Source organism: Hippichthys cyanospilos, chromosome 2 (genome assembly GCF_059441005.1).
Source record: "Hippichthys cyanospilos isolate Australia breed blue-spotted pipefish chromosome 2, RoL_Hcya_1.0, whole genome shotgun sequence".
Classification (NCBI taxonomy): domain Eukaryota; kingdom Metazoa; phylum Chordata; class Actinopteri; order Syngnathiformes; family Syngnathidae; genus Hippichthys; species Hippichthys cyanospilos.
In genome coordinates, this window is record NC_142370.1 from 11380616 (window position 1) to 11516035 (window position 135420).

At 39.6% G+C, this 135420-nt stretch overlaps 6 protein-coding genes and 1 long non-coding RNA gene across 10 annotated transcripts; 5 read left to right on the forward strand and 2 right to left on the reverse strand.

The window, feature by feature from the left end:
* Nucleotides 1-2486: 2486 nt before the first annotated feature.
* Nucleotides 2487-22535, reverse strand: LOC148427282 (DNA (cytosine-5)-methyltransferase 3B-like). 3 transcript variants are annotated; one of them, XM_088441907.1, is made up of 22 exons: nucleotides 22417-22535; nucleotides 16948-17050; nucleotides 14236-14380; nucleotides 13757-13839; nucleotides 13545-13664; nucleotides 13158-13298; nucleotides 12499-12657; nucleotides 12315-12422; nucleotides 11353-11494; nucleotides 11154-11276; nucleotides 10465-10509; nucleotides 10303-10382; nucleotides 9965-10077; nucleotides 9021-9204; nucleotides 8294-8378; nucleotides 8074-8219; nucleotides 7894-7984; nucleotides 6930-7078; nucleotides 6200-6285; nucleotides 5590-5659; nucleotides 5396-5514; nucleotides 2487-5173 (listed from the first exon to the last, which is right to left on the reverse strand). In XM_088441907.1, exons 2-22 carry the CDS (start codon nucleotides 17005-17007, stop codon nucleotides 5032-5034), a joined length of 2391 nt encoding a protein of 796 aa, XP_088298033.1. In that variant the 5' UTR covers nucleotides 17008-17050; nucleotides 22417-22535; the 3' UTR covers nucleotides 2487-5031. The 3 variants fall into 3 exon arrangements, with proteins under 3 accessions (XP_088298033.1, XP_088298026.1, XP_088298018.1); XM_088441900.1 differs by having other exon boundaries at nucleotides 6930-7075; nucleotides 22364-22535; XM_088441892.1 differs by having other exon boundaries at nucleotides 22364-22535.
* Nucleotides 22536-23563: 1028 nt separating this feature from the next.
* On the forward strand, nucleotides 23564-30392 carry commd7 (COMM domain containing 7). The gene is made up of 9 exons (XM_088408966.1): nucleotides 23564-23700; nucleotides 23846-23899; nucleotides 24685-24787; nucleotides 25172-25228; nucleotides 26018-26055; nucleotides 26173-26263; nucleotides 29576-29625; nucleotides 30069-30117; nucleotides 30196-30392. Exons 1-9 carry the CDS (start codon nucleotides 23620-23622, stop codon nucleotides 30270-30272), a joined length of 600 nt encoding a protein of 199 aa, XP_088265092.1. The 5' UTR covers nucleotides 23564-23619; the 3' UTR covers nucleotides 30273-30392.
* A 7405-nt stretch (nucleotides 30393-37797) lies between these two features.
* LOC148427284 (nucleolar protein 4-like) lies at nucleotides 37798-78095 on the forward strand. Its single transcript, XM_088408965.1, has 8 exons — nucleotides 37798-37935; nucleotides 50897-51026; nucleotides 68430-68857; nucleotides 69614-69805; nucleotides 69880-70068; nucleotides 70266-70379; nucleotides 70823-71054; nucleotides 72539-78095. The coding sequence occupies exons 2-8, from the start codon at nucleotides 50933-50935 to the stop codon at nucleotides 72754-72756; spliced, it is 1467 nt and encodes a 488-aa protein (XP_088265091.1). The 5' UTR covers nucleotides 37798-37935; nucleotides 50897-50932; the 3' UTR covers nucleotides 72757-78095.
* Nucleotides 78096-78485: 390 nt separating this feature from the next.
* srms (src-related kinase lacking C-terminal regulatory tyrosine and N-terminal myristylation sites) lies at nucleotides 78486-89316 on the forward strand. The gene is made up of 8 exons (XM_088408964.1): nucleotides 78486-79171; nucleotides 80655-80776; nucleotides 81711-81877; nucleotides 83011-83158; nucleotides 83745-83903; nucleotides 84324-84505; nucleotides 86096-86252; nucleotides 87183-89316. Exons 1-8 carry the CDS (start codon nucleotides 78798-78800, stop codon nucleotides 87380-87382), a joined length of 1509 nt encoding a protein of 502 aa, XP_088265090.1. The 5' UTR covers nucleotides 78486-78797; the 3' UTR covers nucleotides 87383-89316.
* Nucleotides 89317-90851: 1535 nt separating this feature from the next.
* Nucleotides 90852-95583, forward strand: ptk6b (PTK6 protein tyrosine kinase 6b). Of its 2 annotated transcripts, XM_088408962.1 has the most exons (8): nucleotides 90856-91289; nucleotides 92035-92153; nucleotides 92244-92413; nucleotides 92653-92812; nucleotides 92876-93037; nucleotides 93195-93376; nucleotides 93641-93794; nucleotides 93868-95583. In XM_088408962.1, exons 1-8 carry the CDS (start codon nucleotides 90943-90945, stop codon nucleotides 94125-94127), a joined length of 1554 nt encoding a protein of 517 aa, XP_088265088.1. In that variant the 5' UTR covers nucleotides 90856-90942; the 3' UTR covers nucleotides 94128-95583. The 2 variants fall into 2 exon arrangements, with proteins under 2 accessions (XP_088265089.1, XP_088265088.1); XM_088408963.1 differs by lacking the exon at nucleotides 93641-93794 and having other exon boundaries at nucleotides 90852-91289; nucleotides 93868-93978.
* A 1597-nt stretch (nucleotides 95584-97180) lies between these two features.
* Nucleotides 97181-104658, reverse strand: urp2 (urotensin II-related peptide). Its single transcript, XM_088408237.1, has 5 exons — nucleotides 104254-104658; nucleotides 101457-101765; nucleotides 99621-99655; nucleotides 99285-99423; nucleotides 97181-97620 (listed from the first exon to the last, which is right to left on the reverse strand). Exons 1-5 carry the CDS (start codon nucleotides 104339-104341, stop codon nucleotides 97589-97591), a joined length of 603 nt encoding a protein of 200 aa, XP_088264363.1. The 5' UTR covers nucleotides 104342-104658; the 3' UTR covers nucleotides 97181-97588.
* Nucleotides 100495-120604, forward strand: LOC148427288 (uncharacterized). Its single transcript, XR_015864825.1, has 3 exons — nucleotides 100495-100551; nucleotides 116705-116815; nucleotides 120068-120604. It is a non-coding gene; the product is annotated as an uncharacterized LOC148427288 (long non-coding RNA).
* The last annotated feature ends 14816 nt before the right edge of the window (nucleotides 120605-135420 follow it).

Sequence of the window (135420 nt, forward strand, 5' to 3'; positions counted from 1 at the left end):
AAGTCAGATTACACCAGTTTGCATTCAATGTGAAAGTATGGTTCCGAACGCAAGTCAGCTGATACAATTGTATTGATTGTATATTGTCCACGCCAAAAGACAAAATGACTAAGAGCACTCTAGTATGAAAATATAAATCCAAACAATTCAGAGAAAAGGTATGAATAGTTAAGTCTGGCGGAAATAGCCAACACACGAGAGGCTAAACAAACGTGGTACTCTCACTTTTGATAATTGGATGCACACACGTGTGCTAAATCACTTTACCATTCTTACTCAGCGAGCATAATTTCCACAATATCAAGTAACTACACCAAATTGCCAGCGGAAAAATATCGTTCGTCACTCCCGTCCACGTGAAGGATTAATTTCGGAATAAAGTTTTTCAAGTTAAACACCACAAAACCAATTAAGACGACGCTACTATTGTGCTTTTTGTACTGAAACGATGTTTTGTTGTGCAATTGCCAAAACGCGTTTTGCGGCACGAACGGGTTTGCACACAAAATGAGAACATGCACGATTGCATACTTACCATGGCCGCTTCTCTCCGCGTGGACTGGACATTTAAACCAAACACAAAGCTGAGGGGCCTCGGGGGGCCACCACCCCTCAAACAATGCCCCCCGCCCCTTCAGTGTTTGCATTTTGCAGTAACCAGTCTTTGCGCGAATTCTACGAAAACTCCCCAACTGTGTCGTTGGAAAAATGTTATAAATAAACAAACAATTTAAACTTTAGAGTGGGTCTACGATGTTGTTAAAAGACGGTGCCGGTCACACCCAAGCGATAAAATTGCGACGCAATAAGCGGCTCGCTACGGAGTAGCTAACTGCGTGTTGATATGCTAGCTGTAAGAAAAAGTTAGCGAGGCATTTAGAATGAACTGGATCTCTGCATATTTTGGGCACTAAACACATGATAAATATGTAAGTGACAAAAATAGAAGATACACCGTTTTCCTTACGTAATACCTCACAAATAATAGTATTTCTTTACACAATTTATTGCACATCAAATGAATGCTTTGTGCTAGATTAGTTTCAAGTCCTGCAAGTTTCAATCAAATTTCTTTAGCTACAAATCAAGCATGGCCAGTGCGCTAGATTCGGTAGTTATAAATCACACAATTCTCCACAGTAATAACATAAAATTGCAATAAAGAAGCGCTTGCAAACTCCTATATTCCTGCATAAAGTGTTCATGACACGCGATCTGAACTTGGTCGTTACAAAATAAAACTAAAATTACACATCTAATACATGTTTCTTTATTTTAATAGGACACAGGAAGATAAAACGTAAGTAAAGTTGGGTTTGGCTAACAACTTGTAGCTCAGACCTGCACAATGGCCAGAAAAACTGTTGGGACCATACACCTTTGCAAAACTGAGTAAATTCAGCATCATTCTTGGGCTTACTGTGAATTGCATACTTTAAGTTAGTGTGAGGTTATAACCTTTCAACTCTACACTCATCACTTTCATTTGTTGAAGTCACCATAATTCTTGATTGTCCTTTGTTCCGATGCATCACCCAGCCTCTCTAAGAGTGTCACTGTGTAAGATTTTGTGTTTTTCATTAAAAATGAATAAATTAAATTATAAATTTGAAAAACTTGCAAATAAATTCATTCTTAGCAACCAACAGTATGTTTTTTTTAATCATAATCATAGGTCTACTTATCATTGAATTATATTACATTGGGGGTGGCATGTCTGTTATTGCTATGGACAGCAGGAGGAGGAGTGTTTATTGCTGCAATTACTTAAAGCTCCCAGACACATGCAAAAACTTACACATACTCCCTTTAAGCGTAGGTTTTGTAGACAGATGCTCCAAAGCTCTTTTTTCCCACCTCATTCAGCATGGGCACTGCTCTTGCACTCATTTTTACATGACATTCACTCAGTGAATTTTTGCTCACCATCATTACAGGTCAAAACTTCTCTAATGGGGGTACGTGAAGACACTTCAGGAGTCATGTGAGATTTTAACAGGGTTTATGCAGATTTGCGCAAATCGACTCGCTCAATGCCATGACATTACACTTTTCTTCTCAAATTTAGAGAAAATTAATTGGAGTGTGAAAGAACTTATTCCTAAATTGCTTTATAGTAACTCCTTTGTAAAAGGTCATATGCTTTTATACTGTTGTTTCATAAGTATGTGCAATGTCATTATAGATGCAATTTTCTGACAGATGAGCAAGAAATAAAGCAGATGATGCCATCGAGCTTCTGAAGTTGCTAAATAAAATATGCCTCGCGGTACCACCACAAATAGTTTAATAAATTAGAAATGGATGGCTCAGCACTATTCGGTAAACATGATTGTGATCTTTAGGTTATTTAAGCACCTGAAGAGTTGAGCAACTTTGGATTCTAGCCCACCTGTGATCCTAACAAGGCTTAGTTGTGCAGAAAACATATGTATATATGTTTTATGTTGGCTAACCTTTTCACATCATTGAGAATGAGACAGGACTCTGTTTAAATCAGCTAAAGCTGCTTTTTATTGAGTACAAACTACAGTATATGGAACATTTCAAACGAATAAAAACAGTGCCTTTCCACAAATGAATAATAATAAAAAAAGAATAACAAAAAGCTACCTTGTTTTATGCTTCCAATAAAGTCCTAAAATAGTAAATGCTAAAACCTTCTAAATTGTGATTTTGTTACATGGAAGGATTCAAAATGGCACAGAACGTGATAATGCTATAGATTAATATCTGCTATGGTGGGTGTCAGTATTTCAAAATACACACTCCAAATATAAAGTTGAACCATACAATAGGAACACTTTCATCAATAAAACATGTAAACAGTTCTCTTTTGGTCCCTTGAAAGCAAAAAAAAAAAAACAACAACAAAAAAATCACACACTGAAAATAACATTTATGTCTTTTCATTCTGAAAACAGTGTTCCACAAGTTCCAGTGATTAAACACAATAGAAACACAAGAGATTTCTTTGAGGTAATATATGTTTGGTTTTGGTGACAGTTGCAAACAAACACACAAATACAAAAACAAACAAACAAACCAAAAAAAAAAACAGTTATGATACTTGGAAGTATGAAAGTAACACACACTGAAAATAACAACTATAGGTTCAAGGTTTAAGCCCAGACGACATTAAAGTCATCAATGCTTGTTGGAACAAAGTACTGTGTTTTTGTCAACAACGCATACATGAATTTGTTTCAAGAAACTTCCTAAAAAGTCTGGATCCCTCAGAAATTAGGGCAATAATACCACATTGAAATTCACCCAATATTTTTTTTGGTGGCTTATTTCTGGTCTTGTTATCAAGTGTGGACCTTTTCAAGCGCTAACATGCTAACTGTTAAAACACGAGAATCCTACCAAACAGTAAAACACGTCCCTCTATTAACTCTTTCTGGAAAATGTCAAGATTGTCTTCTATAAATGAATTCACTTCAAGGATCTTCCCAAACAGTCAGGATTCCTCAGAAATTAGGGCAATAATACCAGACCGAATTCACCCAATATATTTGTTGTTGGCTCATTTATAGTATTGTTATCAAATGTGGATCTTTAAGCGCGAACATGCTAACTGTTAAACACGAGAATCATACCAAACAATAAAAAACAACCATCTATCAACTTTTTTTTTTTTTAGAAAATGTCACAATGTACTCTCCAAGCAGAGACCTGAAACTAAATCAAGAACGAAAATTGCGATGGTAAAAACGACGAGCCTTAAGTCCGCTATCTTGCATCGCTATCAGTGCTTCCTACAGTTTTTCTACACAGAAACCTCCTTCCATATCCTCAGTACGAACTATTAAACTTGAAAAAAGGCATACTGGCCAAAGAAAAAGGACGGTGACATCAACATAGTCCCTCTAGCCTGAAAATGACTGAAAGACTATTAAGCTTATGGAAAGTGGTTTCATTTTCCATCCATTCGTTATCCAAGTATTTGCTGGTGATGAATGTCTATTGCGGGGGTAGTATTTTTGATGACTAGGCACGGTCTATTCGGTGGATGTGGGTGCAGGTATCATATTGCTGGTAACAGGTTCCATTTATCTCTGGACAGCCTCGTTTTGGAAGTATGTATGTGCTAACGGGGGCACTATCTATTTCTTGTGTAGTGTCCACTGGAACCAATGTGCTGTCCCAGAATGTGCGCGGTGGTGTCTAAATGGTGGGAATTACTAGCATCTGTTTCCTATCAACTTGTAGTTTACAGTATTTGCTAATGATAGGTGTTCCCTTGTTGTCGGAGAGGGTGGCGTCTAATGCCTGGAGACTGCGACATCTATAGTATTTGTTAGTGTGAAGAGGTGAATGTTTTAGTGAAAAGTCTTGTCTATTTCCTGGTCACAGATGTTATCTGTTAGCCTTGATTTGATAATGACAGGGTATGGTGGTGCCTATTTGCTTGTGATGTGGTCAAGCACTATTCCAATGAGGGATCAACGGCGGCGCGTGTGACAAAAGTAGCGACTCATTTTGATCTTGTCAGTTTTTGCTCAAGGTCGTATTTGTTCTTAAAGGTGGAATCCCATTGAGTAGTGAAGCTGGCTCGTGTTTTCATCTTGTGAGCTCCTCCAGAGTTCGTTCAAGGACGGCGGGAGTCGCCACAAGGTCGCCAGATGTTGCACTTGGAAATTTTGAATAGGTTCAAAATTTGGTTGCCAACAAAAGCAACCTTCTGGCGACATCTGCCATCCTTGAACTAACCCTGGGGGATATCAAAAGAGACGATACCTTTGCAGACACTTGCCAGCATTCACCCCTCAGTGGGATACCAGTTTAAGATGTTCTTAAGACAATCTGAAGGAGTCTTAATAGTCCTACAACAGTTTTGATTAGTTGGTGCATCGCTCAAAAAACAATACGATTGTTTCAGAACAATTACAAGTGTTTTAGAATGTCTTAAGAGCAACGGCGACATTGAACAAACTCAGATGAATCCCTGATGTGAACGTGCATTCACTACCTTCAACACCCGTGAATGTTCGCTTCTCAGTGGGATAGGGGCTTCAAGGGTGGCGTTTAATCGCAGGCAAAGAAGTCTTTCAAAGGTGCAAAAAGATGCCTGATGACAGGGACGCTCCAGGACCGGCCCAGGAGTTTCTGCCGAGCACCTCGACCCATATTGGACACGTCTGTGTAGTGGACTGGGAAGCCGAAGATCCTGAAAGAGTTTTTGTCAAGGTAAGAAACTTAAATCATGCTTCCATGAGGGTTCAAAGACTGTGGAGATTAGGATGCTTGGATGCAACTCAATCAAATCAACCATCTAATCGTGTGTGGGAGTTTCTGTATGGCTATATTTGTGAGAAATGCTTTGAGTTTTTTACCAAATAGTGGACATTTAGGCCGATCCTCACTTATTGAAACCTCTTTTTTTCTTTACCTCTCCAGCTCAGTACACCATAAGATGTCCTCCTTTCCATTCATCAAAACTGGGAAGTGTTGATCCTTCCCCTGTTTGATAGAGTTGGAACGTGTGGTGATGGTGCGCACCTTCCCAAACTGATAAAGAAAATCGTATTTTGTTTGTTTAGAACAAAAAAGTTCATAAGGCCCAAACCTGCTTGATTCACTCACCTTTGCAACTCGACCATGTTCCAGACAGTCCTGGAGCTCCAGCTTGTCCATCCCAGAAGCACACAAAGGTCTGGAATAAGAAAACACTCAATGGTCATTGTAATTATCACTTTCTGAACATTAATGCAAGATACATACAGACGCTCCGCTACATACGTAAGAACATTCAACTTACAAGAGTTGCCCATAGGTCAGATTTTGTATTTAACACATTTTCTGTGACATGATAAACCAACTTTCCGCGCAGTGCGTCTTTCCCCTGCTAATAGTGTCGCGGAGAGGTGCCCAATAAAGCTCAGCTCGGTTGCAGTGATATCGCTAAACCAAGAGTAAAATGAACCAGGCGGTATAGACATATTTACTAGGCAGTAACTGATGAAGAGGGGTCAGAAGAGCGATGAAATACACAGTACACGGGGAGAATGCATTGCCTACTATCCTCTCCATTTCAGTTAGGCATGAAATGTTCTTAGAGACCAGCAGAAAATGTTCTGAGAGGCCAGTCATTGCTTTAAAAGAAACTGTACCATAGCAAAAAGTGTATGATGTTAGCTAAATTCAGCGCGTGTTTTGTGCCCATAGGTATTGGGCTTGTAGTTTTGTTACGCACCTGTTCATGCCCGGCAGGTTCCCCCAAAAGTAACGAGCTCGGTGGGCTGCAGAGACCTCAATGGCATCAATCATCACGGGATTACACTGCAAAAAAATGCACACATATTTTGAACGAGTATCTCTAGATGGGCAAGATAAAACAAAAACAAAACACAATGAAATGTACTGTATGACTTTGTTGAACAACACAAAATGTTGGCAATGGTGACTGGTTGTGTCTTTTTCAGGTGCGCGGTGGTTTGTAATGCTGAAAAGTGGTGTTCGTTTGCTGGTAATGGTTGGATGTTAGCATTGGTGATGGGTTGTCTCTATTTTCTGGAGAATGGTCAAGACAAGTAAAGTCCAATTTCTTTATACAGCCCTTAATTACAACTGGTGCAGTCTATTTTCCGGTATAAAATTATGTCCATAAGCTGGTGTCTAATGGTATCTGTTGCCTGATTACTGTTGGTGTCTGTTTTCTGTCATGGTTGGTGTCTATTGTATGGGTGTGTTTATTTTTTTTCTCTGTGATGGGTCATCAATATGTTTTTAAAAACAATGTATATTTCCTGATGTTGGTGATGTACATTTCCTTGTGACAGGAGGGGAAGTATTTTCATTGTATGTATTACTAGTAAAGTATTACATTGTAAATGGTGAGTGTAAAAATTTTAAATTATGTGGAGATCATGACAAAACGTAATTGGTGGGCAAAAGTACATGTTAGGAGAAAATCCAGGTCTCACCTCCAGATAGCGTGAGATGTCCCTCTTGTCATTGACACCCATGGCGACCACATTCTCGAACATCCAGAAGAATGGGCGGTTCTCTCCTTCTTTGGGTTTGGCCTCGCTTAGCAGACGGTAAAATTCAAAGAACAATCTCCCTGTGCCTTCTGGAGCGACAAAAACCTCATGAGAATCCTGTTCACTTCACTGCCACGTCTAGGACAATATTGACAACATTTTAATTTAATTTCTGTGTAAAGTGGACATGCTTAAATTGCAGGTTGACGCATGCACATTTTTAGGTGGGACTCAAATTTGAAAATGTTTTCACATACACCCTGCTTTTTCCTGGCGGACGTCATTGCTATTTGGTGCATTGAATGATTATTTACAAGGATGTTCGCGATATCGTACTGAGAGTGGTCAATGAACTCACCTCAAGCCAACTGACAAACACCAGTGAGCACAGTACTCCCTATCTTTTGCTAAGACACGCAGCTATCAATCGTTGTATAAAAGCACCCTTTCCCTATTTGCATAATCTTGTCATTAAATCTTCAAATCAAGTGACGCCTCATGGTTCCACATTGGAAACCCGCCACCAAAAAAGATCAGCTTGTAATTTGTTCGACCACAATAGACACAAATGCAGGAAGTAGTTGTAGTTTTGTTTAGTCGCAAACATTAATGTGAACTAAGAATTCACTACTTAATCCCTTTATGATTGGCTTGTTCTATGAATCACTTTGACATACACAATTGGCTCATAACATCGGCACATCACCTACTGCCGGGATTTGGAGAAAAGGTTCAAAACTTGGACTGTTTCTGTTAAACTGGCATGTCTGATCCTTCTTTTTTTGGACAGAAGTTACTTACAGCCTTTCACTGTTTGCAGCATGTCTCTGCCCCAACCCCCACACAAAGCAGGGGTTCAATGTACCTCAAAGGCACCATAATCAATTCATACTTCTTGACTTACCAAAGAGGCCTTTTCTGGCTGGGTTGACAATAGACAGGTCGTTACATGGACTTCCTCCTATCACTAAATCAAATGGCCCCCACTCCTGAATCTGAGGAGGAGTAGCAGCATCAAATCAGAAGGCTGAACATGTTTGAAGAAATCCAACATGGGCTTCCAGCATGGCATTTTGTCGCTCACATTCTTTCTGGTGATGTTCCGGACATCGTGGACGTATTGGATCTTTCCTTCATGTCGGACCACGCCGACGGAGATGGAATCCTCGCACACCTCGGATGCCACGTACTGGTCCACCTTAAAGCCCAAATCTCTCAAAACCAGGTAGCCTGCAAGCACAAACACCCAATGAGAGTGAAAGCGATTCTTTTTTTTGTTCGGAGCTGTCCTGTCCCTCACTTACCAGTGGCGATGCCGTCGAACAATGAAAGAACTCGGATTGGTCGCCTCTGCTCTGCTGGGATTGCTGGGTAAATTTTTGGGCTCTCCTGGAGAGATAATTTTGTTTTTAAACAATATTTTTGATTGACATTTTACACTACTGATTCAAACTCAAATGTTGTCACCCTAAAAGACACACAGAAAAAAACTAAATAAAACATAAAAAACAGGCAGAAAGAAAGTTATTAAAATGAATGAGAAAAAAAGAGATAAATGTCCACCACCATGGACACCAATGAAAAGAACAGGTCTAAGGATGATATGCCTGAGTGTTGTGATATTGTCTGTGTACGCATGTCGCTCCATTAGTGTTGTGATAATCTGTTATTATGAATGATAATAATACACCTAATAATAATGATAATACTGATAATATACGTAATAATCCATCAATCAAATTTCATTCACAGCTTGTCCTCATGAGAGTTGCAAGCGAGCTGGAGCCTATCCCAAATGTCTTTGGGCACTAGGCAAGGTATGCCCTGGACTGATTGCCAGCCAATCACAGTATATAATAATACCCGTTAATAATATTAATGATACTATTTAATTTCCGGGAAAGGGTGGGGCATCATTTTTATGGTGGAGTAATTTGACCTCTGGCCCATTTTTTTGTGAAACTCGTATCTATAGTTGTTGTTGTTCTTGGGTGGTGTCAAATTGCCGTTACAAGCCATAATTCAACATACAAATTCTTGTCCGTTGTCATTGCCAAAGAACTCCTGCAGTTTAACGCTCCAGTCATGGCGCCGCTTGAGAACGCCGTATGTCAGCATCGGCTGGCACATATAACAACGCCAGGGGTCCAGGAAGCGTGCGTCATTCGACGCCCCGCGGTGAACTAGGATGTCAAGACAGTCCACACAGAAACACCTGAGGAGCGGGAAGTAAGTTCACAAAATTGTTTCTCTGCTCCAAGCATGCATGAGTGTGTACTAATATTGTTGTGTCTTCATGTGTAGTAGCGTCTATATGGGTATGTACTGTTGTTTGTGTAAGTGTGTATACATACAGTTGATTACAAAAAAAGTCTGTACATCCCAGATAAAAAGCTAAAAAAAAATAAATAAAAACATTTTCCACCATTAATGTGATTCTAGAACTGTTTCATGTGGGAACTAAAAATAAACCAAAGAAACATTGTCTTTCCAAACGCGTGCACATGCTATTTTGATTGGTATGTAGCTGCATTCAAACTAGAAACTCATAACTCATGAAATGGGAGTCAGCACATACCTGATACAAATTCAAGTCCTTCTAATAACAATTTTGGTGGTGCTGTAAATATAGTTAATTTAGGATATTTTTATTTTGGAAACAATTTAGGGAAAAGCATTGAAAAAAGACACTAGGGAGCTGACATTTCTGGCTAAAATACTGTAAAAAGGATGTGCAACGGAAATGCTCAATATACTGCACAATGGTTAAATATTTCAAAATGTTGTTTTTCATTTAATTTTGCCACATACGGTGCTACCATAGTCATAGACATACAGTAAATTAAATCCTACAAGATGTGTTAAGCATAATTGACATTGAGGCTTTTAATCTTGATAATCAGAAATGCAATTTTGTTGTTGTGCTGCTATATATGTGTTATGAATGTGTGTGTGCGCATCTATGCACGAGTAACCTGCAGCAGTTGGCATTGCCGCACAGAAGAACCTCTCGGCCGCCGCAGCAGACGGTGCAGTAAGACTGGTAACCATCGTCGTCATACATGTAGGACGTCTCCAAGTACACATCCTACACAAAAATAGACTGCTGTTAGTTTTGCTTTGTAGCTATTTAGCTTCTGGAATTGGGCAGCCATTTCTAAACAAAAAGCAATGAGTTGGATCTTGTACAACTTTTTTTTTGAATATGTTCGAGTCCATGCTCTTTGCTAAGAAGAAATGTGTGGGTGTAAACACTTCCCTTGCTAGCCTCTTTGCTATAGTGCAATTCGAATATTTATAGTTGTATTGTTACCTTGCACGTTTGGCACAGGCCTCCTTCAAAGAGTGGGTGGAAGGTGGCTGCTCTCATCTTTCCACACGAGAGACAGAACTCTGACACACACACACAACCGCTCAATGAACAGCCATCTACACAATATATAGAAAGTGTGTGTGAAGTGAGAGAATTATTTACCTTCTATACTTCTTTTATTCTTCAGAACTTCATTGACCATTTGTTCTAGAAGAATTATAAACATGACAATGATACTGTTTAGTGTGCGGCTGCACTTTAAATTTTGCGATGGTTGACATGACCTTAAAGGGGAGGTCAACTCCAGTGTTTTCTTCACAATTTGTTCTATGCAGCTCCACTAGTCTAAACACAACCTTGTGATTTATACGGCATTTGTTGAATATGAATTTACGTAGCAGCAAAAAACACATTTGTATTGTTCAGGGACAAACACACACCGCTCTTGGCTCAGCTTTGTGTGCGCCACATGACCAGACTGGGAAAGCAACTGAGCTGTGATTGGTCGACTGGTTGTTACATGAGGCCTGAGCAACTGTGATGTAAGTCAACAGCAGTTGACAAAATGAGCGCCCCCTAAGAGGGATGAAAGGATTTTGCTTCTGAATTAATTTTCCACAATTTAATATTAATGAGCATACTTGACTTGTGGGGCTGTTTTGAAACATATTGCACAGAAAATGTTTCGTTTGATATTCCCTTTAAAAGAAAACCTCCCGACATTAGTCTTATTTATTATTTCAATGGATATTTTCCACTTCACTCATTGAAAAAAAATGATGATTACATTATTCAAAATGTTTATCCTTCTTGATCAAGATCTTATATAAAGACGGAAAATTGAACCTTACCTCTGCTGTACGACTCTTCGGGCACAACCTTGTTCTTGCACATGCTCAGTCTGGGCTGCTTGGCAGTTGGCGGATACTCAGGAAGCGACACATCCAGGACCTGCATGTCCAGCGTGGTAATGACTGCACACACACGCGCGCACATGGTCAAGGCACCAGTATTAGGTGGCTGAGGTTGTGGCCAACAGGATTTGCTCACCAGTGCCGCTTGTGGGTTTGAGTCCCTCTTGGCCTTTAGGCAGGAAGCCTCCATTCGCCCAGTCCATCAGGGGCTTAATTTGCTCGTCCGGGTTGTCCGACTCACATGGGGGAAACTTCTTCTCAGCCCGGATGCTGGCCATCTGACACAGCAAAAAATTGTGCATTTATTAAGTGTGACCTGCTTAATTAAAAAACGGGACTTTACACTTTCAGAGAAGATCAAACACTTAATAAATTCTCAAAAATGTAACTAGTAATTAGGGCAGAAGAAGTAACCTGGCAAGAAGAAGTTCTAGTTACAGTATGCCATGAATGTGACAGTAAACAATCAACATTTCTTTTCGGTTGGTTTATTGTATGATTCGCTTTGACGACTGTGTGATTGACATACCCATGACTCAAACAATTGGCTAGTTGACGAGACTAAAAAAAAAAAGGTCATTAGGACACGACCTATGTCAAATCGGAACAAAACAGCGGGGTTAGCCAAAATTGGCTCAAAATCGGGACTGTCTCAGTAAAAACAGAATTTCTGGTCACACTTTATGCAATCCTCTAAATTATTTGTCGTGAGAAAATCTACCAGTGTTACCACTACTATCCATGCTAACGTAGATAATTAGCATGCAGCTCTGTAAGAGACTTCTAAAGATTTTTTTTTTAAAAACACGCTCCTTCAAAGACATTTAAACACGATGCCCTAGAAGTATGTGTGTATGTTATATTTCAATCTAATTCTTTTCTACCTATTTTCCTAATTGTCACGGTAACATGGGGCCTGTGATGGCAAGGCATCACAGGGCACATACAGACCACTATTTATGCTGAATATATCAACAATGGACAAGTTTGCCTCTCTTCAATTACCATCCGTGTTTTGTCAGTGTGAGAAAGAACTGGACTACCAGCAGCAACACATATTAGAAGATTCCCGTATAGAGGTGCGAGGCTGAAGTTTACCTCCAGAGCTTGGAAGATGGCCCTGCGGTAGGATACCAGTTTAGTGTAAGACGTCTGATTGAAGAATTTGGCAAAGGCAGTGATTGAATCCAGCTTGTCGGCGGAAACCTGCAAGGTCACATACAGTAGACGGTCAGTAGTTTCACGTCAGGCCCGATGCGGGCTTGCATCTTGTGCTGCTCACCTCTGAGAATTTCCCATCCCCGAACCATTGGAGCCACCTCATGCCGTGACTGGCCTGCCGTTTCCCCGTAGCGCGCCAGGTCACAACCATGCCAGGCCACCAGGAGAAGCCCTTGATCTTCCCCCACACCAGCTCACCGACATTGAAGCCCTTGTTGTCCTGCAGACAACCACGGTTGACAAAGCTACTCACAGGTTGTAAGTAAATTGAAGTTCATGTATTGTCAGTTTTTAGATATTGATAGAAAGCCTATTGTTTAGATAATAGAAGTTTTAATGCGTTGATGATATTTCTTCTGAATTTGAAATCTTTTGTTGGATTTGAATGCACCACAATAATCATATTTAACCCTGTATCATACAGTAGAGGTTCTCAAACCTTTTGGGAGTCAGGCCCCCTTTTAGAAAGCAAATTTTCCAAGGATCCCATTGCAAATGTTTGTGGAAACAAAATGAAAAAAAAACCCCACTTAATCCTAACATAAGTGCTCTTTTTATTTACCAACAGGTTCAATTTGAGAAAATAAAACTGTGACACCAAATAAATTTTTTACCACTGCACACTGTAAAATCTGTCACATTTGTGGGTGAATCATTTACAAGGACAAGGTAGTGCAAAAGGACGACACTCGCAAACCGTCAATCGCTAACCATCCTTACATTGTATTCACTGTGGGCATTGCAACTGGATGTGGTGGTGCTGCTGCTTTGAGCTGAGTCCTTGGAGTCGTTCTCCAGCAACTCCTGATGTGGCATCTCAGGCACCTCTTTGGATGAGACTGCCCCAAAAGCTCTGCCGCACTAAAACAAATAAAGAAGGGCAGAAAAAAAGTTATTAGGCATGAATGAGAAAAAAAGACAGACAAAAAAAAATGTGCACCACAGTGGACACAAATGTATAGGACTGGTCTAAGGATGATATGCCTGACAGGAGTGAGTAAGATCTCTGCAGGTTTCTCTCACCCATACACTGCTATGCCAACTATTCATCACAGGACTAATTTGGACAAATGGGTCTCAGGATGATATCTTAGTTTGCGCTTTCACCATGTTGGCAACGAGCTCATGTTTGCGAGTCTGTCTGCGAGGTTTGGTGAGCGGCATTGGACCGGCCTGGAAGATGGTTCGGGCGCGCGGTCTGTCTCTCAAAGCCAGATGAGTCTTGCTCTGAACACAAATATATACAAAGCATGTGTTGGTTAATGCCACTTCAGCATTGGTTGATGCAGATCTGTGCCATGTGCTTGCACTCGCCGTACTTTAATATACGGGTCCCAGGTGCCATCCCCACCGTGAGACCTCTTCCTGGTCCTAGCTCCTCTTTCCAAACACACGGTATCGTCTGATGAGACAAAGAAATGGAAATATCTGATTTTGGTGCAGAGTCAAATATTCACCTGCTTGGTTGCATTAGAAAAAAATTGACCTTGAAGTTAGAAATCAGCATTATAATTGTATTAAAATATAAACAGTAATTTGAACACAGTTACATTAAATTCAATGTGAATGATAAAAAAATTAAAACAAAGTAGACAACTTCAAAAACAGTATTAAATTAAAATAAAATAAAATAATTGAATACATGTTGACAATATGAAATTAACCATAAATTCAATATATACATTAAAAAATAATGTATAATACATTATTTATCACACAGTTAATTAAACAATATGTTAAAAAATACTGTAGATTAATAAATTCAAATTAATATATTAAAATATATTTTTATTACCACCTCGAGGTGACGAGGCACCCCCATTTTGTTTGGGGCTGAAGGGTGAGGGTGGCTCGGCCCCTGCAAGCGGGCTGCTCTCATTGGGCAGCTCCACAGCGCTGTCCGTTTCCAACATGCTTTTGGGCGGTGATGGACTCACCTCCGCCTAAGGCGGAGCAAAACACACAAATTGATAAATAGTTCACACGCACATATATATGTGTTATAAATATATAAATATATAGACAGACAGACAGACAGACAGATAGATAGATAGATATAGATAGACAGATAGACAGACAGATAGATAGATAGATAGATAGATAGATAGATAGATAGATAGATAGATAGATAGATAGATAGATAGATAGATAGATAGATAGATAGATAGATAGATAGATAGATAGATAGATAGATAGATAGATAGATAGATAGATAGATAGATAGATAGATAGATAGATAGATAGATAGATGAATTTGAACTCTTGACTCTGAACTGTGAGGTGGATGCGCTAAGCGCTCTGCCACCGAGCCGCCGCCGTCTTTCATTATATACGTTCTCAAGTATACTATCAAGGGGGAAAAGAGACGAGGTTAAAACATGTTTAAGCTTGAGGAGTGGCACGCTAAGTAAAAGCAGCAATTCAGGAATGTGATCCAAGGAAGCAGAGCAGAACATTTAGTTTGGCTGCCCACATTGTTTGATGACACACTTGTTTGATGTACAGGTATGTATAGGTGCAGACTGTGACACATTCCCGAGGAGCACTCAGGGAATGTTTGAGCAGACACTTCCAAATTTGACTGGGACACCTGGACGCTGATACCTCCACAGTTAACATATTAGCATTATAACAGATGAGATTGGGAATTGTCCATGATCACAGGTGTAAGATGAAAATCTAAACAGTATATTGAGCGTGCAAGTAACAGTAGCATGCTATATGTTAGCATGCCAAGTGTTAGCACATTATTTCCCAGTTAAAATTGTGCATAACCGAACGTCAACACACGAAACTTATTTCCTGCTCTTTAACTGACTCCAGCAAAAAAAAAAAAGCCACATTTGACAGAGGCTGTCACCAATCATCTGTGGACTTGCTGATGGTAACAGTGACAAATGCGACACTTCAAGTGAGTCTGAACTTGTTGAGTACTTCCCGTTGTTTTCCAAGGTGTTGCAAGTAGCTCACGTGACTAAATATTTGTAGCTGAGGAGCAGTTGTCGAGGAATCACTGAATGTGGTGGAAAAAATGCCTAATGCGCACTGTTAACACGCTAATGGAAGGAACCTAGAAGATGTGTAGACCATACAATATTCACTGAATGTTAAGGATGTTAAAAATTTCAGGATGAGCCCAAAATGTATGACCGTATAACCTTTACAGGTGAACTTAACTTGACCCCGTTGTAAACCTTTGACTTTCAAATTGTTGAATGTTTCATGACTTGTTGTTTTTTTAAAAGGCGTGAGACATCAAACTTGACAGCATGTTCTTGATCAATGAGTCATCACATTGATATGGATTTTACTTTTCTTTTTGTGAGGGGGGGATTAAAAGCAGAAAACAAATACAAGCAGATGGTGAAAGGAAGGAAGCAGACCCCTGCCAACACCCCCATCCGGACAAGTGATTTATAAGTGAAAAAGAGGAACTAGCGCCAACGGCTACCACAACATTTCCTTCTATGAAGCTTTTCAGTGGAAGGATCTTTCAACTTTGCACCTCATGAGTTCAGTTCCAAAGGCAGTGTGTTATCAACCGTAAACGGAAGCAAAACACTCCACAAATGCAAATGTAGATATCAATTTAAATAAAAGTCTCTGTCCAACTTCTTTTTTCGAAAGCGGTCTCCACATGACCTCTTTTCATCTGTGAAGCCCTTTGAGACTTCGGTGATTTAGGGATATACAAATAACATTTGATTACTTGATTGATTGAATTGAAAATATAAAAAAAAAAAAGAAAAGCTCAATCGCAATGCAATTTTGCAAACTTTGTGCGAATCAAAATCAAAATACAGGACTGTATTCTAGGAAAATATTATCCATATTCAGTACACTATATACATCTTTTTTTAATTGCTTATCCTCAATATTAAAATACTCTTTAATACGCTTTAATCTTCTAGGTCACACCTCCCGGTAGACATATGGGATGCTGAAGCTGCCATTTCCTCTTTAGTTGTGTATACATGCATTTGCATAATTTTCCTTTCAGATATTAGCGTTACACTGCTATATTACAATTTTAAAAAAAATGGCTACGGTCCACTTTAACACACTTCCTAGATTTCAGTGAAAATTGTAATCAATCACCTAAAGCACTTCCAGTCTTTGACGATAACATAGTTTAGCTTAGCAATTACCATTGGCATCTCCTCCAAATGTTATCCTCCTGAATCCTCTCTGATGCTCTCTTAAAATTATTTAATTTGTTTATTATTACAGGAGGATACCTTATTGTTTACTGAAATGGGGAGTGAGCCTTCTCATAATGCTTTTGCACTGTTGTCTAATTTGTCTCAGCAAGACAGCAAAGTGAATTGCATCCTATCCAAACACATAAAGTAATAGCTCATTGGAAAGGCCAGTAGCACTTAGTAGGGTAGCGCCAACATACCAAAAAATAAAGACAAAAAACAAATGTCCAATAGACTGGATCTTAGGACGTTATGCAGGTAACCACACTAAATGCAATAGGGATGGAATTGCCAGATACAAGACTCACCATTGTGGCCATGTTGTTGTTGGTCTCCATGGCGGCAGAAGAGTATTGATCAGAAGGCATCGCTGTCACTGTGGCCGATAATGGTGACGACCCCTTCTCAAACCTGTCAGTCAAGCAATCAAACACGTGGTGCTATGTTGTCAATCGCATTTTCTCAGTTTTTCAAAGACAGTATTTTTGCAGTAGCTAAACCCATGAAGATGTTGAAATAAACATTTACAATGTGACCCAATTAGTCACATATATTATGGATAAAACAATCCAATGATAATCATACAACATTTCAAAAATACCACTGTAGCTACAGTATGTCTGTAATTTTTTTTGCCTTTTTTTAACCATATTTATTTCATGATTTCATCTCAAACCTATTATGCATTTAACTTGTCACTTGTCATTTTCTGACACAGCAACGCAAGGAGTCATTATTGGTTCATCTATGGAAGTGAATATTGTTACGATTGACAGGAAAAAAATATATCATTGGTAAAATAAATTCATAAATAGTACTAATTACATCATATTTTGCAATTCAATGAATACATTGACATTTTAATGATGTTTACTGATTAAATTAACTGTGAAGGACCATTCTGGATTCGTGATTGGGTTTGCCTTTTTATTGGGAAAAGTAAATTGGTAAAGGTGTCCCCATTGACAAAATCAAGCGCTGACACGCAGAAACAAACCTTGACAAAGCAAATAAAACACACACACACAAACACCAACGTGTGTTCGCGCCACATTCTTCTTTGCATTGTGTGAGGATTAATTACGTTCAGCCTGCATGCACATGAGCAGCAATATGTCAACACTTGAATATGTGTGTGTGTGTGTGTGTGTGTGTGTGTGTGTAAGTGCACATGCCAGTGTACCTCAGAAAGCCCTTAGCTTTTTCAAAAAACCCCATCAAACATACAAGAAGAAAAAAATCTACTCGAGATGAAACAGAAAATTTCGCATCATGATTATATGAAAAGTGAAAAGATCAAAATAATGATTTTTGTTGGCACAGTGAATCAGGGCTTAACAATTTTATTAGGGCTAAACAAATTTATTACTTTTTTTAATTCATATTGTGATTCGATTTGCTTTATTAATAAAGTTTCAATATAGTAATATTTGCATATATGACAAAAATGACAATATAACCGTAGGTGCACATAAGTGGTACGCAGGTACACATGTGCGACAAATATCACTGATGCATAATGTCGCATGCTTCACTCTGCGCATTTGCGTACCTGCCTAATTTTATCAATGACAACTGAGCCTGAGCTGAACAAATGGCTTTTTTTTTTATTTTCTGAAAAGCGGCTCCAAAATGTGCCATGACTTGAAACACACTTAAATGTAGTGCAAGATTTACCGCTCATATTCTCAGCTAATTTTCCATTTTTATTTTACAAATATGAAAAGAGAACGTGAACGTAGTGCAAGTTATTATTAACAAACAAGCTGCTCATGAAAGTAGTAGTTCACCCTCACATGTGTATATAATCTTACACATGGTTTGTAGCGTGTGCGCAACATAAAAACAAATCAAAACATGGGTTTACAGAATGTTACCAATTTATTCTTCTTCTAATTCCAAAGCATTATCATCATAAAAGTGATCTTTACCTTACAACCAAATAGAACAGGTTGCAAAAATACACAAAAATCTCCTTCGTGTCAGGAAAACTTTGAATTAATTTCTTGCATGTCTGTTGTTCATGCGTGTGTTAAATTGCTAATGTAGCTGTCGACTGACAGTATTTTATACCTAGATACATCTGATTTGTCTAACACATTTTCTGATGATGACTGTGAGCCCTATATGGGCCTATATCATGGAATTTCAAATTCAACTTAATGAGTGCTGGCTCTATAGACAGTAGGCATGTATCATGAAAATTCTAATTCAACTTTTGGGGACATTTTAACGATGTTACAATGTTAATTTTACACACTAAACTACCCCAGGGTGTTCTTTTTCTTCTATGATGCATTTTGAAGTATCCCCTGCTTATACTGCACTCTCCATCCAAGCAGATACACATGACTTCTGAGAGACATGGTGACAGTAATAGTCCCTCTTACTGTCTCTACCCTGCCCCATGGCGCCAGTGCAAGAGTAAATACACGCCCACCTTTTTTGAGAATATGTTCAGGTTTTTCACTTTCGGTTTCATTCAAGGGAGAAGAGAGATTTTGCAACGAGTCAGCCAAGTAAACAGCAACGCTTGATTTAGCAGCTAAAGAGTTTTACAGTAGAAAATGTCCAAGTGGTGAAATGTATGTTTGGAAGCCAAGCGAAGGGCTTTTATGACGTTCTTTTGCTTTGTTGCTAACTCCAGTTCATTTCATTGTCAGTAAAATGTCTGCGATCACAACACCGTTACTAGTTTGTTGTTGTTTTGTCATGATAGGAGGCTTTAGAATGACGTCATGAAAGCGTCACAGCAGGCAAATGGTAAGGGGCAGTGTTTCAGTCAATAAACCTTTTACATCCTGGTTAGAAATCTAGTCACCCAAAAAACTGTTTATAAGAAATCAAATTTGCACTGCACTGCATTCCATATAAGATTCCATAAGATTCCATATTGACGCTGGCGGAATAGTCTCCCTCAACCAAGAGCCTCGTGAGGATAAGTGGTCAAGATGATGGATGGATGCATATTGCGTGGCCCACCGGCATTGAGCGATGTCATGAAGGGGGCAAAGCAGCTAAATGGTAAAATGCGCGGTCTATGCAAACAGAATATTTGAATTCCTGGTTATAAATATTAGTACCATATACTGTAACTACTGGTAATCAATAAGTAATTACATTGCCAATGTGCCAAATTCAATATATGTGCACATATTACACAGTGGAAAAAATAAAATATCATGTCATAATCCCTTTAAAATAACTTGAAATAATCCCTTTTACATATTTTTAGCCAATTTTACGCAATATGTTTATGGTACACCAAAGCACTTATTCTTTTTTCAACACTGCCTTTCACATGAGCATGTAGCATTGCTTAGCGACTCCTCATTTGCATTTGATAAAATAATTACTGGTTAGTAGGGTACTTTACTTGTCACCACAGATTGATCATGTAGCTTGCTACTGCTGTGTATAGACATATACTGTATATATACGGTAAGTCTGTGCTTCTGTGGCGCAAGCTAGTTTAGCGCCGAGAAAGAAAGCATTTCTGGGATTATGGGCGACATAAACGTGGATGTGATACCATTTTATTCAACTGTTCAGAGCTGGTTATTGTGACCTGTCAAATTACCATGCCACTGATTGGTTAATTCAGAAAAATGAAGCTTTGAAAATCTCAAAATTTCCTAGATTCCACTTCTGATTCACCGTTTTTGCCCTCAATGCAATGCCCTGAAAATACTACTTCAGAGCCATCTTGTGCAATCTGTAGTATAGTATTGTGACATTGTATTTGGTTACAGAAAGTATGTTTCCGGAAAATGCTTAATTTTAATGAAATACTGTTGAAAACATTTATTGAAGATGCGAAAAGTTTCACTCAAAAGAAAAAGGTCAACTTTGAGGGCTTTGTATTTTAGTTACATATGAATGAACTTGTATGAATGAACACTATAACAGCTGCCCGCCCCATGATGAAAAATAGAATGTTTACATAAAAGGAAAGCAATTTTTTCATATAATTGACCTGTTTTGCCATTCACTGCTTGTTGCAAACAGTCTTGTTAAGAGTAAAATAGTTTGCAAATATCATTTCTTTAGTCACTGTCAATCTTTACATCAAATATAATTACTCTATGCAAATTGAGCCAGCTATAGCAGCTAACATGATCTTGATGTATAGTACCTTCTCGAACTAGTGTGCAATCAACTGAAAGAGTTGGTACTACCAATGCTAACGGTGTGAATGTTAGTGTAGAGACTTGCAAAGTCTTGTCATCCGTGTTTATGAGTAAGTTTTAGTGTCGTACTCGTGGAGCATTTTTTCCAAGTCAACATGAAAGGAGGGCTGTACAATACTCGTAGTTTTTAATTTTAATGTTTTACTGACGCAGTAGGTGTAACAATGTAGCAGAGGGGCCAAAGAAGGGCGGAGGACAGGACAGAACCAGAGGGGCCCATTAAGGGGTGGGGGGTATCAAGGGAAGAGGGGGGTCTACATCAAAGTCTGCTGGTTGGAGATTATGGAGGGAATTTTTAACTTCCTAAATGTGTGTGTGCATGTGCAGAGTTCAAATTGTGTGTGTAGGTGTGCGATGAGCGTGTGTGTGTTGGGGGGGGGGGGGGGGGGGGCTCTGCTTCTCGCTGGGGGCCACATTCCTTGTCAGTCATGTACTTTAGGATCACTTTATGCTTGGTCAACTCTACAAAATAGCAGACCAGTCTTTATACACACATTTTAGGCGACCCCACCAAGCAAAAAAATGTACTTCCTCCATCTATGCCACATGGGGTGAAGCCTAGCCCACTTGCATGGTCTCAACTCTCATTCTGCTAATGTTGTCAAAAAAAGTCGAGGTTTCATTTGTATTTGGGCATTGGTCTCCTACATCTGCCACATGCAGGATAAGCTACACAAATCTATTTATCCGATGCCACCTAAAAAATTGTTTGCTCCCCCCAAACCAATAAAAAGATCAGCATTTATACATGCAGTAGCATAGTCAGGGTAGGTGTTCATCATCATATCCACTGGTCACTTGAGATAAGAGTTTATTTTGTTCCGTCACCACACTCGTAACTCAAAACACCCAAATGATCTTATCCTATTGAAAGTAATGTAAATGCAATTAATCCATTTCATAGATCTAAGGTGTTGCCTGGTCCGTGGTGATCAAAAGGTTGGAGACCACTGTCTTGGGTGAAAGGTTTTCAACATATTGCTGACTGCTTTGGCAATATAGGAACGTGCACAATGTCTTAAAATATATGACTGTCTTCATCCATCCTCCTTTCTTGTAATGAAGACAACAACGTGAACATGATTTACAGAATCGAGATTTAATGTTAACACCCAGCCCAAGAAGATGCAAATTTATTATCGTAGTATAAGATACTCCAAATGGACCCGGGCCCCTTCTACTTATTATGTTTCAAATGTGGCCCCTTGCTCAATACTTGAGCACAAGTTTGGCTGCGCGTGTTCTACTGAGCAAAATAAAGCAACACAAGGCAGCTGCATTGTAATGCTTCCTCGGGTCGAACCGTCATATCCACTAAACTTTTCAGGTCCACGCTTATTTAGCTGACTTGTTATTTAAAAAAAAAGCAGCGAGCGTGACAAGCACGTGTCGAATGGCAGAAAAGTTTCGACTCATACACGTGTGTCTAGTGTATTCATGCGTGCATGCAACACGCCACATTGTCGTAACGCGTCAATTACAACACAGCAGTCAGGTTGACATTACTATGTGAAAATAGAAAGAAAAAGCTTACATAAGCATGCAGGAAGAAAATACTTGCGCTATTTCGCCGTGCAAGTGTTCCACCTGTGGATGTTGTGTACGAGTTGATCACGCAGTGGGAACGTGCTACTGCAGATCCAGACGGTCTCACTGCTTGGCTTTGAATAAACCCCCACTGCCTACTTCTGTACTTCTGCGCCACCTCCTCCTCTGCGGGCGGGGCGTACCCTCATCTTTTGCTGGTAAATCCAGCCCGCAGGTGAACTAGCCTCAGGTTACACCAGGTGTGGCGCACTATTTGAGCTCAAGTGTGGAAGAAGTGGATGGGGGTTCAAAAATGTTAGGATCTAGTAAATACTTGTTTTCCATAAATGGTTGTTTTTTTTTTTTTTTTAAACCATACTACATCTGAGACGCACTTTTATTCATACAACACACAAAACAGTTGTTATTCCAAACACCACCCAAATAAATTTAGTGTTATTGTTCGTGATTGTCTTAAACATGGGTCTCGAACCAGGCTCTAGGAAAACCCCGTGTTCAAATGAATAGCTCACTGCCTTGTTCTCTCAAAATTGCTTACATGAAGCGAGACATTGTGATTTCCTGGTAATGCTGTAGAAGTGATCCTTTGAAAACAAACACTTGAAGAGATTTATAGGAGTGTCCATGTTGTTATTTCCCCCCGTGTAGAATCTCCTTTTGTTCGGAATCGACGTTTTCATGGGGGATCATTCGTTGCCTATAATAACTATATAAACGTTAACTTGAACAAATCTGTGATTTGAGAAGTTTGTATCAGACTGATCGACCTTTTCCTTACAGTCACCAAGAAGTGGTTTGAAAAAGTTGTTAACCACTGTGCCGTTACGATACAATATGTGTGTATTTTGATAAATTCAGTTATTGGAAGATAAATAGCGAAAAGGGTATTCACGATATCCTGCTTCATTAATCTTATTACTTTTTGTCGACTGTAAACTCAACGCAATATTCTAAACAGGTCGTCTTTTGCTGTTTGAATGTAATGTAATGTAATGTAATGTATAAAGTATTGGCAAATAACTCCCGAATTCCAAATTCAAGAGTGTCCATCGTCTTTTATTTTGTCCCCCGGAACTTTAAAATAATGTTTCGCGCCGTTCATACGTACTTTGACACATCCAACATGGCTGCAAAGTTGACGTAAGATAGCGCACGTGCGTGATGACCCGGAAGTTGAGCTCGTCAGTTTTTCAGTCTTTTCCGGGTTTAAATCGAAGTTAAAAAAAAAGGTGTCCTGAAAAGATGCAGCTTCACTTCACCAAAGATGCTTTACCGCATTCTGTCAGCGGCGACTTCCACAACCTCAACAAATTTAACGAGCAGGTAAATGCGCGCAATGTCTTATCGGAGGTCTGGCTCACTTTGATAAAGGTATAAAGAAGCGAGCGAGGGACGTTAAATCACAAGACTTCCGTCCATTACTTGTCAACGTTGATCGACTCATCACAAAACCTTTGTTGATTTACAGCAATTTGTTCGTCTGGTGGAAATTCTCTTCCAGTTTTTGTTAGAACCAAAAGAGGTAAACGTCCACGCACGCACACGCACACACGCCACAAGATGTGTGTTTGATATTTGTAGAAATGTAGACAATTGATACCAACACAAATGTCGTGCTATGCAGAATGATTTTCAAACATTGTATACTCACGTACCACCTAGAAAAACACGTAACACCGACTAACACCAATTGTGAGGAATATCAAAATTTGGGATGGCTTGATACCACTCTTTTGTGTCAGATACTGATACCAATACTGCAATATCAAGGATCAGCCATTACTTTTTATCACTGTAAAAATTGAGATTCCATAAATCTAATTGTCTTGATTCAGACTTCTAAAAATAGCAAGTTTACAGTACACCTCCTGATCACCCAATAGATAAATACATTTGATTGCAACGGTAAAATATAGTTTGTGTTTAAGTATCGGATTGTAATAACACTCCGATACAATCCAGGTGATTGGCTCAGACCTTCCCTAATTAAATTGCTGTCAAGTAAGAGGCTCAGGTGCTTATAAAATCGAGTTAGAGTATTCATTCTTAAAAATACATTAACAATGTTGCTCTTGGATATAAAAATACAAAAGTACGCACTTATTTTAATATAATTTTTTGTGTACAAAAGTTACATAAAAATGCCCCTAAATAAAGGATACATATATTTTTGATAATGCAAATTTTGAAGGGAAAAAAAAGTGCTTTAGTAGACTTGAAAGCCATTGGAATAGAAGTGAGAGCCATTAAAAAAGTTGAACTATTACCATAATTGTATGAGATAATTGTATTTCTGTGCATGTGTAGACAGAAAGGCTGATGCATCAGCTGAGTGACTTTGCAAGTGAACAAGGGATGAGCCTGGGCCCGCTCAAGAACCTCATGAAGAGCGTCATCCTCGTGCAGCAGGGTGAACTTGACCTGCACAAAAGAACAAACACACACACACACACACACAGCATAACACATCAGAAAATATATGCTGATTTTCATAACATTCTGGCTTTAATCTAAAAAATATACACATCATTTCTATCATTTGTTATTTTCTATCCTTTCTTGTTAGAATTTTAGCATTACGAAATGAATCTCAAATTCACACGTTTTTTTCTATCTTGAAAATACTTGACTCATTCTCACCTTTTGTTGCTCCTAACCTTTGACTTTACTATTGGAAATATCCTACTTTATTCTCATAGTGTTGTTTTTTTTTTTGTCTCTTTTTTACAGTATGGCCCCAATATCATTCCAACTTAACTTGAATGTCACACAAGCTTGCGTTTTTCCTCTTCAGGTGCTATGAAGAGAAACTTGACAGCCGATCAGCTTAAAGAAGATCTGCAGACTTTAGGTATATGTGATTAAATTCTGTAACCCTATTCATTGTGCCGCTCTAGGTGGGAGTATAATATAATTAACAGCACTGTACATACTGAGCGTGTGTCCCACTACAGCCTTTGATTGGCTGAAATTTGCCATTTTGCAGCTCATACCTCGCTGTCGCTGGTGCTTGATTCAGTCGCCTTTTATGAGTCATAATTTAATGGAAAGAAAATAAAAAAAAACAGTGCAACAAATGGTCACATGCGTAAGTATACCCAAAATTGTACCGTTAAATCCCTACTTCAAAAAAAGGAAAAAAATGCCATTTAAATAGACTTTCAACAAATATCAAATTAAGTTTACGTTTTACAAGATTTGTACAGGTTACAACCTATTCTGATTATGAAAATAATAGCTTCAAGTGCCTGAAATCAAAACAACAACAAAAAAAAATCAATCCTTAGTCCAACTAGAATCATTTTTGACCAAGTGTACTTCCTGCAGACTTTGACAACGAGAATGCCATTGTACCACCCTATTCCCTAGATGTGCAATTACACTAATAATGCACCCCATATTTTGAGAAGGATTGTGATCCATAGTGTCCGTCACACAGGCTGGGCTGCAAGATGGTGCCTGTCTAGCCAATTGGGCTCACTTTTACATTTTTTTTATATACGTCGTTGGTCATGTTGACCCAAACAAATAAATCTAACTTCTTCTATTACTACTGTTAAGTGAGTCAGTAAGATCCTTTTAATATATCTCAATCTTCACAAAGAATGGTATTATTTAATATTTTTATTTTCTGCTGCAGAACTTCACGAGGACAAGGCATCACACTTTTCACAACAGGTCTCACTTTTTCTCCCCTTCTTGTGGACATACTGAATTGTCACAAATACCTTCCCCCACTTTGAAGCCAGACCTCCCTTGGGTTTCAGCCCCACTAATGCCTGTCTGACCTTGCAGTGGGCACAACATCGAGCAACGCTGTGCAGAATGGCCGTGCAGCAGACGCTGACTGTCAACCGGCTGGTGGACATGGAATGGAAATTTGGTGGTGAGATGAATCATAAAATTATAGTAATGTCTCTCATAATGATATAAACATTGTAATTGTGTATACTGTAGTTATTGTTCTGATCATTGTTTCCAATTGTATGCAATATTAATACAGTGTTTCAGAAAAGTGTTACAATCAGTCAGTGGGGAGAAAAAAACAAATCAGTGACTCACTTTTGACTTTACCTCTTCAAATAAATATGAATTACTGTAAATTACTGTATCAATAAACTAATAATTAGAGCAATATTTGGATCAAGTAAACATGATCCATATCATGTTAACAACCACCTTTTACTCTTGCGACAGTCAGTACGTTTACATGATCAATCACAGCTCAGTTTACCAACATGACCAAATAAAAAAAACAACAACAACAAAAACAAAACAAAACAGATGAGCTGTGATTGGTCGATTGGCCCGAGCAGCTGTGATGTAATTTTCAGTTGAGGACAAGTGGCAAGAGAGCGTACACACCTTCTCTCCCCACCAATTTAAAGCAAATAAATAAAATAAAAACGGGATATGCTGCCGACTTCATATTCCACACATGCAATGTTAATAACAATCAATCAATCAATCAATCAAATTTTATTTATATAGCCCTAAATCACCGAAGTCTCAAAGGGCTTCACAGAATGAAAAGAGGTCATACAGAGACATCTTTTCAATGTAAGGTACACAACAGCATCCCCTGTCAAAGCTCCCAGAAGGGGAAGGAAAAACTCAAAAACCCCAATTTGGGGAAAATCAGAAACCTCCAGAAGGGACCACAGGTGGGAGGAGCCCCCTTCCAGGCCCACAGGTTGAAGTGGATGCTGCATGTACCGAACACAGAAACAATATAAATTACAGAAAACATATTGTGCTATATAGTGCAGTGATGTCTTGACAGCAGGCAAAGCCATTGGGCAGGAACCATCCCGCATTCCAGCCAGGTGGACCGCAGACGGCTAGACTCCTAACCCGTGATGGTCGACCAGCGCAGGACCCAATGGAGGCGGTCAAGTCAACCCTCACCATCTAGCTAGCCCCCTCTCCCGGCCGGAAGAGGGGGGCAGGAAAAAAGAAGAAGGCTGCAGACAGGCTAATTTAACTAAATGCTTTTGAGTATAGATGTGTTTTTAGTCGGGATTTAAAGATTTCTACCGAGGTGGCTGCGCGAACTTCCATAGGTAGGGCATTCCATAGTACTGGCGCGCGAATGGAAAATGCCCTTGATCCCGCAGACTTCTTTTTAGCCCGTGGGGTCGATAGCAAACCGGCATTTTGCGATCGAAGTTGTCGGGACGGAACATAAGGTGATACTAAGTCGACGAGATAGGAAGGAGCTAAACCGTGTAAAATTTTATAAGTAATTAACAACACCTTAAAATCACATCTCACGTGTATTGGAAGCCAATGCAGGTCAGCTAGAATCGGAGTAATATGATCAAACTTTCTCGTCCTTGTCAATAGTCTCGCCGCTGCATTCTGTACACACTGCAGGCTTTTAATGTGAGACATGGGAAGGCCAGAAAACAAAATGTTGCAATAGTCTAGGCGCGACGTAACAAATGCATGAATTAATGTTTCTGCATCGCTAAGAGAAAGAATAGGGCGAATTTTAGCTATATTGCGGAGGTGAAAAAACCCCGTTCTTGTCATGTTATTAATATGTGTTCGAAAGGAGAGAGTTGAGTCAAATATCACGCCGAGATTTTTTGCAGAACTACTTTGGGAAATAATACAGTTTTCTAGGTTCAGCGTGGTATTCTTAAGCAGGTGCTGATGATGAGCAGGGCCAATAAATAACATCTCAGTTTTATTAGGGTTGAGAAGCAGAAAATTGGAAGACATCCATTGTTTAATCTCGGCAAGGCAAGCCTCCAGTTTACTGCACTTGCACGGATCCGTTATTTCTAAGGGCATATAGAGTTGGGTATCATCAGCATAGCAATGAAAACTAATAGCATGTTTACGTATAATATCACCGAGAGGAATCATGTAGATGTTGAACAGTAAGGGGCCAAGTACTGACCCCTGCGGGACACCACATGAGACGGAGAAAGACTCAGAGATCGCGTCGCCATAAGAGACACTATGCGTCCTTCCCAGGATGTAAGATCTGAACCAAGAAAGTGCTGATCCCGAGATACCAACACATGATCTAAGACGTTCTATAAGAATATGATGATCAATAGTGTCAAATGCGGCACTAAGATCAAGCAGTAATAATATTGATGAGATGTTGGAATCCGAGGCTAAGAGAAGATCATTCGTCACTTTTACTAGGGCTGTCTCAGTTGAGTGGTTGGCCCTAAAACCTGACTGAAGGAGTTCAAATCTATTGTTGTCTATCATAAAATCACTAAGCTGTTGTGTTACAACTTTCTCGAGAATTTTGGCGATAAACGGAAGGTGTGACACTGGCCTATAGTTAGCGAGATCTTCAGGATCTAGGTGTGGTTTCTTAAGTAATGGTTGAATGACGGCCGTCTTAAAAGCTTCAGGTACAATGCCAGAGGAGAGTGACAGGTTGATAATATTCAAGACAGACGACCCCAAGATCGGGAACAACTCTTTGACGAGTTTGCCTGGAAGCGGGTCGAGCATGCAGGACGTCGGCTTTGCTGCATTAACCAGTTGTGTAAGACACTCCAGGGATACTAAATCAAACTGGGACAGGGTAGCCAGACTTTCATGAACCTGATTGTCCGAACTAGCATCAACAATCACAGTTGAGGTGGTGAGCGGCGCTGCCTTTTTTATTTCTTCCCTTATTAGCTGAATCCGCTGAGTAAAGGATTGCATGAAATCGTGTGCTGAATGGAGGGAATTTTGATTAACCTGCTGCTGCTGTGTTAGCTGCGCTACCGTCTCAAATAAATACTTTGGGTTGTTTTTATTAAGACTAATCATTTTGGAAAAGTGATTAGTTTTTGCTAGCCTAAGAGCCTCTTTATATTTCAGCAAGCTATCGCACCAGGCCTGACGGAAAACCTCAAGTTTAGTTGTTCGCCATTTACGCTCAAGTTGTCTACTTAACAGTTTACACGTACGCGTTTCCTCCGTAAACCACGGAGTGCGCCGCTTCGGACGAGTTTTAAGTTTCAGCGGCGCAATAGAGTTTAGGGAATTTAGAAGAACCGAATTAAAATCATTCGCGAGCTTATCGACTGAGCCAGTGAAAGACGGAATAACAATATATATATATATATATATATATATATATATATATAACAATATTATGTTTAGAACTGTGATGCTGTAAAACATTACTGTATACCAATATTTTTTATGTATTTATTTGATATTTGCTACTTCACAGTGACTGTCGGCACCAGTGAGCTCCACAAGACGAGCAACATCTTTCTGCAGGTAACAACAAGAACACACCACACAGTTAACGTACAATGGAATATGATGTGTATTATTTGTTTGTTTGTTTGTTTGTTTGTTTGTTTGTTTTTTGACACACAGTCATTTGGCGATGCCAAACAAATAGCAACTCAGGCCTCGTGCAAGGGCGGCGCGAGTACCTGGTGGCCATGCTTTGCAATTGCAAATATATATATTAACTGCATATTTATATAATAAAATACATTTTGTTTTACTTTTTTTTTCTTAAAACCCTGCTAGTGCATCATGCCATCCCCTGGTCACACCAGGGGATTGGCATGATGCACTATATAGATATCTGGGTACCCCTTGGCCTCATGTTTGTTTTTTGTTTTTGCAATGCCAGCATTTTGAGCTCCAAATAATATAGTTTGAATTTGTGTATGCATGTCAAATCATTTCTTTGTGTTCCATGGTTGCAGCTCAAACTTGTTGTCCAGAAGGGGAATTCCACAGAGAACATCTACATGGGTGAGCAATTGGGGGTGATTACAAAGTGCATTGTGGGTAGTTTGTTGACGTTCAATCACTTTTCTCGGGATGTTTCAGAGTTGACCCTCCCCCAGTTTTACAACTTTCTGCATGAGATGGAGAGAGCCAAAGCAAGCATGGACTCTCTAAGCTGAGTGGTGGTGTTTGCACCTTTTGTTTTTCATATGTCCAATTCTGTGTGTATATGTGTTTTACATGTTTTGGCACATCATAATCTAATAATAAAGACGTGCCACAAAAAAAGTAAACATCCATCCGTTAGCAAGACCCTTTATCCTCACTCGGGTCTTCTTTAACTCATCCGAGGTGACTTTAAGACAGAGGGAGGGCACACCCTAAACTGGTTGCCTGTCCATCAGACAACCAACATAACAGTGTAAAAATGATGGCGGGGGGCACTTATAATGTCTATGCAGTATTTTATTTTTTGAATTACATAAACTCATTGAATGGCGGCTCAGTAAAAATGGATCTTTGACATCAGTAACAGTCAGTGGCTGTGAAAGAGTTAAATACTCTTCTGCATAACTTTGTTAGCTGCAAGTTTTATTCTTCTGAATTTGCCAGCTACGTATTATAATGAATTCAATCGCTGCCAGCCTAGTGAAAATGGATCTGTGACATCTATACGTAACCGTCAATAGCAGTGAATGAATGACTAAATCTTTGATGCGGACCAAGACCTGGACCTGGACCTGGACAGGGGCCGGACCTTTCGGCAGTGGTGCCTGCGGACGTACACGGAGTCCGGCAAGAAGACTGTGACGCGGCGCAAACACAACTTCGTCGTGCACGCTCCGTTGTACGACGACCACATGCATAAGTATAACAACACCAAGTTCAAGTTGTGGATCAAGTTCAAAGGCTTCCAGGTGAGGGTACCGGCGGGATCAGAATCTCAGACGCCGACGCCGGCTGGACCGGAAGCGCAGACTTACGTCAACATCCTGTTCGTGCCAGTCAAGACAACGGTTTGTGGCTCTGCATCCGCTTTTCCCTCACTGCGTGAATTGTTCATGTGTAAGTTTTGCTGACGTCCGGCCAAAACCTCATGAATAACATTTTGATGAATTCCATAATTTTTTCCTAAATTTAGACTAATCTTCAGTTCACACCTGCGGGAGTTAGTTTTACAAGCATGCTAAACTGATGAAAATATCTACCTATGGGGTCCACTGACTCTTTCAGTACTGAATGCGTGGCTTGATAAAATTGATCTATCTATCTATCTATCTATCTATCTATCTATCTATCTATCTATCTATCTATCTATCTATCTATCTATCTATCTATCTATCTATCTATCTATCTATCTATCTATCTATCTATCTATCTATATCTATCTATCTATCTATCTATCTATCTATCTATCTATCTATCTATCTATCTATCTATCTATCTATCTATCTATCTATCTATCTATCTATCTATCTATCTATCTATCTATCTATCTATCTATCTATCTATCTATCTATCTATCTATCTATCTATCTATCTATCTATCTATAATAATAATAACATAATTTAAAAACTAAGACTAGTAGGGACAAGCAGAGTGGTTCTCATTCTTTTTAAGTGACGTAACCATGAGAAATATTTTTAACCATGTCCCCCATAACCAGTGCCAAGTATTTTTGGGTGGAAAAAGAATCCAGTAGATCGCTGTACTATATGTGTCTTGCTCATTACTACATGTGTAGTAGCATCTCTAGGTGTGTTTTGTTCAGCAACTCCAGAAGATCGATCGTCTAACATCATTTGTTTGAGGGTTAGCACTTTTACCCAGTGCATGTTGCAGTTTTTGTTTATGTTAACATTGTTTGTTCAATGACTATGTTCAGGATATGTTAAATGGTGCTTTTCAAAGTCTGATAAATGTTACGTTTGAGCAACGTTTATTTTCGTGTAAAAAAAAAAAAGAGAAAAAATACAATCGTTTTGTTCTTATTTTATCGGGTACAAAATCCAATGTGCTCTAGAAAATGGATTGATGGGCGTTTCAGTGTGAAGATGTGAATTGTTGACACCGTGAGAAGGCGAAGAAACTGACACTGCCTTCTGCTGGTCCTATGGAGGCGTCACAAAATGTGTGTGTTTTTTCATTCTTTATTCTCATGCAACTGTTCAGTTCATTATGTTTTTTTTATGCCAAATATTCTCTGATACACTATCTCTGGTCACTGACCAGATCTTTGTTGACAAAGTAAATACAGTGCGCAAAATTTTGAAATGAGAATTAATTTAGAAACAGTCTACATTCACACCATCTACATTTATCTGATTGATTCACAAAGATATTTACCGTGGGTCAATTTACAACTGCGGTTATTATGGTGACCTGCAAAATTGTGAACAAAAATATCTAGGCCCATCATTTTTAAATATCTTGGCATTTGCACGTGATACTTATCACAGGAGTGTGTTTTCTCATTTACATATCTTAGTCAAGAATATTGAGGATATCGATACTAAACCCACGCTGTGGGTTATTTGAAACGTAAAGTTCTCACTTTGGTCAATAGGTGGCAGTAGAAGACATTTCAGCTTTGGTTGCCTGACTTCAACTGGATGAGCCGAGTCTCACAACTAGTCGGACTGGCTTTCAAATCAAATGATAGAAACCATCACCCTGTTATTACTTAAGAGGAGAGAAAAATGAAAAAGAATTTAGAGAGAAGAGTAAGCAGTCTCCCAATGTTACTTTGTTTTGTCGATTCTTTGAGAATTTTAATATTTGCAAATGTGTATTGAAATAAATTCTTGCTTATTGATGTTTAGCGCTGGTAAATCACTGTTGACAATTATTGTGAGAAATAAACGTAACAACCTGTCCTAACATACATAAATACAGTACGTGGTGCTCCAGTCTTTGGCACATTTCATATCTACTGAATTATTTATGGTAGTAAGATAAAACTTGTACAATTTTAAAGATGAATTCATTTGGGTTTTATAAACTACTGATTATTAAAAAAAAAAATCACATCTCGTAATGGCATTGCATGTTTTTCAATTTGGAAAAAGTGAATCGTGGACACTTGTTCAACATGCATTTCGCATATTCAGTGTGTTTGCTGTATCTTGTAAGGTTTCACATGATATCGTCTTTTTAATACATGCCAAACAATCGCTGTAGGAAGCTGGAGGTCCCTACTGGCTTTACAGGGAGCTCCACTCAAAGGCAGTTCCAACTCACACAATCCTATTATCTGAATTTAAAGGGTGTCCTATTATTTCCCGTGGCCCAAACACCCATCCGTAATGAATTTACCATTGCATCTCAATATGAACTTCCTTTCTGGTGCCTCTTTTTGGAATTTCTTTTATTGATACAGTGATTTACAGTGTAAATTAAGCTTGAATTAATTTAGCTTTAAAATGGTACCAGTTTCATCGCACTACGGTTCATGGTTCAGGAGGTATGAGGGCATGAAATGTATCCAAGATCACCCTGTACACCCTGTAAAATTATTTCAAGGGAATTTTAGCATACATAATTTGCCATTTTGGAAGTGTGCATATAACGGAGAGCTCTTTGCAATATGTTGTTGGAAAAAAATAGCACTTTCAAAAATGTTGGTGAAAGCCACTGTAAATGGACTGTAGACTAGATCAGCAGTTCTCAAATGGGGGTATGTTCTTTTTCAAATTAAACACAAATTAATTAAAACATGAATCAATTTATTGCTTTTTTCAATTTGTGATGCAAAACTTTGGCAGACAAGTCAGAAATGAAACGAGTAATTTTATACCTAGCTTGCCGAGTTACTGAATAAAATATGACTTGAGATCCCTCTAAAACTGTTGCTCCAAGTTTAATAAATAAGACACGAATGGCACAGCACACTGTTTAAAGTCTTTATTTGTTTGACCAAATATTGCCTTGCACTGGTTACAGGGTTCTTAGTTGAAAAGATTTCATACTTGATACATCATTGGAAAAAAAGAGAACCACTGAACCAGAGCATGTGACATTCCCATCGAAATAGAAGGAGTCCAACAACTAAATCCACATTTCACATGCAATGAACCCGAGAGATCTTTTTTTTTTTTTAAATATGTCATATTTTCCTATGTCTTCCTCACCTCTTTCTTTATGCTTGGTCTGAATGTAGCACAATGCAATTTGCCCTCCCATCCAACACAGCCGCCCCCAAATGGTGCACAGCCAGCCCCTCATTAAGCTCACCACCTCATTAACAGCTTCACACAAAGAACACTGGCCAGGAAGCATGCCCGTATTTAGAAGGGGAGGGGTGGGGTGAAGTCACACAGACAGTACCACCCATGATTTTGTCGCAACGCTCAAACAAACAAACATGACACAACTGTGCGTGTGTGCAAGTGCAAACGTATGTGAGAATGCGTGTGTGTGTGTGTGTTTCTGTGGATTCCAGCAGGGGAATCGGGCAATTATCAAGACTCACACACACACACAAACATACACACCCACACACAATTTCCATGGTGATTTGACTTCTGCTAAAGTTCAGCGGTAAATTATTAAATGCGATTAATCAGCGTGGAACAGGACCAATTTAATAACCATGTGTGCGCGCTTGTATGCGTGTGTATGGGCTTGTATTTTTGTGTGTTATCAAGGGAAAATGCACACGATATGTATGTGTGCGTGTGTGTGCACACGTGTACATGATATACTGTATGTATATGCACTAGTGCTGTGTTTCTCAGTCTTTTTTCAGTGTTGTACTCCATGAAAGATTGTTTTTCTGCCTCAATTTAGCGCAAAGCATTTTTGGATGAAAAAAAACTACTGAAATCCATAGGTGGGCAACTTGCTGGTCCGATATTGTCAGTGCCCCTCCCCCTTTCCGTCATCGTCGGTCGAAATTAAAATTGTCAGTCCTTCGGTGTAATTTTGCTCAACCTTCTGCTACAACTAGAGGGCAAAATTTGACTTTTTTCTGGTCCGACATTGGTCAGGCGCTCGTCTGCTTCTGTCTGCACTCATACTAATTCTTTTTTTATGCTTTTGTACTCACAAAGTTGACACGTTTCCTGTGGTTCTACAGTTACACTGCAATTGAAACACAACATTGTAATGTAAGTGTAACACGAAAACAAACCAGCTAAGGGGATTAACCCTCGGCTATAATACGCAGTCATGTTTATTACCCCACATATGAGGAAAATGCTGAGGACGAGAGTGCAATAACCAACATGTCTACTGGATGGCATCATCATGCTTTACATGGTACTCAAATGATGGATGATGTCAATTTTCATTTATAACTGCCTTTCCTACTACTGTAATAGATGGTTTGGTTGACATTTGTCTTAATTTCATCTGTCACATACACTACAAGTAATACAAAGTATTGCCGAGGTTGCTGGTGCTGTAAAGTGACTATTGTGACATTCATTGTTTTCTGATAATACTTTGCTCACTTTTGAGAAGGCAAAGACAAATGACCGCATGTCAACTAGCCTATTTACTGTGTATGTCATTGTTAGCATTTGTGCTAAAAACAAGCATACCATAGATTTACAGACAAAGTAAAGCAAGTATATTACCTTAGGGTGCCAAACTAATTTCTATCTGAGGGCCATTGTGACTGTGAGGTCAAAGAAGTCCGACACATTTTGAAATCCGAGGCCACTAAACCTGCTCAGAAGGGGCAGGCCACATAAAATGATGCGGCGGGCCAGAGCTGGCTCTCGGGCCTTGAGTTTGACACCTGTGCCTTAGAGCATGCAACGAAGTTGATTTTTGGCTGATTCAACTGTATGTGCATGACCACGTGTGTAATTAGGCCTCACATATGTAGTGTAGTTTGCATTTTGAGTTAACAATGTTGTAGCATTCTTCACCGGCAATAGGAGCACATGGTATAAAAGTTAGCTGATCATTTTGATCATTAGATAAGTGATATGTTTCAAAATTTTTGACAACCTTGGAAACTAAATTCATATACATATTCATGCACTGAAACCCAATTTCCAACTGTATGCAAGTGTGTGTGTGCGTGCGTGTAGTCAGTATGTTCTGATAATGGGCATTTTATCTGACTGCTTCCAATTAAAACCTTCCGCTGACAGTCAAGTTAATTAGCGAGAGACACACACGTGGCTGTATGAACACCATTTTGTTTCCCACAAGTGTGACTTCTGATTTTAAAGTGATTAATTTTTCCAACCTATTTTAGGCTGTTCATTTTGCAATATGGTGATTGTGCAGCCTCATACCGACAGCGGCTCCTAATATTTTGGCAGCCTCATTTAGAGTTTTAGTCTTTTTAGCTTTTTAACCTTTTAAAGTCAGAATACAGTTACCAATTTTTGAATTTGTGCCGCCATGCTTTCTGTGCGTTTGTGTGTGCGTTTGTGTGTGTGTGTGTGTGTGTTGCTTCACTATTGCTTTTTTGCTTTGAAAGAACAGTAGCACTAAGCTTTGTAGCACTAACAAGCACATAATGGAAAACTGTACAGACAGGATGATGATTAGCATTGATAATTGCTGTGTTACAACCCTTTATGCAACAATATTTAACACAAACAATGGTGCAACACATGGACAATTAATCCTCTGCAAAAATGGCATATTATTCAAGATTCAAGAGATTTATTGTCATATGCATAGTCATACTTCACAATAATATTCTTATTCTGTTCACTTCCCTGAGCAGACTACATTCCATAATCGAGCAAATAATAAAGTAGGCAAAATAAATATATTCATTAATTAAAAAAGTAGAGCAATTAGGGCAGTAAGTATTGCAAACTTATGTCGCTGACTGTATTGTACTGTGGGCGGCAAGGTGGTACCATTTATCACTTTACTCATTACAGTGGAAATACTTAAAGTGTGCTGTGATTTTAATTATGTCATTTATGTCACTGGTAAGGATAAAGGTACAATTATTTTTCTGTAAATTTATCATATTTTTTGGATCATTTTAATGAAATTTGATTATTGTTTGAGAATTCCCTGATCTACAAAATGCCCACTAGGTCTAAAGACGATCGGATTGCAGATTTGTCAATTCAGCGTCAAAGCAATACAGTCAAAGAAGACAGTCACTCATGAGCAGCCCTGAACGCCTTTACTGAGCCGACAGAGGGCAGTCCGGTAAAGGGTGGAACACGCACAATCACTACATTGGCTAAAACGGTACATAAAAATATTGATCGTTATTGACATTATGACGTATAAGGTACCAAGTCACACGTCGTGTGTTATTAATTGACGTACAGATGTATATCGAGTCTCAACGGGACTTCTGTGGGGGAAAAATGTATTTTTCCACCTAATTTACTTCACTGGCTCACAGTGCAACTTTAATCATGTGTAAAAAAACATGCTGGCAGAAAGCTTCAAACCAAACCACATGAGGTAAGAAAAGAAATAAATGAATAAAAACTGGCTTCATGTTTTTGTTGATAGGGAAAAAGAAAAAAAAAACAGATAAATAGGAAATCGGATTGACTCGGAATCGTTATTGTTGTTGTTTTTTTTTTAAGATTTTACTTAAAGGTTGTATGGACAAGCTCTAATACGAATACGGTAGCGCTCTCACTCTCTCTCGCCCAGCATGACGTCAAAATGACCACGCCCCCACCCAGATAGCCCCACCGAGTCTTGGGGGTCGTGCGGCATCCTCCCTCCTCGCACAGGCAGCACGTTAATGATAAGATCAAAGCCATAATACCAATGATGCATGTTCACAATTATTATTATGATTATTAATAACAGCGGAGGAATCGAAGAGGACACGTGAGGAACAAGAAAACTAACGCTAGCTCTTCTTTCTTCGCGTTCGGTGTCTTGGAGTGAAGGTAAGCGCTGATCTTCATCTTCCTCGCCGTCGTCATCGTCAGCTGTCATGTTGCGTTCACTTGTTCGGTTGGATCACGCGGCGGCTTTTTTTAATTTTATTTTTTTTATGTTGCACGTTTGTGTGCGCGCGTCGCGCACATCCCAGCTGACGGTCACCACTGCGGCTCCTTGTGCGCCATCACTGCTGTACATTGTTCTGTGTGCGTGCGTGCCTGTGTGCGTGGGCGCCTGGTGCACACTGACCACCGTCCACGTGCACGTGGTGCGGGACAATTGGCAATTGACTCAGCCTGAGCCTGTCCCATCTGTTTTACAGCCACCTATAGGGTCCACTGGCTCTTTCAGTACTGTATGCATGGCTCGATAAATTATCTATCTATCTATCTATCTATCTATCTATCTATCTATCTATCTATCTATCTATCTATCTATCTATCTATCTATCTATACAGAATATATAATATATATATATATATATATATATATATATATATATATATATATATATATATATATAGAGAGAGAGAGAGAGAGAGAGAGAGAGAGAGAGAGGGATTATTATCTTACCAAGCTATACCCACAAGACTCCCACCAATTTCTTTCAATAGGTTAAGTTTGCAAAACTGAGCCCCTGACAACAGTTTGACAAATGAAGTTGCAATCTGGCAAACTTTCTATTACAGTTTGTATAAAGAAACCTCAGGAACATACGCCCCATTTGGATAGGAATGGCATTTTGGTTTGAAATAGAGCTTAGCAATAAATCAAATACATTTGAATAATTTGTTATTTTTTAAAATCCCCAATTTGAAAACGAGCTAAATTGTGAAACTGAGATTTTGTAAGAGTCGCAGAATGATGGACGGTTGTTTATACAATACATGTTTACAAATAGGGATGGGCGAGTACTTAGTATCAGGCTGATGATACCTTATTTCTAGGTTCTCTCGATGGCCAATACTGGTATCCCCCACACTCTTGAAGCAGTCTCATGATCACAAACTAGAAATGAGAACTTAACAGACTAGAAAATTGCCATGAATGTCATGAAAATTTATGGGAAATGCCATAATAGATAGATTTCTTCTTTTAATTATTCATTATTATTTACAATAGTTAGTAAATACAGTACTTAAGCAATTTATGCACAAACTATGTTAAATTTACGTTAAAACTGATTTAAAATTAGTACATGCTATAGTTGTCTTAACATTTTGCACAGAATTTGCATTTGATCATACCAAACTTTTTTTTTTTTTTGTTGGGTATCTCCATAGGTATCAAACGCCAGTCCTCAAGGGCTGCAATCCTGCATGTTTTCGATGCTGCTGTCTTAAACACACCTGATTCAAATGATTAGCTCATCAGCAAGCTCTGCAGGAGCTTAAAATTGATCCTAATCATTTGAATCAGGTGTGTTAAAGAGCGCAGCATTGAAAACATGCTGGATTGCGGCCCTCGAGAACTGGAGTTACGTAAAGGCTGTATGGACCTTACGCCGTAAGGTACTTGGATTAAAATAAACTAAAATCACAAGTGTCCAGAATGAGTGACAACAATTTAGATTTGATTTTTCATTTCATCCCTAGTTCGAAACAGCCATTTGAAGAAGATTCTACAATTAGTATGTTGTCCGACATCTGAGCCCCAGGGAAAAGTTAGTAATTCTTTACAGATGAGTGACGCTAGCTAACGTTATTTTGTTGTTTAACGTGGCGTTTGATGACTATTTTCAAGTAATTGGCCATGAAAAAAAGGTGTGAAGACATGCTGTTTTATTGCTGCTTGAAGGTTCAATTATTATTGTGATTCACTTTGTTGTTTTGCGTCAGTGACAGTGAGGAGAAATTGCAAAGCCGCTTTTGTTTTTGTGTTGTGAGTGAGCAGGTCGGTGGGCCATGTTGAGATAAAGGGCATAAAGTTCAAGGTTCAAGGCCCCTTCAGCATTATTTTGTAGCTTTAAATTGACCTTTTAATAGGATTTTTCATTGAGATGCAAGTTAAATTTTATCCATGACCATGATCCAAATCACACTCTGTCAAATCGTCTTTCTCCATTGAAATCAATGGAAATGCCCATAATCTGTTCAAGCCTTTTATAGAAATAACAATGACCTTTTTTTTAAATAACTATTAAATTGATTTAATGGTGCTTTGTATGGCAGTATCCGTCTATATGTGTCGCTTCACCATTTTGTGTCCCAAGTGGTCCTCAGGGGCTACCTTGTGCACACGAGCATATTAACTCTTTCAGTGCCAAGCAGTATTGGAAAAGGAAACCCCTAGAGGGCCAGTGTTTTTAGCATTTCGACTCACGTTTCAAGGCCAACAGAATATTGTGTGCTATGTCTACGTAAATATGGGCGGTATCATATGAAAGGTTGATTTCCATGATTACTTTGAAGTGCATGTAGAAAATAGCTTTGTTATAAGTGTGGAAACACTGCCATCCAATGGTCACAGTTATCACTGCATTGCTAAATCGGCTTATATTAGGTAAGCATTAGTCAAGGGTGTCAGCTCTTCTCCATAAAAAACGCATTTGACCAGAATTTTGTTATTTATTACTGTTATTATTATTCTAAAAGATGAAAATTCTCATCCATGGCACTCAGTGAGTTAAACTTTCTCAGCACTTTCTTCACTCAGATTGATGTCTTTATATGTTAGCTGCTAACGCACTAACTGTTGTTATGCTAACAGTTAGCATAACATTCTCTTTGGAAATACAGAAGTAAGCAACCACTGGAGAAACCCTGTCTCATTTTGCTTCAGTGGTTTCTTCACTCAGGTTGCAAGCATGCTATATGCTAATATGTTAGCATTTGTGCCATTCTTTTTAACAACAACAAGACCTCACCACAGGGCACAAAGTTAATCCTTATCCATCTTTCTTGTGCTTTTATTTACAGATGTGATCTTACTGTATGTTAGCATAAAACGTCTACCGGAATTGTTTCAATTTATATTGAGTTATACTATCTAGCAATACAGAGTGCTACTCATTTACATTTGTTAAAGATCATTTATGCAATGACTATGCGGCTCTTTGTTGTAATGAAAGCATATTGGTGTATTAATGCAGGGTCTGTTTTTTTCTGAAGTGAACTTGCAGTTCTAAGGAGTCAAGGTGTGGCAAACGTGTGGCAAGCCTCTGAGGATCTCATGCATAGTCTCTCCTTCTTCGCGCAACACCACAACTCTTGAAAATCAAACATTAACTCTTTTGTGAGCAGCATGCAAAGTCAATCGATTACTGCATATCTATAAATCAAGTCAGGATTGTTGTAAAGAAATATGTCATATGTGGGAGGAGTTAAGGACTGGTTCATATGGCCTGAAAACAATATCTCCTGATCCCCTCCCACTAAAACAAAAATGTCTTATTTTAATTAAGGTTACTTTCCTCCCTTCGCTTATGGAAGAAGGAAATTTAAAAACTATTTTTTTGTGGGATTTGCTGTGTTTTCCTGGAAGGGTTTCCAGCCAACCTTAAATTACATCATTATCCACAAAAATAATAAACTTAAGTATTGTTCTTCTTTGAATAATATACCATAGGTACAGCATATGAAAATAAATGCTTTATTGTGGACATAAAGGACTCTTTTGTTAAAACGTTTATGTAAAAGTACCGCAATTGCCCAAAGATAAGACACACCCGTGTCTAAGATACAGCCTTAATTTTGAGGTCAAATTCAGGTATTTTCTATGTTAGCGTGTTTAAGACACACCAACACTTTGATAACAATGTAAAAATTATAGCTGCGGCAGTGTAACAATGAATGCGCTCATAGTTAAACAGCGTCCATGTTCCACCAAGTTTATGATTTGTGTGTATATGTCAAAAGACCACAATTAATAACCGAGTCAAAAACACAATTAATAAAAGAGTCAAATGGAATACCTTCCCATGTTCTCTAACCGGAGCACTCAGCTCCATACTTTGCCACTCTTGAATTGAATCAGCTGCAGACATCATAACTTTTGAGAGATCCTTTCAATTTTAGAAAGTTCCTGCATGTGAGAAGTATGGACTCAGACATTGGTTCAGTCTGCTTGCTTCTTTGATTGAAAACGATGCTGTAACAACCTCAGCTAACACAAGCTGCTGATAGCTGCAACAGGCAGCTTATGTGGCTGACAGATCAATTATCTTCCCATGATGTTAAGTTAAAAAAAAAAAAAATCCAATCTTTAAGTTACCATTCTTAGGACACACCCATATTTTTGGCCTTCATTTTCGAGGGAAAAAAGTGTGTCATATTAGGGGAATCATAGTATTTAGGTACAACCATGTTACATTAATGTCTTTAAATGCTACAAGCTGGATGCTGTGTTCAACATTGACTGCTTTATGAGGGATGTTCACTTTGTCTTGAATTGTACGGCACTTAGGCCGTCCAACCACAAAACCCTGTAAATGACTTGGACCACCACTTTGGGTTTCTCAAAGAATCCCTGTGGTTACTCAACATTACCTTGTTCACATTGTGCCAGAACACTTTTTCTGTGCAACTAGTTCGATAAATTCCCTATGTATTTTGTTTTATCCTATAATGGCATATTCATGTTTATTTGGCAAGCCATCGGACAGAAAATGTTTGAAAGGGACCAAACGAACAGAAAAGACAGAACAGCTCAGGAACAGCACAGAGAAGGAACATTATAAAAACAGCACATGAAACCGGATTTGGTTTTCATCCACAGTGAGCTGTAGATGTTCTGCGATGGCGATGTAAAGAGACAGGACAAAACAGTTGTAATTTGAAAATTGCCGCAACAAACACATTTTACGGGGAAAAATGACAGGAAGGATTATCGTCACAAATACGACAGGAAGCAAATATTTAAAGGAGAAAATATGACAAGACAAGGATGGAACAGGACAAGATATGGTGTTTATAAATCCCCAGCAAAGAAGGACGTGTGATTATAGTGTTTAATTTTGTTGTTTGTTTATTTTGTTTTTATGGTGACAGAGCTACTTTATTGTGCAAGTATAATGTTACATTTTATTGTGAAAAGCAAACAAAACATTGTTAATTATTTCCTGTTTAGCGTCTTGAAAGGAACCGGAAGTATGTATATTGAAAATATTCTGTGAAATCAAAATCAATAGTATGTTAATTCTAAGTATGTATCAGAGAGAGGTTAGAACCATGTTCACTTACGATTAGCAATCAAGATTATTAGCGGCTAGCACTGATTTAGCGATTTGTGTGTCAAAGTTAGCATTCCAAGTCTTTTTATGTTGTTTTATTGTTACAGTTTTACACCTTTGAGTAAAATACTGTGATTGAATGTGCAGTTATCAATACATGTTAACATTGAGGGACTTACCTATCAATTTAACCACTGCAGGGACATACCAAGGGAAGAATAATTTTCTTTTGGCTAGTTTAATTAAACAGGACTGAAATTGTGGCTTGTAGTTTTGTTGTGTTACACCAATATTTTAAAGAAAACTTAAGAAATCTTGCAACGGCTATGTGAATCTGGCGTGGTGGGCCAGTGAGCTTTGTCAGGTGTAATCCAGTCCTATGCTGGAAAGGCAAGGCTTAATAATGCTCAGGCAGATTTGTGACTGACTGGATTAAGGCGGGCTCAGCGTTTTGGCCAATCGGCTAATCTCTGACATGCAAGACGTGGCGACAAACCCGGCGTCTGTGCCTGGATGACGCAGAAAGTTTTATGGAAGCTTTCCTGTTGATTCAGCGCCTTATTGCTTGACGCTCCTTGATGGTCGAGGTAATGATTAGTAGGAGCCAGCAAGCACAGAGGACACCTTTTGAGGACAGAATGCCATCAAACGTTGGACCGATAGGAGCAAAATATTAGCCGAGCGTCATCATCGTCTGCAACGGCATATCACTCCAGTTGTCAGCGTGCTGCTCTATATCATTGTTTCTTAACTTTGTTTGATGATGCTCTCCCTGTGAAATATGTTTTGATCCGAGTACCAACTAACCAGTGCAAAGCATTTTGGGATGAAAAAAAAAAACGTTTAACATGGTGTTATGCCATATTTGTCTGTTTTCTTAAATTTTGGATTTACAGTGGTTCATCTACTTACGAAAGTCTCTTGTTACAAAAGATACAAAATGAAAAAATCTTGTCTCGCTGATCTCACAACAGTTGTCACTTGGATAACGACATCTTGCGATTATACCCCAAGTAAGATGATCAGCAAATCATTTCAGAATATCTCGATTTCAAACAAATTGGACCGGTCCGAATTTGACTACCGTTGGAAGAGTAACAAACATGTTTGAACAAATAACGAACAAATCCATTAAATGGGAGAAGCTATTTGGCGTGTTGGATAATGACTTTGAGGGCTTTTCGACAAATTACTTTTGAGCTGTGTCAAAAAAATAAAGCATTGAAACTTCAAATCATTTTATTGTTGCGGCATTCGTTTTCAGCATTTGCGTCATTGCCTTGCACTCTTGTCTCATTTCCGCCCCATCTCCTCCCCCATAACCGCAACAGTATGTTTTTCGATATACGATGAAGAAATGCGTCTAAAGGGCCCGTAATTTCATCATCTTAATAACACACAGCATGTGTTTTAATTGGACAGCCATGATATGTGTAGATTTATACCTGAGGTTATGTAAAATTCGCCCAATTGAAGTGAAAAAATGAGGGGGTCGACTTGTACATAGGGAAATACGGTGTTTGTTTCTCTAAATGTGATGTTGTTTATGCTAGCTTGTCATTTATGCCAGCTAATACTGATGAGACTCGTGTGAGGCATGGTTTGTTTGTGTTCGAAACTGTTGCTACCAAGTACAGTTTATATAACATGGGTGTCTTGTAGCATCAATATGCTAATGTGGTTTCGTAGATTTTCCACATTCGTGGCTCAGTTTTTATCCCCCGCATGTAGCATAGTCTAGCACAAATACTGATGTTGTACTATATCATAACCTTTTAATGATTGCTCACACACTCATTTTGTCAACCAACTGATGAGCAATTATTTGTTATACTTTTCTCAGCGATCAATAGTCTTCAGTGCATCTCCCTTGACCGCAACCCCCGATAACACCAGCAGCCTGTGCGCCCTTTGTGTCTTGCAGCCTGTCAGAAGCCTGAAGCAAAACACGTCTGAAAAAAGCGCAACAACAATTATGAATAGGAGTTCGGCAGCACCGGGATGTCATCTTTTTAAACAAACATGATCACCTTGAAATAACTTATTACTTGTAAAATTTGGCGTATTTGCTCATTGGTTCTTTGAAGACTACAAACGAACGTTTGTGCTCGAGGGCCACAATTCAGTTTTGAGGATTTTCAGAGGGAGTTTGAAAAAAGACGTTAAAATAGTCATTGAAAATAGTTTGTACAATTGTAATTTTTTAACACCACAGTTATAATTAGTATGCTTTAATTTTATTGAGCAATTCCTTTCTAATCAACCAATTATTAAAGAAAATGTACACCAATGTTAATTGCATATTCAAGTCTTTTTCATGTAACTGTTTTTATTGCATTGTTTACCGGACTGTCAAAATTACAATAATTGATATGTTGTGTTTAATCTCTAACTTTGTGCTACCTGTATGTTATCAGATCTGTTTTGATGCATTGCGTTTCTTGTGCTTGGGTTGGTGGGGGTTTGGAAGGCAAGTTCAGAAGGAGATGTAAAAATGGAGAAGCATGTGAGAGTTGTCCGTCAAATGAATGGAGAATCTAACTTTAAAAGAATGTCCCAACGGCGCCTTTGATAAAAACAAGCACTCTTTGTAAGATGGAGTATTTTTCAGGTTTTTTTTTTTTTTTTTTTTTTTTTTAACCGCAGAAGTGGTTTAGCCTACCACATAAAAGCAAAGCACCCAGCTACAACTGTAGCCACAGCTAATGACACAACATAACACAAAAATATTACTGGGACTGTATATCCCATAGACCACAATACTTGTACACAAAACATGCTAGAGAAGTGAAAATTATCCCCAAACACCGACAATACATAGTAATCAGTGTAATCTATAGTAAAACACATATATAGCATGAGAAATTGTACTACACAACCTACCTTGTTGACAAAAAACTCAGAACTGGGTTGTTGTGTAGGCAAAAGTTGCTAAATGCCACTAGAATCTGAAGATAGGTGTATAATGAACGGCCGGGATGACATTTTATGTTATTGCTACCATTCCTATACCCACTGAGATTTTTCGAAAAGCTGTGGGAACGGGTTAAACAGGTTTTTCATGCTGTGATGTTATTGTCTTTTGATGGTTGATGTTAAAGTGCCATAGAGTCAAGCTAATGTTTGGACTTATTGTCCTCTTTAAATATGTTCAATTGGTTTTCATAAACATATGCATGTCCCATAAACACAAAGCGTCCCACTTGCTTTCATTTTACTGCCTGTGGTTCTCAGTTCAAAAAGTTCAGTTTTGGCATATTGGAAATCATCATTACCATTGTGGATTTAATTACCTGAACAATAGGAATATGGAATGGGAATTTTCTTGAATGTGTTATTAGGAATAAATGAGGATTTTTTTGTGGGTATTGTAATGGTGAAAATATATTATGTTTCATCAGTGTGAATTTTTAGCAAGTTGGGAATTTTTCCCGGTGTAAATTTAATGAGCTCTTACAATTTCAAATCGGAGCCATGTATCTGTACGACGCAGAATGTGAGAATGATAAATAATCTTTAAGGGAAACTCGAATAAATGAGGAGTTTTTTGAGGGGTGAAAAATGTTGATTTATAAGAAACACTAGCCCCCGTGGTGAGAAATTTTTCCGATGAATTATGTGGAAGACCTCCATACGATGAAGTAAAAACATGCCCAGCTGTCCAACTACACATCCGCTGGATCAGGCATTTTCACATTTACAATGTGCTTTATCTGTGTTCATGAATCTCTCAATGACATTCAGTAAAGTGCTTGTCTCCAGGATTTGCAGTTGGAATGCCAGTCGATCACGCCTCTGGTGTTTGCGCGCTCATCCCAGATTATGCGCGGTGGGTGTGTCACAAGTCTGGACGGGAAAATCTGCATCGATAAAAAGTGTGTTTAAAAAAAAAAAAAAGCCCAAATGGGAGAATATAGCACATAGAGAATAGCACTGAATCATCTTGGTTGTAATGGCTGGTTGCCAAGGTAACATGGCGACACCATGACAAAGGGGGTTGTGTGTGTGTGTGTGTGTGTGTGTGTGTGTGTGTGTGTGTGTGTGTGTGTGTGTGTACATGTGTGTGCTGCTCTGAGGCCAGGATGCTGGGAGTTGTCAGGATGAGAGGATGCAGGCATGGGGGAAGGGGAAGGGAGGTAAAAGGGGGGGTGGAGTGGTGATGGTAAAAAGGAGTGGGGGTGGGTTGGGAGTGCTGATGTTGATGCCAGTTTGGGGGTCCAGTAGCTCTGTGCCATGGCAACAAAGACGTCCATCCCCCCATATGATCATAAACATTCATTTCGTTCAACAAATGCAAAAGCATCTTTATATTCAAGGATGTTCAGCATCACTTTTTTTTTCCAGACCAATTATTGATGTTATTGATATTGCAGCTAAGAGTGCTGTCCGAAAGCAATATTGATGTGATATGACATCAGCAAGAATGAGGTACGGTTTTATTGATACTGTATTTTCATGTTTTCGCATCGAGTTAATACTATTGAAAAATAAAAACAGCTAAAGTAGGTATGAGCAAATATGAACTGTTTTTTTTTTTCAACATTTAAATTGGTTTGTAAATAAATTCAACTTTTCAGCTTGTATAAGACTGCTAAACTCTTGAGATTTTGGATGTGGACCAATATGATTCAATACTTTCTTTAGGCTGATGTCTGATATTCGATATCAATATGGATCAGGACAACCCTAGTTAAGGAAAGTGGCTCAAATATCAGTTTGGAGCTGTATCGTATCATTACTTGGAATACATTGTTAGTACAACGGGATCTATTAGAACTATACATTATTAATGCTATAGCATCAACACAAATAAATTAAAAACAAATTTCAAAGTCTGATATCGTTTCACTCTTATGCTACTGTATTAACGTAATATGAACCAAATAATACTATTAAAGATTGTATCCTTATCAAACTGTTACTGGATCAAATATCAATGTTGGGATACTATGTATCAAACTGTGCTGCTGTGATGTATGTTGTGTTTTGTATACCGCAATATCAATAAAGCAAATAGTATCGACGTCGATATTTGCTTTAGCTCTATATTATAGAGATATTTGCTTTAGCTTTATATATAAAATATAGTGATATATTTTAGAGCTTTTGCTAAAGTACTACAGCAACTTTAAAAATGTCCAATCCTATTGTGTCGATATCATTTCTTTTCCAACGTCACTTTCATGTCCAAACAACATTTCAGTCGCAAGTCGACTCATATTGACGTTGCTATTCGATCCTGCTGTGTCCACACTCTCGCAAAATTGATAAGTGTATGTCACAATATCTGTATTTAATCCAGTTTATTAATACTGTAAAATAAACTAAGGATGTGCAAGTACTGATATCAAGTACAGTATCAGTATCAGTCATACTGGGGATACTTTCAAGATATCGATCCGAGCGGCAGCCTGTACTGGTATCGACCGTTCTCTCGGAACAATTTTATGATCGCAAACTAGAAATTACAACTATAAGAATGCAAAATCACTATTATTTTCATGATTTTTTAAGGATAATGCAACATTAAAATAGGTCGGCGTTTCTTTAAAATGATATGTCTTTTTTTTTGGGGGGGGGGGGGGGGGGGGGATTTTGCGAATTTGAGTGCTTGTATGGACTGCTATCCCTCAGGAAAGCTCAGGAAAGTACTACGATATTCCCCTCCATGATCATTATCCGGTCCAGATCTCTGTGCTGCGGTTTAAACGATTAGGATACATCACACTATAAATACTCAGTTGAGTTGAGTTACTTTGTGACGCTGAAGTGTGAGGAATAGCGATAGATGACGATGTTTTGGATGTTTTGCCCCGTCTTGGTGGGGATGTTGAGCTGAGGAGATGAAGGCGCAGAGACAAAGATCCTTCCGTTTGTTCACGAGCTAACTTGATTAGCTTAGCGATGTCCATCCGGCTGCCGTTCTGCTACGGAGACATATGCACGCACACTGCTATTGAACACTCTTCATCACACTCAGTGTTTGTGTGCGCATACGTGCGTGTGAGCGTGTGCACGAATTGGCCAACCACCAATGTGGAGAGCAAAATGGATGCGAACTGATTGAAAAGCATTACACTGAATCCCTTTCAAGGCCTGATCAAAACACAGGACGAAAGTGCTCTTTTGAAATTCTGTGATATATTCAGCCTGTAATCTCACCCAAAATAATGAAAGTAATGCTGCTAAATGTGTTAATAGGAGATGTGCACTGGTGCTTTAGGTACTAATCGAATTTATTGTTATTGCTAGACCAGGCTCATAACTTAAAACCACATACGTATATTGAAGGAGTGTCTAATGTTGATATTGGATATCGATTCAATATAGGTAAAAAAAAAACATGAGATTGCATCAATCTACTCTTTGATTGGCTGGCAACCAGTTGAGGGTGTAACCCCCCTAACTGGCCGAAGTCAGCTGGGATAAGCACCAGCAAGCCTGTGACCCTTGTGAGGATAGGCTGCTAAAGAAAATGGATGGGTGGATGGACCTCAGTCTTCATCTAAAATCTTCTGTAGCAGTCATATATAAGGAGTCTAAAGCATATAGGCATCTAGGATATAGCATGCAGATTGTTCCAAAATTTTGGAGAGTACATTTTGTCATACCTACTTACTGTTTTTGACTATTTTTTTTTTAATAGTATCATGTGAACAAGTTTCTTCTCACACTCATACTTGAAAAAAAAAAGGAAGCACCTGTCATACCAGCTGATATCTTATCGATCGATATATCGATAATCTAAGATGCGACATTTGTATCATATTGGAAGTGGAATTGTCTGAATAACAATAGATTGTATTGAAAATCATTTCCCATTGAAATGATTTGAGATGCCATGAATCTGTTTTTAGCTCCCATTCTAGCTTTTTCCCAAAAATCAAAGATGTCATGTGCATTGCATTGAAGGAAACTAGCGTCATAACTAGAGGGATATGTCCGCCCCCAGTTATTTATATATGACACAATGATTAATATTGCATTTGTGAAATATAAATTATACAGCAAAATCTTATCAGGGGGCGACCATTTTACTTCTTGTTGATGACTAAAAATGACATCACAGATTCTCAGGGAACGAGCAATCATGGCTCACCTGTTTTCTGAGTCTGGTCATGTGACATTTGTCAGCTGAGTTGTGATTGGTTATTACCTGAGCCCTGAGCAACTGTGATGTCATTTTCAGTTGACAGCAAGGGACAAAATGGCTGCTCCTTATTTTGTATAGCAACAGGTGTATTTTTCTTGCTTCATGTTTTATAAACGCAATGTCATCCAGAAAATCGTGTTTAGATGAGTTGGGCTGCATAGAACATAGAAATTGGAGGTTGACTTCCCCTTTAAGTCGAATTAAAAAGAATGACATGTTTTTATGTCTCACTGCATTAATTTAAGTCCATTGTTTAAAAGGTTATAGTCACAAAAAATACTGTCGTTAGCATTAAGCTAGCAGAATGAAAAGCCGAGCTCTGTGATTGTTTTCAATGCGTTCACGTCTTTTTTTTATGTTTGGCCTGACCGTAAATTTAAACTTAAATTGGAAATGAACATCATGAAGCGTTGAAGAATTTAATTTAAAGAATTGTTCAGTAGTTGCCCAATTCTTGCTTTAAAGAGCAACGAATCAGTAAAAGACAGCTCATACTTTGATTTATCCATGAATATCTCAAGGCGCCACACTTTATGTCGAAGCGAATACATCAAATTGATCAATTCTACAAAGACGAATGACACGAAACGTGTGGCTTTACGACTCGTTGTGATCACTTCCTGTTTTGTGTGCGCCGACCCAGGATGACGCGTCAGTGAGCGGCGAGGACGAGGCCGACATGAGCGAGCCCTCGTGGCTGGCAGCCGACGCGGGAGCGACGTCTCAGACCATGCGCCACAGTCCCAACATCGCCGGCAACAGGGAGGATGACGGTAGGAGTCAACACTAAAAACTTTTTATGATGCATGGGTGCAGTTAATTCAGGCCCAGTCAGGCCTCTAAACGGGCAGCTGCAAATGTCAAACTAGAGTTCCTGATACTAGTATTGATATTGATAATATCGATAACTACAGCTGGGTTTATCATGAATTGTGCCGTCTGTGGCATAGGGTTTCCTTCTAGTGGGACACGAAAAAAAAATGTCACTGTTCTGTATTTTTTTTTTAAATCCAGTACACGAAAGTACATTTCAGTTACATTTAGGAATGGGCTGGTACTGATCCTAAGTATCGTTATGAAGTCATACAGTACGTGGGCTTATTTCAACGTTTGGTTATTGGCGATGGCAAGTGATACTAGTATCGGTTGCTTTCTTGGAGCCGTTTTATAATCATGAAAGTAGGAATTGGGGGAGGGGAATTTTGTGTGTCCAAAGTACGAGAGGTATCGGTACTTGGTGTCTGTATCGATAACTACTCAAGAGTTGAGTACTCGTAAGGGTCTGAAAAAGGAAATGTGTCGAACACCCCTACCTTGGCAACCCCACCACAAAACTTCCGTTTTCTTCATCAAAGGGAGCGGCCATTTTGACAGTTTTGAGTGAAAATGACTTCATAGTAACTGTGAGCTGCTCACCCGCTTTTTGAGTTGGGGTATGCGACATTTGCTGGCTGAGCTGGCCCTGAGATACTGTGATGTCATTTTCTGTTGACAGCGAGTGGCAAAAATGGCTGCTCTCCATGATGGATTGCTGCCAATTTCATATTCCACAAACACAGTATTAATTAGAATGCCTTGTACAGGCTAACCGGGCCTCATAGAGCATGCTTTATTATTATTTTTTTTTATTTTCAATTTTGACATGATTTCCCCTTTAAAGGATAAAATATCAGTCTTGTATTAGAGGCCTACTTCCTGGAATGTATTTTTACATTGGTTACTGTGTTGGCACTTGGAGACCTATACAGTTTTTTGAAGTGGGGAAAATCCATTGCAATTCAATGCGAGGTACGACGAATGCCAAATCAAGTTTATTTCAAATTACAAATGATCTATCGTTCATATCTATCAGTCAAAGATCTAGAAAAATGACCGATGGTACTATTTGGCAATTTTATGGCTGATGAACCGTCAAATACATTGCGGCTAGTGTTCAAACAGTTCTCGTGTAGTTTTTACGTTCCAAACAACGTCAAAACTAACTTTGTACTACATCTTAAGTGTTGTGTGAGGAGCTTAGCTCTGTTTTTGAATATTTAATGAGCTCATTTGTCACTATTTAACAACGATACATGCATTCAATATTTATGACTGTTCACATTGTTGGTCGCGTACATCATTAGCACCAATTAGTGACATTCCGACTCACGTCTTCCACACCGTTAGTTTGCTTTGATCTGATCGGCTAATTTCTGTTAACGCGGCTCCGCTCTTGCACTTAGTTCGGCAAGCGTCAACGCACTGATGTGGTGCGTGGGGTGTGCGTTTTCTAAGGCTTCGTCTACACAATCTTGTGTTAAGTAGCAAGTGAAACCAAGACATTTTTCTGGGTTTTGTCACACGCAATTTGAACTTGCAACATGGACTTGATCCACTTGATGAAGATTTCATCTCCTATAAACATATAGTCAAGCGAGAGAGAGTCAAGAGTGGTTTTGAGTGTTGTTAGTCACAAGAGCTGCAAGGATGAGTGGCGGATTGAAAAGATGATTGACAGCTCGCTGCCCACCTGCCTGTTAAGCAAAAAGAAGAGTGCTTGAAAAAAAAAAAAAGATTCTGACCTGTCGTCTTCTATTAGTCCACCTGAGCAGCTCCGTGTCAGTCATGTGATGTTGCTGAATGACATCATCTGTTTTGTCTCTCCCTGTGAAAGTTAACTGTTAAACTGACTCAAAAGTAAGATGTTATTCTTCTTTTTATTGATAATAAAGAATATACATTGTTGTTTTTTTTTTGGTCTATCTACATGTGTTGCTCCACCTATCGCGTTCAAATAACCACAGTCAGTAAGGTGTTTTTATCAAGGGACGATAAATATTACCTATGTGTTGTGGCACCTTCCAAATAGCCATTGTTTTTCAACCCGCAGCTGTCGATTCCAAGCATTACCATATCAATGGGACTTTGCATTGTTTGTTAGCAGTAAGCTAAGCGGGTGTTCCTAGGGCTGCGGTTATTTCAAATAAACAAAACTGACAAATAAAAAAATGTACACAAACAAAACGTAAGACAGTAAGATGTTAGTTTTTTTTAATAGAGCATACTTAATACATGCCTGTGAGTGCTAATATCTGTCTACATGTGTTGCTCCACCGTATGTGTTCATAGTCGTTGTTTCTCAAGCTGCTACTGTCGATCCTCAGCATTAGCATGTCAATGGCCCTTTGCATTGTTTGTTAAACAATGGTGTTGTCATTTTTAGTTTTGTTTCATTTGACATTAAATTATTGCCTGCCAAAGGGCATCTTGTTGTTGTATTCAGTTCTCTCTGAATCGGCTAAAAAAAAAAAAAAAAAAACATTCCAGGTTACTTGTATCTCAAGGCTACCACTGTTTAGAGTGTTTTCACCATGTACACAAAATTGAGGCATCATATTAAAAAAGAAGATGGGCGATGGACACAACCAAAAAACGCCTTCCATTTGACAAGCTGATGAAGATCCATGATGTGAAACTTTGCTATGGAACATCGAAAGGACAAGTTCCATGTCATTTCGTTCTTTCCCAGGCTCTCGTCGCCATGTGGATCCAAACCGAGTTGATGTACTTTTGGTATCTAGCTCTCCCAACGGGCAGATGTTTCATGTGGAGTAATCCGGATCATGACTTCCATTACCAGGCCGGCAATTCAAAAGGGGAATTGGAGCAACGGCCATCATTGGACCACAGGATAGTGGATCTGCCTAATCCTCAGATCACACAGAACAGCAGCATCTTTGCTAGCATACTACGTGCAGGGCTGCCTTGAAATACAAGTTTTTGTTCCATGATCGCGGTTGTAACTCAAAACACTCATTGTAAATCATGTTTTCCAATTGGAAGTTCGGGGAAATCCCATTCATCCGTTCTGGTGTGTGCAATTTAGCCACAGGGGGCAGGATTATACACACAACAACGAAGAGTTTCACAGCCGCTGAAATCCAGTAACGTTAGTAAGTTCTTGCAGAGTATGAATATGTTCTGTCGTATTGTCTGTCCACATGTGTGGATGTACCGTTTGTTTTCGCTATTCCACTGCTTGAAGCGTTATAACAGGGCGACACACTGTAATATTGTTTGTCTATGTGCATTGGATTAAGTGTTATAACACCAGAAAGTATTGTCACATTGTCTGTCCACATAAACACTGTTCTTCAGCCAGTCCAGAATTTGAAGCGATTTGCTCACATTAAAATGAGCAGATTTAAATCAGTGATTATTTTAAATCCAGATATTTCTTTGAATACAAGAGTTTTTTTCTCCTCATTTTACACTCCCATATTAGGGGGGTTGACTTCTATTTGCACAACTCAAAATAGACCTTTTTTTCACTTCTACAAGGCTTAAAATGATTATTTATAGAAAATGAAGTTAAAAAGAGGGGGTCGACTCTGAAAAACACGGTGATTGTTTTGTCTTTCATGTTAAGTTATAACCATGTTAAGCATAACCTTTATATGTAAGAATTATTTTACAATTACATTTTTCTATTTTACAAGTACGTTTAACTTAGATTTAACTAGTTATTGGACCAGTGAATGGCCTGGTTCATTTGTCAGTTTTAAAGATCCAGCGTATGCCCTCCAGCACAAAAAATTGCCTACCTGTGGTCGACACCTTTACTCCTGTTTCAAACAGTTCAACTAAAATAATGTACCACATCTGTCATTTAAGATCCCCCAGCACCAAATATGTCATTTACAAAACCTCAAGGCAGAAGTACTACGTTACCTACAATCTTCTGTGCTTAGAACGCAGAATTCCTGGGGACATCCTACTTTGTTTCTTATAATACAGCTGTGCGTGTGTGTGTTTGTGTGTTTTGTGCGTGCGTGTTCATGTACGCTGCGGTGCAGGAAAGTAGGACAGTGTCGTCCAATGACCTCCTCCCTCTGCCACCTCCAAAGCAGTGGGATTGAGGAGAGGGTGAGGATGACGAGGGTCAGGATGAAGGTTGAAGCTTGTACAGTCCATTAATAAAGGAAAAGGGGGGGGGGGGGGTGTCTTTGGGGGTGTGCGGGGCATAAACCTTGGATGAAATCCTTTGAAGCTGAGACTGTTTCACACATTTTTTTTTTTTTTTTAATACTAGGAATCATCAATGGATCAATCTTGAATTGATCCAGTCATTGAGGGATTGTTAGGACTGGTTTGGGAAGAAACACAATGTGAATGTGAGCTAATTTAAGGTACATCTTGTATGGAATTGATTCCATGCTGTCAAATCAGAATACAGTACCTATTTATGACTATTAAATCACTCTTGACTTGTTCGTTCTGGTGCAACGTTTTAAAGGGCCCACATCATGGAAATGGAACTTTTTGGAGCGTTTAACCTCGCTTCGATGTTATTTCATCACACTCAACATCGTTATGTTTATTCATTGATGTTTTTTTTCCGAATACCTTACTCATTCTCTACTCCCAGCACCAGCTTCTTTCGAGCAGATAATAATGGACTCCTGTTCTCGAGTCTGTCTATGTCACGTCACAGTGAGGAAGGCCCTCGCACAGCGTCTACACCATCCCCGCACCGCCCGTGCAGAGAACAAACACGGCCAAAACATCGGAGCAGCTCTACCTATTTTTACTTCCAAATTGCTCTGTTTCTCTGCTTGCATTTTGATTTTCGTGACGTTGCAAAATCACAGTTGCGCACATAAATTTACATGGATGCCTTTTTCTCTTAGTTCTTGTTTTATGGACTGTCAGCTTGAGAACGTCATGAAGGGGCAGCTACATGGTGAGAAACGTGGTTTCAGTCAACGAGCAGTTTCCTTCCTGATTAGAAATACCTCATATTTCATAAGAAATTAGATTGCCAAAGGTATGATGTAATCATTTATATGCATATATTTAACTGGAGAGTTTAAAATATGTACTAAGCTAAATTAAACTACGATACAATCATTCAGTAGTATGCAAAGGGAGGGCGTATCAACCTTCCAAGCGTCCTCTTTCAAAATTTGGACCGTTCTGATCCTCGTCTATGAGAAAGAGACAGAGGGAGACACATGCACACACATTGCAGATGAGATTGTGCAAAGGTCTGAAAGCCATAAAACATGTATTCAAGTTTGAACCATCTTATCATACACGCAGATATGTTCACAGCTTCTTTTAACACAATTGGCATCAGGCGTAAAGTGTTTTTAACAGCTTCAAACATTTCACACCCATTTTGTCTGATTTTCTTGTTCCCACTCGAGTTTAACATGCTTTTCAAACCAGAACATGTTTGAACCGATGATAAAAATCTGGCTGAAAAATGGTTCAGTTTTTGTTTCTCTGCATTTGGGGCTGAAGGATATATTGTTTTGGGACCAAAATAGCCATATCAGAAGATGCGGTTTGGGCTCATCAAAGCTGCGGGAGGGAAAATAATTATATAATCTAAAATAAAAATATGTTCTCACATGCAGTGTTACCTATACTAGCGAAACAAGACTACAAGTAGTACAATAGTTCTTGCCTTACTTTATACATTTTTTAAATCTTTAAAAGACTGCCCACTCACAATACCTCTGAACTCTTTAAGCGCCAATGTAGCAAAATTGCACAATTTGCTAATTTGACCATAAAGAAGCTACATTTTCAAATAGTGCTATAAAATATATAGAAAAACCTCTGGCACCAAAAAGTTAAGCTTCATTTAAAAAAAAATAAAATAAATAAACGCAAATGATGATCCCAATATCCGTCAGAAAAATCACAATTTGTTCCTCGAATCACTCAGCCCTATCCTGTTTCACATCCGGTTCAAAAAATGTGGACACCAGTTTACACCTGCAATGAACATGTCCACATCTTCACATTGTTCTCACCTGCTTTGAACCTCTTCATAGCTCAAAAAATGTTCACACCAGATTCAAACGTGTTCCCATTTGGTGTCAACACATTTAGGTTTGTTACAGCATGTTTCCACAATGTACAGACAGTATGTATCAACATTTTGACTTGAGACATCATCCTGTGCATTAGTGTGGTATTTTATGTATGTATTTATTTACTGGAAGCCACAAAGGCTAAGAAAGCACGAAGCAGTTATTTCTGTTGGACTGCACCACGCGCTGGGTTATCGATCATTTACTCTATCCACCTGCTGTGGACATTTTATTTTGAAGACCTGATTGGCACATTGATCCACAGCTCTGCAGTTATTTGTCCCGTAGGAACTCTACAGTGTGTAATGTGCTATTCTATACCAGGATGTACTCTGATTCTATACCAGGATGTACTCTGTAACCTCTTCACCGTCGTCAAGGAAACCTCTCCTCCATCTCTAGTGAGACTCATGCACACACACAGACACACTCACACATTCTGTAAGTGGTAATGTACTCACTGCTGTTTTTTTTTTTTTCTCCTCGAGGTCATCCTTTTCTCATCAAATTACCCAGAAAAGCTGGAGAAACATGTTTAATAAAAGAATGTTCCTCACTTTTATCATCATGACTAAACAGCGGCGTCAATAGACAGACTATTTTGAATGGTGTCGATTTAGTAATGCGGAATTCAAATGCGATTCTGTGCTTTGCTAACAAAATCAAGACATCAACTTGAGTAGTGGAAGTGCTAAGCGCAAGTTGATAAGGTTTTTCACAGACATCTTCTTTTTTTAAATTGTTAAAATGACAGCGGTTGTACGTCAACACATGGCAAAATAGCATTCTGAGTTCAGATTGCTGAATTGTGTTGTACTGAATCATTTGCAAAACATTTTATGCCTCCATTAAGTTTTTACACATGGGGAAAATGAGACAGTAATAAAAGAAAAAGATGTTACACGACATATATTCTAAAGTCATTGGATGAAATATTCATATATATTACTCACAGGATAGTACTGGAAAAGATTGAGAACCACTGAGCACAGATGCTACCATCTCAATGCTAACATAGGACTTTATACATACAGTATAGCAATATGACAACTTGAGCAGTAAAAGAATTCTGGCAGATTGAAAAAGCTCTGTTTTCTTAGCCTACTCGGGTATGACAAATGCTTACATGCTAGCAGTTGGTACATGCATTTGATTAGAATATTCTGTGCCTGTTGCTAAAGAGAAAGAGCGATACCCCTCTATCAAGTTTAATCAAAACAACACTTTCTATAATGGATCTCATTGGCGCTTGAACATTATAGTAGGGTGTGTGTGTGTGTGTGTGTGTGTTTATGGCTTGCATTACAGAATATACGAATAAAAGTTTTCATTACTAGTTGTTTTTTCAGTGTAGTGTACGTATGTAATAGGCTGTGCACTGTGAGGCTTCACAGGAAGTTGTCTGTGATTGATTGGTCAGGCCTGAGGGCTGTCAGACAAGCTGTGTTGTGTTCAAGGTCCAAAGATGTGTGGGTGGGGTGTAGAATTGTGTGCGTGTGTGTGTGGGAGGGTGTATTATGGTTAGGCGAGGTCAAGGAGGAGAGCGCTCAACAGTCTGAGTCTTTGTCTTCCTCACTTAGTGTGTGTGTCTGTGTATGTGCTGTGCGCAGGCAGCATTTTTTTCTTTTGCCGCTCAAGGCCACAGCCACGTGCTGCACAAAACATGCAGAACACACACACGCTCACACGCACACATACACACACATGGGTTTTCTACTATTGCAGTGAGGATGTCCCGTTGACATTGTGTTTCCTAGCCCCCTAACCTTAATCATCATGACATAACGCATTTCCAAGCACATAACCTTTAACCTCACAACGGATTGCCTCACCTTTACCCGAACATCGACAAAATGCAATTCAAATCTATTCTGCAAAAGCAACTCTTGACACTTAAAAAGAAGTCTGAACTAGCAGGGTCCACCAAAATGGTCCCCGCAAGTGTGAGAGATCCCCACAAAGACAGTAAAACACAAATGTGGGTCCATCGTGCAGCAAAACCAAATAACATACACACATTGCACAAAGGCAAAATGTGGGAGTGAATGATGTGAGACAAAATTGAGGCATATGGTACTTCACTCAAGGCTGAATTCACAAAGCAAAAACTGCGGCCGTTGATAGCACCTTTAATTGCATTTCATTTGTATCTGCACTTTGCTCCAATTTAATGACCTTTTCGCAAACAATAATGCGAGAATGACATACCAGCGCAGACACGCCCATAAAGTTTGATAGCTCGAATGCATTTTGTACCCATTTCCCCCTGATTAGTACTACGCAGGGCCAGGTAAAATGCTTCCGTTAAGCCAAAAACTCCGTGGCAGAACCACAGCAGCAAGAAAGAGCCTTTTTCACTCACTTCACTTGTTTTAAAACATGGGTCTCAAACTCCAGTCTTCGAGGGCCGCAAACCTGCATGTTTTTTATGCCGCTCTCCTAAGTACACCTGATTCAAATGATTAGGATAATTTACAAGCTCTTGCAGCGCTTGCTGATGAGCTAATAATTTGAATCAGGTGCCCTAATGACAGAAGCGTCAAAAACATGCAGGATTGCGGCCCTTGAGGAGTGGAGTTTGAGAACTATGCAATTTAAAATGTTTACTCAAAATAATGTCATTTTTGCTCTGCCATTGTTGTTTTTATTTAATGTGTTAATTTAAATCCACTTTAATTGTTTTATTCAACATAGTGTAAGCTATTGTAAGGTGTTCATAGCCATAAAAATCTCTTTTAAATAAAATGCATTATGTTATTATTATTATTATTATTAACAATAATGATTTCATTATTATTATTATCAGTAGTAGTAGTAGTAGTAGTAGTAGTAATATCCGTTATTATCATCCTTTATTATGGCTAGATAACGCTTGATCATTGTTTTCTGAAATGAATGACGGTTGTTTTTTCTACATTCAGAATGTCCCCTCATGTAATGCGAGGTTCTTCTTAGGAGCGCTATTCTTTTACGCTAGCTTTGAGCTTATGTTATTTGCTCCTCTAAGAGTACCTTTCGCTGTTTGGCTTCTCTTTGTTGCTGACATGTTATTGCCATGTTGCTTGAATGTGATCTTTGTTCAGCAAGCATGACTTTTTATCTGCATTTTGCAAGTACGTTATCACCATGTTGCTTGGATATTACTAGCATGTGTCCTGACTCGTTAACCCCTTTTTGTTTGTATGCTGTAGCCATTATGCAGGCTATGCTATCACCATGTTGGTGGTATGTTATTTTTCAATGTTGTGTTGCTTTCATGGCGTTACAATGTTGCTTACAAGTTTGTTATCATCAGCATGTTACTGGTATGTTATCACCATGTTGCTTACATGTTATCACCACGTTTTCACATTATCATCATGTTACTTGTTATCTCTATGTTGCTAACATGTTCGCACCATTTTTGCTGGTATGTTATAGACATGTTGCTAGTTTGTCATCCTTGTTAACATGTTATCGCAAGGTTATTGACTTTATTATCATACTGCCAAAATATTATGGTCATGTTGCTTGTATCTTCTTCTTGCCATGTTGTCAATGTTGCTGACATGTTATTACCGTGGGTTTTGTCATTATGCTGCATAGATATTGCTGGTTTATTATTTCCATGTTGTCAGCATGTTATTGCTATGTTACCTGCATCTTGTCCCTGTGTTTTTTACATATGTTCAATTTCCATTTTTTTTTTTTTTTAACATGTTTTTTTAAATGTTAGAGCCATGCTCCTGTTGCCTTCTTGCCTTGTTGCTGCCATTTTGTTGTTGTGTGGCTGGCTATCACAGTCTTGTGTTTTGCTGACAGGCTGCTGCGAAACTGTTACCGTGTTGCCGAATTGTATTTGACACGTTGACATGTTGCTGCCATCTTTGTTGCGTGGTGTCTCTTTATTGTGGGTTGTGGGATGCTTGACAGATTGCTACCAAACGATATGTTTGTTGCTGCAACATTGCCAAAATGTAGCTTGCCACTGTGATGTCTTTATGTGGCTGTATTTATTCTCACTTTTGACACCCGGTCTTAGCGTCTATGACTAATCTCACATGTGTAGCATGGCGAGATTTTAATTCTCAGCGGCCTGAGTGCGTTGAAGTCATTGTAGCTGAGATGGAGATCAAACTTTGTAGCAAATGACATAATGTGTTGTTTAGTTTTTTTGTGTGTGACAAAAAGTTATTGTTTTGTTACTCAGTGTGGGCTCTGATTATTTCATCTACTAGTGAAGCTGAAGGGGTATCACCCGTAACTTTTTTTTTGTTTGAGCCATGTACATAGCAGATGGCAACTTCTCTGAATATTTACATATACAAACACACTCTTGTGTGTAAAGTAGGTCAGGAGGGCAGTGGCAACCAGCACTGTTGCAAGCAGCTTAGGATACCCATTATTAGTAGACACGCGCAACGGACGCACACACACACACACACACACACTGTACGAATTTCTTCTTAGACATCACATGCACACAGAGCCGTAAAAACTCACACATCTTGATTTTCATCCAGGTGCCGGCCTACTACTGGCATGTTTGGGAATTTGGCTGGCTGCAATGCGCCATGCTGGCCGTTCCGGTGAACCAAGAGTGTTTTCTTTTATACGCCCCCGCAGCACCTGAAAAATTGGACGCTGACAGTAGACCAAATTTTAGACCAGCTGGTACAGGTGGTCCAACGTGGGTTTGATGCTTTTGATCGAGTGGCAGGCAGACAGATCATGAGCTCTGTAAATACACTTGGCGAATTTCATCTTATTTCATTCATAAATCCTGCACGACTATATGCTTCATTCAAACCTTCCTAATCATTGTTGTCATGTATTGATGTATGTTGTCGTGTTGCACTGTCATGTTCTTATGTTATGGTGGCCCGTTATTATCATTAGATATGTTCAATATCACTTTTTTAGACAAGGTACTACTGGTACACAATTATTTAGTAGTCACCGATACCAAAACTGAATACCAATATCATAACACTGGTACTTTTTGATTCATAAGTTTTCATGCAAAAAACTATGACAGGTAATTTTCAAGACAAACGTTTATATCCCAATATGGCAATTATCCTTAAAACTGGAACTCATTAATGTCAATTCTATATTCTATATCGTAAATGGCCACAAATTGGTGGGATACTGATACTTGGTACTGGTACTCACCAAATTCTCATTACAATGTTGTCCTGGTGCCCTGATTTCACAGCATCTTAGCACTCATAGCCGGGTCCCTTATTTTATTTTTCTTTATTTCAAGTGCACTCATCTTTGAGGTTGAATTTATTAAACCCAAATCTTTGGGAGTCAGATTTCCTCATGCCACTGACTTTTGTTTTTTTTTACTTGATGAATCGTATCACTTGATCAAGTCTCTTGTAGCATTTTATACTAAATAAAAAATGAAAGCATTCCTGGTGGTGTACTATTGGTTCGATATCAGTATCGGACTGTGTTCTCTGCTTGGCTGTACGTATGTTTCAAAAGAAGGTTTTTTTAACTATACCTTTATGAGTATTCAGGTCTTGAGTTGTCATCAATACTGCTACCAAGTATCAATGTAAAAGAAAGACCTACCTATTCCAATAAAACATTATCCTTAAAATGATTCACCATAGTGATTACCGATATATTGAAGTAAGGCAATAAATTGGCATCCCCAGATGACTTTGGGTGAGCGGTGGGGTACAATGCACTCTGGACTCATCACCAGTCAATATCAGCAAACTCGGATCAGTGAAAAGATTGAACGAAATATTCATGTTTTGGAGCGTGGAAGGAGTATGAAATTTTACATTAAAAACATGACTTGTGTCTAATGTGTATCTGTGGTAGAAAGTGAGTGTCTTTGTTCGATATGTGGCATCCCACACCTTTGCCTAACTCACCATGAGTGTGGGTGGGGACGGTTGCCATGGCGATGCCAGGTAGGCAAGTTGAACCGGGGAAGGACGGCGGCGCCTCTCGGGGTGTGGCGCCGCGGAGCCGCAGGGCGCCTGCCAGCAGCTCGTGCCGCATCTTAGCGGGATAATCCATTGTAATCCTGGGTGGGGCTAGGGGGCTGAAGGTGGTTTGAGGAAGGCGGGGGCCGTGCCATGCCTTTCCTGTCCTGGCCTCCTGGGATGTGGTGAGGAAGAAGCCGAGAGGAGGGGGAGCATTGAAGGAATTAGCATCTGTTAACACTCTCGCCCACTCCGAGGGGGGAGGAAGGGAGAAGCCGCAAATGAAGCATGATGGACGGATGACCCAATCGAGCATCCCCCCCCCCCCCCCCCCCCACCCAAGCGGAGGTTCCTCCAGTCATCCCCTTTCTCCCCATCTCACCATCCACAATTTTGATCTTCCTTTTCTCTATACCTCCAGCTTTCCCTGCATCCATCCTTCTCCCTCGCTGCTTTATTATTCACACATTACTGGAATCTTATCATCCATTGCTCGGTTGCACCACTCCTCTCTCTCCTATTCCTGCATTTAGGCTTCCATTTTTCCTCATAGCGTTCCATACCTCTCTCCCCACCCTCATGCCTTTAGTTCGACTTTTACAATTTCACAGAATTCATTTAGGGAGGATTGAGGATTCTTCTTTTTAGTGGTAATGCAGGGAGGGGTCTGATAGGTTGAAGGCATAGCACATATTTAGCCATCTTCAGCAGTAAAAAGTTAACTCTTGTAATGCCAGACATTTTTTTCAAATGAAAATTTGAGGCATTCTGATTGACCGTATTAAGGGTTTTATTTTTTCTTTCCCATCTTAAAGGGACAATGTGTAAAATTTAGACCTTTTTTCAGTAAAAAGGAATGAAATGAAATGATTATAAATAAATAAAAATATTTGCAAATAAATGTGTTCTTAACGACCAACAATATGTTTTAAATATAATCTTAGCTCTAGTTATTATTGAATTCTATTACTTGGGGGGTGGCTCTCCTCCGGAGACGGCCATGTCTTTTACAGCTACGGACAATGTTTAATACAACACCTCCTGCTGACCGTAATGAAAAACGGTCTACATCTTACACATTGTCCCTTAATGATCAAGGCAGAGCTGCCTCAACCTTCCCATAAAAAAAAAAAATGTCAGTTGACTTCAGTGGCTTTCTGCTTCACGGTACTCAGTGTTGGTATTTTGTCACATGCAAAGATGACACCACACTTGCTCAGGATTCAAGTAATGACCAATCACAACTCAGTTTGCGAATGTCACATGACCACACCTGTTTTCTGAATTTGGTCATAAGATGAGCTATGATTAGGTATTACCCGAGCAACTGTGATGTCAGTTTCTGTGGATAGCAAGTAACTTTCCCTTTAACTGTACAAGAAAGGTGATTCATTCATCAAATCTATCATTAACAATACACTCATACTCGTTATGCTGAAAATGACAAAAGTGTGTGACCTGTCAGCTCAAGTCTGACCATCTTCTTGATGGGAAGGCGCTCGTTCCCGGACGGAGGTTAGAGTGGCTTTTGTGTGGCGGCGTGTGCACCAGCGTGGTCAGAGGGCGAGGTCATATGATGCACTTGGCGCTCAATCGCACACAGCGGTCTATTCACATACATGGTCACACTGTGTCACCGAAAGCCCGGCACTCCACTTGTAAATCACATTGGTGTGTGTGGGTTTGTGTGTGCACGCGCCTGTTTCAAACAAAGTGGGATTTCAAACAAAGTGGGATTTTAAACATGTGATTCATGTGATATGTTATGATGACGTCTATAGGGTAGTGTGAACACTCGCATGGTTTGCTATTCACCTATTTGCCATTATTTCCCCGTGATGCCTACATTCCACTGTTAGCTGAAAAACTCACCAGTGTGTAGTCATCATGGATGTTCTGTAATTCCACAAAAATGGCGCCCAAGTTCTCACCAAACAGAAAAGTTGTACAGTAATTGGTGTAAAGGCACGGTTTATATGGGTCGCATCCTTGCCGGCAATTTTAGCGCGTTATCACATTAGCAGGATTCACAAAACATTGTATTCAATGATTAGATCCACACTGAATCAATCCAATGAAAGACCACTCTCCTTTACAGCTTTACAGTTTTGTGTGTGTGTGTTTGTGTGTGTGTGTATATATATATATGGATAAGTTATTGGTAGAAAAGGATTTCGAAAATGTCAAACTCATCGTGGACAGTCATTAGGGAATTCCCACTGTCACAGTCCTATGTATGTCCTAAAAATATATATATTGAAATTTAAATAAGTAAATAGTTCTCTGCCTTCCAAAATGTATCAGTGTTAATCTTTGTCTTAATTTCAAACAAAAAATGGTGGTGAAGTGTTCCCAGGGTCAACAGACTCTCTGATAGATTTAACAAAAAAATCAAAGAAATAGTTCCCTGCAGGTAACACCGTTTTAAATTGATCCATTAACAATCATTCACTTTTTTATTTGATTTTCTTTTCAAGAAAAGAATCCTAATTTGTCTAAGTGCCAAATAATTGTTGTGACCATGATATGTCTATCCCCGGTGCTTACTCAAAATACAACCCTTTCATCCAGCAGACACACTGTTGTAATTTCATACATAAAATGGAACATTGATGCCAGCTGCTACTGATTGTTCATTAAGAAAATTGAGAAGATTGAGACTGAAGAGTGAAATCTTCAATGGTGGCATCAAATGCTCCTGTTAAAAAAAAATAATGGCAGTGAATGAGTTAAAAGCCCTCTAAATGAACTTTGTGATACTGAAGACTGTAATTACTATCTAAAAGACAAAAACAAAAGGTCCACAACTATTAATGACTTAAAACAGTACTGGTAGGCTGCTGCATAGCAATAAGCATCAAGCTAGATCCTTTAATGCAAAATAAAAACAGGCCAATCATAACAAAAAATAATCATGAAACAAAAACGTTTCCTGTCTCAGAATTATTGTTGTCCTGAAACTTTTATTGACAAAGTAAGAAATTAAATCAAGCAGGAATTGTTTGAATACTGCTTGACAAAGTTGAAAATGTTCTAGCGAGGTCTGTGCAGGCACGAGTGCCACCCTATGGCCTTAAAGTGTCATTTCATTGTGTATGAGCAGAAATCCTCCCTTCCAGCTGTAGTGTTCCTTTGTCCTCCTTTCTAACTGGAAAGCACGTGACAACACAAAGTTGATTTGTGTGTGTGTGTGTGTGTGTGTGTGTGTGTGTGTGTTGGGGGGGGGTCTCATTTGACACCATTTGGCGTGGAAATTGGTTTTATTGTGTCCCCGTAAACATGTTGAAAGAATTGACTGTTTTACATAATAAATTCTAACACGTTCTATTATATTTTATTTGCGTGTCTGTGGCTCTTTACACGTGTATGTTAATGTATACGTCTACTATAATATATATATATATATATATATATATATATATATATATATATATAATGTACCGTATTAGTATATGTACTGTATATATATATATATAATGTACCGTATTAGTATATGTACTGTATATATTTGCATGAGTATGTATTACATACAGGATATACGGCTTCCACTTTACATATTCCTCCGCCCCTCCCCCCATCATCATAATCATCGTCATCCGGCAACTTCCTCCCCCCTCAGCCATGAACCCCCCCCCCCCCCCCCCTCCATAAAGCTAGCCCTCCCACCCCCACATGACCTCTTTCTCTCGCTAGCTCCTTGCCCTCCAGCACCCCCAACAGTCCCTACATCCTTCGTCTCCATCTTTTCTTTTCGCTTTCCTCCATCCCTTCCTTATGTGTCCTTGCGTAATAGGGACAAGACAAAATGATGCACCTCCCGTTTGGTCTGCTGCAGTATCGATACGCTCCAGTCAAATATCACATTACTTTACTTGTAAGAGCCATAGTGATGTTCTCAGAACTTATTATACATGCAGAACTGGTAACAGGGCGGGAGGGAGCACTACAGTACTAAAAGTACTCATAGTAGTACTGATAAGAGTACTACTAACACTTCTACTAATTCTAGCAGTAGAACAGAATTGAATGCCTTTGTTGTCATTGTATTTATATGATATGTATGCATGTAAAATATATCATTACTAGGAAGAGTACACAATAAAGTACGAATAATCACATACTTTTTAGTTAGTAAGAATAACAATTTTACCACTTGGAGCACTACGAGTACATTTATAAGTAAACAAGAGTTGTCTGCTGCTATTTTCTGAAACTGTAAAGGTCATCTATACATCCTACAGCATTCTACTTTTCACCTGTTTGTCATCCATCTCTTGCTAGCGTCTATTTTCCATCCATCCATCATGAAATGTTTATGTCCATTAAAGTGCATGATGAAGATGATGATGATGATGATGATGACTGAATAAAGGAAGATGGTACAGAATAAGTGGTGGCATGTGGCTGGATTTTGATGCTGTTGTGAAATTGAAATGCATATCATGTCTAGGATTAATATTCATGTCTATAATAACAGTTGTGCGCTGAAAAGGACAATTACAAGAAATCAAAATGCATAGTTCTATCTTATATAAACTGAACAAAACTAGAAAAATGAAAACCCCTCATTTGGGCCTGTGGAAAAGTCGGTGCACAGATTTTCAATGATACTTAAGTGTGGAGACGGCAAAGCCCAAAGTGGATATTTATGTACAGTTTGTTGAGTATCATGATCGTATTGTAGAATTCTTTTTCAGCTCTGGCTTTTTTTACATATGCTATGATGTTTTCTTCCAGAATGTGCTGGTATTTATTGGAATCCTTTCTTTCCTCCACCCGGGCAAAGTTTCCTGTCCCACTGGCTGCAACACAATCCCAAATCATTACAGATGCACTCCATATTTAACAGTTGGCAAGGTGTTCTCTTCATGATACACTGCCCCCTTTATTTTCTTCAAATACACCTTGGCTTTTAAAGGGGCGCCTAGACATTCACACACAACTGTATCTACTGTATATATACAATATGAATGGATCGATCCAAGGGTGTGGACAGAGTTTTTTCAATATGATTGCCAGGGTGACACAACACCTCAATGAGGCATGCGTGCATTCGTATTTCTTTGTCATATCATCTGCAGCAAAACTGATTCTTTGAAAGTTTGCATTCAGCTCAATTGTAAATTCATTAAATATGTAGTTTGCATGCGTATGTGTGAAAATGTCCGAAAATTAGAAAAATAGGGGAAAATGACATGAAGGGGGTATAAGCCACCCCTTGGCACCTTGTAACTGCCCTCTTGTAGTCAACTTGTACTATACTATGTGACCTTATGCCGCCACCTGCTGGACACTCTTTAAACTTGTCTCCTTGCAAATACAGTATATACCGTGTACAGTATTTATATACATAGTGGTTTTAACTGTCCCTCTCCCATTCCAGATGATTCATCGTCCGAAAGTGGCAGTGGCCTTCCCACACTCACCCCTCCGTCCTCTTCCTCCGGCGCCGTCGCGAGGGAAGCTGAGGTTGTCAACGGCAACTGCTGCCCCGCCCCGCTCGACTTCAGCACTCCCACGTCCTGGTCCTCCTCTTCCGACGACCCGCAGCCCGTAAACCTGAGCGGGCCGCCCCCACAGAAGCCACCCCTGGTCGCCTCCCACCTGCCCGTCACTGTGTCGGCGGCGGCGGCTGCCCTGCTTGGCGCCCTGCATCCCAATGTCCCCGAGGAGCTGCGCAGGAAATACCCGCTGGCCACCAAACCAACACTGGCTCCTCATCCCACCCTGGCTGTGCCGCACACGCAAATCCCGCATACACACACCTTGCACGGCGGCGACTCACGACTGGAACGCGACTATGGTGGCAAGGTGAGCCAGCAGTAGATGGGTTTCCCAAGTTTTATTGAGCCGTGGCCCGTATTGTATATGAGACGGCCACAAAGCAACATACAAACATCTCACAAAAGGCATGGCTAAAGTAGTGCATCTGAGTAAACCTGCTTTGTTAAAAAGCAATCAGTAGGAAAGGCCACTGTGTCAGTTATGACACATTATTGATTATGACCATTGTTAATGATGACACATGTGGAGTCATGTATATTTATTAAACTGCCTTTGAAAAATAATACGATGGCTCTCACCGCCCTATATGGGGCTGGTGAGTGCTGCTATCCACCTACGTGGCTAGCATCTAGTGCTACTAGCCTCTAAAGATGGAGCCGCTGCTACTCACTGGCAACGGGCATCGGATAATACAATGGCAGGATAATTACAACTTTTTTCGCATCCTAAATGAGTTGAATTAGCAATTCAGCTTGATTTCACGACAATGTGGTGCTGTTGACATAAATGACGTCAATCACGCCGCGACACACTGCTACAGTACTTCAAAATAAAAGCATGCCAAGGAATTGATGTCCTTATTTCGGGGGAAGATAAGCTTTCGTTTGAAGTTAGCCTTCTCATTGTTTCGGGGGTGTGTTGCTGTCTTGTGTAGCATGAACACCTGTTGCTCTGGTTAGCTTGACTTCTTGTACGGTAAATAATCGGGCATTTGAACATTTGACCCGAACTCCATCGGCACACCTGGATGATGTATTTGAATGTGCGCATGTATGTGCCTAGTCTCCTGTGTACAGTTCTGGTGGCAGCTACGACAGCATCAAGATGGACGCGAGCGCCGAGGACCTGAGCGCCGGCCGTCTTGGAGGTCCCGTCGCCGCCGACGATGACGACGACGAACACGACGAGCACGACGACAGCGACAAGATAAATGACACGGAGGGTGTGGACCCAGAGCGGCTGAAGGCCTTCAATGTGAGTCGGCGTGGAAACGGGCCCCTCGAGTGATGCGGACGCAGTCAATAACCGCGCCGACTTTGTTCCTCCAGATGTTTGTGCGCCTGTTTGTGGACGAGAACTTAGACCGGATGGTTCCAATCTCCAAGCAGCCCAAAGAAAAGATCCAGGCCATCATTGAATCCTGCAGCAGACAGTTCCCTGAATTTCAAGAGCGAGCCCGCAAGCGCATCCGTACCTACCTCAAATCCTGCCGTCGCATGAAGAAGAATGGCATGGAGGTGCTGCATCTTGACTAGGGCTGATTCTGATATTTGGCGGAGTAGAAATCCGTAATAGGGGTTTACGTTTTTATTTGTTTGGCTTAACGGCAATGAAAAAATGGCAACTTTTGTGCAAGGTTTTAAATGTTTATCTCGGCTCACTGAATGAAAATCATGCTTCCGCTGGTATCCTCATGGCATCATTTACACCGCAGACTCGGCCCACTCCGCCTCACCTCACCTCCGCCATGGCGGAGAACATCCTGGCCGCCGCCTGCGAGAGCGAATCGCGCAACGCTGCCAAGAGGATGCGCCTGGATGCCTATCACGTGAGTACCCGTCAACCTTTTCACGTCCCAGGGTAATTCCAGGGTGGCGCAAAAACCTTGTGCATTTCTTACTTTATTCTTTATTCTGTAGTTTAAGATTACATCATTAATTGTGACAATATGCCAATGGTGGGCCGTGAATTTAGTAAAACACAAAATACAACATACAGGTGCTGATTTTTAAGTGTATTAACGTGTGCATATAGGTACATATGATTTGCTTGCTTGCCTTGCTCTGAACAACCAATCAGAGGATGAAAAAAATGATGTCATCGAGGGACGGCTGTGTGGCACCAAATTTGAATTAATTTTGGTTATAACAAAAGATAGAATAATTTTTTGACCGAATCAGCCTATACTACAAGACAATCGTGAAATACCGCAAATCTTATTTCCTGATTCCAGCAAAAGAAGTCAACGTTACCTTTGTGTTTGGGTTCTAGGATGAGCAGATCTCGCTGGACAAGTCCTTCAGTGGCAGCGGCGCCCCAAGGGAGCCAGCATCGCTGGTTTCCTCCGCCTACTCGCTGGCCGCATCCGCCTTCTCCAACCAGGAGCCGCAGGTCTACATCAATGGCGCCGGTCTCAGTTATGGTTATCGTGGGTACCTGGGCCTGGGTGGCGCTGTGCAGCATCCGGTTTCCATGACGACCAGTGCCGCCACTCAGAGCAATGGTGAGAATTGCGTGATGGCACGTGTGTGTTCAGCATTCAGGGCTGCGTGAATTTTTTTTTAAATCAATAACATTTCATTTGTAGGACAGGATGTTTTTTTTCAATGTAAACAAATATTTAAATAATTTATGGATGCCTGAAAAAATACTGATTGGAGTCATTTTCAGATCAAAATTGTGATCTCAAACGGCAAAATTTTGTGATTGCCAAAGCTGAATTATTATTATTTTTTTTTTAACCTAGAGGTGGTGGTCCCAAATTTGTCAGTGCCCCGCTTCCCTTCCGTTGTCCGTTGGGCCGCCTTATTTTCAAGCCAAACCTAATTGTAATCGTCGCTCCGTCAGTTTGTCCGAAACGCAGTAACAAGACAGCGACAATTTTTGCGGAGGAGCTCAGCAGACATGTTGTGACCTACTGGTAGTCACACCAAAAAGGTGTCGGGTAAAAATCAATTGTCTCATTATGATTACGATTATTCAAGAAGATTATTTTTACATTTCGCACCTACCGAGGTAACCCTTAAGAATGCTGATGGGGTTGGCCTCCATAATGCATTCAACTTGAATCCAATACAAATGTCCACAGGAGTTTCTTCTTCCTGGTGAATCTCCTCAGCATTCGCTTTTTCCCGTATTTACACAATTATTTACCAAAAAATCGAATGACGGCAAACAAAAATAAAAAAAGCCGCACGATGGAAGAAAAAGATGAACAATAGACAAAATGCAATGGCGGAGAAAAAATGTCGAAACATGGTAAAAACACAAAAAAATTACTTAAACTGTACAAAAAAAAAATATTATTTACACCACCAAAATATTTTCCTATTAACGTCACTCATGCTCCCAAAAGACACGCGAGTAATCCTTTGATACTTAACGAAGGTAGTGATGGAAAGCACAGCTTCTCTTCTTATAGAATCTGTTAGAATGGCATTGCTAACACAAACGGATGAGAAGTTATGGATATTTTCTGTCTTTGACAACAACAGCCTCTGTGTCCCACAATAAAAATGTATTCAGACTTAGTACTGTTTTGAGATTGACACAATAATTTGTTTCAACATTTTCATTATTTTAACTTATTTAGCTTTGCCACTTTGGTCGTCACAAATGAAAAAGTATACTTTCATGTTTACATGAAAATTAAACATTTAAATTGAAAGCATAGAGAAGAACATGTTTTTGGAATGTGGGAGGAAGCCTTAGTGCTCGGAGAGAACCCACGCAGGCTCGGGGAGAACATGCAAACCCCACACAGGAAAGTCTGAGTGAGATGGATTTGACCTCGGGTCTCTTTAACCGTGAGGTGAACATGCTATTCATTGCGCCACACCAAAAACTTAATATTAATCTAGTATAAAAATGTATTTTTAAAGACACTTTTACATATATTTGCATATTGTTAGATGACAGCCAGTTGTACGGTAGGTCTCTTTTCTGAAATCGTTTATGGTTAGTGAATTGTTACCTCTTCCTCACCAGGCCCAACAGACCTCAGCATGAAGTCACTCTCATCCACCAACATGGCCGCTGCTGCCAACCACTGTCTGGGCGGGCGAGGCGGGGGCGGGGCCTCTGCCCAGCTCAGCCAACCGGAGACCGCGGCAGTGCGTCAGCTGATCGCCGGATACCGGGAATCGGCAGCCTTCTTGCTGCGCTCGGCCGACGAGCTGGAGAACCTCATCCTGCAGCAGAACTGAAGCGCAAACACACACACTCTTAGTCAGTTTTCCCCGGAAACCTCCGGGTGAAAACTGCGGGGAAATATCCTTGGTGAGGGTTGATAACTTGAGGCTATCCCATTCTTCTCAGAATCAGCGGGCTCCTTTGATGGAGATCAACTTTCCCGCCGCGTACCCTCCACATGATGGGACATTCCCTAGGACATGTCGACTTGTACATAAAAGCACTTTTCCTGAGAATCATCACGCTACTTCATATGCACCTCGAACGCCTGTCAACCAGAGCAGGAAATACCTCAATCATCCGCTTCCTGCCCTGCTGCTGTAAATTCTCAGCTGAAGATGCGGAGGACGAAGATTGTGTGTGAGTGGGGTGTGAGTGTGCGCTAAATGCTACCCTTTTATTACCTCCGCCAACGCAAACCTGCTCATCACTTCTCTTTGGACCTCCTCCGTCTCTTCTCGATGGACCTAAAGCTCCTGCTCATCCTCCACTGGAAGAGGTGAGCACTGAGATATTGCTGCTAAAGTGAGAGGCGGAGCTTCTGCCATCGACACGCGCCAGACCTCACAAACGGCAATGACGACGGACCACCAAAAGCTTTCTTGTGTTACGTGTCGTTTTTGGATGTGGATCCGTAACATCTACGTTGTAGGCTGCGGGGCTAATTGTTGTCTGGATCGGCCAATGAGCAGCCCCGGTTTGTTGACAGGAAAACGTTAGCTGAGTGTAAGGATACTGTACTTTTTTTTTTTTTAACTTCAAGTCCGACATTAACTTGGTCTTATATTGTGCAACAAGTTAACTACGTCACTCGATGTCGCTATTATCTTTGTATTGAAATCAAAGAGCAGCCTCATTTGTTGTGAGAAAGCTTCCCTTAAAGTTGTATTCTTTTTTTTTTTTCTAAAAAAAAAGCTAAGTTAAATTCCAGTTTTATTTTGTTTTATGTCACACAGCTAGTCAACAAGGAGACGACATCTGATTCTGCGCTAATGTTTTTCATCTTATAAATTTCAATTAGCTTGATCTGGATCGCTGAGGAAGCGACCTCAGAATTTTTGGGGGCGAGGAGAACGTTCATTTAAAAGCCGTAATCTTTCATGTAAAAACGTTAAAAAGTCCTACGCGAACTTCTTAAAGCAGTATGTCTCGATGTAAAAACTCAAGTCCAACATGAAATTGTGACTGTGACGACGTCACCGAATGCAACTAACATTTATCTTAGAAATGAGATCTAATTAGCATGGTCTGAAAACAGCCGGCGAGCAGCCTCGATTTGTCGTGAAGAATAAAGTCAGCACAAACTTGAAATTTGCCACCGTGTACAGCACATTGCCCAGGCAGTCAAGTGGATGATGATTTTGATGTTGTCATCTCTAATACACTACACCCACCGTCTCATCTTACCTTCACACGTATAAGCACTTGCAATGCTAAAATAAACCTAAGTTATGCTAGTCTAAGTTAAAAGGGCGCAAACAAATCATGAAGTGGACGACTTTGCTAATGAGCCACTGAGCTTTTTTGTTTTTGATTTGAAAAAAAAGGACAAACTAGCTTTTTATCCTCACGGGCTAATATGTTATTATGCTGCCTTTGCACTTAACTAGTTGACGTCTTATTTATCAGGACTTTTAAGTGCAATGATTTAGGTTGTCGTGTGGGGAAAGTTAGCTTAGCATAAACTGTTGGCTTCATCACAGCCGCTGACTAAATCAAGCAGTCTTGCAGTAAGCTAGGTCAAACAAAACTAAGGTAAACGACAGAAACAAATCAACAATGTGTGTTTACTACTGAGGTGTTTGTGCGAAAACAACTTTTTAAAAAAGGAAGCTATCGCTGACGGTTGGACAGAGGGAATTTGAAAAGGTGACTTATTTCTGACTGATGTTTTTATTCTGTGGTGGAAAGGGGGCAGGTGGTGTTGATCGCACTTGTTTTTCTTGTTTTTTTTTTTTTTTTTGCAATGCAGCTGATAATCACAAAGCTCCCTCGACGCGAGGCGGTCGGTCACACGCTGCGAGGGGTTAGCGATTGGGAGAGAGCGCAATGAGCGCGAACGTAACTCGTCGGCTTTGTGGAACATTCCCGATTTGAACTGTGAAGAATGTCTTTGTTCTTGTTTTATTTGTTTGACAAATATGCAAAAAAAAAATTAAAGGGGTAGAATGAGAAAAGAGGTTGGGGGGGCTTTGGGAGCGATGATGTCACATAATTCGTGTGTCACTGCGCTACAATCAGGTTCTAAAGGTTATAAGCCAAGTGTTGGGAAAGTATGGACCAGGGTCACGCGTGGTATGAGCTAGGATAAACTTAAAAAAAGAATAGCATTTTTTGCATTATTGCGGTTTTAATTTCTCTCATTCGGTCGTTAATGTATTAAAAAGCATTACAGTATCGATTCATAAATCATTTCGCATTGCCAGTTTAACACGGTACTTGTTTTCTAGAATAATCGTTAAATCAGCCATAAAAATACTCAAAAATATTTTTAGGAGGACATATTCAACATACACATTTAAGCCGGTTTCATTTTTTACCTTATACCTATTTTCAAAATCAAATCTGGCCCTTGAGGACAAAATTTTGCTCACTCTATGCTTAGCATTTGTGTTAGTTTAGTGGAACCACAACATAATCTAAGAACGACTGTTGTTATTCTCAATCCATGAAGGCAAACGCTAAAAAACAAAGGACAATCTTTGCCAAGTTATAATTTGTGAAAGCTCCGCCTCCTTGACATCATTTTTTAAAATTCCCACCATGAAGTTTGTAATTATTTTTTAAAAATGATATAATGTATTTTCCTTGTTTTTACTACAAAGTTTGACAGTGTTTGCCTCAGATACGCATTCCAAAATGTTGACCGGTGGCAATCACATCCAAACGTGAATTCCTTGAATGGAAACAACATCTTTATTTACTGAGTTGATGTCATCAAATAAATCGGTGTACTGTATTTGATGGAGAAGTACGGCTAAACTGAGATACGATGCTGGTCGAGCATTCACAACCTTTAAGAACAAATGTCAACAAAACAAGATTTGTGTCTGTTTTTTATTTTTCTATGGGACAATACTGTGATTTAGGGGTTAGCACATCTGTCTCAAAGTCGAAGCATCTTGGGTTTGACTCTCGGCTCCGGACCGTCGGCGGCGTGCAATTTCTCCCTGTGCTTGCGTGGGTTTTCTTCATGTGCGATTTCCTCGCACTTTCCAAAAAACGTGCATGATCTGTTCATTGAATACTCAAAATTGTCCACAGATGTTTTTGTGAGTATAAACGCTTGTTTGTCCAGTCCGGGGTTAACATCAGGAAAACGTCGTACAGCTAGTCAGCAAGTTTCGCCAAAAGTCATCTTAGATTAATTAAAGACTCTAAATTGCCCATAGGCGTACATGTGAGTATAAGTGTTTGCCTGTATGTTCCCTGCGATTGCCTGTTTACCAGTCTAGGGTGTATCAAGCGTCTGGTCCAAAGTCAGTTAAGATAACTCCATCTCACTGAAGACACACATACACAGGCGAGCTACGTGCTGCTGGCTGTGTGTTACCACGTTAGCGTCAATGTTATTTTTATTTCTCTCTGTGGTGTATTTTGACTTCTGGATTATGATCTGAATCACTCGCTCGGCCTCGTTTCACTCAGTGGAAGTGTGATGTTTACATGTACAGAACTTCAGCTTTCTGCCCCGTTCCCTCGTATTCCGTGACCTTTAACCCTCCAACCCGCAACAAGAAAAATGGGAAGACCAACTTAGAAGTAACAACTTCACGCTTGAGAGATGTTTTTAATTTAAGACGCTCACGTTTCTTCAACTTTTTGAGAGGCTTATTAGTTTCTTATTTGGGATCGCTAGCGTCTCACACACCTGAATTCAGGATGCTCAGCTCTTGTTAATGTTTCCTCAGATGTCACTGAAGGGATGCTAAAATATTTTCTTGGTATTTAAACAATGTGTGACTTCAGGGATTCTAACAGTGAGCTACCACGTCACTATGTTCACCAGAGAAGCTAACTACAGTACTTGCTTGATTTAGCCATGAGTCACTGAGGAGATAATGGTCATTCATATTATTATTGTAACAACGTGATGATAACTGCTGTCAGAATTCAGCCATAGATGACCAGGAGATGCCAATAATTTTTTTAGCATTTCTTCATGGGAAATTAACAGCTTGTTTGCATTTACGTGTCAATTGTTATCATTTTAGCCATGGTGGCATGAATCACAAGTTAGTAATATGCTAAGTGGCTTCAATCTTTGTGGAATGCTCAGAGAAAAAAATGAAATGAGCACTTAAAATGTCTCTCAAATCCCCCATCACAAAAACCTGCGAGAAACATTTGATTGCTAGATTCTGGAATGTCAGCCCGCCCGATCTAATTGGTTGATATTTTTTGACAGAAACTTGTTAGCCAATTGGAGAAGACATTCCCCAAGTAGCAGACGTCAAAAGCTTATCTGCAACATCTCGCATGCACTCGGCACCATCAATCAGTTAGTGTTTCTAACTGCAGGTTAGCATTTAGTTATCAAACACTGAGGAAATGCTAATAATTTGTCATTTCCTTAAAGCCACCGGTTGGTTGCTATCATCCAGTCATGTACTGTATACATTAGGCATGCTAAATACTCGCTAGCATTAAGCCATACTAGATGTTTGTTAGCCTTTCTCTACATATTTTAAGTATTTTAACAGATTGCTATCATCTATCTGTACCTGTTTGCTTATTAGAGATGCTAACAGCTAGCTAAATTCTATTTGGGGAAGAAATAGAACTGGGCTTGAATTGAAAACCAAGAAGCATCCCGCTATGATTTTTATGATTCATTTATGATTTTCTGTTTTTTTTTTTTGCGTATGTTGTGTGTGTGTGTGTGTGTGTGTGGAGGGGTGTTGGAGGCGCTCAATTATGTACACGCACATACACACACACACACATACAAACTACTCGGTGTTCAAAAATGAAAAGCCATTGAGCCCCACTTTGGGGGGGTCTATTAATATATTTAGCGATTGAGAAGGCTGCAGATGTCACGTCAACCTCAGGAAACAAAAATAATACAACAAAGTTTTGTACAAACTCTCATTTGCTGCCCTCTTTGATACCATTTTCTATTTATTGTCTTTCTTATTCCATACAACAGTGGACCTACTGTGTTCATATAGATGTAAATGAGACTTTATGTTGTGTTTTGTCAAAGAGAACTTATCATGTCAACGATCTATTGGTGACTTTCTTTTTCAATGTGCTGTCACTGCGGACATTTTGTTTTTTCTTCGGATTTCCTGAAATGTACAACACAAAGCGAAATATACTAATTCTAATAAAAACTGTGTCCTAACTAGCTATGTTTCTCTTTTTCTAAATTAAAAAAAAAGTCACACAATGGCTTAATTCAAAGTGTATCAAAAATTACAATGACACATCAATTGCTTATTGTTCAACTGTTTTCCTTTTGATTGACACCTGAGCGTAAATGAAAAGTTCTTTACTTTGAGTTTGTATTGCTTTTTGTACATTTGTACAGTCTATATAATGTACTGTGGCGGAGAGAATGAAGTGATTCAAGAATATTTCAGCCGTGAGAAAATATGAGGAAGGGTTTTATTTTTATTAAAGGGCGATGATGATTTGAGACACGACTATTCCGAGCGTGGCCACGCAATAAATTAACCCGTATCTCGGAAGTGCATATGACGTCAGAGCAGCAAAAAAAAAAAAAAAAAAGTGCGATTGCTCATTATATTGAGTGCTCGCCCGCCGGAGCCCGACATACTTTGAGGGGCGCGCGTTCGCATGTGTCAGCGGGTCCCGAACCGAGCCCGAACCCGCCGCCGCTTCCGCATTCCCGCGGCGGCCCGCGTCCATGCGCCCAGTAGGCGAAAAAACCGGTCGGTCCGGCTTATCTGGAGCCCGCCGCCGCCGTTTGCCCGGAAGAATGCTTGATCGCAGCCGCGCAGGAGAGCAGCACCGCGGGGCGGCTGCTGCTTCTGTGCTGCTTCTGGGCTGTTCGGCGCTCGGAGGACGCTGGTAAGATCCGGAGGTCATGGAGGGCTGCTGCCGCTCCTGCATGCCGTGTTTCAAACGCCTCTGGGACTACATCTGGCCCGACATCCACTACCCGAGCGTGCCGAACCATGTGATCGTCAACCGGGCCGCGCAGGCCTCCGAGATCCGGACGGTGTCGGGGGACATCCGCGTGCCGTCACCCAAGAAGAGGCCGGTGCAACTGTACGCGGCGCTCTTCGACTTTGAGGCCCGCAGCGACGACGAGCTGACGGTCCGGGAGGGCGACAAGCTTTCGGTGCTGGAGCAGCGAGGCGACTACGTGTTGGCAAAGAAACTGACCGGGTCGCTCGAGTCCGGGCTTATCCCCGCTAACTATGTGGCGGTTCTCCAGGACGAGTTCGCCAAACACAAGTGAGTGCTTAACCGGCCTGATTTCGGGTCAGTTACTGCCGTCTGCCTAACTCAAGTCAACAAGGGGAGGAGAGCGGTGGGCTGATTTCAGATCGGTTGTCACTTATGCTCCTTTGTCACCCTTGTCAGAGCCAATATGAATGAGACAGTTCTTTGATTTAATCGAACATTTTTGTTTGCTCCCCTGAACTATAACATCAATATTCCTGAAACAAATTAGACAAATTGCTTTTCTGAGTTTAGTTATGTGATGTTCGCAAGCTTAACCGTGATTGGCCGTACCTGAGGCGCCGCTGAATGTGTGATGTCATTTTCATTCGACAGCAAGTAACAAAATGGCCGCCCCCAGAGATGGATGTCAACTTGTGGCTTTTGCTTCTCAATTTACATTTCACAAATACAGTATCAATCAGAATGCGAGGTTTACACTAGAAATTTGGACTTGACTTCCCCTGTTGACACAAAAAAAAAAGCTGCCGCAGTCAAAAACACATCTTTGCTGACATGGACTGCTTGCACTTACAACATGGCCGGCATGTCATTTTCACATTCAAAATGCAAATATCAATGAGACGTCGAGTTTGTGTTGTCTGGCCATATTGTCCCGCCTGCGAAGAGAATACATATTTTTTTCCTTGAATGCTATCCGGGTTAAAAGGTCATGCTGCTGCTTTGTTGACTTCGAAACCGTTCTTATTTTGGGTACCGAACCGGTTTTATGCTCCAAAAAAACGAAGCATTAAAATAGCTTCTCCGTGGACTGCTCATGCCCTTTGACTTTTTATTCAAGAAAAACGAAAAACATAGGATATTTCAGCAATTTAAGTCTTTCGCAGGGTCAATTTTTCATCACTGTAAAAAGTCTAACCATTGCACAAGTGGAAAAAGAACCGTGTTAAGGCTGCTGTTTCTTTCGGAGTGCGTGTCTGACAAAAAGACGAAACGGAAAACAAAATCGAAACCACCTTTTGCTACTCACTGAACTGAGCTCTCGTGCATGACGATGGAGTTTGGTGAAACCGCGTTACGCTTGTGTACCTTTTTCTTTTTCTGCAGTTTTTAAGTAAGAAATAATCACAAGTACGCTGATAGACAGTAAATGTACTACGCTCTGCTTGGCGGTATAACCACAACCGTTTTTTTTAAAGATGTTTTTAAATGAAACCATCGTTGTGTGTTGATAGTTTCTATGAAACCCGAAGGCCCTGCCCACGCTGATCACTGTCGACACACACACACACACACACACACACACACACACACACACACACATGATTGTCAGGCAAAAGAAAACGATCCCTCAGCCACCATGGTGAACTGAGCAGACCAGTTTACTGTTTACGTTTCTTCTCTTTCTACGTGCTGGCTAAATCTCCATCGCCTTGGTCTGCAAATTTCACGCTTGAGGAGAGCGACAGATGAGCGAAGAGGCGCCAAGTGTTTGAAGAAATGGTACGCTAAAGTGGGTGTGTCATGTGTGCAGGTGGTACTACGGCAACATCAACCGTACAAAAGCCGAGAAGCTGCTGCTGGCCCCCCAAAACAAAGATGGCTGCTTCCTGGCGCGCATCAGTGAGAGTCACAGTAATGAGTACACTATCTCAGGTACGTGTATAACGATTAAGTTTATATACTTTTCTTGAGGAAGTATTTTTGCCAGCCTATTCATTTTTGTCCACCGTAGTGGACATTTGTTTTGGTCTCATTAGACTTATCCTCAAGTCCTATTAGTGTGCTCACCCTGGGCTTTACGGTGTTGTCCCATGTGTTTGGCTGGGATGCAATTAACCTTTCTGAGACAAAATGGACATAACAGCGGACACAAATAAGAGGTTGGGTCTCAGGAGGATATTATATTCTGAGTTTTGTGTGCGTGATGATGCTGATTGGGTGATCTGACACCCACTTTTTCTAGAAAACAAAAAAAATCTCTTTTAAAGAGACATTTATTTTTGTAAAATTAAAATATTCCTTGAAATATGGTATATTTTATATATATAATATATAATATATATATATGTATATATATATATATATATATATATATATATGTTTTGCATAGAAAATGTCCGACGTTATCATTATACGGTTCCTACATTTCTGAACTTTTTCCCCATTATTATTGACGTAAATGTACCTGTTTCAAGATTACATTTATTTTTCTTGACATTGTATTGATTTTTTTCCCCTTAAAATATCATGGCCTGCAAATAAGTAAAATATCCCTTTTTTGTCTGTTTTTATTGATTTATTTTGCTCCTTAGCAAGTCAGCATTGGGATGCCATTGGAAAGGCCAAGATGTCCTTTCCTGAGCACACTCTTGGACTTAGTTTTTGATCTTTGGAGCTCCACGACTAACATCCAACACAGTGCACAAAAATGCAAAGGATGGGTCTCAGGAGCCTTATCTTCATTTGCTGATTTTTTTTTTTTTTTTAGTGCAACATAAGCGTTTTAGATTTTCCTTCTGTTGTTCTACTGTATATATCGTGATGTTTTTGGTGCCCACCAAAGCTCCTCCTTGTGTCGCTCTTCCAGCTCGGAGCGAGGGGAAGGTGTTCCACTTTCGCGTCCAACGCTCCACCATCGGTGCCTATTTTGTGTCGGACAAGATCTCCTTTGGGACGCTGGGCGAGCTGGTCTCGTACTACCAGAAGAACCCTCGTAGTTTGGGCGTGGTGCTGGCGGAACCTTGTGCTCAACAGGTAAAGCTTTATGCAGCTGAATATTAAGTAGGCATACTTACTGGAAGGGCTTACAATTGTAGCTCATGTAACCTTGTCGCTGATCTTTTTTTTGTCAGCAAGGAATACATGTTTTTTTTTCAAAGATTATATTTTATAAACGACTTTATTCCCATTTGGTTATGCCCCCCCACCCCCTTAGCTATTTTTTATCTTGTTGCCAGAAGTACGACTTCTCTAGACATTTCAACTGTTTGTTTGACCTTGTGTCCCCAAAAATATGTGAAAAAAAAAATCATGTTCCTGTTATGTTCTTTGTTGATGCAACCTAAAAAAAAAAGATTTTTTTTTTTTTAAACTAAAAATTTAAATTATACCTTTCCACCATCCCAGAAAGAAGACCCATACAATTTTATTTTTGTGTAATCCAACTATTTAAAAAAAATATTTATTTTTTTTATCATTTCAAACGTGAGTCCTTCAATGTGATTATTTTGGTTCTTTTCAGTGTGGCCCAATAACTCTTTGTTTTTTATTATAATGGTAATATAATGAGCACATAGTAATTGTAATACATATAAATACTGTAACGTAGCAGCAATATATGGGATTTCAATCATGTTAATCTCACTTTCCAAGCATTTCAATGAAGTGTGCTTGTTAACAAACACACACAGTGTGACATCTACATGTGTTTGAGTTTCCTTGCTGGAGTTGATAAATGTCATTTAAAATTTTGATAATTTATTGGTTCAGGCTTTTGTCATTTTTTTTAATATAAATGTTTTTTGTGTTTTTTTTCATATTGTGTTGACCTATGAAATGTCAAACACTTTCACGGCGGATCATGTTTGTGGCACACCAACAATAAACGGTGATCAGGAAAAGTTGTCTGTCCTTTGTCATTCATTTTAATATATATATATATATATATATATATATATATATATATATATATATATATATAATTATTATTTTTTTAAATATGGTGTTGTGTGCTTATTCTTGCTTATTCTTCATGGCTGTGCTCCCCTCAAGCATTTTCAGGAGGGTTCCTCAGAGAAGAACCAGCATGGAAACCTGCTGCGTGTAGCACTGCTGATAAGCACGTGTACGTCCTGTGGCGTGCGCTCACACGCTTGTGCTCTGTGCAGCGGGAGCTTTACGACATGGAGCCTTGGGAGAGGCCTCGTGAGGAGTTCAAGCTGCACCGCAAGTTGGGTGAAGGCCACTTTGGCGAAGTGTGGGAGGCTCTGTGGACTGCCGAAAACAAGCGAGTGGCCATTAAGATGCTCAAACAAGGTACAATGCCGCAATCGACACACTGCCCGTACACTAGAGGTACTTCCACGGAAACCACTCCGTTGAAGCTCACAAACGACTGTTTACAGCAGGGGTGTCCAGCTCATTTTGGCTCAGGGGCCACATGGAGATGAAAACCGTTCAAAACAGTTTCAATTATATGTAGATTTTTTCTATACACACCGGTCTGGTCCCAATTACCCGCAGCTAGTGGTGGTCAACTGTCAATACATTGTTGAAAATATATACAGTATACATAAAACCAAATATAAATAAAGTAATATAACTTCCTTCTTTTAGGTCTCCTAAATATCTCAAAATAATTTCTTCCGTAAATTACATAAAGTTAATGGAGATTTTCTGGAATTTTCTTTTCCCATTTGTTCATCAAATACTCTACATGTTTTAGAACACACAATAAGATGAATTAAATGCATACCCAAATACATTCATTTACAATTATTGTAATGAATCTGTATGGGACCGGTAAGAATGTCATTATTTATTTATTTGACTGTTACCCTTTGCCAGTTGAACTGGTACGTATGAGGACAGGGGTTTCACTGTATTTTCATGGCGTTCTTAGAGGACACCAAACAGGACGAGTTTGTGAAGGAGGTCCAGGCTCTGAAAAGCCTTCACCATCCCAAGCTAATCCAGCTGCTGGCCATGTGCTCCCGAGGAGAACCGGTCTACATCGTGACTGAGCTGATGAGCAAAGGAAGCCTCAAATCTTATCTTGCGTGTGAGTACAAAAAAAAATCATTATAACCTCCCTCGAGACAGCCTATGCATTTGTGTTCACGGATGTGTTCATTATTTCTCAGCAAGACATTAAAGAAATTGCATCCTATCCAAACACGTCTTCTATGAATCAGTGGCTCAATTGAGTCAAAAGCATCAAACTAGAACAAATGTCCATGATATTGGACACAAATGAATAGGCTGGGTATCGGGAAAAATATTTCATGTAGTTCAACAAATCATAAATGGGCGTAAAGTTAGCCGTGCTGTTAGAATCAGGCACATTTTTTTCAAGCGTTTTCGACAACGATGTTCGCTGTAGCTTTGGCCTAAAAGTGGTCTGAGATTTCAAAACTGGTTTCAATGCAACTTCCATTAAGAAAGTAAAAAAAAAAAAAAAAAAATGTGCCTGCATGTGTAGCTGCTGAAGGCCAGGTGCTGACCTCAGCTCACCTCATCTACATGGGCAGTCAGGTGGCTGAGGGCATGGCTTACCTGGAAGACAGGAACATTGTCCACAGAGACTTGGCGGCCAGAAACATCCTGGTGGGAGATGACCTGATCTGCAAGGTGGCAGACTTCGGACTGGCTCGTATTATAAAGGTGCGTAAGATGTGCCGAGTCATCAAGGTGTAAAAATGAAGTTAAGCACAGTAAATTCAAATAAAAATGCAAACAATTCACCAGACGTCCCAGAACATTTTCATAAGATCTTGCTACAAATAACCCTCGTCAATTTGCAAATTGTAACTAACTACTCGTTCCATATTTTGTCTGAAATTTTAACAATGCAGTCACATCGGTGGAAATGACACAACCAACTTTACATTTTTGTTCATAAATTGCCAGTTTTAAAGCATTGGTACTGAAAACAGATACATTTAACACAACAATTTATTAACAGAGAATATACATTTTAAAACACGAATCGGACGATTTCTTTTTCATGATGAATCAACGACAACAAACCTCTTAAAATGTCATTTTTCTTATGACCCCAGGCGTCAACATCAGTGCTATGTAAAAGATCCGCGCATGATCAAATTAAAGTCATACGATTGATTGCTGCTTTGATCTGGCGACTCAATGACTATTTAGTTGCTGCTAAACTGCTATTATATGTAATACAGTATTTTTGTTTTCGAGCTGCGTCAAACTCCGCTTTCAAGAGCTTCATATCCCTGTCACTTTTGCGTTACCATCACAAATGTGATGGGAAGGAATTCTCTTGTCAAAATAGCATCATCTTCGAACGATGGCTATCAACAGTATGTTTAGCCGCATTTTGTTTTCGGTTCATTGTCACTAATATGTTATGTTTTCCTGCTTCTTCCTCCATTTATTGGCGGGTTCTGTATCCTGTATTTTCCGCACTATAAGGCGCATCTAAAAGCCTTCAACTTTCTCAAAAGCTGACAGTGCGCTTTATATTCGGTGCGCCCTATGAAAAGCATAAACCGCAAGTTTTCTTTTTTGGGGAACAAAAAATCCCCAACCCTTAATCGCCATGTAAATTTTTCAATTATTACCCCTGATCGAAACACTCTTTTAATGTAATTGAGGTATAGTTTTCCCCATTTTTCAGATTTTTCACAAAGAACAAGACTTTTAACAAATCATCTTTATTCTTTATTTCTGACTCAAAAGTTTGACTGTCTTATCTGTTTTGTTGACATTCTCTTGAGTGCAGCTCCATCTATTGAATGCAAAATGCAACCCTAGCCCCAACTCTGGCTTCTATTCTGTGCGCCTTATAATGTGGTGCATCTTATATATGAAAACAGTTTTTAAAAAGGCCATTCATTGAATGTGCGCCTTATAATGCGTTGCGCCTCATAGTGCGGAAAATACGGTGCTTGAACTTGCAAACAAAAGCTTCAAAGAAAAGCTGTCCTCTGTGTCTTATTAAGTAAATATGCTAACAGGTAGTCAAATGCAGTATCAAGATTCTCAATCACATAATCATCCATCCCTACTACCATTATCGCTTGGAAGTGCGGCCCGGTACCAGCGGTTGGAACGGCTGCTTTAAAGTCTAGACAATTGAACACAAAGAGTGCAGCAGCACATGTAGAAAAACAATGTGACAGTACTGAGTTATCTCCTGTCCAAACAACAGTGCCTCTCTAAATGTCCCTAGTACTAGGGATAAGTTCCTGCAGGTGAAAGTGTATATTTTTTGGCATTTTCTAGGACAGCGTATACACAGCCAGCCGGAGCACCAAGATACCCGTACGGTGGACGGCACCAGAGGCCGCCATATACCAGAAGTTCTCCGTCAAGTCGGACGTGTGGTCCTTTGGCGTTCTGCTCTATGAGATGATGTCACGCGGGAAAATGCCCTACGAAGGTAGTGTCGCTTTCTAACATGCGTGTTTTTGAAATTCAAGGTAATTCAGTCATATCCTTCTGAGAGACAGCTTATTCATTTGTATCCATTGATGTGTCCGTTTTGTCCCAGCATGACAGCAAGGCGCATCACGTCCTACTCAAACATAGGAGACATTAATGGCAAAGCCAGGAAGTCCTCTACTGAGCACACAAGGACCTATTAGGGTAGCTTGAATGGAAAAAAAAATATATAGACCAAAAACTAATTCTTATTCCACTGTAATGGACACAAATCAATAGGCTGAGATTCAGGACGATATGGCACAAAATGGGCTTCCGTTGATCCTGTCACTTGTGAAAACATAAATAGAGCAATGGAAGAGATATCGAGCGAAATTTTTTACTTCAATAACAAACACAAATAATGATAATTCTGGGGGCTGTAACATGCCCAAAGTTGACATGTATGAAAACTTTGGTAAATATTATAGGGTGATTCTCAATCTTTTTATAATCTGCTGTTAAATTGTGTCATTAATGACAATGCGCATCCATATAAAAAAATGCTTATCAACATATTACTTATCCATCTTCATCAATTATTATGTTGGTTTAGTTTTTCCAAATGCTTTCACGTATCACATCGCGTTACAATATGAATTTCATGAATTTATTCAGTGAAATGGCGAAATGCTTTTTCACTATTTATATAAATAAAAGAAACTCTGATTGGTGTTTGACGGAAAATGTCCATCAGTTAAGTTCCGTCTTTACATGTATCCTGTTTTCAAACATGTGTTTAGTTTCAATGTTTATTCAAAGTTTGCACAACACATATAATCGCTAATTGGTTCTCCTACACTAATGCGCAATGCCAAAGTGGAGCCTTTCAATGCTGAGCTGAAGTATCGCGAGATTCTCCCATTCTTTGACTGTGACGACCTTTCAGGCAAAAACAACAAGCAAGTGTTGGACCTGCTTTCGTCTGGCGCTCGTCTGGCGTGTCCGAGCAGGTGTCCACACAACATCTATCGCATCATGATGGACTGCTGGGCGGCCGAGCCTTCCAAGAGGCCTTCTTTTCACGCTTTGCACAGCCAGCTGGACTCCATTTACGCTCGAATCTACTTCAAAACCATCGAGGTGTGACTGCTTGGCGGCGTTGAGCGGGACGACACCGCCGCCGCGGACGCTGACGAGAAGAGTCTGTCGAGAAAGAAGCTGGATAGAATTTCTCACTTCAAAGACGACTGCAGGCCACAAGGGGGCGCTATGTGCAATAATGATGTACTGGTTAGCGTTGAGCCACATTAGCTGCCTGTCAGTAGCTAATGTATTTTTTTTCGAAATGTAAACCCTCCAGTCATATTCCTGAAGGAAGACGGACTATTGAACGCTAATTTCTCAGTCGAGACGGATTTCCCTTTTGGTGATTAGCTTTAGCCTCATCATTTGTTAAGAACAAATGTGAGTCCCAGAAAGGCTTTTGTGGTTGCAAAAACTCTGTGCTTCGACTAAGGGTGGGCTAAGAGTGGCTCCGGCTGCTTAAAAAAAAAAAAAAAAAAAGGTCCACCGGGCATTTACATGATCAATAGTCCTTTAAAACTTGTCTGAACGAGTTGCCATTTATTCCTCCCAAAATTCTTTCATGAAACTGCTTTTTTTTTTTAAATTTCACTCATGAAATAATTGATTTCGATTAAAAAAAAAAGCGCATTTATAGCAGCAAAAATCCATGAGTAACTGATGCCCCTAAAATCTTCACATTTGACCATTTTATAGTTCAAGCTAAATGTGCCCATAATTGTGATCCTAAAACACACAAAAAAACTACATTTGATAAAATATTACTCTTAAAATTACAATTTACTTGCTGCAATGAAAACAAAATGCAAAATACAATAAGCTCAAATCAGTAGGCTCGGTCTGTGTAGTCGACATAGTTGCTTGACATCAAGTACGAATTTCGTATTAGTAAAGGCTTTGGCGCCGTCCAGTGGCGTCAGAAAGCATTACAAAAACAACAAAGAAACTGCAGCAGTTTTTCATCAAAAAATGATTCCACAGGTAAAAAAAAAATAAAAATAGTGCATCGCTAAGTAAATAAACAAAGGCTCACTGTATAAAGTTCATTATTTCACTAAAGTGAAAGTCAACCCAAAACTTTTCTTTAAAAGAATATGTTCTGTGGGTTCCATGAGTTTAAGCACAATATCCTCATGAAAACTATGTTTGTGGAATATGAATGAAGTAGCAAAATCCAGCAGTTTTTAATCTATCTCGGGTTGGCCATTCTGTCTTTTGCTGTTGACTGAATCAGGGCTCAGCTTGACAACATCACATGACCAAATTTGCTAAACAGATAAGCCACGATTGGCTCGTTGAGATGAATAGAAACAAGTGGGTTTTGCTGCTTAATTTATATTCCGCAAAGGCAATCTTCATCAGAAAACGGTGTTTAGAATGAATATTATCAATAGTAAAAAGTGTTTTGTATACAGTTTCTACTGTATTTTAACGAGGAACTTTCAGGGCCTCATGCTCAGGATTTCAATACCTATCCTCCATGAGTGACATCAGCCTATTCCGATATTGACCGCGTTGATTAACTGCAGTTTTTCAATTTCACTTCAGAAAATGCACGTTTGTTGGCTGCAGACAGGTTTTCACTTCGATTATTTATTTTTTAAATCTTACCACATCTAGTGACACAGCCTATTTGCCAATTTAAAAGTGACCCTTGAGTACCAAAGATTGCCCACCCATGGTCTAAGCTTCACCAGTTAGCACACGTAGCATAGCGTAGCTTCTCGCACTCGGCCAGTACGGCAAACAATTTTTTAGCCGGGCACAAAGTATTACACTCACTCAGTCTTCCAGTGGCCCCGGAGGGGCCACCATGTTTACACGGCCGTCCCCCCGATGACCACAGCCACTTTTTTTGACAGGGTTGCATGCGATGCAACAACAATGCAACTTTGCTACTTTGTCATTTACAAACTTGAGCCATAAGAAAAAAACGAAAACAAAATGACTTGAGTGACACGTTGTCGCAATAAAGTGTTTTCACTCTTTCATGTTGACATACTTGGCTCTGGCTTCCTCCCACACTCCAAAAACATACATGGCTGCTTTATTGGACACTCCAAATTGTCCTTAGGTGTGATTGTGTGTGTGAAAGATTGTTTGTCTCTGTGCCCTGTGATTGGGTGGTAACAAGTTCAGGGTTTCCCCTGACGAGTGCTCAGAGTCAGCTGGGATAGGCGCCAGCAGGCCTGTGATCCTTGTGAGTCTAAGCGCCTGTAGGAAATGGATAGATGTTTCATAGGATTCCCATTTCACATACAGTATTGTGTTATATACTCTCCCCCCTTTTTTTAAATAATGTTCCCCGTAGTGTCCTTTAATGCCCCCTGTTGTTTCCCACCGTGTCTTATTTGGACCAATTATTGCATCCCTTCTGTGTCACTATGTGTCACTACATCGCCTGCTTGTTTTTACTATTATGGCCCACGATAGTCGCATCGAGCCCAACCGGGCCCAGTATGTCCCACAATATACAATCAAGTCCACTTTGTCCCCTATTGTCTGTTTATTCTGTTTTATTCCGTCCCTAGTGTCCCACAATGTCATTTGTTGCAGGTTATTCTTTGCCAAATCATGCAATGTGTTTAACGAAGGCAATTTTGATTTGATTGAAACTTGGTGAACATGTTATAATGATTGCGCAAGACTAAGTCCAAAATCTTAGGTCAGTCGGAGCAGGGGTTTGGGTATTTTGTCCTGCAGAAATTTGTAGAACGAGGGAGTTCCCTGGGGTGCGCTCTCCAGCACACCCTCCAAGGACTCCAAAAAGAATGGGTGCTCTGAGCTTATTGCTTTGGCACAAACATAGTCAGGATCCATCCGAAGGTGTAGGGAGGCTACCCTCCCATCCACCGGGATAAACCCCAATGTACAGCCGTCGAGCCCGGGGGCAATAAGTATGCCCACGCATACGCTGCTCCTCTCACTGTGGGCAACCCCCGAGCGGAAGAGAGTCCAATCCTTCTCCAGAGGACCGATACCAGAGCCCAAGCTATGCGTCTAGGCGAGTTCGACTATATCTAGTCGGAACTTCTCAGCCTCACACACCAGCTCAGGCTCCTTCCCCGCCAGTGCGGTAACATTCCATGTCCCAAGAGCTAGCTTCTGTAGTCGGGGATCGGTGCGCCAACGTACCCGACCCTAGCCGCCCAGCTCTCTACACGCCCCGACTCATCATAAGCGGTTTCTGAGCTATCCTAAGTCTGGAACCTCACCTAGGACCTTTCTGTCATGGGTGACCCTACCGGAGGCATAAAGCTCCTGGCAACTGAGCCCCTAGGATCACTGGGCCACACGAACCCCTCCGCCATGATGAGGTGACGGCTCATGGAGGGAGAGGGGGAGTGACCCAAATGTCCTGTATTGTCCCATGTTGTCCCATTGTGCCTCTTATCATTCTCCATCAGTTCAGATAGAGTGCCATCATATTCCATTTGATCCTTTTGTATATTTGTTTGATGTGTAATGACCTAGAATGCACAAGGAACTCATGCCAGTCAAACAAAATAAACCAGATCCGGCGCATGCGCTGGAGTCCCCGAGCAACATTCCCAGAAATCCAACAGCGTCACTACCGGTCCAACAGGTGTTGTGAACCATTGTGATCGAGGGCGTCTGCAATAATGGACGGATGCCTGCGTAGTGCATGCCCAGCTCTGTGGCAGTGGATCTATGGGGACATGGAGACAAAGGTGGACACCAAGACGGCATCAAAACCAGAACCGACACTGCCACGAAAGCTGCCGGCCATTGTGGAAGATAGCGGAAGCACATATGAAGCCATGTGGGACTTTCAGCGCCGGAACTCAAATGAGATGACATTTCAGAAGGGAGACTTGTTCAAAGTCCAGAGTCGCAGCGATGACTGGTGGACCGTGAACAAGCTGGACCAGACTGGGAGCGTACTTGAGAGCGGCGTAGTGCCCGGGAATTACCTGAAGAAAACTGAGACGAGCGCGCCGGGGGAACCGTGAGTCTAAATATAGTCATCGTCGTTCTTCTGATGCTGCTTTTTAACAATGCCGCTTTTTCTTGCTGCAAATTTGTCTCTAGATTACTTTGTCATTATGCTACTTTTTGTACTTTGTACTGCCATGATTTTGTCCCGGCACTACTTTACCCTATGCTAAGTGACTAATATTCCTGTTTTACTGATGAGCTGAGATGAGTTGTGACATCTGTCTTATACTGCCCCTAAGTGGCCAAGAGAGGAGGGGCACACAAGAAAGAACATGATTTAGAAAACGATTTAATTGGTTTTATCCTATATGCAATTCATGTTACTTTGTTTTCATAATGTGTAAAAAATATAAATCATTACGTCTTTCCTGCGCATTTCAGGAATGCTGCTAACCACATAATATTTTGCACTACGGTACATAATATTTTGCACTACCATCCTCATATGTATAGTTTCTTCCACTCCATCTACTCCGTAATATGTTCCATAAAATGTTCAAAATGTGAGTCGATTCTTATCACTGCCCTCATTATGCCCTATTACTTTTTCTATTGTCTACTTTATGACTGGCTCTGTTGTGTGGAATGTAAGTCTACGTACATGGGGAGGTGAACAGAATAATAACTTCGTTGTGTAGTGTTATGATGCATATTACAATAAAACTCTTGAAATCTTGACTCTACAATTCAACCAACAAACAGTAGTTGTTGGTCTCTCTAATACCGGTGCATGAATGTGTGTTTTTGTGTGTCAGATGGAACTTCGGGACCATGAACCGTTCAGGCGCCCAAAGTCTTCTCATGGCACCAGGAAACAGACTGGGAGCCTTCCTTATTCGGACCAGTGAGAACCACGTTGGCTATGTCCTCTCAGGCAAGACCTCTTCACGTCATACCGGCGAGAAGAAAGCAGAGCGTGTTCGTGTCATTTGTCATGGAAGCCCGTCTGCGTGCCTGTCTCCAGTGCGTTCCAGCTGTCGGGTGAAACATTTCAAGATCACCCAAACGCCCGAGGGTCGCTTCGACTTGGACGGCATGCAGCAGTTTACGTCACTGAGCCACCTGGTGGCGCACTACTGCAACAATGGCCTCCGTCTCAACAACGAAGCCACACTGGGGGAACCCTGCAGGCCGGTAACATGCTCATGCCAGAATTGCAGAAAAAATAAGCTAATAGATGCCACTACTAATGTCGTTCCAAAGTTTCTTTAATTAAAACACATGGCACACAGCACTCAGTCAGATTTTTCTTTCTTCATCCAAAAATGCTTTTCTTTGAGAGTCCTTGGCTGAAAATACATCACGCCGGGTTACATCATTGAAAAACGCCGCGAATCATTTTGATCCCACATCCCGAATACGTCTTTTCTCAGAAAGAACCGGTGTCGGAAGTCCTCTTCCCAGATGACGAGTGGGAGCTACCCAAGGAAGAATTCGTCTTGGAGGACAAGTTGGGAAGCGGCTACTTTGGGGATGTCTACCGAGGATGCTGGAAGTCACGCATTCGTGTGGCCATCAAGATCATCAAGAACGGTATTCACACTCCTGCCTTGGCCCACCTGGAGGCTGACCAATTTCTTTTTTCTTCATCTCCAGACTCAGAGCTGAACCACTCGGAGTTCCAGAGGGAGGTGCAGATCCTCAAGCGCCTGCGCCACCGTCACCTCATCTCGCTGTTTGCCGTCTGCACCACCTCCTCCCCTTATTACATCATTACCGAGCTGATGGAGAAGGGAAGTCTGCTCGACCTGCTCAGGAGTAAAAATTCTTACTTTTTTAAGATTTTCAAAGTTTAATAGAGGAAAACAGACATTACATTAAACAATCGTTTGAGCCATTACAGTAACCCCAGACAATATGCATGTAGCATCCGCATCATGACGCGATCCCAAACTGCTATCTCCTTGATTTTGAGGTCCCGAGGGCAAGCAGCAGGATATGATGTCGTTGTCGGACATGGCCGGCCAGGTGGCTGATGGGATGTCGTACCTGGAGGAGCGCAATTTTATTCACAGGGACTTGGCGGCCCGGAATGTCCTGGTTGGAGAAGACTACATCTGCAAGGTGGCTGACTTTGGACTAACCCAAGTTCTTAAGGTGAGGGGCACGCTTTATGCCAATTGTCAATGGTCTGTTAGTGGACAGGTACCCATTTATCCGTCCATCCGTTATCTATCGCTCATCCGGGGTTGGGTCACGGGGTCAGCAGCTTTAGCAGGGAAGCCCAGACCTTTTTTTTTTTGTTTACTGGAGATGATTATTAAGTATGCTGAATTAATGCATAGTTTCCAGATAAATTTGGACTTTATGTTCTCAGCTGTGTTTGTGAAAAATGACACAATGGTGTTTTTGGTGGCCCAGGAGCCCATTTACCTTGCATATCAGAAAGCCATCCCTCACAAATGGAGTGCACCGGAGGCCATCACCCACAAGAAATTTTCTGTCAAGTCAGACGTGTGGTCTTTTGGCATCCTTCTCTACGAGATAGTCACTTATGGGGGTGTTCCCTACCCAGGCGAGTGGCGAGCCATGCATGGGCGTGTCGGTCCGTGGCAGTGTTCTAGTTTGATGGGCGCTCTTCTCGGCAGGTCTGAGTGGGCAGGAAGCAGACACGCTGGTCAGCACGGGCTACAGGATGCCATCACCTCCCGGTTGTCCGCCTTTCCTCTACGAAATCATGTGCAAATGCTGGAACGCCGATCCTGACCTGCGGCCCAACTTTTGGCAGCTGAAGGATCAAATGTACAGCATCTACGATGAGGGTGTCAAACTTGTGGCAGATATGGACAAACAAGAATCCACGGCAACGCCTACGGACAATTTAGAGGCTTCAAATAACCCGGGCTGACTTTTGGCGAGAGAAGCGGGAAACGCGCTGGTCGTTATCCAAGCGCTAGGTTCATTTAAACAGTCAAGCTTATGTTCACATTTAAGGACAGTTTAGAGGATTCAATTGATCGAATGTGACTTGACGAAAGAAGCGGGTCAAAAAAAACCTGGGCTGGTACCTGACCAATGGTAGGACATGTAGTCAATAATTAACACACACGTTCACATTAATTATATTTAAAGATATTCATTCACTTCTTCTGGTCTAGTTTAGTGTGATACACACATTGACACCAAACAGCACAGTGGTTACTTTAAGTCGGCAGACTGTCTCACTACAAGTTTGAAAACCACTTTTGGTGAGAGAAGTCGCCAACCAGTTGCTGGATAAACTAACACAAACTTAAATGGATGAAAAATGTAGAATTTTTATTGAAGCTAACATGCATGTTTTTAGAGCGTGACAGGAAATCGGAGTACTCAAAGATACACTAGCGCAGGAAGGACGAAACTGAGTTTGGAACCCAAACGGCAGACCTGCGAGGTGCTAACCGCTTGTACACCGCGCTGCCTCCTAACTAGGTATACATACTACTGACTGACTAAAGGTTTACAGGTATTAGGCTCCTGAGATCTAGACTACTCATTTGTTGTATTCGCTCGTGTGTCCATTTGTCTCAACAAGACATCAAAGGTATTTGCATCTCTCCCAAAAAAATGAGACGTCGTCGGACAAGCCAGGATGTCCTCTATTGACCACAGTGGGACTAGCACGCTAGCTTGAATGAGTCACAAGATATAGACCAAAACAAATGTCCACTAAAATGGACACAAATTAATAGGCTGGTTCCTGGGATGATAGCAAAAACAAACTCAATCCTCATGTCTCCAAAATCCATGCTTTTCAGGATCCCCCCAAACTGACAAGTTTTTTCAACCATTAGCTTTGCATCCTGCGTTAGCATGCCACTTTCAACACTGCCAATAATTTGGAAGTCACACCCGCACATGTGGACTTATCAATAGGATGTTTTTTGAAAAAGAAAAAGATTTTAGACTCAGGACAGAAAAAATTATGAAAAAATAGAAAGGGACAAATAATAAAGAAAAATAATAGTACATATAGGACATTTTAAAACGTAGTTAGCTCCAAGAAATCTCTGACAGTCATTTTCAGTTTTTTTATTTTTTATTTTAAGTTCCACCAAGTATTTTTTTTCTTTGTCTCCCTGTGAAAAAACTCTGATTTGCAATTGGGTTTGTGTATTGAATCCGCTGCTGAACATATGATGCTGAGTATTTTCCGGTCAACTTACAAAATGTAATATCGGAAAGTTTTGCTGTTATCACCACTTCCCTTTCTTACGGGTATTTATGAAAATGTATAACTTGTATGTGCTCATTATGTATTTGTGTAGACATATTAAGGCATACTTATGTACTGTTTTTAACCTGAATTAAAAGCTGATGTTAAAGTATTGCATTCAACATTTGTTAGGAAGAGTAAGCGTGAATGAGAGAATCAGTGCTTGAACAAGGACTGTACTCATCAAATGGGGAAAAAGAAAATGTCAGTTGCCATATTTGGATTGTGTGGGACTAATGTACATTAGGAAAATCGAATAATTCTTGTAACCTAATCGCTACTTTGGGGGAAAAACATGTGCAACTGGTATTTTCTCTGCTGTATTCTTTCATTTACTTTTTTTTTCAAAACTGAATTGAACAACACACTCAAAACTATAAACGCAGTAGCAAGAATAATTGAAATGTGAAACTTTATGATTCCTCCTGCTTCTGTTTTGAAGCATTTGGACTACAACTTAGTTTATTTCAGCTGTAGGCCAATAAATGCTAAACGATTATATGCACAACACATCAGTGTATTGAACACATCTACACACTCACACAAGCATGTGCAGACACACACACTCATCACCGGGGCAACAGTGGCAGTGAAACTCGCTGAATGTAATTAAGCACAGTTTACTCATCCAAACAGCAAACACACTTATCTGTTACCATAGAAACATCCACATGAGGAATGTACAGCTACTAGTACGGCAGCAAGACTAATAACACTATGTGAAGTCACAACACAAATACAGTGATTGTGTAGTTTTCTGTTGAAAAAAAAAAAAACCCTCTACCTTGGGATATACATCAATTTAACAAGCCCTCACATCCCTAAAGGTTGTTTTGTATCAGGATGGGGGTGGGGCCCCACCATTCGCAGAGGTTTTCCGGTCCCCATTGACCGCGAAAAACAAGGCAACACTGTACCTGTATTTTCTCCATTTTATTATAAAGCCGATAATTAGCAGGTAAAGTTTGCAGGCTTACGTCACACGATCTCGGTGAGTAAGGGACAGAATTCAAACAGGGGTTGATATAAAATGCACACAGATGGGATGTGGGGAGCCTCCGACATACTCTTCAGGCTGCCGTCATTTGCAAGCTGATCTTCATGCACAGCCATCCTAGATTCATCTGGTTTGGTAACAAAACGTCGAGAATCCGTTCCTTCGGTTTGTGGGTACATTTGGACTGGGAAGTAGCGCTCAAAGTCCTTACCGTGAGAAATCATGATTTCAAGTAAGACTCTTGATAGGGCAGCTTTCTTTTTCTTCGACGTTGTAAGCTCGTCTCCTGTCTCTTCACCGGGCATTTACCCCTTCCCAAAAACGTCTATTTCATTGTACTACTTTGAGTGTGAAATTTTGGTTGATGTGGCTGAAATGAATCCAAGGGAACCCGGCCAATTTTCAAAATATATATTTTGTCAAAATAAAATATCTTTCAGACTAAGGTTCATACATAAAACGGAAATGTTCATTATTTTAGGTGCTGCCCATGCGGCCCGCCACCGGTTGATTCACAGATCTGTACTGGGCCTCGAACCAGCAATTGGGGACTCCTGTCGTAAGCCCATTTTAAATGTAGTAAATAAATAAATGAAGTTAAAATAAAGACAAAACATAAAATCAGTTTATGTTGTTGGCATGTTGGAGAAGGATTTTATTTGAAGAAGGCATACACATATAAAAAGTAATGTGCATCTGTCTTGAGGCGGGCAAGATGGTATTAAACAGGGATTTTTTTTTTCATGTGCTTAGCCTTGAGCACACATCGTCTTCTTTTGATCAGTCGGTTTTGTTAATTAACGAGTTGGATGAAAAGGTCTGAGTCCTTGTTGGCGCCGCTGTGGTGGCTGCTGACGTCCAAGCAACAGTTGCCTAGCACGCAGAGGTCAAACGCGAGCCCACAAGATAGGTATGGAAACTGGTTGCCAGGATGGAAGGATGGATGAATAGAGGATAATGTCTAAATTGAAATTTTGGCAAGGCTTCAGGGAATTGTTCAAACTTTCTTTCCAAAGTATTAGAGCAAAGGCTATGATGGCTATTTTTGATGGGTGGATTCTTAAAGGAGAGGTGATACGCTCACAGGTGGAACGGCTTATGGTTGGGAGGCAGGAATTCAGTTCTGGGAGCAGTACTTCCAGAAACACACTATTGAAAAAAACAAACAAACAATAAAATATTAGCTGGTGGACAAAAGAAGCAACAGTCCGGTGCGGCTTGTTTGTGCACTGAGCCCCAAAATCTTTTCAAGACTTGAGCCATACCCTTTGTTTGGGGCATTCCCGAAGACTCGTTTTTTCACCCTTCATGTAACCTTATTTCTTTTAAGATCTCTGAGGACCAGTGTAGCGCATCCCGACGGTCCTTGCAGTCTGTCTGTCAATCTGCCTGCCTGCCTGCCTGCCTGCCTGTCTATGACTTTAAAAAATGATTTACTAAAAGTAAGCAATTGCTTTATACATTAAGGAAATGAATTACCGCTTTTTCCACACTATAAGACTGTAAGGCGCACTCTCAATTAATGGCATATTTTAAACCGTTTTCCTTATATAAGGCGCGCCGGATTATAAGCCGCACCCTCAGTTAATGACATATTTTAAAACTTTTTCAATCACAATATAGTCATACTCAAAGTAATAACATTAATAACTCAAATAATAACTCTAACCTCTCAATAGCATAATAACTCAATGTCAATATGACCAACCTTGTTCAACTGTAAACACACAAAAGAAGTAAAGCTTATTTTTTTAGTTCATTCCCCATCTACGGATCCCAATCTCAATATTGATCCATATATAAGGCGCACCCGATTATAAGGCGCACCATCAGCTTTTTAAAAAGAATTAAGGCTTTTAGCCGCGCCTTATAGTGCGGAATATATGTTACTTTAGATACATAGGCACCTAATATAATACATTACATTAGTAATTTAGGACCTAAAATAACACATCACTCTGATACTAATTACCTAAAGTACCCAATGACTATAGTATTTAATTACCTTATGTAATCGATTACTTTAGCACTTAAAATGATCATGTTTGGACTTTTACTACCTCAATTACACATTAAAGTAATCAATGACTTTAGTTATTTAAGCACCTGTTGTAATTGATGACTTTAGTATGTTGGTGCCCTAAAGTAATGTATTACTTTGATATTTATAACCTAAAGTAACCAAATAGTAGTAGTACTTTTAGTACCTAAAATGATCAATTATTTAAAAACTGTGGTACCTAAGGCAAGTGATTGCTTTAGTACAATAACATGTAAGTACATTTTCCAATTTTATTTTTTCAATAATATATACATCCCCACTAGTCTAAATACGGCATTTTGATTAATCTTGAGTCTGTGGAATATGCATTAAGAAGAAAAATCGACTTGGTTTTTATGCACTTTTTTGCTGACAATGACTTCACAATCGCTCCGGGTTCAAGTAACGACCAATTACGGATCAATGACCGTCACATGACTAAAGACTACTTCAGAACTCAAGTGAACCTTGATTGGTTGTTATCTGAGCCCTGAGCAATGTAAAGCCATTTCAGTTGAAAGCTATTGACAAAATTCAACGTTTACTTTAAAAAACAAAATTTTGCCTGTGGAAAGTCCTCCTAGCTTAATGTTAACAAATGCAGGGAAACATTCTGCAACTCACAAATTGGTTTTACAGAACATAAAAAGCAGTGTTTTTTTTTTTTTTTGAGGAGAGATGGAATAAAACATCAGATAATTGTAGTAATCAGTCACACACAATACAGGACACATAATCCATCAGCAAGGTTGTAACCCTAGTAGACTGCTACCTCTTTTGTTGGTCTTCTTGGTTTGGGGTGGGAGCGACTTGCGGAAGTTGCGCCCGGTAAGGACGAGGGCACCAGCACTCGCTCCGGAAGCAGTGCTATCAGCAGCTGCTGGGGGCGCCGTCGTCAGCGTCGCTGCAGCCTCATCACAAGACCGTGCAAGATGATAAAAAGGAAGTTGAACTTAGACTGTGAACTTGGTTCACTTTTTTCACAAACACTCAACTTCTTTTTTTTTTTTACGCCTCAAGACAACAGATATATAGGATAGGCATGTATATAATACAGAGGTGCACTATGGAAAATGTTTGGCATTTACTTTCAAAGGGTCCTACCTACCATTTTATTTTTTCTTCCTGAATTTCTTGCACTTGCTGAAAAGAGAAAAACACAATCTAATGAGAAGTTATTGCTGGTGTCCAGATTCAGATTTATTTGATAAGCTTCAAACAAGGGAAACACAGGCAATGCAGATTTTTAATTTCTTTTTTGATAATCAAAGAGGTTCATGATGAAGCTAAATCCTGTCCTTTTTAAGATCCCTTTTCCTTAACAAAATGCTCAGCATATTTTTAGATATCATCTTGCGGTTACTTTCATATCATCCCAAGTAGGATCATTCTAAAAGTGTTTAAGTTCAGTGGTTTTCAAGTGGGGGTGGTTGAACACGTGAAGGCACTTCAGGGGGTATGTGAGGGGATTTGTGAGATCATATTTCTGCAAATTTAATTTCTAACTTTTTCATGCTGTAGCAGGAAAAAAAAAATCGCTGCTCCTATCAAGTTAAGAGCAAACTAATTGGAACATGAAGCAACTTATTGATAAGTGATTTGCAAACCAGGCTAGTCAATGTTGAACTTAAAATCATTTTCTTTAAAAAAAAAAAAAGGATACTATAAAGTAGCCTATGTTCACATCACTGTAAAAGAAGAAAAGAAAGAAATCTCAACATGCCTGAGCTTTTAATTAGACATGACTATGACTAAGCTATCAGTTTTTCAACCATCACTGTTTCTGGTAGTACTTGCATGAGAAAAGAAATCCCAGATCATTTTTTTAATGTGCGGCACCTGAATTTTACAACTCAGATGATTTCCTTGCAGCTAAATGTTGCTGTTGTGTTCTCCAAAAACTTAAATTTGACAGTCCTTAATCGTTCTGCTTAGCGGAAACATTACGTCAGCACGTAGACACGTGACCGTGATTTAAAAGTCAATGCTTCTTATGCCGCGGTCTCACGTCAACTACGTCTTGACCCGTACGTCAACTGGTAAAGCGTTTGTCTTTTCTTTTTTTTTAATTTCTTCAAGTAATTTGGGATTTATTTTGCCTGCTTTGGGTGTAATGTTTGGGTTGTCTTGCGCTCTATGTAGTGGTTGTACATTGGCGTTTACTAGTTGGGGCTTTTTTGTTTACGGTCCATAAACGTTGGTCCATTCAATCGCAACGCACAAAAGTACCAGAATGACGTGAGGGTATACTGTCCAATTGTGTAATTAGGTTTGGTGAATGCTGTACACTTTGATCGTGTCATTTGTTTGATTTAGCGAAAGTTTTATCACTAATTTAAATCACCTGTCAAATTACTTCCTGCTACTGCAAGCATCATGGGAAATGTAGTTGACTTACTGTATAATGTTAGATAACGGGCCAATTTATTGACTAAGAAGTATTTTTATTGATTGATCTACTCATATATATATATATATATATATATATATATATATATATATATATATATATGTATATATATATATATATATGTATGTATGTATGTATGTGTGCGTGTGTGTATGTTACCCCTGTGGGGAAGCGGCTATAGAAAATGGATGGATGGACATGCAGTGTGGTCAACCCTTTCCATGGGGAAAACCGAACAGTTGCTGCCATGTGACCTTTCCTTTTTTTTTTTTTTTTTTTTTTAATGGATAAAAGATTATCTGTCGCACCCCTACTTGCAAACTTACATGAAGGATAGTGCTACAAAGCCTTGATTTATTAGGGTATATGAGTTGATCCATTTGCTCCATTTTAGGAACCTATGTATTGAAAAATGTACCAGAAATAAATGACCTTTAAATGCAAGATTTTCCATTATGCCCTTCAAAATAAAACAACCCTCAGTGCTTTCAAATGTGAATCAAAAACATGGAGAGGAAGTGTGATTAAGTTAACCTCTTGGGAGAAAGGTGATCCTTGTGCTCAGCGTACTGTTGAACGTCCGGTGCATCTCCTCCAGGACCGAAATCATCTTAAGTATCTGGACCTGTTTCTCTGAACCACCCGTCCCAGGATGGGATCTCGTGCCAGCAGTAAATGTCCTGGAGGTGGTTCGTTCTCCCCGTCTAGTCCCTTCTATCCCAGCCGCTCTGTTGTTTGCACGCCACTGTTTGAGGATCTCGCTTTGACCAAGGGCGGAAGTCCTTGGGGGTACGGCTGACAAATTGACACGAGCGGGGAGAAGACTTGGGGGTTTCAGTGGATCTAGGGAAGCGGAAACCATCAACAAGTCATTGCCAGGGTGATTTGCTATCCTATCATTGGAAGAATCTTGTAGATTTTGTGAAAAACAAGCACCTGATCTCTCACAATCTCCACCTTGCTGCTCACCAGCAATCAAGCTAATTTTGCTAATCTGCGATCAAGCTTGGTGCCTTCATATGAATAGAAATGCAATTAATGCATTCCAACAAAGAATGCTGTTTAAAAAATAAAATGTTTGCACTGTGATATTATACTTCATAAAAAACACACATTAATGACAACAATTTTTGCGACTGCCTCAATGTAATGGCCATTGGGCTTCCTTTTCTGGTGTATGAACTTTGGCCACCAGTGGGGCATAAGACAGACAATGGACAAAACAATTCATTGAGATGCCAGATCCCTGATGGACTCATTAGTACAGCACTAATATTATTTGTTCTTCGCAGAGGATAAAAGTTATGACTGTGAGCATTGTTCACATGTTTACAGGTGTTAAGGTACTCAGTCGGTTGCTTGAAAGGTTAGAGCATTGCAACAGATGATATTTAGCATAGCATTAAGTTAATAGAAAAAGACTCAGCTATGTGCTTTTAATTGCACCAGGTGGAATTATTTTTATTTATTGTTTAATTTGACAGCAAATTGTGAATCATTTATATCGCAAGGCATCACTTTTAGAGATAGACGTTGATTTTTCAGGGCCGAGGATCGAGAACGCAATCAGCAGTTTTGTCCACTGGATGGTATTATCATGTCTTGCGTGATACGCTGATGCTGGATATCGGTTTTCATTTATACTCAAACTTCTTGGCTGAATTTTTTAGATGGTTTTGTTCAACGTTTCATTCAAATTTGTCTGAATTTGTCTACATTTCATCTGGCACACACACTACAAGTAACACAAAGTATTGCTGAGGTTATATTGACTAAAAAAAACAGCTTTAATTAGGAAATTGAAAAAAACTGCGATCTTGCATGTCCTGTCCAAGAGCCAATCAGCGAACGAATGCAAATGTGCTCTTCACCCATTGATTACTTGAATGAGTGCTCGCCTTGCGATGGAAACACATGCCAGAATGCTCTTGTCAGCAAGCAATTTCTTTATGGAAAGCATATGAAACCAAGACTAAGAGAAGGAGCAGCTACAAATAATTTTCCAGTAAAGTCAGCTGCATTATAGCTGTGAATTGAACTAACCCAGATTATTCAATCAATTGTCATCACTTCTTTGTGGTGCTTTAAAGTAACAGTTGTCACATTGACTGTAGAGTGATTTCAGTTTGTATTGTAAATATTTAGCAATATAGCAGATAAACATGCAAGTCAGCTGATGTAAACAGTATTTCAGTAAGCAAAAACTTCAACATGTAAATATCTCCCAATAGCATTTATTGTTTTTACATTAAATGCATTTTTCAGGCTTAAGAAAACCCTGAAATGTTAACATTTCATTTGTTTTTGTTTTAGTTTCAAACAAAAACTAAAGGTGTTGAGTTATCCCAAGGTCATCAGAATCTTTTGTAAAGTCAAAAAATGTCAATGAATTGTTCCTTGAAGTTAACAGTTTTAAAGTGATTGATTTTCGGGCATGATGGCTTTAAAAAAAAAGAAAAAAAGGATTATGCTGGTATTTGTCAAAAAAACAAATATCCTCAATGCCAGTCCTCAATTTTTCAAAATGCCAAATTTCGGTGCCAGTATACAGCACAACTGATAAACGGTCAACACATAATCAATTTATTGCGCACTCTTGCCCTGTGATTGACTGATAACCAGTCCAGGGTGTATTTTTGTTCATTTAGCAAGGACACACTTCAGTTCTCTGTGACCCGTCACCCAGAAGTGCTATAGAGCGCTTATGGATGGATTATAAACACACATCTCTCCCTCACTGCTGGAATCGTCAGCATCCTCATGTAAAACTGTCGATTGCAAGGATCGACTCAGAACAAGAATCAATAACAATCACTTTACAGCAATGAATTTTCCACTTCACTTTTTAACATAAAAATCCACGATCCTATAAGTTTAATATTCCACTCTATTCTCCTGAGAGCCATGTCATTTGTGTGTACTCTGGTGTCTTTTTTTTTTTTCAGCAATTAAGACAGAAAAATGAATCGCATCCCACCCACACCAATCAGACATGATTGTAAAGGCCAGGATACCCTCTACTGAGTACGCTAAAACTTTGTAGGGTAGCTCTAATTAGTCAAAAGATGTAGACCAAAAACAAATGTCCACTACAGTGGACACAAATAAATAGATTGCATTTCAAGAGGATATAATGTGATATAAACTAGCTCTCAATTTCTTTGCCATGCGAACAGTTTACATGGCGGTGTGGTTGTTTTCTATTTGAGAAAATTGTTGAAACTAGCTAAAATGGTGTTTTTTTGTTTTTTTTTAATTAAATGCAACAAGAAATGGAAAAGATCACCCCAGCCCCAGTTTTAGTAACGCGAAAAAATAAAAGGCGCGTTACCTCTCTCCATTGGCGCTGCCCGGACGTGGGTTGTGGCAATCAGCATCATAACGGGAAAGAACGGCAATTTTCTAGCTCCGAAAAGCATCTTTGATCTCTTTGAAGACTTAGAAAGGCCCCAAATGAAAAAAGAATACAGAAATTTTCTTTGGTTTTCTCTTATTTTGAAAATAGCCCATTGATCTTCATCCTTTTGTCTGTGTTCTCAATTTGGATATTTCAAAATGATATAAAATGAAGGTTTCAAAAAGAAGTTAGTATTTCAATCAAGATTTGATTGTTCGTCAACGTTTATTTAAATAGTTTTCTAGTTGTCTGAATAAATTTTCTTTGTCCTTATTGCCGGTTCATGTTCCGCGAATGCGCCTCTTAAAGAAGAAGGCTTGTCAAGAGTTTGTTGGCGACTCTCGTTGGTCTCCCTGAGCCTCTTCGACGAACTCGCCTTTTTAAAATTCTGCATTGGGACAACCGAGCGGTAAATCTGCATCGACCAATTGGTTGGAGTTGCTCCGCCCTCTTGCTTCTCAATAGATTGGTGACATTTGGGGACTTTGGCAGCCGGCTTTGAGATCCAATATCATTTTGTAAATGTGTGTTTAGGCTTTTGTGTGTGTGTGTGTGTGTGTGTGTGTGTGTGTGTGTGTGTGTGTGCGTGTGTGTGTGTGTGTGTGTGTGTGTGTGTGTGTGTGTGTGTGTGTGTGGCCTTAGGCTGTAGAAGCAGTGATTAGTTAGTTCTTAATATGTTTGCTCAGGACCACAGTAACAGAAAGACCCTCTGACGCATGAGGACACACACACGCACACACACACACACACACACACACAGCAAATAGAACTACAGTACTTTCAAACTTTCACGGCGCAACTAGTACACAAGTGCACACTATCCGGGTTCGTTTTCAATCCCAGGAAAGGTCCCCATTTGCCCCCAACAACAAACACACACATACACAGACTGTAAAAAAAAACAAAAAAAGAAATGTGATGCACATCAGAGGGCAACTTGTCCAAAAGACACAAAAGACAGGAAAGGCTGACTCTTTGTGCTGATTAATGTCACAGATCGGAATTTGAAGCCTGTGACGATCTTAGTTCCCAAAATAAGCATTCCCCCTGGATTTAGAAAAGGTAGATGATTTTGATAAATTGAACATACGTATGCACGCGTGTGTGTGTGTGTCCACGTGCATGTTTGTGTGTGCGTGTCAGTTGCTGGGGAAAGAGAATTTTGCTTGTGAACATCCGCTCATTCATTCCTTGCACTGAAAAGAAAGGAGGGTGCCTCAACAGGAAGTGAACAAATCATTTTAAGAAATGCAACCAATTCAAATCAGCAAATTTATGTCCTCTGAGACCCAGTCTATTTGTTTGTGTCCACTATGGTGGACAGTAGTTTTTGCTCTCTATCTTTTGACTCAACGGAGCTTCCCTTGTAAGTCCTAGTGTGCCCAGTAGAGGACATCTTGGCCTTTCCACGGTCTTGTGTGGTTAGGGGGGATGCAATCAGATTTGCTGTCTTGCAGAGACAAAATCGACAGAGCAGAGGACACAAATGAGACTGGGTTGCCATGTTCTAGTCAAGTCATGTGATGCAAGTTGCCCCTCTTCTGCCCACTCAAATTAGAATAATCAATTATGCCATTGGTTGGTGATCTAAAAGTCCCTGTGAAACACTTCTTTTTCAGCCAAGTACCTCCTGGCAAATGCGACACATCTTTGGATTAAAAAAAAACAAACGAAAAAAACAGATTTAAGAGAGTTTCAATATTTGAAACTTGGGAAGCACATACGAGCGGTACTTATGCAAATAATTTATTCAGCCCCTCGAGAAGATAGATCTGTTTTTTTTTTATTCGAGCTCATCTGCCAGAAAATTGCATCACCTTTGACGTATAAAATTTAACAAAATAGAGGCATACACCATTTTGCAAATAAGTCACTGTAAGAAAATGCAGCAATGCCACTCCTTGTTCCAATTGGTTTGTTCTTAACTTGAAAAGAAAATTGTATTCCTTCTTTTTACATTATTTGAAGAGCATTAAATTAGATTTGCTGATACCTGCAGCAACCCTGATAAAATCTCACATACCCCCTGAAGTGCCTTCATGTACCGTAGGGAACTTGTAACCTCAGTCAAGAACCACTGAAATGTGGAACAAAAAAAAACAGGCTTTACCGTCATTGGTCCGGTCATTAATCAAATCCAATTGCAAAGGCTTTCGGTTCAATAACAACTAGCAGTCAGTGGAAAATAATGTGTGATGTCTTCTTTGATGTGAAACTCATATGTCAACCACATTTTTCTGAAGGTATCTACTGTACTATACCGATATAAGGATTCCTGCTTTATCAACGTAAGGGGTAAAGTAACTTAAAATTGAGTTAAGAACCAAGATTTGCTCTTTTAAAAGCAATAAAACCTGAAAAAAAAACACCCCCATATATTTTTGAAGAAATATTTTTCACATTGGTCGAGGTACCTCTTTTTTATTTTTCCACGTTTGACTAAAGGAGGGTCTAAAAATGTCTCATACTAAATTAAATACGAACGTCATCAACTACTTTAGGTAAGTACTAAAGCAAACAATTTAGACAATTAAGTACTAAAGTAATTGATTATTTTGGGTAATTAACCATCGTTCTTGCAGAATTTTGGCCAAGTGATAACGAAGTGGTCAATTTCACTGTGGGGTTTCGCGCTATACATGTGACAATAAGCCTCTACAAGTGTAATTATACTGTTATGTACGCACCTATTATCCCGTCGTAGACGCATAGAAAAATCCAAAACCGAAGCACATGCACACATTTGCACCACAAGAGAGCAGTCGTGGTCTTTAAAAGGCCAACCACCGAGGGAACGAAAAAGCGAAACGTTAGTTTATCTTTTTTCTTTTGTCTAGAATATAGACAGGCCGCCCTACATCAGAATGGATCATTATTTCATTTTTGAAAGAAAAATCAGCTGTAGAATTTCAACGAATTTAGAAAACAATAAAACATGCCCATACAATTAAAGAAAATGCAATCTGTTGTTCTCTAGTTCTGTACTCAACAGAAGAATAGATACTACCCTCCAAAAAACTGGTTAAATTAGTATTCACTAAACTTCTGTATTTAAATAAAAGCTTTAAAAAAGTGTCGATTCTAAAATGTACTTGGAAGATCTCAACTTAAGTTGACTTGACGTCAGGAGTAGAAAGTGCATCACTACTCAAATGGAGAGTCAAACTTCAGAAAGAAACTAAATTCTCAAGTAGCAAATGGATGTAGACTCCTAAAAAGTGTAGCTACTTCAGTAATGTAGCAAAGTTTTTGAAATTCATTCCTTTCCTCCACTGATAACATCCGACCATACATGGATTTATCCAATTGTAAATATCTTGTTGAATGCTATTCATTTTGTGATCTTATTTTCCTCCTCCTCTTCTTCTTCTTCTTATTATTATTGTTGTTATTATTATTAATATTGTTTTTCCAAGGCGAACTTCCTAAAAGAGACATTTACAGCCATCTTTATTGTTTCGGGTCTAGTGACCCAACAAGTAATGTTTTGTCTGAGGACACAATGAGTTTTGGGTGAAAAAATGCAAAAAAAGACGAGGGTATGTGATAAGACTCAAAGGATGGCAATCCAAGTGATGGCGAGGAAGAAGAGAGCACCCCTGGGAGACGGAAAAACGGAAGGTCACAAATGAAGTGTGTGTTTGTGTGTGTGTGTGTGTGTGTGTGTGAGTGAGAGAGAGAGAGAGAGAGAGAGAGAGAGAGAGAGAGAGAGAGCGAGAAAGAGAGAGAGCGAAAGAATGAGACTGAGCGGGTGAGTGATTTGTTTTCAGTGAAAGGTGAGGCCACTTAGCCACGGCGTGGAGCTACCACGGAATCTATTACAGCGTGTCAAAGGAAACATGAGAAGGGCACGGCCAATGTGTGTGTGGGGGTGTGTGTGCGTGTGTCTGTCTGACAGTGGAGGTGAGCTTGTATCTTTGATATGACAGTTTCCACATGTGTGCTTGTGTTTATGTATGCATTCAATTTTTCATATGCGGTAGGTGGATGAAAGCATTTGATCATCCATCTCAGACATGTCTATATGATATGATATATCTATAGCTCTCTATATAAATCCATCTATTTTCTATTAGCTGCTTATCCTCACAGGGGTCGCAGGCTTGCTGGCGCCTATCCCAACTGACTTCAGGCAGCAGGCGGGGGACATCCTCAACTGTTTGTCAGCCAATTTCAGGGCACACAGACAAAAAAAAAAAAAAAAAAACATTCACGCATCCAATCACACCCAAGGACAATTTAGTATTTTCAATACACCTGCCATGCATGTTCTTCAATTGTGGGAAGAAGCCAGAGTGCCCGGAGAAAAACCCACGCGGGCTTCGGGAAAACATGCAAATTCAGAAATACCAGAGCGAGGTGGATTTGAACTTGGCTCCCTGAAGTGTGAGATGGACGTGCTAACCATTGCACCATCGAGACTCGTTAAATTTGTGTAAAATATAATGTTTTTCTAAAGAACAATTATGAACACAGAAGACAAAACATATTTCCACTTAGTAATGAATTAAAAAACATTTTTAGAGCTGTGCGGCAGACTATTTTACTCTCCCCATTTGGTTTATGAAATGAAATAATAGAAAATAGAATACAATAGAGCCTTTAATGTCATTGTATACTAGGCACGCAAGGAAATTGGAAACTCGGGAGCATTTTTTGCTGCTAAAACAACACGTTCTATAATCAAACACACCAACTGTTAGGGAAAAAATGTATGTCTAATAAATTGGAGCATTTGAGATTTGCTAGCCACTATGGTGGCTAGCATCTAGTGGCGCTTGCCACTGCTAGCTGCTAACATTAGAGTTAGTCGCTGACAACAGGTACCGTAAAGTACAATGTTCGCATAATTAAGTCTTTTCAAGCATCCCCAGTTCGCATAATTAGGCCACAGCTGGGATCTTCTTCAAAATAAAAGTGTACCAAGGCAATGATCTTGGGAAGGTAGGGTATATTTTGAAGTTGGCCGCCTCTCTGTGTTGGTTTTTCTGCTAGTTTTTTTTTTTTACTTCTTCCTGACAGTGTAGACTACAGTATTTTAACTGTCTTCAGGTAGCCAAGAAACAAAACAGTTTCCACTGAATATATAAAAGTGTGGCAACATTTCATTTAGTTTATTTTTATGATTCAGCACTTGTAACTATGGCATCTTGGTGTTTTATTTGTATACATATTTATTTCACATCTTTTTTCAGGGTAAAAAAGATAGAGAAATAAAAACACATTCTGCATTCCCGAGCATAATATGACTTTATATTGCAAATTAGTTATGGACCAAGGACTTCGCTGACCCCCATTTTGAGAAATACGATCCAACTTCCAATAACGTGAGCACGGTTTTGTCATTGTAGTCTCTCTGATAAAAGTGGTCTCACAAGAAGAATAGAAGACAGCTGGGATGGGGGGGGGGGGGGGGGGGGGTGGGGGGGCAATGTTGGTAGATGGATGTGAAAACAAGTGAGCAGACTGACAGTCAGGGGAGCCATTGATCCTCTTCAATGCTCCCTCCTTCCAATCCTTCTTTCCATTGGCAGAAGACAGATAGTGTTTAGGTGGCCTGTATTGGATTCATGAGTTAATGGTCTTCCCAGGATGAGACAGATGTAGAAATAAGGAAGAGGGTGAAGGAGCAAAGGATGTACAACATCCTGAAATGTACCAAGGGTAGAGCACCAGAATAAATAGATTGCAAGGTATAATACAGTTTCAAAAAATTGTTACTATATTTCAGGTTTGCTTCTCTAATGTTCACGCATGTTTTGTGATCCCTTCATACATGAGGTAAAGAAATATGTTGGCAAAAGTCACACTCTTAACTTGCACAAGCCTGATTTTAAATGTGGTATTGGTATTTGATATCCGTATCAATGACTACTTTTGAATTGAGCACTCATATTTCTTCTGTATGGAATAAAAATGGTATTGAATATCCCTAAATGGGTAACTACCAAATTGTCATCAAAGATCAAATGTCATGTTTCAACCAAAATAGTAGCTGTTGGGGATACAACGTGAGTATTTGGGATGAACAAGTAACTTTACCAAGTATCGTATTGGGCCGATGATATCTGGTCTTTTTTCAGAGTATCAGTAATTGTAAACAAGTAAAGGTTGGTTTATGCTTGATGCGTGAACACTCCGCGCAAAAAGGAGACGCACGGAAACTCGACGGCACGTGTTTTGCAGCACTTTATACTCCAGCTTTCCCGCGCAGTCAGCCGATATTCTCCCATACTATAGGTGGCGGTAAATGGAGTCTACAGCATATAAACAACATGCTCTATAAGAGAAGTATTGAATCCAGGTAGATTCAAAGGATTTCAATTCTTTCAAACGCGGTAAAGACTTGACTATTTTTGCCGTGTGTTGTGAAGGAGACCCGATTTGAATAATGTCGCAGACAAGGGCATGATGGCGGATCCGTGAGAGGGGGGCTGCTGCACCGTGGGAGCGGTCACAGTGGACTTCAATCTTAGCCACTCAAACGCGGTTCATTTTTTTTCTTTTAGTGCTGCATGTAGTTGCCGCACAGCGCATTGACCAAGGTCACCAGGCTAATTTGGGGGAGAGTGACCAGAATGTCATCGATTTCACTTACTGTGCGTAATGGTATATGGTCATACAGTCCGTGTGTTTGGATTATCAGCGGTAGTGGCCACTGACTTTAATGAAAACAAGTAGGATTATTAATAGTATTAAGGTGAAACATGTGTGGTGTAGATATGTCCTCTCCACAGGTCACGCCAAAGATCATGTTCATTCTATTTGGAATGTGCAGAGTTGTGTGCATTTTAAGATAAATTATTCAAAAAAACAAAAACCCCAAAAGACTGTTTTTTTAATCTTCTAATGTTCTTTAAATTGAACTGGAGCAAAATCAGTTTGCCGTGCAATTTTGTTTATAGTTCAGGCCACTAACGGGGATAAAACCACAACATAATTTTATTTCAGGTCTATTATAAGCCATTAAGCATACAATTAAAAGCTTGCAACCTTCTGTAGAGTTTATTTACTTCAAGAAATCAGATTTTTCATGATCCATCTCTCTTGATTCAAACTTGCCAACCCCCAACATCATCCAAAGCTTTTTCCAATCTTCCAACCTTTTTTTGCTCATCTATGGAGGGAAATTAAAAATGTAGATTTAATCAGAGTGGTGGGCAGGGCTTTGACTTGTAATGTGATCAGAATGACAGGGGATCAATGACTGACTGTCTCAGACAAACGCATGCACGCGAGCGTTGACGTATATCTTGGAAGGGAAGGATGAGGATGTGGAGATGGGAAGGACATCAGCCACCGGCCATCTTCGTCAGATGGCTCGCTTCGGAAAACCTCTTTTCAGCACAAAGTCGAGCTGATGTGAGGAGTCCTGGCGACTGATGCTGCCTTCCTCCCCTAATCAATTTCGTTGTGAGCAAACATTGACAACTTTATCAGAACAGTAAATCTCACTGATGAAAGAGCGTGTGGAATTTTGAACCTCAAACTTTGACCTCTTGGGGACCTGAGAGGAGTGTTCCCACTGCATGTTGAACTTCAGTTTAATCATTAACAGGCAGGTATCACACCTGCGTGAGATGCATTTACTCCGGCAGATTTATATTGGTCTTAAATTTTCCACTTTTCGACACTAATTCCTCTCTCGAAACTGGACATTTTATACAACTCTCCCCATAAATCATGGTCCAAGAGACGAATTTGCCAAATGAAATGGCGCATTTGAGTCACCGTGGTTTGTTCAAACAAGGTGACGGAAAAACTTAAAAATAAAAATGACTGAGGCACTTGTGTCCATATATATCATTTGGTAATCTATCCTTTATTGTGAAATTGCCTTTCTCATCAATTTTCTGCCATGTTTTACTGTCATGCAGAGCATTACCCGTTGTTGCTGCGATTGGCTTGACATATTTTTTCTGATGTGTACACTGCTAATAACGTACCTGCGGCAGGAATAATTATTCAAGAATTTTTTTTTTTGGCTGCCGCCCAGCTCTTATCTCACTCGACCCCTATGGTCCCTTCCACATGTGCTGGGCTCCACGGGAAGGGGGACCCACTTTATCCTTGAGCCCTGCTGGGCCCCATAGGTGCGGGCCCGGCCACCAAGCGCTCGCCGGCTCAATAATCGACTTTGTGGTTGTATCATCGGATTTGCGGATGCATGTTTTGGGGTGACGATAGGGGCAAAGTTGTCAACTGATCACCACCTGGTGGTGTGAGGGCCGTGTGTGAGTTGTGGCCGTAAGGCGGTCGGTGCCTGTCGTGGTGGAAATACCCGAACCTACTGGTTCATTGTCAAGTTGAAGGAGTTCTATGACATGTACCGACTGACCAAGCGGAGTGCGGCTTTGGCGGTCGCTGAGGCAAAAACTCAGGTGTGAAAGGAGTTCAGTGAAGCCATGGAAAACGACTTCCGGATGGCTTCGAGGAATTTCTGGTCCACAATCCGGCGTCTCGAGGGGGTGGGGGGCAGTGCACCGTTAACACTGTTTACAGTGGAGATTGGGCACTGTTGACCTCAACTCAAGACGTTGTGAACAGGTGGAAGAATATTTCCGAGACCTCCTAAATTCCACACATCTTCCTCTGAGAAAGTAGATTCTGGAAACTGCAAGGTGGGCACTGCTCTCACCTATGGTCAAAGAACAAGATTCTGGACACAAGCGGGCGAAATGAGTTTCCTCCGCAGGTTGTCTGGGTTCCATCTTAGAGATAGGGCGAGAAGCTCAGTCATCCGGGATGCACTCGGGTTCGAGACGCTGCTTTTGAGAGCAGGCAGTTGAGGTGGTTCGAGCATCTGGTTAGCATGCCTTTCGGACATCTCCCCGGTGAGGTGATCCAGGCATGTCCCACAGGGAGGAGGCTCCGGGGACGACCCCGCCCGACTATATCTCTGGGCTGGCCAAGGAACGCGGGGGGAAGTGGCTGGGCTTCCCTGCTGAGTCTGCTGCTCCCACAACCCGACCTTGGATAAAGCGCAAGATAATGGCTGGCTGGATATATAATGTTCTTCATCAATATTAACATTGCGGAAGGTGCCTGAATATTGCATAAGCATGACCAAAAATATATGTCAAAACAGCTTCCAAAAAAGGTTCAATACATCTATATTGATTGTGCTTTAAGTTCTAGCAACAAAATATGTAAACAGAGGGCACTAAATAGTATACCCAGACATGCACAAACAAGATGGGTGGCGCAGGTCCACCCACTCAAACTGGTCACTACAAAGCGGGTTAGCCCAAGTGAATGAGTGAGTTAGTATTGACTTGGTGTTTACAACATTGTCTGTGGCTGAAGCTAATCATTCGTTCAGGGCTGCTAAAATCATGTGTGAACTGTTTTAGAACCACAGAAATAGTCTTTGAGATGACACAAACCAAATAAACAATTTTGCATTTGAATTTTGGACTTGTTGTGTTTGATGTTCTGCTGTTTTAAAACCAGTTTGAAATCATGAGGTTACTTTCATTTGCAAGTGTGTGTGCATGCGTGAGAGAGAGAGAGAGAGGAGAGCATCTTTTAGCATCATAAATGTCATAGAATCGGTCACGTGACTAATGGAGCCATTAGTTAAAATGTGCTGCCACACATTGAGATCAAGTCTGTTTGTGGGTTATGAAGTTTTTGACTCTGGAACTGAAATTTCCCAAATAAAATGCACCCACAATTGGCTTTCTTTCCAAACTGAATTGTTCACAAACCTGATGGAGGTCATACTTCAAGCGAGCAGTGTATAGACAAAAAAGTGAAACTGAGTAAAAAAAAAAAAAATATAGTGAACCCTTGCAATACGCCCTATTGCGAATAGGGAAAATCTGCATGTAATGTAAAGGGTAGCGTTGAATCTCAAAGACAAGTACTTGCGCTGACCGTGAACAAATTCTAGAAAGCTTGAAGATTTCTTAAGCACGGACAGGTCTTGTTGTGTCACGAAAAGGTCAAAGTTTCCAAACCACCAATTCGGATTTGGAGAAAGTCCAACTCATTACGCTTTCTTGATGGCATTGTCATGTCTAAAACCCGTAAGAGAACATCTCCGTTTGACAAATGTGACGTTAAACCATCGCAAGCGCACAACACACAGCGCACGCGCACACTCTCAGTATGTCTATAATAATAATACTTCTGATCCACCTTCATCGGAGCAGAGCTAAAATCAAAAGCACCCAGCCCCATCCAAATCCAATCCCTGCTCGATAGCTGATTGATTGGCTTCCACTCCAATTGCACGTCTCTTGGCAGGGGCGGTCGGGGGCGGGGCGCGAGCCCAGACAAAAGAGAGATGGCAGCAGAAGAGAAGTAATTGAGAGGGATGGAGAATTCGGAGGGTGGGCTACAAATGGAGATTGAGAAGCTGAAGCTGCAAGTGTGGGTATGTTCGCACATGCACCACCGTTTTAGGCTCCTGTTAGCTTTGTTGCCAAAATGACCTCACAGCAATCGTTTTGAAATCGTTGAAATGCCCCCACTTCACCCAAAATCCGACTGAATGAATTACTTACAAAAGACGCTGCATACAGGTATTTCCAAGTGACAGCTCAAGCTTTGATTTTGAAGTCATTTGCATACTTATTGACACAACTTTGCATTCAATGAGTTACTCTGGGAGAGGTTTCCCTTTTTAATAATGATCCGATTTGATATTATCAGGAACGATAAATATTTATTTATTCAAATAAAGTTGTAGAAAAGACTTGATCAAAGGATGCTATTTATACAAAAACAATTGCAACAGTAGATATGGTAAAAGCCAAACTTCAAAATTAAAATCTGCTTCCTAGTGCTGTGCTTTGTAAAGCGCCTTGGGATTTGTGAAAGGCGCATATAATCGTAATACTGTAATAATAATGCTTACATTTATAAAGCGCCTTTCACAAAACCCAAGGCGCTTTATAAATGTAGGCATTATTATTACAGTATTACTATTATTATTATTAGATCCAAACAGTGCTCAGAGCAGGAGCGCGCTGCCTGTATATCAGTGCTAATATCAGAGGTTGAATTGACCTGAGATCAATATCAGGTCGAGACATATGTAGTTGCAAAACACAGAAATAGTATATGAATATAAAATTATTGGGTCCAAAAATGATTTGGGTCCATCCACTGAAAGCTCATACCAAACCCAAAATTGATCAACAAAAGAATAAATAAATAAAATAAAACAATTTCAATGGTACTTTATTGGTACTGCTGTGACAATTACCTAGCCCAACCAAGGTTCAAATTTGAACTACTACTGATTTTATTGTGTTAGTGACCACAAATGTGTATCGGGGTTATGACTCATTGTTAAATAGTTCACCAATAAGGTTGGATGTCTTCAGATAACAGATAATGTTATCATTTTAGGTAAAGTATCAAGTTTGGCCCATAAAAGCGACATGATTGTCTTTGAGAGTGCGGAAATATGCTCGAGCTGTCATTGCAAGACTGGACATTAGCCACGTTGAAATGTGGTGTTTATTGTGCTGCCTCTTCCCACCCACAATTCCCTCTGACCACAACTGCCTGCTTGACAAACCAAGTGAGACACAGAGATCTGAAAAGAAGAATGCCCCCCCCCCCCCCCCAAAAAAAAAAAAAAAAAAAAAAACTCAAGGTGAAGAAAGGGAGAGCAACCCACAGACCACATTATGGTTGTGGCATTGCTTGTATGGTTAATGCTTGAGCAGAGCAGCTTCCTATTAAGCCAAAAAAACCAACCCCCAAAAAACCCACGCAATTTTAAAGCCTTAATTCGATCAAAATGCTAGGAATGACTATTATTCGTGCCGTACTGATGACTTGGGAGTAATACAAGTGTCATCCTTATAAATTTTCTGAGGTTACTTTTGATTGTTTGAAATGTCTGACTGCATTTGAATGCACCACGTGCCTAGCATATAGCGCTAGTGCTGGATACTTGTGTCTTATCTACAATGGCAACATATTTGACGAGGTGTTTCTTAGCATCTGTAATCCGCGATTGAATCCGATTTTTTTTTTTCTTTTAATGGTGGTGTGTTGATGTTGGCAGAAAAACAATGTGATGGCCATAAAACAGAGTCGCTAGGAGGAGTAAAGCTAGGTGCTCGAAACCATTTCTCCAGAGGACAACTTCAAAATAAAAGCATGCTATTGCCATTGCATTGATCTCCATGTATTATTTGGTGTGTATATTTGGAAGCTGGCCCTTACAGTACATCGTTTGCGTGTAATGTGGTTTCTTTCTAATATGTCATATTTAATATATAATATTTAATATATATTATAATATGTAATATATTTTTTTTAATGGGATAGTAGGATAACAATCAAGTGTTCAATTATTTCTGAGCTCTATTCCAAAAAAAACCTCATATCTCATATTCTTCATCTTTTATGCTCACTCTAGCCATAAAGATTAGATGCCTCCACACGTTGGTCTGAAGTCCAAAGGTCACAAGCGCCTTGTTAACAAGATCCGCAGGAGACACCAAGCCTCACTCCCGGGCAACCACAGAAGGTGAGTGATCCACAGTTAGGTTTCGTGGGAGGATCGAGTAAATAACCAATATAAGTACTGTGCATGGAGGGGAAAACTCTTTTACTGTTTGTGCTGCAGGGATTTTATGATGATGGGGAACTTCTCTTTACTTTCAATAGATCTTTAATATAAGTGAAGAGAGTTTGACTTGAAGTTGATTTATATTAGTGCAAACATCATTTTTACAAACATACCCATTATCATTATTATATTTCGTCTTGACATTTGACTGGTTCCAGACTGCGGCTGGTGAATTTGTTCTGCTCAAGAGACAATCAAGGAACTGATGGAATGTTTTGCTCACACAAAGATGTTACCAGATGTTAATGCAGTCAACATGAGCTCAATCCAATAGTGCAGTGCTACTGCTAAAAGGCCCATTCGGAGCTCACACACACACACACACACACACACACACACACACACACACACACATACGCACACACGATCACTGCAATCTCCGTCCAATTAACACGATTGTGTCCGGGACACTCGATACACTGAAAATGTGATGGTAGAGAAACTCTACTTACTCTGTTTTTATTATTATTTTTGGCATTGTTACAGATGATGTCATCGTTACAGTTGCTGGTGGAAAATGTTGTTTATTTTGATGCAAAAACTCTATTTTCAGGTGTTATCTGTGCTATGTAATCAAATGACAATTAGGCCCTTTTCTTAATAAATAATTCATTAGTCAGCTTGTGAATTATTTACTGTAATTGATGGTCCACTTGCATCACTGGATGGAAACAAAAAAATGTCAGCTGTGCACAAAGGGCGACAAAAAGGTTGCGTCTCTTATTTTTGCCATTTTATTCAGTGTTTTTTTTTATTATTGTTAAATAGTTGTGTTGGTGTTTATCCATATCTCCCTGTTTGTGTCTTCTTTTTCATCTTCTCCTCTTTTGTCTTGTTCCTTTTTCTCTTCTTTTCCATCCATTCCTTTTTTCTTTTCGTCTTCTTCCTTCTTCTGCCTCCTCTGCTTCCTCGTCTTCACCTACTTCCTCGTCTTCACCTGCTTCTCCTTCTTCTTCTCCGCCACCTCCACCTTCGCTCCTTGTAACCTCAAATTTTTGTCTCGTTTCAACTGACTTTCATTCAGTTCATAATGTATTAATCTTTGAATGATTCCCCATTTAGCACAGTGCTCTCGATTTCTGCTGAAATTATCATCCACGTAATTCCTGCTCACCTTACCTCATCTAATCACTGATGCAGTCCTCTCTCCCCCAGAGCTGCAGTTTCTTTCAATTTATAGCTCTATGTCTCCTGATTGGAAGACGGAAAGTCATTCCAGATCATAAACCAGAATCCACATTATAAAGATGATATAAAAAATACTAGGGGTCAACTGATATAATTATTTTTTTTTTTTGCCCAATGCTGATTTTCGGAAAAAAAAAAAAACTGATTAATTGGCCAATTGACATTTAAAAATGATTGTGAATAAAATATGATTTGTTTTCCTCCCAATATATTCCAAAATGTGGCAATTAAATGTAGTTTTTTACTATGCACTGGCCAGCCTGGTACCAATCCCTCGCAAATAGCAAAAAAAAAAATCAGTTTTCACAATGAATTGCGATAAAAGGACATTAATTCTCGTCGTGTTTCTTATGATTTTTATTTTCCTTAAGTTGTTTGTAAAGTAATGACATCCAGGTCATCTCATTGCACAATCATTGCTTGTGGGGGAGGGGGAGGGGGGTTCTTATTTCTGTTCATTAACAAATTTCATAAATTATAGTTAAGGATACAAGGTTATGGTTTGGATTTATGTGTAAAAAAAATGACACCAGTGTATCTTCTATACAACTGCTGTACACTGTATGGTTAGAGTACATAAAGGTAAAAAGTTCAAATAATTGGCATATACGTATAAGTGATTTGCTTGATGCGTTTTGGCTGATGTTTGAAGGACACTAATCAGATGACCAAGTCTGTTGAGCCCTAAAAACGACAAATGAAACGAAAAATCATCAGGTATTGGAAGAGGCTGTGACGTGTCGTTTTCAGTAACAAGGATTCATCCTGTTTTACTGCTGTAGGCTGACAGGAAGTCACTGTTACTGGATATGAGAGTCACATAAGCACTCGCCTGGGTCAAAATATGTATATATCTATATTTGTCGTTTTTTGTTTGTGTCACAATTCACTTCCTACCATCTGATAATTTAACAATAAATGTGGTTGACCATAGATGAGAAAATGAAACTCCAAAGTCTCAAGAAGCAGATAATCTAAGTGTCTACGAACCAATATGACCTTCAAATTCATCTTGGGTCAGACAAAAAATGATTCTGTCTTATTTTTTATTATTAATCAAAACTGAGCAATCAAACGTTCTTACTTAGTCAAATCTTTAGGCACCACCTAAAGGTGATTGTCAATCAATCAGTGATTTAGTCAATTATGTCGGGTCTGTATGCATTAACATTTGTTTTAGTTGCAATTTCTATTACGTTAAAATAATTTATGGTTGCTGATGTTATGTTTTTATTATTAAAAAAAAATTGTTGCAATGTTTTGTGTGTGTATTTGTGTTTTGTTTGATTTTTGTGAACATTTTTAATAATTGAATTATCAACGGAGAATTAGAACAAGTCCGTGAGTAATTACAGTGACTCTTGTTAAAAAATATATCTGCCGGGATACCTGCTTATTTGTCTATAAGTCAGAAAATACATGTTAAGCCCAGCAGCAGTTGTTAATGATCTGCACGACAGTAAATATGCTGGAAACACAGTGAAAAGGCCCGCTTCAAAATAAACCTTCCTTTCCCACGTATGGCCACTTTTAGTTTGAAGTTTTTCCTGGGAGGAAAGTACAGTGCACAGTTCAAATTTAAGTTAAAAAACCAAATATATCAACAGAAACTTATAAATGTTGTTCAAATATAATTAATTGTAAGTCTGTTATTTGGTAAATAGTTCTTACAATAATGATCTATTTACAAGATGATTGATGTGCACGTTATTAGCTTCAGATGTTTTTCCACCACAAGTCGTTCGTTTGTCTACTTTAAAATGCTCCGTCTCCAGTTGGCACGGCTGTACTAACACGACCAATGCATTTTTATTGACTGGTGGTGTACCACAGCCATTTAAAATGGCTATAATTAAACCGCCTCTTAAGAAAAATAATAAACAGTTGCTCTTGATCCAGATGTCTTTGATCGGTATATTATCAAGACAGAATTGATCACTTGGCTATTTTCTTTTTTTGCAGGCTGGTATCCCAAAGTAATACAACACTGACCATCAAATACTGTCTAATTCAATTTCGTGGAAGGAAACCGAAAGTAATGACACATTAGTTGGATTTTGATTTCATCAGTGATGAAAGCTCACTCTCCCCAGCCAACCAAAACACACTAATAAGCACACCGAAGGACAATTTAGAGTGCCCAATAATGTGCCGGAGAACCCACGCACACACGGGGAGAAGAAATGAACAGGCAAACCACACAGGAACGCCAGAGCCGGAGGCGAACCCAAGACTTCGGAACTGTGAGGCGGATATGCTGACCGTACCGCCTGCGAAATGTACAACATGTTTCTCTGACAAATTTCTGCCAAACTGCCATTCGTAAACAAGGACGCTGTAAGTCAGGAAGAAATAAGTTTAGCCTGGCTTAGTGGAGAATTTTCACCACGTGGGCATCTCCGCTTGCGTTTCTAATGTGTATTTATATTTTTTTCAAATCAAATAATCTGTAAGACATTTAGAAATGTGCGGCTGTAAAATTGGTTTGAAATTATATGAGTGTTCACATGTGTTGTATATTTGCGGTTTAAACTTTTAATTCAGTTGGATAGATAATTCCACTTCAAAGAATTCATCCATCCATCAACTTTGTATGCGAATTTTTTTTTTTGCTTGATGACTTAGCTTTTAAAAAGGTCATCATGGTTTAAAGCAGTGCTTCTGAAATAGAGGGGTTGCCCCCCTATTTGACTCTAGGGAAAAGGATTTATTTTTCGCATATATTTTGTTGAGTTTCAGATACTTTGATGCACTTGTTTGTTTTTTCATTTCAGATTTAGACTAAGTTATAATTAGTATAAATGCTGTAAAAATAATGAACAGCTGATAAGGAAAGTTGATTCATATTGCTTTTTTCTTTTGTTAATGTTAAAAACGCTTAGGTAGTATACTTATATAATTTTTCTCGACAATAATGTTATTTATAGTCAACGTGTACGGGGAGCTAAAAGTTTTCTCTTTCCTGGGGGCTAAATATATTTGAGAAACTCTGGTTTTATAGATACTCCACATATTTAGCATTTTAAGCAAGTAATTATTTTGAAGTTTCAGCTGACCAATCCCAGCTCAGCTTTTGAATGTCGACCGACAAACAGGTGGGCCGTATTAATCGTATGTGAAAAATATTTTAGTTATCAAGCTAAGTAAAGAAAAAAATCTTAACTTTTTACTTCTGAAAATGGCTAAATCAGTGAACTCTAAAACAAAATAAAGACACCAGTGGTTTTAAAAGCATGGCAACACTTTTTAACGTCCACCAAAAATAGTGATATTTACATCTAGTCAAAGAAACTTGGGGAATTAGCAACAGTATCTTAAAGTAGTCATCTTACTTGTTTGGAGCTCACAACAGGCCGTAGGCTAACAAAACACAGACACACCAACTAATGCACGCGCACTATCCTTTTCTTTGCTCTCATCGTTTTGTTTTCACACTGGTAGTTTGTCGACAGGTCCTTGTGTGTATGTGTGTGCGTTTACCTGCCACGCAGTGTTTTCACACAACCAAACACTTCACTCTGACCCAGGGGAACCTGCACTTACACATACACCAAAACAAACACTCACCCCCCAAAAAAAAAAAAAATTCTCATACGCCGACCCTGCGAGGCCTCCCGTTAGTGCCTGCTTAGACATCCCACAGTGACACTCGGGAGGAAAGGCAGCCCAGCGGAACCGAGCAGAAGCAAACACAAACAAAATAACAGGAGCCAGATGCCAAAACAAGAGCAAAAGAGCAAGCCATACAAATTGTACATATTTCTGCTTGAGGTCTTCAAGAAATGAAATGAAATCGTCAAGTTCACCTTTCAAAGCAAAAACAGGGCTCGTCATTGCTGGGACATGAATGTGACGATTGACTGAAATATTCAAACGAACTGTGTCATTAGTTCGGTGATGGATGTCTGAAATTCAAGCGCTACTGTTTTTAGCGTTCCGTATATCATCTTTCAGATGATGCTACGTGACATTTAGACAGAGTTTCTGAATGTAACGGCAAAAGTAATGAAATGCTTAATGCTGCGACAGCAACAGTACAGTTTTATTTTCAAAATAAGAGCAAATTAATTGGAACATGAAGCAACTCATCACTAAATTGAGTTATCGCGTAAAAGTATTGCATTCCGCTATTTTGTTAAGTTGTGTGCGCTTTACACTATCTGTTGGCAGATAAGCCACAAATAAAACAGGCGATACACAATTCATCCTACCGGTATCGATGAATAAAAGTCACCTAGAGACTCACAGAGGAGGACTCAGATTTGTGAAGTCGAACTCTTTTATTTATTTATTTTTTTAAATACTTGAAACTCAATTTAGACTCGTCCACTAATGACTCGAGACTTGACACTTCTTTTGGGGCTCTTAAACATTATGAGTATTTTTGGTTTGTCTTGCTTTTATTTTCTCAACCATCAGGGCTAGCTAAAATAGCCAAAATATTGTCTTAAGATGACACCCCATGTGCTGAGGGCTCGCGGAGTTCAAATGCGCTTAGATAATTTTCCACACATGCAACATTAATAGGAAATATTAATAAGAATACCATGATAGACCTGTGGGGCTGAATAAAACATACAGAAAATGAAAGAACATTTTGAGCTTGACCATTACCTTGGAATTGGATTTTGACTTGTAATGCATACAAAAAGTCATCTTACTTGAAAAAAATGCTCTGATACTGTGAAACCAACAACCTTCCATCAGAATCAATGTTCTTCATCATTTTTTTAATACGGACTTTTTTTTTTTTTTACATAGTACCACTTGTGTCCATGTGTCACAAAATTACTTGTTTTCCACAGTCATAATTCCTTTAGACTTAAAACTAAAGCGATTGAGTTCAGTTTTCAAATATATTTGAAAGGTGTTTCCATTCCGCTTTCCGCAGAGCGGCTAAACAACCTCCGCTGAATAAACAAGCAACAGTTAGCGCTGAGCCGATTGCCGCGTATCGTCCTCGCCAGAAATATTTTCCAAGTGACCCTGGAGATCTATGTGGACCCTCTCTGTCTCTTAAAGATTTCTGCTCATGTTTCCCACCATAAGAAACTGATATTATCACACGGCGGACAGTGCTTGTGGTCCCCATAGAGCCCTTTCCCTTAAACAACCCCCAATAATGATCATCAAGTTACCAGGCAACAAGGTGTACCTGCTTTTTTGCCACAAATTGTATTTCTTATCCACTGAAAGATGGGAGTTCTTATTTGAACCTATGAAACAAAAAGGCCATTCAGACATTTTACTGATTGCTTTATGCAATCTGTAATAAATTTAAAAAATGAGGGAGATCATGTGGGGGTGTGGTTTCAATGCCAGGAGCAAAAAAAAAACAAACAAAAAAAATTGCCATTGATAATTAATGACAACTCATAAAAGAGATACTGTACTTATGTATTCATTTTCAGCAATAAAAAGCTAATACTTAACCTATAATTAATTTGATAGTTACATTAATATTATTATAAACCTTTTTTCGGATTATAAGCCACACCGGAATATGAGCCGCGCCAGCAAAAATTGGGAAAAAAAAAATTACGTAAAAAGATGGTATATGGTAGTTTTATACCTTTTTTCTTTTCATTTTTATCACCTTTTTATTTTTTAAATTCTCCGCTTACAGCAACAGTGCGAACATATAAACACATGGCGAATAATTCATATATACAATCATACATACACCGCACACACACACACACACACACACACACACACACACACACACACATATATATATATATATATATATATATATATATATATATATATATATATATATATATACATACATATACATATATATATATATATATATATATATATATATATATATATATATATATATATATATATATATATATATATATATATATATATATATATATATATATACCCAGCTAAAACCCTCACAGGCATGGGGATAACATGCAAACTCAACACAGGAAGGCCAGAGCCGAAACAAGCCTGCAACCTCTGCAATTTGAGATGGATGTGCTAACCCCTACTCCACCCTTACTTTAGGACGTAATTATACAATGTAAAATATAAATACTGTATATACATACCTGTGATTAAATGGCCAAACTCCCCAAAAAACGTAAAAAAATAGTCTTTGGGATTGAAGGACTTGAATTTTCATGCATTACAAAAAAAGGAGCGCGACTGTGAGGTGAGTGTGAAATGAATGCATATGTTATGTCGGAAAAGAAACCCTGAAGGACCCGATATTAAAATACGAATATGAAGTTATTATGAACCTTCATATCATGCGTTACTGTATGACGCTGGGGTAAGACATGGAAAATGGATTCCTGAAAGATTTTTCTGTCATGCAGAAAAGGATTAGAACTTCTTAGGAAACGTCTTCTGGTCATTGATTACTAAAAAGGATAGAAATGAGATTTCCAGTATGTCTTTCTGAAAAAGGCTTACTGTAAGACTTAATTGTATAAAAGAGGACGCTCGTCTCTGCCCTTCATTTTTTTTCTTCCTCGCTTCCATTTGTCCAGAATAAACACATTTTCCGTTCGTGCGCTCGGGTGGTCTCAATTCATTCACGGCGACAAAGGAATACGAGAGTCTCCAGTTGCTTTTCAACTTGTGAAAATTTGAGACTCTTTTGTGATGAATTGATACATAAATAAATGTAACTTGCCTTGACAGGAAGCAATGCTTTCCGAAATTCTAATACGCAAAAACGAGCAATTTCAGCAAATTAACAAGTAAAAGTCAACATTGATTTCCACTTAAAACCTCATAGGATTTTAAGATTATCAAGCGGCTCAGTTGGCAAAAATGCATCTCCGTGCAAACGATACTTCCTGGCTATCGTATCTCTGTGGCGACTTGCTATAATTAGACGTATCAGAAGGCTTTGCTGGCGCAGATCTATAATCACAATTGCGCAGATTGGTCGTTTTATAGGCATGCTCTGCAACTTGAGAGTGGAATCAACTTTACATTGTAGATGATGTGATCTACGATTGTGGAGACGACAAGTTTCATTTGCTGTCCGTATTTGAGCCGTTCCCTCAAATGAATGAGCGACGTCTGCAGGGGGGTAAGGTTTGCACATCATAGCGGGAAAAAAAGAAGGCCTAGAATAAATGTGATTGGTTGGGACATTTTTTATCTTCTTGTTAAAAAAAAAAAAACACTCCTTGCATTGTTTTAAGAGGTCATCTTTACATTAAGGATGACAAAATGACAAAATAATGATTTTGAATATTTGTTCAACCTGATTACTATTGTTTTAACTAGCGTGTGCTGTTCTTTTTTTTTTAAAATTCAGAATAAATTATTTCCATGCTACTATTACCTACACACTATTAAATTTACTTGTAATTATTACTATAGTATCACAGGAGCCACATCTATGAATGACATTAAAAATGTTTTTTTTTTTTTTTTTTTAAACATAGCATAGTAGCATAGTAAACAACAACATTTTACGACAGTATATAATAGTGTAATAATAGTTTATGGGACATGTTATTCTCAGTTAACTTCTCAAGTCCTATACATAATTACAAATAAATGAAGGAAATAACATACACTGAGATTCCAAAATTGTGATTCCAGCGCGGTGCTATTGCCAAAAGAAAATAACTTAGAGAAATGAATGCTGGGCAATTATGTTATTATTATTATTATTATTGTGTTTCCACAATAACATCACCATGACTGCAAAGTGATGCACTCTGATTTTAGCTTCATTTCTGACTGCTATATAGTTTGATAAAAAAAAAAAAAAAAAAAAAATATATATATATATATATATATATATATATATATATATATATATATATATATATATATATATATAATTAATGTAATATAATCTGTACAGATGAAAGGCAAACAATTGTGTGTTACTCAGCTTCCCCATTCTGAAACATTCTTTTCGACTTGATCTGCCATTGGCCAGCCAACGCCTTCATAATGAATAAAACTATCCTAATCCTTAAGAAAAAAAAAACCTAAACAATAAATCCATCACTTTTCCGCATCTCACTTGCCCTCAGCCTCTCACCCTGTGTTTGCGTCCTCTGCCCACTGCGGTGGTCTCCGGTTTCTTTAATGGTTCCCAAGATGCATTGTGGCTTTGTGGGAACGTGAAGGCGCGAGCGACTGTGGGTGTGTGTGACCAGCAAGAGGTGATGCGGTCATTTCTGACACATGAGAGCTTTTCTTTTTTTTTTTTTTTGGGTTGTTTTTGTCAGCCAGACGCTGAGTGAAGCAGCTCAAAGGCACTTTACGATCCAAACCAGATTTCCTCTGTCTGAGAAAAACCGCAGTGGTTTTGAAAAGAAATTTTCTATATTTTTGCTACTGTGATCCTCCTATAATGGAGATGTTTAATTGTCTGCATTTCATATCTCAGTCCTGAGACAAAAACTGGGAAAACAATGTTTGTTATTCGAAGCAATGTACAGTAGTTTGAGTGAATGCTTATAAAGTATATTAAAAAAAAGTGTTAAAAAAATGTTAATGGTCCACAGCAGAGGTTCTCAAATGGGGGTTCTAGTACCCCTGGTGGTACTTGAAGGAGCTTCAGGGGGTAATTGTGAATTTAAATACAAAAAAAAAGAAGCAAAAATCCTTTGAAAATATTTGTTGAGTTAATTATTTAAGAAAAATATATGTTCACAAAACAAATTCAAGAATCATCAGGTTATTCAATTTCATTACAGTAATAAGCCAGATTCTCCCATAGACTACACCCAACTTGTCATGTGACACCACTCGTTACCTGTCAAGTTAATGATTTATTTCTGTAAACACCTTTCTACAATGACCCCAGAACAGGAGGTCTGACAGGTTTGACACTTTATGCTGATTTTTTTTTTAAATAATAAAGTTAATTTTTTATTTTTGGTCGATTACATATTTAATATTTTTCTGTGGACAGTAGGTAGGTAGGTCTGACACTATACAGTGGTACCTCGGTACTCGACCATAATCCGTTCTGAGGTGGTGGTCGAGCACCGATTTGTTCGAACACCGAAAGCAATTTTCCCATAAGAAATAATGGAAAGTATGTGTGCACAAGTAAATGTGCACAAGCAGTACATGATAAAGATAAAGATAAATAAAGCATTATAAACCATTTTGTATAATTTACTTACGTTTTGGAGAGTGGTTGATGGCATACAGGAATGGATGTGGGGAGGACGGGAGGGAGTTACTCCTTCCATGATGACGCTAGCTAACTGCGACGCGAGGTCGGACACTCGTACACCACGTTCATATTTTGCTATAATTTCCTTCTTCGGTTCATTAGTGGTCCTCATTGTTTTCCTCTTTGCCTTCCCCTTATCACTGTCTTTCTTTGGATCCATTATTAAGGGCTAGAGCAACACGAAAAAGTTTAAATCCGGGAAGAAATACTCGAACAAACGTCTTACTCCGCTGGGGGTCTGAGTTGAACTGGCGCTTACCCGCTGGCCGAGAAGGGCCGAGGAGCGCGTTCGGGTCGGCTCGGCTCGGCTCGGCTAGTCGAGAACCGAAAAGCTGTTCGAGGTCGGATGCATTATCTACTTGAATTTTTTGGTCGAGCACCGATTTGGTCGAGTATAGAGGCGGTCGAGTACCGAGGTACCACTGTATATTGATATGGATCAAGACAAACGAAGTTTGAAAGGGTCTAAAGTTTAACAAATCGGAAACTGATGGCATGTTTAATTGTTTATTTTTATTTTTTAACCCCAAAATGCTTTGCACTGGTTAAGGGGTGCTTGGCTGAGAATACATTTCAAAGGGGGTGCGTCACTGAAAATGGTTGAGAACCACTAGACTGCTGTACAGTATATTAGTTCTCAAAGAGGGGCATGAGTACCCTTGGGGTTACATGAAGGCTCTTCGGGGGTATGTGGAATTTTAACAAGGTTTCTGCTGGTATGGGCAAATCTAATTTGATGTTGTTGTTTTTTTTAATGGTGTGACAGGAACACTACTTTTATTTTATTTTCCATTTAAGAGCAAATTAATTGGAACGAGAAGCAGTTTATTGCTAAATTGTGTTACAGTCAACTTTTACTCCTCTATAAAATGTTGCATGCCATTATTTTGTTATGTTTTGTATTGATGCACACTGTCATTTCCTGTTAATTCTCTGTCAACGAGGTAACACATTGTCTTTGACAGGCCATTGGTGCTAAAAACACACACACACACACACACACACACACACACACACACACACACACACACACACAAAGAGGAGGCCCCAAAAATAAATTGAGTTGTTACTTTTCTGTAATTTGGAGAAAACAACATTGGAAGATGCTTTATCTCTGAATTTCATGGTGGTTACCCCTGGCACTAGCAAAGTTTTCACTTTTTTTTCTTTAATATATGACTAATGCAGATTCAGCATAATCCTGTTTCCGTGCATGTGCTAGATGTGGTTCAATATATTTGCTGGATCTAATCAAAGGCCATTTGGCAGCAATGACATCGACGGATGCGTTTTTAATGATATGAGTGGCAGGCAATATGCAAAACACTACCGGAATGCCATGAGCATTGTGAAGACTTGATTACCTAATTGATTTTTAAAAAATCTAAAGTGGCATCAAATATGAATAAATATTCCCATATGAGGGGAAAATCGGAGATGCTAATTCGAATGCGCTGATCCCCGTGTTAATGGGAGGGCGCATTTCCATATCTCCCCACCTTATGACACGATGGTGAGTGATTGCAGTTCCTTCCAAAAAGGTTGACATTAAAAATCCAAAGAAGATAAATTATTTGTGGACCGTAATTACGGTTAATGCATCACAATATATTCTGCTCCCTGGATCTCGTACTAAAGTTCCTTGAGAAGACATGAGTACCATACGGGCCTTCGGCAGCAATTTGACTTGATGCTTTGGGCCTGATTTACGGTGCTAAATTGCCTGTTCACTCAGTCTAACAGATTGTGCATTGTTAGCGATGCAAAGGAGTTGGATGGCTTGCTAAATTTTAGAAAGGGTGGGAACATTTGAAGCATGGGGAAATTAAATCAAGAATATCATTTCCTGATAGCCAGTCTATTCATTTGTTTCTAAAAAGTCACACAGATCTATACAAATGATCAAAATGCTCCTTCCACCTCATCAGTACGGCACTAATATTAGTCATTCAATGCAGAGCTCTGTCATTATAGATTTGGAATTTTTATTTGGATTTTAAATTGTGCTGGTTTTAATTAGGGTAGTATGGTGGCAGACGTATACAGATATCATTGGAAAGTCCACAATATCCCCTACCTAGCGCACTAGGACTTAGTAGGGCAGCTCCAATGCCTCAAAAAGGTATAGGCCAAAAACAAATGTCCACTAAAGTGGACACACATTAATAGGCTGGCTCTCAGGAGAGTATAAAACGCTTAAAAAAAAAAACAATTTAAAAAACATCCAGAGATGAAATCAAGTGTTTTACAGAAATGTTGTCAAATGGCAGGACATATGACTTTTGCAATTATTCTGTTTTACTGAGGATTTGTGTGAACATTGTGGTAAATAGTCCTTTCTGGCAAGAGTTGGAACACCATACTTACCTTTAAAAAGGACGCCCTTATTAGACCTGGAAAAAAAAAGATGATTCAGGGAAAAAAGAGAGCGAGGCAGGCCTTGAAAGGGTCTCATTTGTCCCTTGGGGAGGACAATGTGATGCCATCCTTCTCACTCCTGAAGACAGATAGCGATGCTGTAGAAACAACAGTCCCAAATACTGCAGACGTCTTGTCAGCACAAAGACTGATGACTGTTGATTTTGAATCACTTCAACCTCGGGAATAATATCCATTTCAGACTTTTAATGCAAACGTAGTTTGTATGTTCAAGTACAACATGAAGATGCAAAGAGTAACATTATGTTCATATCAATCGATGCACACAAAACGTTCATTTGTGACCACTAAATCACCCGCGGCATTGAATCACACACTTTTTTTTGTCTCTTTCTACAAATCCGTCAGACTATGATATAAATTCCACAAAGCTTCTTATTTTGGAACAGAACGTTTACAGGAAGGTGGATAATGTAACACAGACATGAAAGAAAACTCATCTATTTCTCATTGGTCATGAATTGAAACCTTGGTGGCACCAAATATGAGATCAATGGGCCGAGACCAATAAGGTTAGTCCTTTGTGGAGTCAGCATGGGAGCATATAATGTTGCATATTGGACCCACTGTCCAGAAACTCAGCAGCCGATGCGCTTCTAAAATCCATGACGTACAGCGCGTCCGTGCGTGCGTGTGTGTGTGTGTGTGTGCGTGCACCCTTGGTTTTTGCTATAAGGTGGGGACCAAATCCTGGGATTCACTGTTTTTGTGGGAACCTCTTGGACTTGTGGAGACCATTTTGGTTGACCCCACATTTTTTTGAGGTTAGGGTAAGATTTAGGGTTAGCGACTAGGTAATGAAATTATTTAAAAGAGATGTCCCCACTACAATAGAAAAAAAAAACATTTCACGTGTTTATGTCTAGTCGATATATGTGATTGTTTCTAAAGCTATGAAAAAAAGTAAGACAGGTCTTATTCAAGGGGTCAATCTAGATCGCATCACAGGTTGGGGTGACATGAAGTAGCTACATCAAGTATGATTGAACAACCGAATGTAAAAGTGATTCTACTCCTTTTCTTCATTGCCTTTTGTGCATGAGTACAGAAGAAGAAATGTTTTTTCTGTTTTCAGTTACAGTGCAGGTGTTAAATTTTGCTTGTCAATGCTAGTCTAGCGTTGGTAAATGCGTTTATATTATGCGATCCTAAATTTTTTCTTTGTGACATGAACTGACTAATGTTACTAACTTATAGAAACGATAATAGGTCATTTAAAAAAGAAAATAGTGAGCGGGTTGAACCTTTATGCTATCAAAATGTGTGCTGAAGACTTTCCTAACAAGGTGAACCAACGAAAAAAACTTGCTCGGTAAAAAATAAGCTTTGGTTATAGTTTTAAGCATCAGGGTTCAGACTTCACTTGTATGCGTTCAAAACAACAATCTTCCCATTACTGTAAATTGACTTACAAAAAGTTGGCTTTTTCTCATATTAGAGATGTTTTTTGTTTTTTTTTTGTTCCTTTTTAAAGGATAGCCACTTATTGAACGGTAAACATTTAGTTTGTCTTCAACAAATTTGATGGTCAAGTTAAGTCAAGTTTATTTGGATAGCCTTGAATGACGGCATTCTCAAAGATCTTCAAAGGTGAAAAAGAAGTCATACAGAACATCATAAATGCACAACAGCATCCCCTGAACAAAGCTCCCAGAAGGAGAAAGAAAAACCCAAAAACTCCATCTGGGCAAAATAAGAAACTATCATAAAGGACCGCAGGTGGGAGGAGCCTCCTTCTAGGTGCAACAGGTTGCACTACATGCCGAGTGCTAAAAATAACACACTATGCCATATTAGGCAGGAGGTGTATCTTATTTTTTTAAGTACAAATAATGTTTTTACACTTTTTGCCATTTGCTGTTGACTGTAAATTACTTCACATATACTGAAGGTTTGTGTGATGACCAGTCACAGTTCAGCTTGTCGATGTCACATGAACAACAGGTGAGCCGTGATTGGTTGTTTCTCACTTTGCTCGATTATGAAATGCAGTCTGCTCGGGGAAGTGAACAGAATAAGAATTGTACTCTGTTGTTCTTACTATGCATATGACAATAAAACTCTTGAAATCTTGAATCTTGAAAAGTGCATTTCATAAGAAAAATATGTGGCTGTAATCATAGGAGGTAATCTTCTTGGTTGTATCTCAGATTTGGATGTGAAGCTGTGAAATGTTGAGCTCTAGTCTCATATTTAACTTCTTGTGTCACAAGCCCTCTTTTCATCCCAGTCTGCTGCATGAATAATGGGATTCGGGAGTATACCTCATGCACTTGGTGTTTGTTCTACAAACTCAATGCTTTTGGCTTCGCTGTCAGACAAAATATACGTGCAGTTAAGTGAGTGTTTTTCACTGTGACAATTGACACCTCACTTGCAAAATAGTTGTAACCCGTTTGAAATGCAGACAAATCTGCTTGTTTTTCTGCCTCTATTGTGTGCAGTCAGAGCCATGTAAAAATATGATCTGGCGGCCATCTGCCACTCCGTACAAGCTTCTTTTACGTTTAATTACATACGCGCTCCAGCAATAATGACGCTGTCCTAGGCGGCCGAGGGATCTTGTGTCAGGAAACAGCCCACAATTTACACGCCAGTTGCATAGTTTGCACGTGTGGGCACTTAATGATTAGTTGAAAGTGTGAGGAGTGACAGATGCAAGGAGTGTTGTCCACGCCAGACTTGAAGCATTCAGCTTACCACGAACGTGCGCTGCATTGTTTCGAAAACAAGTGTGGAGGGGTCATTTGATTGGGCTTTGGCGTTAGAGTTCAATCAGTTGATATTTTCAAAGCAAATGAATGTCCATAGCAAAAAAGGAATTAAACTGGTGATTTGCAAGCTAAACACTAAAACTAGAAGAAGAAATTAAAAATTAGAGAATATAATTGATATGCCTCATATTTTGCGTCTGTTAACTATGGCGTTATATTTGTGCCACAATTACGAGCGCGCAAAAAAAAAAAAAATTGAGCGGAGAAAATCAAACTGAGCGAGCGAAAACAGATTTTGAGGGCAAGAAAAAAACTATTGAGCGCGTAATGATAAGAGTTTGAGCGCGCGCCGATGGAGTTTGAACACAGAAAAAGAAATTGCTCGCTCAAAATTCCTTTTTGCACGCTCGGGATAGCCCTCTCTCGCTCAACATCTCGCTCTCGCTCGCGATACTCCTCCCTCCCTCGCTCAACATCGCGTTTGCTCAACATCGAGCTCTCGCTCGCTCGAGCCGTCCTCTGCGCTCGCTCAGTTCTGCTCACGCGTTACGTTTGTGCCACAAAACCGGCCAATCAGAGCTTGTAAAAGTACTTTGATTGACACAGCTTAGTGTCAAGTTAGAGCCAAGTTAACATTTGGTTAACATAGCAAATGGTTAGCATTAGTATTGTCTCTACTGTATACTATTGAAGAATCAACATAACATGCGAAACAAAAATAGAAATATTGAACGGAACCCTTTTTCAAATGCCATCCACCCGTGTGTGTGTGCATGCGTGTGTAGGTGTGTGTGTAAGTGTGTGTGTGTGTGTGTGTGTGTGTGTGTGTGTGTGTGTGTGTGTGTGTGTAGACACACTTGGGATAGCCTACTTGATGACATATGTAAACAAAAACACATGCAAGTAATCATTCATCCAGTACACAAAAACTGTCATCTCCATTTTTTTCTCATCAAATGTTAAGTCCCTAATTGAAATCAACATTTATCATTTGATTTATATGCCCCCCGTCACAACCTGCAGTAAATTTAATCCATCTAGATCACTTTTGTATAAGTTTTCATTTTGTATCAGTTTTGATCAAGAATGTATTTAACAAAAAACTACACCAGCTTGCACATGTCTACAAAGTTTTCAATTCCTGCCTTGTATTTAGCTTCCCTTTATTTTAACTTCCAATAAGTGGCAAAAGGATTTTTGTTCGCATTATTGCTCGTTTTTTGACTATTGTGTTTACCCTAAGCAATTTGAGACATTAAGAATATATATACTATAGCACAATCAGATCTTAGTAGCTCATTCAGTTACAGTATATCATGGCGGAAGACTAGGTGGCCCTGAATTGCAAATCACAAAAATGGATCACAACGCATCCAGAAAAGTTCATCACAAACAAATAAAAACACAGTACAAAAGATGAAACACTACTGGAAATCAGGAATCACAAACAAAACGGGAAAAATACAAAAAATGGATGACAAACAAAAAACAAAAACACATTACAGAGGCACTGTTTGTTTGGTTACGTTTCTCTTTTGTCGTGCCTTTTTGTTTTATTTTGTTTGCCTTTAATTTTTTTGTCAACTATTTTGTTCGTGTCCTGATTTGCATTTGATTTATGTTAGCAGATCATTTTCTTTTGTGCTTTTTGTCTGCGTTTTATCTTTTATAATGATTTTGTTTTTTGTTTGCCATTCATTTTTTGTACAGTTCCTTATTTGTTTGCAATTCCTGATTTGCAATTGTGTTTCCTCTTTTGTAATGTGTTTCTTTGTTCTTGTTTGCTTGGTTATTAGCAACTGTGTTGCACTTCAGGGCCAGCGTAAAAGACCCTAAAAAAAAGATCATTACAGTCTTACCCCAAGGGTAGCTCTGAGTGGACAATACATTGTATTTTGTTACCACGCACTAATTATCTGTGAAATTTGCGGGACCGAAAAGCTGCTCAAAGAGCAACACACGTTTCATCACATTAAGATGTTCTATTAAATTTAGCTGCTAGGTCATAAACATGAATGCGCGCAACATGTCGTAACCCTAAATGCAGGCTCGTCAGTAGCATTAAGCCATTAGCATTAGGAGGTGCACATGTGTCAGGGTAATAAAATTGCGTTTCCATTATTACGGAAGAGTTGGGAGGAAACCCCATATGTTCAAACCTTCCAGCTTAAGGCAAGTTACAGCTTACCCTGGCAAAAAGCAAGTAAGTCTCAAGTCGGGTCCCGACTGAAGTTCAAGCATGATCAAATTGCAAATTGGACCCTCGTACAATGTAAGTTTGGCTGCGACTTTTTCATTTTTATGCTGAGACCCAGACCCATTTATGCCTACTTTGTGTCCATTTTGTCTCAGCAAGACAGCAAAGTTAAATGCATCCCACCCAATCGCATGAGACATTATTTGAAAGGCCAGGATGTCCTTTACTGACTACACTTGGACTGGCTAGGGAGCGCCAATGAGTCAAAAAAATGTATTGACCGCTTCTTTCAAACAAAGCTCACTCTTACTCAAAGATAACAACAACATCATTAAAACATTTTTTTTGAACTGCTAAAATAAATCAAGAACAGAATTTTTATTGACCTCCGATTGAAATCAAACAATTAAGCTTGTCGTTTTAAGCGCTTGAAGCGAGGTATATAAAGAAGACATTAGTTCGAAGACATCCAGCCCAGAACAAAAAGTCAAGAGAGGCCAAGGCCAACACAGAGCAACTACACACCGAATTCCACACTCTTGAAAACCTCATGGGACCAATTATTTCATTTGCTGACAACCCAAACTAACTGACAGAGACGGCATGGAACAGATACTGTAAACGCACCTCATTAGCCTGGGATGACACTATTTTTTCACGTGTTCTCTTATGAATGATGCAATTTATTTAGTACACAGCATATCCATTAACTAATTTTTATCTTTTAAAACGCCGTTTCGGATTATGCTAAAATAATTTTTCAGGTGGTCAGGGCAACTTT

Bases quoted from the DNA above. Each gene is read 5' to 3' on its own strand.
- ptk6b (XM_088408962.1), top strand. From the start codon at position 90,943: ATGGACGGATGCCTGCGTAGTGCATGCCCAGCTCTGTGGCAGTGGATC. The intron at 93,038-93,194 runs GTAAAAATTCTT...CTTGATTTTGAG, and splicing joins TCTGCTCGACCTGCTCAGGA to GTCCCGAGGGCAAGCAGCAG. The intron at 93,795-93,867 runs GCGAGTGGCGAG...TCTTCTCGGCAG, and splicing joins TGGGGGTGTTCCCTACCCAG to GTCTGAGTGGGCAGGAAGCA.
- srms (XM_088408964.1), top strand. From the start codon at position 78,798: ATGGAGGGCTGCTGCCGCTCCTGCATGCCGTGTTTCAAACGCCTCTGG. The intron at 81,878-83,010 runs GTAAAGCTTTAT...TGCTCTGTGCAG, and splicing joins CGGAACCTTGTGCTCAACAG to CGGGAGCTTTACGACATGGA. The intron at 86,253-87,182 runs GTAGTGTCGCTT...ACGACCTTTCAG, and splicing joins CGGGAAAATGCCCTACGAAG to GCAAAAACAACAAGCAAGTG.
- commd7 (XM_088408966.1), top strand. From the start codon at position 23,620: ATGCAGCTTCACTTCACCAAAGATGCTTTACCGCATTCTGTCAGCGGC. The intron at 23,701-23,845 runs GTAAATGCGCGC...GTTGATTTACAG, and splicing joins TCAACAAATTTAACGAGCAG to CAATTTGTTCGTCTGGTGGA. The intron at 26,264-29,575 runs GTGAGATGAATC...GCTACTTCACAG, and splicing joins CATGGAATGGAAATTTGGTG to TGACTGTCGGCACCAGTGAG.
- LOC148427284 (XM_088408965.1), top strand. From the start codon at position 50,933: ATGAGCGAGCCCTCGTGGCTGGCAGCCGACGCGGGAGCGACGTCTCAG. The intron at 68,858-69,613 runs GTGAGCCAGCAG...GTATGTGCCTAG, and splicing joins AACGCGACTATGGTGGCAAG to TCTCCTGTGTACAGTTCTGG. The intron at 70,380-70,822 runs GTGAGTACCCGT...TTTGGGTTCTAG, and splicing joins TGCGCCTGGATGCCTATCAC to GATGAGCAGATCTCGCTGGA.
- urp2 (XM_088408237.1), bottom strand. From the start codon at position 104,341: ATGCTTTTCGGAGCTAGAAAATTGCCGTTCTTTCCCGTTATGATGCTG. The intron at 99,656-101,456 runs GTTAACTTAATC...TTCTCTTTTCAG, and splicing joins GATCACCTTTCTCCCAAGAG to CAAGTGCAAGAAATTCAGGA. The intron at 99,424-99,620 runs GTAGGTAGGACC...TCTTGTGATGAG, and splicing joins CAGGAAGAAAAAATAAAATG to GCTGCAGCGACGCTGACGAC.
- LOC148427282 (XM_088441892.1), bottom strand. The intron at 10,510-11,153 runs GTAAGGTTCAAT...TAATTCTTCTAG, and splicing joins CGAAGAGTCGTACAGCAGAG to AACAAATGGTCAATGAAGTT. The intron at 8,379-9,020 runs GTATGTTGAATT...TTATCTCTCCAG, and splicing joins ATGACAACGGACAAGAATTT to GAGAGCCCAAAAATTTACCC.